The sequence below is a fragment of the Symphodus melops genome (assembly GCF_947650265.1).
Source record: "Symphodus melops genome assembly, chromosome: 8".
NCBI lineage: Eukaryota > Metazoa > Chordata > Actinopteri > Labriformes > Labridae > Symphodus > Symphodus melops.
Genome location: NC_136698.1, coordinates 18030533 through 18171606, shown reverse-complemented (window position 1 = coordinate 18171606; position 141074 = coordinate 18030533). Strand labels below are relative to the sequence as shown.

The window sequence follows — 141074 nt, the reverse complement described above, 5'->3', positions numbered from 1 at the left end:
AAGCTGAAGTCCATTCACCACATTTGAATGTCTCGTTTCACATGAAAACTCTCAGGTGGATCAGTGGACAAGTCAAAAATAATACCAACCATCTGATATCAAGTGTTCTAAGTTCCTGTTTCTGTGGTTAAGTTAAAGTTGTAAAACACACAGGAAGTAAAGAGCACTTATCTTCAGACTGTACCAAAAAACTATACCAAAAACTTTCAAATTTCAGTTTTACAGCAAAAAATATTTAAATGGAAAATATTTATGAAAATTCAGCAATTATTAATTTAAAAAAGATCTTGTTTAACAGCTTTAGATAAAATTAATAAATATTTAGATCATTTATAAATAAATAATAATTAAAAAATAGTTGATTATAAATAATTGTAAATCATAAATAACTGAAATAATAAATTCTGACAATAAATAAAGAATAAATAAATTAGTCAGAGATGATGATGATAAATAATTATCAACCGAAGTTGTGATTATCAAAAACATGGTCGTACAAAAACACAACCAAACTCTTTATTTTTGTCCCTCAGATCGTGCTGGTGGATGATGAGAGGTGCAGTGATGATGCAGCAGACAGGGGGCGCTGTCCCGTAGACCTGCAGCTTGACTGGGTTTTGGGAAAGATGCCTCAGAAACGGTTTAAGTTGCAGCGTTCAACCCCCGTCCTCAAGCCACTTGTACTTCCTGCTGGTCTGACTGTCAAAGACGCTCTGGAGCGAGTCCTCCGCCTGCCCGCTGTGGCGTCCAAACGTTACCTGACCAACAAAGTGTGTTTATGACCAGTAAGCCTGAAGACCTTGTAGCCCCCCTGTGTAGACCCTCTGTGACTATCTCTGTCCTCCGTTCCAGGTGGACCGGTCTGTGACGGGGCTGGTTGCCCAGCAACAGTGTGTAGGCCCTCTTCACACCCCGTTGGCAGATGTCGCTGTGGTTGCTCTTTCACCTTTCAGCCTTAAGGGGGCAGCAACTGCCATTGGGGAGCAACCAATCAAAGGACTGCTGTGTCCCGCTGCAGGGGCTCGCATGTCCGTGGGCGAGGCTTTGACCAATCTGGTCTTTGCCAGAGTCACAGCTCTGAAGGTAAGAATCGGCCACTTCTAATCCAGGCACCTGAAACATGTCTGTCATCAACCAAACACCTAATTCAATCAACCAATAGGCAATGGGATCAGTCAGTCAATCAACAATAAGATCATTCAGCAAATAAGAAACTTGATCAATCAACCAATCGTCAGCTTGACCAATCAATCTGCAACATAATCAGCCAATCAATGTAATGTTTTAATTTTATTCTAATATATTAAATGTTGAGGTTTTCCATCTTACACCAGACGGGTTATTTATAGACTGTTTCTACTCTTTGTTAATCAAAAGATACACGGCTTGATCTTATATCGCTCTTGAGTTTCATATCTACATGATCAACTCTAACTTGCTGTAACTTGAATAGGTCACCATGGTAACTGACTCTTAGCTCACATTCTGGTTAGTAACAGGTTGTGTTTAGAGTTGCGGCTTCAAATTGGCTCTGAAGTGTTGTTTTTATTCATTATAAAAACATCTGGGATTGTATAGTTTCATTTGTTACGACACAGAAGGAAGCCATGCAGGAACACATGCTGTCTGTCGCTTCACTGAGGTTTTACATTCAGTTAGTTATGAATATAATCATAACTATAATATAACCCTCCTTTTGTTCTCCTCTTTTGCTTTTATCTGTTTATTATTGATAAACCACCTTCATGATGTCTCTGTCAGGCTTTGAGCAGTTTCCTCAGAGAAGTATGGAGTCTGATGATCTCTCCTTGTAGGTTTACAGTTTTTCAAGAAGTCCAGCTGTAAGAGTCACGTTTGTGTGTTTTTAGGATGTGAAGTGTAGCGGGAACTGGATGTGGGCGGCTAAGCTGGCAGGTGAGGGAGCATGCCTTTGGGACGCCTGTAAAGCCATGTGTGAGGTCATGAGTCAGCTGGGCGTTGCCATCGATGGTGGGAAAGACTCTCTGAGTATGGCAGCCCGCGTTGGCAGTGAGACAGTCAAAGCTCCAGGTAAAGAAACAGTCTGTGAGAGAGATGGGTAGACAGACAGACATATACACATTTTTTCAATCTCTCTCTCTCTTCTTCAGGTGCTCTTGTTATTTCAGCTTATGCTGTTTGTCCTGACATCACAGCTACGGTCACACCTGACCTCGAGGACCCGGATGGACAAGGTGTTACACGCACACACACACACCCCACACACACACCACACACACCCCACACACACAGAGGATCAGAAAATTACACACTGAACATTTTTGAGGGAACATTTTTTTCTCATTTTCCTGTCTTCTGTCTCTCTCGTGTTACATGTCGCTTGTCACGTCTCATCTCTTGTGCCTCTGTGTTCTAGGCGTGCTGCTGTGGGTCCCACTTAGTCCCGGTCTAACACGGTTGGGAGGTTCTGCTCTGGCTCAGGTCTTTGGTCAGCTTGGGGATGTCTGTCCTGATCTTGATCAGCCAGAACTGTTGACTTCCTGTTTTACCACCACACAGTCACTGATACAGGGTCAGTCTCTACTTTCAGCTGTGTACAAACTGTCCACGGTTTGTTGAACTTTATATGATCACTATAAGATCCAAAATTATAAAATCTGTTCAAGCAGCTCAGAGTGATCAGCCAGCTGCACAGCAGCCCTCTCTCCCTCCCCGTCCATGTGGGCAGTCGTGTATAGGCTGCTATAGTTATGAGGAAGCTCTGTCCTCCCCTGAGTTTTTAAAATCAAGATTCTGTTCTAATAAAAACAGAAAACTAGTACAAATAATGCATAGTATGAAGAAAACATATTAACTATACATAGTAATAATCAATTGTATTGTATCGGATGATGCTTCTTTTCAGCTATAGAGACTCCGCTGGTTGGATGATTACTTTGCTGTGTTTTCATGGACATTATCGATCGTGTATTTATCGAAGTTTCCTCGTCTTTCAGAACGTCTTCTGAGCGCTGGACACGACATCAGCGATGGAGGACTCATTTCCTGTCTGCTGGAGATGGCGTTTGCAGGAAACCGAGGGATCGACGTGGAACTGATGTCAGACGGAGCCGAAGGTTTCTTTAAAATACACCTGCAGTAATCCCTCGGTGTGTACGTGTGTGTGTCTGTCTATTTGTTTACACGTGTTTGTGCGCAGTGATGGAGCTGCTGTTCAGCGAGGAGCTTGGATTGGTCCTCGAGGTTTCTCATCATAACGTTCAGACCGTGTGTCAGAGATTCACTGATAGTGGTCTTCAGTGTCATCGCGTCGGCAGAACCGTTGGCTTTGGGCCGGACGCTAAGGTGAGCCGTGCACCTGAAGGTGAATCTCGAGTGTCCTTGGATGTGGTGGTGATGTCGACTGTGATGTGTTGCTCTGCTGCTATAGGTCAGAGTCTGTGTGGACGGACAAGAGGTACTGAGAGCGTCTCTACCTGAACTCCGAGGATTGTGGGAGGAGACCAGTTTCCAGCTGGAGTGTCTTCAGGCCAATGAGAAGTGTGTGAGACAGGAAGAGGCGGGGCTAGCCAAGAGGACAGAGCCCTTCTTCAAACTGACCTTTGGCCCTTCAGAAACACCCAGCATCAGGGAGCCGAGTGAGAGCCAACACAGATTTATTTTCTGAGGGGCAGATTATTTTTTTAAGAAGAGTAAATCTCAAAGTCCCACACAGGAACCCACCTTAACAAACAAAATAATTATTAGTTATTTTGATCTGACAGTGACAGTTCCAGCCATTCAAAATTTTAATTCAGAATAAATTTGAGATTTTTCTTTTTTTAATCATTTGTCTGTACTTTGCAGTTGTTCTTCCTCGTGTTGCCGTGATCAGAGAGGAAGGAAGCAATGGAGACAGAGAGATGTCTGTGTCTCTGCACATGGCTGGCTTCCAGGTTCTTGTATAATTATGCTTATTATAATTTTGTGTTTTTTATTTTATTTTTGGTGGTTTCTTTTTTTTTTTATGGGCAAAAACTCTGTTTTATTCATAACCTGAAGTTGACCAGAAGTTTTGTCAAACACCTAATCAAGTTTCAGATTACATAATTTAAATATTAAGCAATGCTACAGTTCTTTTGGCGCAGTGGGCCCATCAGAGAAAAAAACTTTCATAGAGGCTAATGAGGTGCTGAACAAACAAATCTGGAATGACCTACACAAATGTTCATGTTCCTCACACCTTCACCCCGCCTGAGGCGCTCTGTACCTCCTGCAGAGTTTCTCCCCATCAGGGGGCATGGTGACATAGTGATGAATGGGAAGTGGGAAGTGGTGTCTTAGAAAATAAATTCAGTGAGAGACAGAAGATTTTTGTCTTACTGAGAAGATCAAAATACAATTAAAATTGACTCGTCCTTTTCCAATTGCACCGTAAGCTTCAACTTATAGACCTGCAGCGGCACATACAAAATTAATGACAAATAAAATGCAGGGAAAATGAACAATTATGGCTTTCTGTCTTGCATAAAACTCTTCACTCAGTTCGTCCTGCCTGCACCCTGGTATTTCTTCCGCTTTAAGTCAGAGTGAACTGATTTGAGAATGCAGCAGGATATTCTCAGAGAATTCACCTCAGAGAGTACATCAGGGGCATAGCCTAAAGATGTGTGTGTGTTTCCTGTAGGTGTGGGATGTCACCATGCAGGATGTTTGTTCTGGTTCTGTGACTTTGGACCCTTTTAAGGCAGTAGTGTTTGTTGGAGGATTCAGCTACGCGGATGTGCTGGGGTCAGCGAAAGGTAGACGCGCACACACACACACACACACACACACACACACACACACACGCTGATATTCTAATTAATGATTATAACTGTCACTCTTTATCTTCATAAGGTTGGGCGGCGTCTGTTGCTTTTAACTCCAAGGCAAAGGCAGAGTTTGAAGGTTTCCGTCGTCGTGACGACACTCTGAGTTTGGGCGTGTGCAATGGCTGCCAGCTGCTCGCCCTTTTGGGCTGGGTGGGTGAGAAAGAGGAAGGAGCAGGTGAGAGTAAGAGCAGCAGTACCAATGTGAAAAAGACAACTAGGGCAGCTGGTGTTTAATTGTCTTCTTTTTTTTTTTTTTTCTATTGGTCCTCAGGCGCTGATGTTGTTCTGACACATAATCAGTCTGGAAGGTTTGAGTCCCGCTTCGTGAGTGTCGGGATCCAGGAGTCCCAGTCAGTCTGGCTCAGAGGCATGCAAGGTGCCGCTCTGGGAGTCTGGGTTGCACACGGAGAAGGTGAGTCCACCAGAATTACACCTGACTAGTGTAAACTCTCTTGGTAAAAGGGTAAATCAAAGAATAATCTCATTAATTTACACTAACGTGTTCTCACAGGTCTGATGCAGTTCAGGGACTCTCAGGCTCAGGATCGGATTATGTCAACTGGCCTTGCCCCCCTCCGTTACCTTGATGACCAGGGTCTGCCCACTGAGGAATATCCTCTGAACCCTAATGGCTCCCCGGGGGGCGTGGCCGGGCTCTGCTCCCAGGACGGCAGACACCTGGCCATGATGCCGCACCCAGAGCGCTGCACCCTGAGCTGGCAGTGGCCCTGGGCCCCAAGAGGCCTCAAAGCGTCCCTCACACCATCGCCATGGCTACGCATGTTCGAGAACGCCGCTGCCTGGTGCAGAAACTAAACCTGAGAGTTTGTGTGTTTGTCTACTGATGTCATAGAACTAAACTGTCACTATGTTCTTCTACTTATCGGTGTATGTAGTATTATTTTAGTGCTCTGTGTAGTATAGTAGTAGTACTTGTGTAGTATTATTGTTGTTCTGTATGTAGTTTTATTGTCATATAAATAAATCATAGAAAACATACTTTATGAATTGATGATAAATAAACGACACAAAAGTAAATAAATATGTTTACCAAAAAACAAAGGATACAAAGAATTGAAATAACATTACATTACACTACAAAATGAATCAATGTTCTCAAAATTAAATGGGACTTATTCTAAAAACATGATATCAAACGATTCATCTGAATAAACCCATTAAACTATTGACATTAGATTGACTATGTATTAGACATTAATCCCAACATCAGCAGGTTTCTGGTTCTTCCTTATTCTGAGGTCAGTCGCACTGAGCTCCTGTTGGATGACTGTCCTTCTGTGTCTGGTGCCATCTGCTGATTGATGTTGATAACGCAGATCAGGAGCAGGATGACCACCACCAGGTCGTCCAGGACCCCCAGCAGTCCGCAGATGGAGGAGTTTGTCTCCAGAGGGGCTGTGAGTGAGGAGGGGGCGTCCAGGGGACCGGAGGAGAAAGACACCAGCGTACGCATGCAGCAGAGGACCACTCTTAACAAAAACAGCCAGACTAGTCCTCCCATAGTGCTCAGGCCCCGAACCAGTACATGCAGGAGTAGGGGTGCATCGCACAGGTAGTCTGTTACCTGTAGAGGAGGGTTAGTGAGCGAGGAAACAAACTTAAAGTGATGCATGGAAATGTGAAATCAATATTTAGTTACTCAATTCAATTTATTCAGTTTAAATATTACTTTTTTTTATTGAAGCTCAGCTGCAGCACTGAAGTCACATTTTAACTGGTAACAAGTTGAAGTTTATTCATTATATTGACAGAGGAAGAGTGATTTATGAAAACTTTCCCTTTGTTGTGCTATCAGGTGATTCAGTGGAAGGAGACCTTTATGTCCTCATGGCTAGCACAAAAAATCCCTCAGTAACCATTACAAATTACTTTCACAAAGGGTCAGCTTTCCGGGGCTCTAACTCTCTCCAAGGCTATAACCTTCTTTATAAAAACACTTTGTTTTGATGTTATTAAGAATTAAAGTTTGGATTCCTGTCTGAAGGATACAGACTGTCTTTATAAAAAAAATGTGTTCTTGTAGAGCCTCAGTGTTGATACTAACCCTCCTTTGAGCTCCAGAATAACGTTTGTTGTATTCTGTTATTTCCACAAGAACTTCCTTTGACTGACGGTCTGATCGACTGTCACTGAATAGATGACACAACACGGTGACCTGCAAAATCAGAACACAATAAGTTAAATCAAAACAATCAAAAACAGTTTTTCACACCCAGAGTGAGAGCATAGTGCTGAAATATGTCAGCGATACCTTCTGTCTGCACAGAGGGCAGCTGACCGCGTCCAACCAGGAGCCATGTCTCCAGTACGCCATCAGACAGGGAGCTGAACAATTACACATTAGTCATCCGTTTGATCAAATATTGATCAAGATTATTAATAAATGAATACAAGTATTGATTTTTCGAAACTGTTTCAGTGTTAGTGTGTCTCAACTCGTACCACAGAACAGGTGACCACAGTTGGTCTGGATAGGGAAGCTGGCAGTCTGTAGGCAGACTGGACACGACTGAGTCGAGTCCTGAATAGGTGACAAAGAAGACACTTATACCTCTGAGAGGTGAAAACAGGAACAGAGAAAAGTCCAGAAACTTTAAAATATTGTTTTCTGAATGGTTTAGGATTGATTTATTTGGTTAAAGAACACAGCAGGTGTTTAAGGTCCAGGTGTGCCAATCTTCAGGGGAACAGATTATTTTCATATCTAAGAACCAGACTGACCCACATTAAAGTAATAAACATCACCACACTCATTATGATGTTTACTGCCTTACCTGTTGGCAGCTGCAACATGATGCTGGCTGCTCAGGTGTGCACAACGCAGGTCTGGATGACCACAGATGACCTGCAGGACTATCAGAGTGTGTACAGTCCTGTCTGCAATGTGACAGCATGGCAAAAAATATGAACACATTATAAACACAACATAACAGCTGGAGACACACAACTTGCAACAAGTGCCAGAAGGCACATGTTCTGTTGTCATAGTAACAATTCAGCTGAAACTCACCTGGAACCAAAAGCAGACTCACTTAGACATGAAGCAGACTCCCTTAGACATGAAGCAGACTCACTTAGACATGAAGCAGACTCCCTTAGACATGAAGCAGACTCACTTAGACATAAAGCAGACTCCCTTAGACATGAAGCAGACTCACTTAGACATAAAGCAGACACACTTAGACATAAAGAAGACTCACCTGTACATGGCTCTGTGCTAGTGCATGGCAGGTGTAGAACAGGTGAACTGTGTGTGACAGGAGGAAGTGAAGTGCAGTCTGACAGCATCACTATACAACATTAAGTGGAGCTGCTGTAAATGATTAATCTCGATCTCTAAAATGTGCTTCGGTCTTCCTGTTAAATTCAGATCATTACACCCGTTGAACATGAAATGGATGCAGATTTTTTTCATTCTTTGTACCAGAGACTGTGATGTGTCATGGTAAAACATATTAAAATCGTAAAACATGTAAAATCAGACCCCACTCCCCCAATTCTATTCCATGAAACTAGTTGACTATTTGGGTCACATGACTTTGTATCAGAGCGGGACAGATCTTCCCACACTTTGTTTAAGTAGGTTAGATTCTGACCTGACAATCATTTACCTGGGTTAACCCTGCCAGCCTCATAGTTTCACATAACTATGACATTTAATCGGTGATACATTATTATATTATTACAATATAACTGTGCTACATTATTATAGTACTATTACAATATCAATGTGCAACAATAATACATTATTATTATACATTATTTACATGCTGCAAGATCACGTTTTATTAGAATATGACTGTGCTTCATTTTATGATTTTTTAAAATTACTTTAGCCAACTGACCCAGAATAAACATTCATTCGATTACTTCTTCATAATTCATGCGAATTAATTCAATCACCCAATGACACAAAATGAGGCAACACATCTTTGTAAAAAAAAAAGACAGACGGATAGACTTCCTTCAACTTGATTGATTGATTGATTGACATCAGATAAACTTCTGTTTGCTTACAGCAGACTCACCTCAGAAAGCAGCTTCAGGAGGGTTCAGGTCATCTAAAAATAGCAACGTCAGTCAGTGGGAGGTGCAGGGCGATAAATAGGTGAGCTCCTGCAGAGGTGTAAAGTCCAGTGTCAGGTCAAATACTCTGTTAGAGAAAAGTTTGTTGTAATTTCAACTGTCATATAGTATAGTCATATTATATAAGTTGACATTGCAAGATGCTTCTCTTGACTTCATTATGGTTTTTTTAGAGCAGCCGACACACCTCAGATAGTTCAGTTAGCCTAATGTTTGTGACTCTGCAGCCCCCAGCCTCGATCATCAGACTCACGTGAGAGCTTTAAACGCTAAAGGCGGTTTATTGAGCTCATGTGAAATGATTTACCCACAGAGAAACACATGTAGCCAGTTGGACTGCAGTGACTGTCATCACTGATTAACAAGAACACTTCATGTTGGCCGGGCTAATGTTATACAGAAGAGTTTGTAATTCAAGTTTATAAATCATTTAATTATGAGCTTTATGTGAAGACTGTAATACCAGTACACCTGTCTTTGTAGAGGTTTAGTCTCTGTATTATTAAAACATACAATGATCATTTATTTTCAATGAGATTATCTCCTTATCAATATTTGATCAATTTTGAGGGAGGAGATCAGAAAAGTTCTGGTTTCAGCTGGGGCAAGAGGTCAAGCAGGTCGCGCTCAGTGATTGGTTCCTGGTTGCCGTCAGTACAGCTGTCAACGCTGATTGGCTAAGGACACGGAACAGGAGCCAATCAAAACCACCACCAGCCCCACACACACGACAACAGTTCACCTCAACTCATTTCCACAGGTACGCGCAAGAAATCTACGTAACAGCGTCATTCACACAGATGTTACGTTAAATAAATGTCGGAGGTATCGCCGCGGCGCCGCACGGTACGTGTCCGGCGGTAGAGCTCTGCTCACGGCAGCAGGTGTGCGCAGAGGACCGGGGCGGAAGAGCTCTCTCCAGTCAGGTGGCGATACTTTAACCTGAAGCTAAAATGGAGCAAATGGACGAAACAAAAACAGGTCTGACCAACAGTCTCATCGTGTGGGTGAGTTTACCGCATTACACGCATTACCTGTTCCTTCAGGCTAACAGACAAAGCTAACTAAAGTAATATAGCTATGTGGGCTAACAAACAAAGCTAACACCTCCTCGGAAATCAATCCTCCTGGATTTAAAGCTTTAATCCCGTTTACTTGCAGGTATTTGTGGGCTGTTTTTGTTAACATTGTGTAACAGATTAAACGTAGTCAGTTCAAACCAGCAGCAGGTTGATATATTTATTAAAACTTTAGCAGGAGCTAGCCCGATCCTCTGTAAACACTTTGCATTAAACAGACTAATCTCACCTGGAGTCAGATTACCTGACTTCCTGCTGCGCTACCTTCAATTATACTTCAATTTCGGTCAGAGTTTAGATTGTCTCGCACATATTACTTTCTGTAAATGTACAAACAAGTAAACATTTAGGTACAAGAAGGAAGAAAATACAACTTCGAAATTACTGGAGCTGTTGACTCAAAGTGCTTCATCAGGATCAGGTTTTATTTACACAAACAAGGAATGTGACTTGATGGTGTAAAACCAATAACAAAAGCAATAAGGTAGAGATAGCTAGAACTTAAAGAGAACAACACATAAAAAGCAATTACTTATATGATAGAGTATAAGCAATTTAAAAACAACATTTATAAAAGGGGCAGTATTCAAAGTCCGGCGACCGTTCATGTAAGTGAAGTATTGATTTAAATAGCACTTTTATAAAACGTTGTTAAAAGGTGTTTCATAAAATGGAGGAAGTTAAAAATCTGTTTCACTTTACGTTAATGCTATGTGACTGTGTTGGATGAGAGTCTGTGTTTTGGAGGACGCAGCTTCTTGACAGAGCGTGAATCATTCAACTTCATGGTTTTTTGACTTTGTACTAAAACTGTCACTGAATTTGTGAGAACCTCTGACCTACAATGTCCAGGAGTGGTGATCAGGGGCATAATCCATTAACGGTTCATGCACACTGAAATGTTCAGTATGCTATGTCTTACTCAAACCCCGGGATGCATAAAAATGAATGAAAAATGAATTCACAAAACTCTTATTTGACAGTAACAAACAATATGGATATGAAACTGACCAATGTAACTTAATAAATTTGACTCAGTTTACTGACCTATGTTTTTAAAGTGGGATAAATATAAACGTATACTTCTTTACTAGTTTGAGTTTAAATCTGGATAATGTTTATACACAATAGGTAAAAAGCCTTGTATAAATAAATAATACAGCCTCATACAAAAACGGTCTAATTAGTTGTCATATGGGAAACACTTAACGTTGATTTCTCTTTTCAAAACTCCTTTGAAAAACGATATTGGTTATCCGTAGTTAGTCGTGTATCTGACATGATTGACAGGTGGGTAATGATTGATCAAGAGGCTGAAGACCCGCCTCAGCTCCAGGCAGCTTGATGTTAGTTTGACTGGAAGGATGGTCTTTCATCTAAACTAACGATAAGGTGATAAGGTGCCTTTCCTACTGTACCAAAATAAACACCTCAAGTACACTGTGAAGAATTCTCTATATATGTGGCATGGAGATGTTGACACACATCACTGTACAGTTGACAAGACGCCTCGACATTCATGACTCAAAGGAAATGAGGTGCACTCCCACCTGCTGTGCAAGTGTGTAGCCTGCTGCACACAGTGCGGCAAACTAATGTGGTGCGGTTGTTTGTGCCTCAGGAGTCACGTGCCGTGGCCCGGCACCTAACACTAAGCTACAGGCAGCTACTGCATACAGCCCCATTCGGATACACAGATTGTAAAATAATACGGGAAGTTTAGGCAAACATTTCTCCTCATTTTAAAACAATTTTAATGTATGACTTTTCCCACCAGGAACGTCATTTGATTTTTAAATTGGCTGCCTATATCTGTGATCGTATTTACAATCAGACTCTGTGATTACAGCACAGTGTTAGTGAAGACCAGACTGGCGCCCCTCAGTAGTCGAGGCAGGGTCAGCTGCTTTGGAGACGCTGACCTCTAATCCAGCGTCTAATTCATGAGATTAGAACACAGAATAAAAGTTATTCTCTGACCTCCACCTCAGTAACAAGCAGTCGGTGAACTTCTCCTTTTTTGTTTCTTTTCCAGCATGATTTTCCATTGCTGTTTGGCCCATAGGTTGCATGTGGGGTGTTTATAACTTACATAGTTATATATGGGAGGAGAAAAGACGGGCCAGGCGACACATTCAGCTGTGCTCAGTTCGACGTTTATTAGGATGTATAAAGGAAAGGTGCGAAGGAACAGTATTATATATGTGAAAATGTCCGTGCGAAATGACTTTCCTAATTTTGTGAGTATGCCTTCTGTCAGTATTGAAGCTACACATGTTTTATACACCAGGCCCTGGTGTGGTGATGAGGTGCAGTGATCAGTTATTAGGTGAAGGTGTAGTGGTCAGGTATTGGTTGGACATGTAGTGATCAGGGGCATGTGCTTTGCTGCTTGCATACTGCCAAATGACCACCAAGTGTCAGTCATACGTCATGCTGCTTCAGATAGTGGTGTGCAATTGCCGATTTTCGAAAAGTCTTTTATCTTTCAAGCTTTCTGTCTTTCAGCTGCAGACCTTCAACACTCCTGCCCCCTGCAGGACAGTGGAGGAACTGACCACTGGAGCAGGAATATCACAGGCACTGCATCAAATGTGAGAAAACAGTCACACACGCGCACACACACACATTTGTGCTTTGAATAAGGGTGGAAAAAGGAGAACACACATTTACATAACGCAGTAAACTTGCTTTTAGTTTAGACACAGAAACACAACCATGTTGAGTTTAAAATGTCATGTTTCTAAAAAATTATCAATCAATGGTATTTCACTTTAAAACGTGCTTTAAGTTCTTGAGTAATGTGTTTGGTCTGTGATCAGTGTTTGAGATTATTTTCGACCTCTGTTTCTCCTCCTGAGTGTGAATCAGAGTTCCAAACTAACGTGTGTGTGTTTTTGCAGAGACCCGGCGTGGTTCACCGACGGATGGCTCTCTCGTATAAAAACTGATGTGGAGGATAACTGGAGGCTGAAGGTACAGAGCAGCTTTGTCTGTCAGTTGTTTGTTTTGCTTTAATTCAGACTTTATTTAGTGATATCCAAGTGATCAGGTATTAAGTGTGTAGCTCACGTTCACCCGCTCTGATGCTCCCGTCTCACACCGAATGGCAAGTCATCACTGTGTGTCATGTTGTGACTGGTAGGAGGAAAAAAACCATCCAGTTTGAGGTACCAGGAAAAAAAAACTGAATCAAAGATTTAGGTTAAACCATCTCCAAAACCGACCTATCCATTTTGTCCAGATTTTCTAGAGTGAATGTGAACACTTGTGAATCCTTTAAGTGTGCTTTGGCTGTCACGGTGTCTGTTTTGTTTCTTCAGATGAACAACCTGAAGAAGATCCTTCAGATGGTGCTGGATTATTATAACGAGGTGAGCTCTCCTGTTTACAGGTGGTTGGTAGAAACAAATCCTGTGACCCTTAAAAACTCTAAATATATCATAAAACAAGAAATACAACACAGTGCTTCACTTGTATTAAAAGTATAAACACTATAACAACAACAATAGTTTAATTTACGGACGTTCCCCACCGATTGTGGGATGGATAGTTCCTTGAATCCAGAAGAAAAAGATGTAAACAGTCTTGTACGGATAGTCTTTTCATCGTCACTTAGCTGTATCCAGGCAGGTTTTCTGAAATAGTTTAGTCTTTGTGGACTTGCAGGTCTTGGCCCAGGAGATCTCAGACTTTCCTCTCCCAGACCTGGTCCTGGTGGCAGAGCGTTCGGACCCGGTGGAGCTTGGGAGACTGCTGCAGCTCGTATTGGGCTGTGCTGTCAGATGTGAGAGGAAACAAGGTGTGTGTGCAGGTTAAATGTTACAGTCAGAGTCACATTCAAACATCTACAGGACTGAGCAGCTGAAGCAGTTCACCAGCTGACACGGGGATATTGATCCATTATATTTAAATTTTAAATGAAAATGTCTCCCTCTGCTGGCAGAATACATTCAGATCATCATGACACTGGAGGAGTCTGTGCAGCACGTCGTCATGACAGCAATCCAGGAGGTCAGTGCATCGCTAACACACACAGAGATGTTGATGTAAACATTTATATTCATTATATATACAACACAAATAATGACAGAAACACCTATTTCAGGTGTCATAATCAGATATTTTATTTGTGTGGCATTCAGTGATGTATTTCCTCCTCAGCTCATGAATAAAGAGTCCGTCAGTTCCTTTGCAGCAGAACGTTCTGGAGACCTGGAGCTGCAGGTCAGTTTTGAGAGCGTTCTACAGGTTTTAAAACTAAATTTACTGTTTATATTCTTCTTGTTCTCATTAATTAGTGTGTTCTTTGTGTATATGTGTGTGTTATTTGAGTTCATATTTTTTCTTTCTTGTGCAGCTGAAAAAAGCTCTGGAGGACCTTTCTGAACTCGTAACTGAAAAAGAAGCTTTAAATCAGCGCTGTGAGGAGCTCGACTTACAGGTGAACACACACACACACACACACACACACACACACACACACACACACACACACACACACACACACACACACACACACACACACACACACACAGTGTCTGGACTCTGCTGGTCCTGCTGTGTAGACCCTCCATCAGGAATGTTTAGTTTAACTCTGATCACCTGTTGAACTCTCGACAGATTGTTTGTCTCCTCCAGGCAGAAAACAGGTGAGTCCAACGCGGCCGCCCTGAAACTAAACCTTGTAAAGCAGCTGCTTCCTCTAACTAAGCTAACAGAATGTGGCAGATGCTAAAAGGCTGTAACAGATGCTAACAGAGTGTAACAGATACTAACAGACACTGAAAGGCTGTAACAGATGATAACAGAGTTTGTTAAAGTCAAAGTGCCACCAAAAGCCTGTAACCCCCCTTCAATGTGCAATCTGCTCCAACTTTCATGCTGATAAGAGGCTAACAGTCACATAGGATGTTCAGTCAGGTGGAATAACGGTTCTGAACAGATCTGAATATGTATGTATGTATATATATATATATATGTGTATGTATATATATGTGTGTATGTATATATGTATGTATGTATATACCGTAAATTTCGTACTATTGAGCGCACCTGGATATAAGCCGTACCGGCTAAAAATAAGTAAATAAATGTATTTGTACATATATAAGCCGCACTTGATTATAAGCCGCAGGTGTCCACGCTATAACAAGAGCTATTTACACAGACGTAGGCTACCGGTAACATCCGCAAATACTGTAGCGTCCGTTCGGACGTTAAAGGACGACGAGAGCGTTCAAATAATAACTTTTAATAACCCGATCACTGTCGGCCGTGACCACGCCGTTTACAGCAGAGAGCAACACATAACTTGCCGTAACAATCCAACTCTCTCACCCAGCGTTCTCTCATACAGCCACTCAACACGTTCTCGCTGGTGCATTCACTGACTCTCCACATAATCGGAATTATGAACACATTATCAACTACTGACTTTACAACATGAACCGTTACAATACGAAGCCTAGCCGACGGTGTCTGTAACACGGCTGATGAAAAAGATGACCGTAATATATTTCACAAGAAAAAGTCCATCCATTCACTGCCTCAGAATGACTTCATTACTCACTTCCTCAGTCTCTGTTGTCGCTGTCAGTGTCATCTTAACGTGCAGCAGCTCTGTTAGCTTCTTTGACAGCCAGGTCGATCGCCTTTAACTTGAAAGCTGCATCATATGTATTTCTCCGTGTGTTTTCCATCATGAGGGTGCGTGCATGAAGCGCAAAATGACTGATATTAAGATCCGACGTGACGAAGTCAAATGTTTTTGCGGCAGAAGCTCATTGTCCCCCATAAAAAATCCATGCATTAGCCGCACCGGAGTAGAAGCCGCAGTGCTCGAAGTGTGAGAAAAAAGTAGCGGCTTATAGTCCGGAATTTACGGTATATGTGTGTATGTGTATATATGTGTGTATGTGTATATATGTGTGTATATATATATATATGTGTGTGTGTATATATATATATATATATATATATATATATATAGCCTGAGTTGTAGTGTTTCTGAAGGCAAAGAGTCAGTCAGCATGCGTCCATCATCCTAACTATGTGTAACTACTTTACATGGTCAACACTTGTGATACACATGATGAAATCCGGCACACGGTGATAGACAGCTTTTAAGCACGTTAATTTCTGCCCCCTGCTGGCCAAAGGGAGAAACACAAGACTTGTTGATTCAGTCATATTCAGGTGAGTTGTCTTGGGCGCTTGCCTGTCAATGTTTCACATCCTGCGACTCCACATGGCAGCGCGTACCAATGTGAGAGAGCTTGTTCTGTGCTGCAGCACGTTTGAACATGAAACTCAGCTTTAACCACAGTTTTAGGTTTGATTTATACATAAACAGATGGAGTACATGTGTTCATAAAGGAGCAGAGAATAACTGTTGTCTTTAACATCTGTGACTGTCTTTGTAAAGCCTGATTTATTTATTTATGTTCAGAAATGTCAGCTTTCAACTGATAGACTGGCAGATGTTTGTTGTGCGAGTTCGGGCAAAGTGAGAATGTGATTAATTTTCTGTTTGAATGTTTTATTTATGACAACATAAAGGATGTACTTTTAATGTTGATTTCTTCTGGTGAGATAATTATACAAACTTTAGTCTGCTTCAGAAAAGGAAAAGGATTTTCTCTGCAAAGCCAAGAAATGACAGAAAACAATACACTATCTAGGACTGAGCTGTGGAAGTAACGGGACGTTGTAATGTTATGAATATTTGAACCACTACAATTACAATTTATTTTTAAATTTCTGGCATCATCCAACGATTTGGAAAATCTGCAGAAAGAAGAACGCTAACTTCTGCTCTTTGTCTCTCTGTCTCTTTGCTGCCTTAGAAAAAAATGAGAAATTTGACGTCATAAATCTTCTCACTAATACACACCTTACTCTACCTGAACCTCTCTGCACCTTAAAACACACTTGACAGGTGACAGTTCTTCAGGAGGAACGGAACAGCCTCTTGGCCGAGAACGACGTACTGACCGATAGAGCCAACCAGCTGGACACGTTTGACGACCCGAGCACGCCATCAGGGAGGAAACACAGCCAGCTGCAGCTGCAGGTGGAGGCTCTGCAGGAGGAGACCTTCAGGTGAGTCGCCGGCTGCGTCTTTATGAGTGGCCGGCGTTATGAGGGTCTGAACCAGAATAGGCTTGGATAAAACATTTAGAATAAACCAGTTAAAAACCAGTCTGAACTGGTCTGAACAAGACGTTCTGCTCCTGCAGACTGGAGGCGGCTAAAGACGACTACAGGATCCACTGTGAGGAGCTGGAGAAGCAGCTGATTGAAGTCCAGCACAGAAACGACGAGCTGACCGGTCTGGCTGAAGAATCTCGAGCGCTGAAAGATGAACTGGACGTTCTAAGGTTTGTTCTGAGAGAAGCAACTCTTAAAGTTTATGATTATTTTATTTTATACTATAAGCTTATTATTGATATCATTACAAAGCAGTTTGTTGTCTCTGTTTGCTGATCTTGTCTTGTTCATGTGAAAGTGTTGTTTATGCCTTTGCTTAAACATCCTGGAAATGAACATAATGTTGACATAACTGGCTACACACTGACGTGTAACTGGACCCCTCTCGGGGGCACGGAGCTAAGGCCAATGGATTGATTTATGAATTGATTCTGTCTTGATACAGGAACTGTTCTGATCGCGTGGTAATGCTGGAGGCCTCGGTGGAAACATACAAACGTAAACTGGAGAATCTGGGAGACCTGAAGAGACAGATGAAGCTGCTTGAGGAGAACAATATGACTTACATGCAGAACACCGTCAGCCTGGAGGAAGAGCTACGAAAAGCTAACGCTGCCCGCGCTCAGCTCGAGACCTACAAGAGACAGGTCTGCATCGTGTTTCCCCGATATGCACATACATGACCCTCACTGTAGATTTTGTTTTCGTTGCGGTGACGTATGTAGCTAAAGGTTATGAGAAACAAGTAAATTATATAGACTTTACTGATTGTATAAAATGCCTATCTCATCAAAGATGTAAATGAGCTTCATAGCTAACTCTTTTTAAGAAACCAACACATTTGACTAATACGTAAATTATATTGATTACATTTATATATATATATATATATATATATATATATATAAAATACACTTGATTATAAATAAAACAAAGGATTCAATCTGGTGAATGTCCGTCAGGTCCAGGAGCTGCACAGGAAGATGTCTGAGGAGACGAGGAGAGCAGATAATCTTGTCTTTGAAATGAAGAAGTTGGAGGAAAAACACGAGACGGTGATGAAGGAGAAAGAGGTGAGGCAGTTTGTTTCCCCAATATATTTAGATTGAAGTTTCAGACACGCAGTGTAATTAAGATGCAGTCAACATTCTTCTTTTTTCAAACATTCAAAAACCCAATATCACTTCCCACTATAAATAACTCTCCCAGCAGAAACACATTGGCCTCTCTATTTTCCCAAACAATGGGAATTAAATTTCAAACATAGAAGATGCACACAAATCAATAAATGTATGAATAAAAAAAAACTAATAAATTGTGAAAAATAAAAAAATACTGCTGAATACTGAAAACATGACACCAAAAAAACAAATCAAAAGAATGAGAGTAGTGATGAGAATGAAAGACAGTAAAACAAACAAAAACAGCATCAACTGTGAAAGAAACAATGCCACACACACGAGACTCAACACCACATAGGACAGACGACATAATATCTGATGCTTTCCCTTCCTCCTCTCCTGCAGAGGATCATCATCGAGAGAGACTCTCTCAAAGAAATAAATGAGGAGCTAAGATGCACTCAGGTTCAACAGCACCAGCTTTCCAAAGCAGGTATCTGCTGATCCTCTTATCTTTATCATTATCATAACCACAATCCCCCAGCACTAATCATTACATACCACATCCATAACCACTAAACATTACACTTCTCCTGACCCAGACTACATCCTGAAACGTAATCCTAACCTCTGTGTAACTTTCATGTAGGCATGCTTCCCTCAGGCAGCCCCAGCCACGACAACCTGGCAGCTGAGTTAATCCCAGTGGAGTACAGGTAATCTGTCAACATGTGTAATCTTTTAGCACAGGATCAGTCACTGCAGGTAATCTGTTAGCACAGGTAATCTGTATGCACCGTGTAGTGTAAACACGTCATGAAAGTGTGTGTCTGTGTGTTCCTCAGAGAGAAGTTTATGTGTCTTCAGCATGAGAACAGGATGTTGCGCGTGCAGCAGGAGGAGAGTGAGAGGGAGAGGATCGCCATCCTGCAGGCCGAACTGGAGGAGGCTCATAAGAGCCGCAGTGAGCTTGACACGGAGAACAGGTGATCAGGCAGTCAATGGCATCATCCAGGTTCTTATCTGCTCCTTATATTGTAAAAAGCCTGTCATAGATTTTTTTTTCTAATGTGCTGTGATGTGTGTCGTCATGGTGATAAACTTGCAGGCTGACAAGAGAGCGAAACAGTGAGCTACAGCAGCAGGTTGAAGATCTGCAGAGAGCGCTGCAGAGTCAGGCGGCAAAACCAGACGATGTGAGTACAGGTTGATTTTAATGAAATATAATATATTATAAATCAAAAAAAGATCCTATTATAAAATAGTATATACTAATATAAAATAGCTTGACAAAGGCTCATACTGTATAATGTAACATAACATAATTTAATGGCATACATTTTTTTAAATATATTTTAGAACAGCATTATATAAAATTATAAGTTAATATAGCTTGGCATAGGATCATGTCATTTAATATAATATAACAGAGTTGGAAAAAGTTCTTTAAAACCAGAATTAAGTGAAAGTACAGATACGTCATTTGAAAGTTAATTAGCTACAAGTCCCCTTAAAGACAATTTTGTAAGTCAAAATCTTAACATTACTAATTATAAATGTAGTTAAGTATCAAAAGTATCTGCTTAGAATGTTTTAAGCATTGTAATAAAAAAGTACAAAGACACAAGACAGCCAGAAGTCCTGACACACCAAGGGGATTGTTGGCAGTCGTCGCCAGTGTTTCTGGCTCCGTCTTCCTTTTTTTGGTTAACTCAACATTTTAATTCTGTCTGTGTTCAGTGAGAGGAATCTCACTGATTGGCTGTTCAGAGGTTTAATTTATCTCCAGCTCTTGACACAGGTTTGTGAAAGCCCCTCGAGTCTGCCGCCGTAGTATCCCCCTATCATTCATTGGTGCGTTTTTTCATTATTTGTCGCCTCTTCTTTTGTTTTTCCATTTAAAAGACCAAGGGCTGACAACACCAGTACTTTGCTGTCTGCTTGGTGTGTCAGAGGTTAGCAATGTGGCAGCATCACATGCGCACTGAGAAGACTTCTAGATTTTTTTTAAAAAGATGTTTAAAAAAAATAAAGTCTTAATTAAACTTGTTTTGTCTTTTCCAGTCAAACTTGAAGAGGAAACTCGATGCGCACTTGTGAGTTTAAATGTTTTCCCCTTTTAGACCTTTTTTTCCCACAGAGTATTAATGTCGTCCCGTTAGAGAAGCAATTTTTCCACCTCTTCTGCTGCAGGGTTCAGCTAAACGAGGCTCAAGATGAAATCATGAAGAAGAAAGAGCTCCTGGAGGACCTTCAGCCCGACAACACACAGACCTGTGAGTCTCTTAACTCGCATCATCACACACCTCCACACAACACAAGTATGAGACTTAGATCTAAGTCCTGGAGAACTAATATTGAAACAGTAATTCTAATTGTCCGTCCATTTTCTCAGAGTCCTGAATGTGTGTGGATTGTTTAATACCTACAAAGTCTTTAATTATCTGAGTTGTGTGTTTCAGCGCTGAAGCTGGACGAGCTGATGGCAGCTCTGAAGAAAAAAGATGATGACATGCGAGCTATGGAGGAGAGATATAAGATGTACCTGGAGAAAGCTCGAAATGTGAGAATGAAGAGCGTCTCTTTAATTTATTGGTTTATTTTTTTTTCTTCAGTTTTATGTTTGATATATTGATCACTATTGATCCGTCTTGTTTTTTTCTTTTCTTCTGGGGATTCAGGTGATCCGAGCTCTTGATCCAAAGTTGAATCCAGCCACAGCAGAGATTCAGGCTCTGAAGAACCAGTTAGCAGATCGAGACAAACAGATTCTGAATCTGGAGGTAAATCTGTGGTTTTATGTCCGGTGTTGTTTTTTTGTGATTTAAACATTCAGAATTGTTTAATTAATTTTTTTATTATTTAATGCAGCGTCAGTGTGAGCAGGCACGACTGAGAGAGTACGAGGAGAAGCTGATCGTCACGGCGTGGTACAACAAGGTGAATTCATGCCTTATAGTCTGAACTTATGTTATTATTGACACTCTGTTATTGAATGACGGTCACAGCCGCATACAACAAGGTAAGATGACATCAGCATTATGTTTCACACTGTTATACTTAATAAGGTCATAAAAAGTCTGTAAAAGGTAAATCCAGGTCTTTTATTTTCTGACTTTATGAATGATTTGGATCCCTACAACCTAAGTAGTAACTACACTTCCTTGGCAACTATTGATGATAATTTGTAATTACTAACGGTGTATCAGTGTAATATTTAATGATGGTCACAGCCTGGTATGAATGAATAAATTAATTTCTTTATAATCTAAATGTTTTATATTATTTAAACAAACTGTATTACTGTTTATGTAATTGATGTTGACTAACTGGTTAAACAATGAAACCTGATCACACATTAAATTTTCTGATTCTAATTTATTTTATGAATCGTCATTTCCACAGAGTCTGAACTTTCAGAAGTTGGCGATTGAATCTCGTCTCGGCGGCTGCTCGTCATCCATGATGACACCTGGACCGTCCTTCTTGTCTCAGCAGCGGCAGGTCTCTAATGCCCCCCGCAGAGCGCTCTCCATTAGTGTGCCCTCCTCAAAGTAACCCCCCCCCCCAACCCTTTAAAGTGAGCACTCAAGTGACCTTAAATACACCTGCACTCAGCTCACAGGTACTCTCAGACTGATGAATGTAGAATAAGTCAGAGCCTGTAATATTTAAGAATGTGATTGTAGATTTTATTTTAAAGGTAAAAATGGACTCAATGAAACTTCAGATGATTTTTGATGTGAAGCACTGGACCTTTATTCTATGTATGCAGGGTAAAAACTGTGATGTTGATATTCAGCAGACTAATGAGACAAGCTTCACATTTGTATAAAAAATGTCTTTGTTTTTTTACATTTGGTGCTGGACACCAACAGCTTGAAGCCAGTTTTTGTACTACAGTAAAGCTGAGGAAGTCCTTAACATTCGGAAGAGACGATTCAACCAACACATCATCAAAAACATCAACAACTAACATCTAAAGATCCTTCACAGGGTATCAGGATGTCTGCGGTAATATTTGTTTTTATACCCCTGCAACCCTTATGGACTGAATATCTATGTTCTAATTAATCCATTTTATAATCTTTCATGTAATCTTATATCGCTGTGATGGAAACAGGATCAACAGTAGCTTCTGAACCAGAAAAGTTTCAATTACTGTTTTGATTGTGTTTTATGATTTATCTGATATTAGACATCATGGAGTCCAAAGTGTAATGAAATCATTGACAATTGTTTTTGTTTTTTAAATGCACTAAATTGTCTGACACATTTTCTTTTTTTGTTTGTAGCTGATTATTCTTATAGGGTGTGAAAAAAAAGTTTGTTCAAATGTAGTACATAATCTTTGTGAGCTTTCATGTTTGCATTTAAAGAATCAGAAAAAATAGTATAAAAGAGTAAAAAAAGGTACTTTGGATTACTTGTAAATAAATAAATTCTATTTCCAAAAAATGTCTGCTTTGTTATCCACATTTGTTCAAAAATTCATTTGGCGGATGATATTGTCCAAAGCACATCAGAGAGTAAAAGGAGGAACGTGTCAGTTAGTGCCAACAAAGAGTTTAAAGTCTGGCACAGCACAGGTGTAACGATAAAAATGTCTTTAACAAAGCCTGAAAATGAAAAGTGTACCTGTTTGTGCTCTGGGCTTCCTGTCACTGTCTTCAGCGTGTGCAGAGATTCTCCCTCTGTGACACTGCAGCAAACGCTTTCCACAGGATGTGACATTAACTTGGAGCATGTTGACGATCGAGGGAGTTCATGCTCATTCCTGACGTTAAACCAGACAAATCTCACAGTGTCTGAGCCTCACGAAACATGATCCTGACTTAATGCTAAAATCCCAAACACAACCTCTGAAAGTCTGAGACAGTCAAACTTAAAACTGGTAACAACTCTTCACCATTAGAATCATCTCGTCTTCTTGCCTCTCTGTCTTGGAAATATTGAGCAACATCAATTTCCTGAAGGCCTTTCGAATATATGGTGTGGAGGAGAAAGGATGAAGTCCGTGATGGACAGGAGGAGAGAGACTCCATTCTTGATGATGCGTCAGAAGATGAAAGTGAGTAAGAAGTGCAGTATCAAGATGTGTCTGCTATTTTGGCTGACCACACAGGCCTGGAGTACTAACGTCCCAAGCACCAAAAGTGTGCATGCCATCTCCTCAATCTCATATCAACAGTTGACACCACTGCTGCAGGAGCTGGCAGTGAAACATACAAGAGGCTGTCTTGGTATGTTTTTGCTAAATGCAATGCTCTGTGGAATAAAACCAGCAGGTCAACCACAGCATTTGAAACAGTGGAACGTGAATGCAAATTGCAGTTCCTGCGACCCAATCAGACCCGATGGAGCTCCACGTTCCTCGCTGTTGAAAGGGTTGTGCGCATTCAGAAGGAGCAAGGAGAAAAAGCAATGTATGCACAGCATTGAAGATAAAGATGTAAGTTGGCTGAACTCACATTGTTTGTTAAAGAGTAATGAAACAGAAGTCAGCATTGCTGATTAAGGTGGGTGAATCCACCCGTCTTAAGTTTAATATATTGCAATAGGATTTAGTTTTCTTTACATGGTTGTGTGATAATTGTTGTTGATTTGGATGAAATGGTTTATTAATTTTATTTTTATTTTTTTTGTTTATTTAACATGGATAATGTCCAATAAATATATGTACTAGAAATAGCTAATTTTCCTCTTTACTTCTTTTATAGGCTCAATCCAGCTGAAATGGGATTTTTAGCTGAGTACACCGCTGTAATGAAGCCTGTTGCCATGGCCCTTAACATCCTCCAAGGGGAATTGTCTGTGCATATGGGCTTCCTGCTGCCAACACTTCACCAGTTGCAGGACAAATTGAAGAAGCTGGAGTCGGCTTGCAAAGTGTGTGGACCTCTCATTGACGCCCTGCAGGATGGGATCCAGAAATGTTTTGGAGACATCATGAAAGAATCTGAGCAAAAAATTCAGGACACCCTGGATCTCTGAAGACAGCGTCTCAAAACTTGGAAAATATTCATATGTATCAATTTACACGTCAATCTGTAGACCTTGACATAGACTTACCTGCCACTTCATTCGGTCCACTTTACAATCTATTTTGATCCATTACAAAAACCATGATCTGCCATGATTTCTGTCTTTACAAAGAACAAAAACAAATTTTTGATTGACACTGTCAGAGAAGGATTGATTTGACCATGTTTATTGTTGAAGTTGCACAGTAGTGTTGAAACAGACTGTATTGTTTTGAGATGTTTCTAATATTTTGGCCACCAGAGAGGGCCGGAATATTAGAAACATCAGTCAATACACAGCACTCTAGTACAACAGCACCACCCACTACCACTTCAATAATAAACATAAAGTAGAACGGTTACCTTTCTGGCAGTGTCAACAAAAACAGGAAATTTGTGAGCTCTGTTAAAGTAGAATTCATGACAGACTTTTTGTAGTGTATTGCATTATACTGTACAGGTATCCCTAATGAAGTGGCCAGTGAGTGAATATGAACCTATGTAATGTTATTGTCATTTAGGTTTTTATTGTGTCAGTGACAAACTATAGGCTGGAAAGAGTTACAAGCACTGAGGGCAGGCTATACAGTAAAGGGTGTGCACCTCATTCTTTTGAAAACAATTTATCTTTCCACAGGCTTTGACTACATCAAAAACCATCTGGACACTGACTTGGAGTTGAATGATGATGATGCCCAAAGAAACTGCAGCCAGTCTGATGAAGATGACTTTTTTTGCATCCATTAGGGCAGGAAAATCAGAAACAGGAGAGCTGGAGAGGCACCTTTCATGTCCGTCCAATGGAGGTATGGATGTTTTACACTCCTTTCCTCAGATCAAGAAACAGTCACTCAAAGTCAACACAAGTCTTCCAGCATCTGCAGCCTGTGAGAGACTCTTTAGTCATACAGGTCTCCTCTTCACTGCTGAAAGATCACAGCTTCTCTGCAAGAACCTTAAGAGCCAACTACTGTTGAAGTTTAACAGTCACTTCACTGACTGATTCTTTGGGACAGAACAGGAATTTTCAGCAAAACACAGTTTATGGACACAGACAACTCTGTTTGTATTCCTCTAAATAATCTCTGTTGGCTTAGCCTATTGTGCTGAGTTTAAAGTAAAAAAGTTGATTAAAGTTATTACCATTTCTTGTGGCTGAATTTGCCTTAATTTGAGTTTGTTGCTTTTATTTATTGAAAGATGTCGTGGACCAAGCAGTCAAGGTAAGCGAACACAGGTTAAAAGTTAAAAAAACAAGTTTCTTTATTCAAAAATGTTATTTAACAAAGGCAAAAATAAACACGGTCAGGGTGTATAAGTAAATGACTTGTTAAAAGAGGTCAAAATAACATAACTCAACTGAAAGCTTGTGCTAACTAAACAGGGTGTGAACTCAACTAACAGACCTGAGAAAATGAAAACTGAGGGGGATATTTAAAGCTGCTGACCAAAACCAAAACCAACACACAGGGGAGGATGACACACAAAATAACTTCAAGTTAACCCCAAGGGACCCTGATCCCCCCTCTTGATATTTGAGCACTTGGTATGGTCCTCCTCCATAAAGTCAAGCTCCACCCTCAGCCTCATCCTTTGCTCAGTCAGGAAGGAGAGCACACCAGCCAGGTAACTCAAAAGGAAAAGAGAAATTAATTACTACAACTTTACTTTATAAACAAACAATGACTAAATAAGCTGAATGTGTGTACTTAAATCAAAGGCTTTAATAAACAGATGCTCAGCTAAAAGAAATAACCTGTGTCATTTATTGGAAATGTTTGCAACTAAAATGTGAGTGCAAGTGTGTGGCCTACAACCTTTTAATGTGTGACTGTGTCCATCACAAAAGAATAAATCACAAGTTACTCAGTACTTGTAGTTTATTCACTGAATACTTTCTTACTCTTAAGTAATTATTTGGATGACTACTTATTACTTTTACTTGAATGATATTATTCTAAAGTAACTATACTCTTACTTGAGTACAATTTCTGGCTACTCGACCCACCTCTGTTGGAGAGACTTGCTCCTGTGAAGTTCTACATGGTAAGTAAAATACGGTCTAATTTAATGAAATAAAGTGAATTCATTATCTGAACTACGTAAGATATTATATTTGTGGAGAATATGTACTTTGAAAGGCCTTGTTTATTTCCATGAACTAAATGGCTACAGTAACATTGACAAGCTAATGTTAGCGAACTGTATCTTGTAGTTAGCTAACCATTAAAATCATTAAGCTATCATTGAACACAAATAACTTTTAAACCTTTTAGCAATGAAATTAAGCGTTTTTATTTTTACATTTGGAAGTTGAAGTAAAAGTGTTTTGGTTTTTTTCTCTTATCTCTTCACTGCACCTTCCAAGCATTATGGCCATCATATTTACCCCCTCACTTTTGGCCACAAGTATGTGTGATGCATTTATTGACCTATATTTGTGTTGTAATTTGGTTTTGTGCACAACATTTGTGTCCTTTTTTCTCTCCGAAAATGGGTGGATTGAAAAAGTGGAATCGCTGAGGCTGAGATCCTTCATGAAGCCAATGAAATACAGTTTAAAGTTTATCAACACATGGAGGGTGAGACCATGGGAGCTTCAATTTCAACCTGACAGTGATCCAAGCCAAGTGCATCTTTTTCAGACTTAGAGGAATTTAAAGTGCTAAACATCAGCTTTTCAAGTGTATTGTTTGGTTCTAAGTAAATAGTGGTTGTCTGCTGTTTAAAAACGAATTATTTGAAACACTGATTTAATCTTGTGTTAATTTGACTCTAAACAGTCTGGAGCTATATAAACCCTGAAAAAGTGTTGAAATCAACTCTGTGGTAGTTAATCCAACACAGGGCTTTTACGCTGAAGCTTCCAATGTCTTTGTGGCGGCACGGAAAAGGGTCAACCATGGAGCTACAATGCAGGGAGGACGACAGGACAGCCACAAACCAGCCCAACAGTGCCAACATTGTACATAATACGTGGCCTTTAAGTTATAAACACCTGTATATCCTGTTTTGTGTGCTTTCTAAATGCAAAAAAACTCAAAGGACTCTATGTTGCGCCCCATCTCCTCCTCCTGTTGTATCAAAGCATCGTCCAGCCCATCCTGCTCTACTGTTCCTCCTGCTTCCTTAACCTACTCACAGTCAAAAACTGAGCCAAACTCACCCGTGTCACAAACATTGCAGCCAAACTAATCGGTCTCCCCACTCCCACCCTGTCAGAACTCAATTCAAAGGCCATCACACACACAATAGCACTGGACATCACCCACCCTCTCAACTGCCACCTCACCATCATGCCTTCCAGATGCAGATGAAGGTCCCTGTTGTGCAGGAGGGCGCAATACGGCAGAAACTGCAGTTTTTTTCGTATTACACGTTCCTGAGCTCCAGATTAAAAACCTCCTGGGACATCAGAAAGAGAGTTTGGGCGAACCAGGTGTGATTAAAAGGCAGCAGAAATGTGTTTCATGCAAAAATCCCTCTTCTTCTTGAAGTCACATTAGGGGCTCTTTATATATTCACCTAAACTATCCACTACTATACTTGCTCATAATTAAAACTGATGAAGGGTCCGGGCCCCTGTGGCCTGCCGATAGCGACGGGTGTGGGTACACATCAACATTTTGGTGACTTGAAGGATTTCCAGCACAAATACTGTAAATTTACATTAAATTTATTTGTAAATGTAAGGATCGTCATATCATCTGGCTGTGCTCTTATTCAATATACTGACTATCAAATGTTAACTTTGTGTTCTGTTCTTTGTCTAAAAATCCCCCAAAACAACTGTGTTTTTATGTACTAGGGTGATTCTCATGAAATCTTGATTTCATAAAGTTACAACATGACATTTTTAAAAGGCAAGAATAAACTTGCTTTCGTTTGTTGTGGAATTTTTCCCATTACCAAAGAGTGAAAATAAAGAGTGAGAAGATTCAAAAAGGAACCCCAAGATCAATCTGGTCTCAATGAACATTTATTCGAAGGCAAGATAAGCGTCCGAAGACCCCTCTCTCACACGGCGAGGAGAGAAAGAGGCCCCGAGAAAAGGCAAACATGTAAATTTATACATCTCCATCACATTACACAGATCACTCCCCCATCATGCCACATAGAGCCCCTGCCCACCTGGCAGGGCACAATCTATCCCCTAGTGTGAGAAAAAAACTACATGACTATTTACCATCTCCCAAGGCTGAGAAGGAGCCTGGGTGACTCTTCCTACATGTACAGAGTGTGAGAAACAGAATAGAGGGAATGAAATGATGGGAAACAAAACACCCAATATGCTGTGCATGTCGTATTCTAAGACATTTCAGATACATTTTATATGACAGATTCTATGAGACCTTCGTAGTACAAATGGAGTAACATTTTCCATAACACATTTCTTTTTCAGGCATTATAAACAAGGTCTTAAGTGTTCGTGGGCATTCATTTTAAGATATTTACTGACAGTTTACCAACTTTTAGAGCACATTTTCCAAAACAAGTCCATAAAAATCTCATTACCGCGATGGTCTCAAAACATCAAAATCATACAATGAAAAAATGAATCTCAATAACACGGTGAGCGCCAGCAGCTGCAGAGACAGATTTTGAAGTTGAGGACATACCGTCTTTTAAATCGCAGGTGTGGAAGCGTTTTATTGTCTCCTAAGTGATTTCTGGCTTATCAAACAGAACTTAAAACTCGTCTTCGTCACACAGAGTCAGAGCTTCCCTGATTTAGTTTGAACGAAGGAGCGTGAAAAACTAACATGGAGAGTTACGGTTGCGGTTTGTGCAAGTTCATCTTGGTCTTAAACGGCTGTTTCTTAAACTGGCTCTTTGGCCCCTACGTTTGCATCCCAGAGCTCAAACTCGACTCTCTCAGGTCGTCATGGAAACCTCACACAGTTGCTTTAACACACCCTGACCAATCACATCAGAGGGAATATGGTTTGTTTGTTTGTTTTTAAAACCCAACAAAAAGTTTGGAGTCTTTTCTAGAATCCTCGATTGAGACATCAAAGGAACGCTGGGGTCACAAAGCGCTCAGAGTTCACTCCAAGCTTCATAACCACTTTGAGCAGCCTCTTGATCAGTCGCTATTTTCACAGCAAGTCGGAACTTTTACAAACCTTTAAAAATACTTTCACTTACTCGGTTCTCTACAAGCACAGTCAGTAGTTTCGACCTCTGTGCGAACTTTAACTGCAGCGATGGATAAACACTTTCACAACGAAGCTCAAAATCCAAGGAGGAGCAGAAATCTGGAGGATACCTGCAGCAGCATGCAAGACTTCCAATACCAGTTTGACTCAGAATTCGAGGAGGACAAAATGTCCCGGCTGATGGCAGAAAATACTCATTTAAAAGCACAACTCAAAGATGCAGAGTACCACCATAAAAAATTCTATTATAAACATGCAGCTGCAGATAAGAAAGTTACACAGCTCAAGACCAAGCTGAACAAGGCTCGCTCCGATCTGCTCCAAGCAGAGAATAAAGCTGCAGCTTTGGAGAGCCAACTTGAGATGGCCAAACAGAAAAAGGAGCAGCCAAGCGCCAACGCCAATCAGTGTACCAAGACTGAGAACAAAGACACCTCAGAGCTGATCCTGCAGCTGCAGACAGCTCATGAAGATCTGGACAAATTCACCCTCAAATGTCAGTCCAGTGAAGACTTGCAGGAAGAGGATGAGCAAGAGCACCAGCAGAAGGTCGGTGCTCTGAAGACGGGCATCCTGAGCCTCAGTGAGAAGCTGCAGCAGGAACAGGCTGCTCTCATGAAGAAGGCCGCACAAATAGATCCCTGCACCAGCCAGTCTGCTCAGGATGAAGAGGTGGAGAAGATTAACTTCCACATGCAGAAGCTCCAAACTCATCTCCTGAACCAGGCCCTGAGTCTGAATACAGTCTGCAAGGAGAAGAAAGCTTCCAACAAATTCAAGTGGGTCAGAAGCCACCGAGAGCAGGGGCAGCAGACTGACGAGCTAGACGAGACAGCAGCGAGTCAGACAGCTGCAGATGTCGAGAAAGACCTGCAAAGGCTCAAAGAGGAGTCTCAGGCGGAGCTAGAAAGGTCCCGCTCCTCCTTCACGGCCAATCTGGAGAGCCTCAAACTGGTCAACGCTGAGCTCGCTGCGGCCCAAAAAAATGCCCAAGAGGAGCTGCAGTAGCGGCAGAAGGAGTGGCAGGAGGAGAGGAGCTCCCTCTTAGACGCCATTCAGCTCCTCCACAAAACTCTGAAGGAGAAGGAGGAGAAGTGGACGGAGAGGGAGACCTGCATGGTCTACAGGATGGAAGAGCTGGAGAGCAAGATGGAGGAAATGTTGGAGAAAAAAGCAAAGAAGAAGAGAGGCTGGCTGAGACGAATGTTCACCTGCTCCAGCACCAACTAACACCGCTGGTCTCCTGCTCGCTGCACTGAAACGTGCATGTGAAGAAATCAATAAAAAAACAACTAAAGTGATGAATGCATTTATGTTTCATGTCTGTAGAGAATTGTAGGCGACATTTACAGTCAATGTTTAAGTGTGATGAAAGCTCCTGCATCACTGTCACTGCTTCACATGCTTTACAGTTATTCCAAATCAGTAGGAAATAAAATGTTTGCTGAGCTCAAAAGTAAGGATGTAAAGATGAATCCTGACAAAAACGATTCAAAGGTGTCGAGGTTCACATCGATGCTCTGAAAAATAATTCTCAAAAACGCGGCGAGCGCCTGCAGCTGCAGAGACAGATTTAGAAGTTGAGGATGCATCGTTGTCTTTTAAATCGCAGGTGTGAAAGCGTTTCGGCTTCAAGACAGAAAATGAAAGAAGTGAGAAGATAACAGACGAGACAAAAACTGTGTGCAAATGTTACAAGAAGACACAAACAAGACAACTGTCACCTTCCCTTGTTGAGATATTACTAATATTAAAAGACCAAACCACACTGACGAGCAGGTTAGCAGCTGCTAAAGTAATCTGTTTCACTCATTTATCCTTTGTCTCATTTTGTCAAATAAATCGTCAAGAAAAAACTTTAAAAAGGGCATTTGTGTAATGGAGTTGTGGTTATAGCAATATGTCAGGGAGCAGGGCTGTGGTGGAGGGGCCTAATGTGATATTTAAATTAACACTTTTATGTGATTTAGACTGATTTCTCTCATTACCGCAACAGCTTCCACAATCTGCAACCTAAAATATTTGTTATTTTAATGAAACCTATAGGTATTTTCAAAATGATTTGACAAACCTTAAAGGCATAAAGTATATATTATGCACACACATTTTAAAGCTCCTACTAGTTTTCTATTCATTAAATTGACATCAGATAAACACCTGTTACGGTAATGATACATGGGTTTCGGAAATGACGTTGAAAATTTCGGTGATGATAATTAAGTATACTATCTATATAGTAAATAACAAGATTGATGTATGGTTAAAAATATGTTATAGTTTAACAGATTGCATACAGGTATATTATCTATTCCATTACATGACATACATGGACATAATACGTTAAACACAAAAAAACAGCATTAGAAGACATACAAAAAGAAAAATGTTTCTATGTCACTGAAAAATGAGTGTCCATTGAACCTAAAGATTCTAAACAACATATTACTGACTAAAACTAATTTCTTTACTTCTTGTTACATGCTATATACAACTTTTCATCCGTTTTACATGTGATTTTTTGCATACTTGGCCCAGACCAAAGGCAACAAACCGAAGTGGGGAGCTAAGGAGGTGGCAGGTTGTGGCTCTGGGATGACAGCTTTAATGTCCTCAAAGTAATACCGGACCTTTCCCCCCTCAAATCTGATAGATGGAATGATGTGTTCGCTCCAGCACAGCTCATTGTGTAAATAGTTAGGCAGATAACAATAACAAGTGTGCACTTTGTGATAAAAGCATGAAATGTGTTACACTTTGTTAGTTAACAGTTAGGACAGTTAGGAGAGGTGACCATTTTGAAAAATGGCTGCCATGGCCGCCATATTGAAAATTAAAGATGGCTCATTATTCAATTATTTTCAGAATGCCTTTGGCTATAAGTGTACCAAATGTCATGCTTTTATCACAAAGTGCATGATTCCCTCATATTTTTTAGCGAAGCCACACCACTACAACCTCATATTGATCGTCAACCATCTGGAAAGATAGTAAAACAAAAAGTACTTTGGAATAGGATAATTTCATTTCAAGTAAATGAAACATCATCTTTCCGTTCTAAAACTAGAACTTTTTAATAGTCATATGAATGAAAATACCACACCATTGTGTGTGTCTGTGTGCGCGCGCACTATAAGCTAATTACTCTTGCTGTGACCTGTGACCCCTACAACCCCTAACTTCTCTCTCTTTCCTTCTGTACTCTTCCAGTAGTTAGGTTGTTGTAAATCTTCTCTCTGAAGTTTTTCAGTGTAGACTTCGCTAAAGCTGTCTTTCTGTCACTTGATGACTGTCTGCAATAAAACAGACCATTAGGGAAAATACCAAGTTAGTTTACAATAATAAAGATAATAGTTAAAAATATAATTTGTATGGTTAAGTTCTCATTACCGAAACAAGTTCTCTCTACCGCAACTGGACTTAAATTGTAGCGGTAAGTGAGAATGATGTTTCGGAGGATGAGGAGCCATAGCATGTTTTCCTAACAACAGCAAAGCCATAATGACTAAGCACATTTTTACTCCATGAACATATTTAGACATTAACTTAGTATATTTTCAAAGAAAATTGAAAAGCTAACAGGTTTCTTATTGTAGAAAACAACAAAATCGGTAATGATAATCAATACTGTCGTGTTTGCAGTCTGATAACAGAATGTTTAACTTTTAACTGGAGAAATATAAAAAGATCTCCTTACCTTGTAGCCATTTGGAACATACTGGAAGATGTGTTGCTTCACTCAAAAGTTGCGGAGGATGAGAACATCAGTCAGGGACACTTCAATTTTCCATAATATTTAAGTTATTAGTATACATGAATATTCAGTTGATACTTTTTCTGCCATTTGAAAACATCTAATATAGATTACATTTATTTTTTCCTGAATATTTTCATTTTACTCTGTTTAAATAACATTATAACATACATTCAGTCAGAACTGGACGAGTTAAGGTAATGAGAATTTCAGCAGAAAATGCAACAAAATACTTAAACAATTCATTCTTATGTTGAAATTAATCTGTGTGCAAGGTAGAGAAGATTGTTGTCTTCATTATAATATTTAGTTATATCAAGGTTCAAGGTTCAAGGTTCAAGGTTCAAGGTTGTTTATTGTCAAATATGCTCCATGTTAAACATACAGCACAGATGAAATTGCAATCCCCCCAACCCCCAGTGCAAACCTGCAGTGCATAAAAAGAGCACTAAAAAAAAACTAGCAATACTATACAACAAATAACTTAACTAAAGAGTTTGGACAACAAATAACGAACAACAGACAATCAACAGACAAGGGCACTTGTGAGTGTTCCACTATGAGGTAGAATGTGGATAAATTACTATGAGGTAGAATGTAGATAAATTACAGTATTAACAATATAAACAGAGTGCAGATTAAGTTACAAAGTTAAAAAGTGAGGTAGTGTGCAAATAGTGCAAATAGCATAAACAATACAATAAACAATACAATAACGGCTGTGCAGAGTTTTAGGGTGCGTGAATTAGTGGAGCACGCGGGGGGTGGAGGTGGAGGGGGGTGATGCCAGGACCTGTAGGGGCAGACTGTGGCAGGATGAAGGGGGGGGGATGGAGGGCAGAGGGGGCAGAGGGGTGAAGGAGGGTAGAGAACTGAGGGCAGAGGGTGGAAGGAGGCGGAGGGGGGATGGAGGCAGGGGCAGGAAAGGGGATGAGTGGACGAATGGGGGGGAGAGCAGGGAGGGAGTTGAGTCTCCTGACAGCCTGGTGGAATAAACTGTTCTTGAGCCTGCTCGTTCGAGCACGGAGACTCTGCAGTCTCCTCCCAGATGGCAGCAGGCTGAAGAGGCTGTAGGACGGGTGGGTGGGGTCACCTGCAATCCTGGTGGCTTTGCGGGTGAGACGTGAGTTGTAAATGTCCAGAAGGGGGGGAAGAGAGACACCAATGATCTTCTCAGCTACTCTCACGATGCGCTGCAGAGACTTACGGCAGGACACGGTGCAGGCGCCGTACCACACAGTGATGCAGCTGGACATGATGCTCTCAATGGTGCCTCTGTAGAATGTGTGCATGATGGAGGATGGGGCTCTTGCTCTCCTCAGTTTGCGGAGGAAGTAAAGGCGCTGATTAGCTTTTTTGGCCAGTGATGCAGAGTTGAGGCTCCAGGACAGGTCTTCGGAGATGTGCACACCCAGGAACTTGGTGCTGCTCACCCTCTCCACTGCAGCACCGTCGATGGTCAGAGGAGCATGCTGGGTGTGCGTTCTCCTGAAGTCCACAACAATCTCTTTCGTCTTCTCCACGTTCAGATGGAGATTATTGTCCTTGCACCACAAGGCCAGCCTGCTCACCTCACTCCTGTAGATTGACTCATCGTTGTTGTTGATGAGACCCACCACAGTCGTGTCGTCTGCAAACTTAACGAAGAGGTTGGAGCTGGAAGATGGGGTGCAGTCATGGGTCAGCAGAGTGAAGAGGAGGGGGCTCAGCACACATCCTTGGGGGGCCCCCGTGTTCATCATGATGGTGCTGGAGGTGTTGCTGCCGACCCGAACTGCCTGTGGTCTCCTTGTCAGGAAGTCCAGCAGCCAATTGCACATGGGGGTGCTTAGGCCCAGGTTGTCCAGTTTGTGGATGAGCTGCTGCGGGATGATAGTGTTGAATGCTGAGCTGAAGTCGATGAACAGCATTCTGACGTGGGCGTCCTTGGTCTCCAGGTGGGTGAGGGCTGAGTGGAGGGCATTTATATAACTAAATGTCACAATTGACATCTAGAATCCCTATGGACATGGTATTCTAATGGTTTCATGAGAATGACCCACTTACGCTGGTTGGGTGGATGAGTGGTCGGGGAAGCAGGTACAGAGGGATGAACACCACAAGGATCAGCTTCCTCGCCCTCCACATCTTCCTGATCAGATTCATCCTGGCTGCGGCCTCTAACCTCATGGGGGACCCGGAGATCTGGGTTGGATCGGTCACTACTCAGCACGACCGGTTGTGAAAATCACAAACCGGCTGACGGGGAAAGTGCCTGAGGGCTGGAGGAGAGACTCCAAGGAGCACGCAAAGTTCTGGTTCGGCTGTTCGCTTTTACGCACAGAAGGTGGACGGTGACGGAGCTGAGTGCGTCTCTCAGAGAGGTCAGTGAACTCGACTGAAGTTGCTTCTCCAAACCTGAGTTTGGATACTCAGATACTGCCCTCTAGAGGATTCACTTAGCCACTGTCAGCAGGTGCTTCTCTGAAAGGAGCGTATTGGAGGAAAACCAGCTCAAAGGCTCAGTGTTGAAATTACAAGCTCCAATCACTTAGAATCACCACACCTGACCTCCTCACCTGTGTAAGCCACACCCCCAACATTATAAAAGCCTGCCCTTATACCTCCAGTTCTTTCTTTTTCCTCCAAACCAAGCCTGGCAGGCAGAAGGAGAAAAGAAACCAACAAACCGTCTGTATTTAACCCTGACCAGGGAATTTAAAGCATTATTGATGTAAATTTGATTTACTTGAGATAACAATATAATTTGGATGATTGTGTTTTTTAGTATTATAATTTATTTAGTTTAATGTTTTCATTTCTTTATTGTTTGTGATAGAAAAAATCCTCCACATCCCCATCCACCCGGTCACCAAATAAACACCTTGAAACCAAACAGCAATGAATCCTGTGTTTCAATGTGCACTTCCCATTAGATGTCTTCTGAACCTGCACTAAGCTCTAACAACTTTTTCAGCAAGATAACTGTTGCACAGTCAATGTGTATGTATGTGCATATACTTATAATAGGATAATAACACATTTAGACAACTTTGCAGAACAAAGTTGAAGTTCCTTCCTGAAGTTTGAACTTGTGTTGTTGCCTTTGAACGCATTTCAATGAAAAAAAAGTGTAGCATATTATATTTAAGTTGTCCAGGCTTTATTTTTCTTTTTTTGAGTTATTTTCAGCCAAATGTGCAAGTGAGGACAATGCAGGAAGCCCTGGATTGGTGTGATGTGATCCTGTTGTATTAAAACAGTTTTCAGCAGGGTGAAGAATGGGCTAAGTTATACCTGCACAGAGGGCGATGCAGAAGTCCAAAGAGGACACACAACATGTAAACCTATGTGGATAACCTTTAAAGATAACAAAGAGTGGAAGCAGAAGCACATTTTATTTAGAGATGAGTACAGCAGTGAGGGCAGCACATAAAAAGTTGAATAATAAATAAAAAGTAATAAGTAAAAAGAACAAAACATTTTTAAAATATACATGGAGGGAAAAAACACAAGTCATACTTGGACAGATATTCAACAAATTAATAGAAAATCAAAAGAAAAAATATTTTTAGGTTTGAACACTGTTCTCTTTAAAGTATCTGGACTTTACATTCATAAAGCTTCTCTGACACCAGACTCCTCTGCGATGGTGCGGCTGGACCCTGTGTAGCATTCTCCCCCGTAAACTTCGTATCCAGCTCGGGGGGCTGGTTTGATGACTCCTCCAGGGGGAGAAAGACATTAGTAGGTTTTCTCCGAAATGCCAAAATATTATTCTGTTACACTTTGATGTTCTTCTAATCTAAAATGTCACATTTAAAATAAAAAGGGGCCAAGGGCTCTACTACAGGCTGACCTGCATGTTTCAGCTCAATATCCTATTTTTAAGACAGGGACAAAGAATTCCTCTGCCATGATATATTAGGAGTTTGAGAGTGTTCTAAGTTCTTATCAAAGAAGTTGGCTTTAAGTTTGTGTTTCCCTTGGTGTGTTGTACCTGGTTGCTTTCTTCAAGTGCAATCATAATGGACGCCACCACCAGGTTAACCAGCACGAACTGGGAAATGATGACGAAGCTCACAAAATATAATGGGGAGACCCACGGCAGGTAGCTTGGACAGGCAGCGGCATGCGGAGGACATTCCCTTAATGTGTCCTAAAAAAGAGAGCAAGAGTCAGGGGTCAGACACAGGGACAGGAGACTCAGCCTGCCTGGTCTTTACATATTTGGTTACAGGATTTATCTGTGCCTACCTTGAGGAACCCGCTCCAATTGTCTCCTGTGCACACCTGGTAGAGGGTCAGGAGGGCTTTGCCAAAGTTCTTAAAGTTGGTGTATTGATTAAATCCCTGACACCAGTAATCATCGGTGCATTCTGACACAGAACAAAAACACAGAAGAACAGACACTCAGTGTGCTGTTTCATACCACACAATGAAATGTTCAGACTATATCAGCTTTAAGTTCAGCACAACAGTGATGATTCTGTGTATTTTGAAATGTGTTTCAAGCGGTCCATTGACATTTAGCTTGCAGTCAGCTGGTGTGTAAATGTGTGACGTACCCAGCTTTCCGAACAGCTCCACTCCTAACGCAGCGTAGATGAAAAAAAAAAAGGTGAAGAGGAGACAGATGTTTCCAACCTGGAATCCAAATGCAGGTTAGATTTCTTGAATAAGAAAAACACTACAAAGTAGATCCTGTGAATGCTCAGCCAGAGTCCATGGACCTTATAGACCTGGAGCATTTTTATTTATTCTTACACGGGCAGAAGTTATAGACAGCCTGCATTTGTAATTATTACTCTTTTAAACACGTGAACTGTTCTTAATGTGTAAAAACTAGCCAATGAAAGATATACTACAGGGTCAGAATATGGAAACGAGAGCATGCTTATAACAGTGACAAATAAAAACCCTAAGCTCAATACAAGTTTAAAATAAGAAGAATAACACACCTACAAAATCTCTGTGTGTGTGTGTGTGTGTGTGTGTGTGTGTGTGTGTGTGTGTGTGTGTGTGTGTGTGTACCTGTGACAGAGTCTTGATGATGGTTTTTAGAAGAACTCTTATCTTTTTTGCCTTTAGCACTAAAGAGACAAAGCACAGAGACATGTTTTTGTGGGAAAAATAATATGTGTTTGATCGTGTATTTGAGTGTTCAGAGCATGAAAACAATATTCTCAAATGTGTAATAACACACTTGTATGTGTATGTCTGTAGTAAGTGTAACACTGAACAAAAAGGCCAAAGCCATTATGATGAATGGAGAAGAAATGTTTCCCATTCATCATAGTGTTTTACATTAAGCTCATCAGCGTTCAATTGGTTCTCATAAATGTCTATTCATATGATGGTTGGTGCGTGGCATTTGCAAACAAAATACCATTTTGAGAAGAAATGTCATTATTTTGAATGTAAAGTTCCATTTTGCAGCAGACTTGAGAAGTTTTTCCCATTGTGTGTGTTATTCTGGATGTGTGTGTAGAGTTCTGAGCGTATGAGGCACGCTTTCAGAAATTGTGTGTCAACAATGGAGAAAAACTGTAAGCGTCTCAAGATAACGTGTTGTGAATTGATGCTATACAAATAATCATTAATTGATTGTTTGATTGATTGATTGATTGATGTTCCTCCCTTGAGGCCTTCTTTAAGAAAACGTGAATATTCAGAATTAAAAATCATTCCTATCTCATAGGAATGCTTTAAAGAACGTATATATACCTTGTGCCAGTCTGAGCACCCTGCCGATCCTCAAGATATTGAGATTGGGAAAATGTGCTGCCATTTTCATCTCATTTAAAAGGATGCTTATGATGGAAACTAAGACTATCATGACATCTAGCAGATTCCATCTAAACACAAACATGAAGAAGGGTTACACTTTAGAAACAAACGTGCACTTCATTTGGTTAATGAAGCCTCTTACTTGTCTTTCATGAACCTCAGAGCACCAAATGCCACAAGCTTGAGCAGGACCTCGACGAAGAAGATAACGGTGAACACATAGTAGGAAATCTCTGTGAATTCCCTGATGTACTGAAAACGCAGACAGGTTTGTTTATGACTTCAGTCAAATATTCAATTCACACTTTTGTTGTGTTTAGATTGGAAAACTGTGTGTGTGTGCGTGTGTGTGTGTGTGTGTGTGTGTGTGTGTGTGTGTGTGTGTGTGTGTGATATAAAGTTACCCAAGGTTGATTATAGTGCTCAACAGCCATCACCATGACACACAGTAGGATCATGAGTGTCACAAACAGGTCCAGGAACCTGCTGGTACACAGAGTGTGGATGGACCGACGCAGTTTGGAGTAGTTGTTGTAATAGGGAATCTTCTCAGGTTCTGAAACATCACACACAAGCAGATAAGTCATCACATTTTAACATGGGACCTAATGGGGCGTTCGTTGGCTTTTGCGAAAATATATATTGTACATTTCACAAGATTCAATAAACAAGACTGTCGAGATGTTCCAGTTGTTCAAACGTAGAGCTTGTACCATTCAGCTGACAGCGGCACAGGTTCATATCCAGCAAGGGTTCTTTATCTGTCATCTGCCAGCAAAGTATAAATACTGGAAGTAACCACTAACATGGCCATCTAGTTTGTCAGCTACTTTTTAGGATTTTGGCTATCCATATATCCTCTCCAAAAGAGTCGAGATCTGGATGCAAAGGTAGCACTAGAGGAGCCAGCTGTTTATGTAATACTGTGGGATGTTTTTTTCTTGATCCCTGAAGGAAATTCTGGTTTACTAATTTTGTTATTGAGACACATAAACATGACTAATGAACATGATTTGATGAAGCGATGCCAGAGTGCTACACACTCCTATGTAGAGAGAGTGCCAGAGCTGTTGGGGGTTTGGTGCCTTGCTCGAGGGAACCACGGCATTGAGAGCCAAGGCTTATTAGAGGCAGCTCGACAGATTAGGAGATACAAAATTTGTTATGGAAAAAACATGTTATTGAATATAGCCGCATCCCAGTGGAACAAGCTGCACATCTCCCTGAAGACAATCCCTGTTGAGAGGAGTTTTAAATCCAATCTTAAGAAATGGCTTGTACATTAACAGTGTATCTAATTCTCCATGTAACACACGACCAGAGAGCTGCCACTAAGCTTTGTTACCTCTGCAGTGGTCTTCTCCTTCTTCCTTTTTTGACACTTCATCTCTTTGTTTCTGCTGACATTCGTGGAAAGTATCGACCATTACACCGATGAACATGTCAAGGAGGAAGAAGCTCATGATCATGAAGGCGATGAAAAACAGAAGCATCCATTCGTTGTTGTTCTTCACAGGCTGAGAGAAAAAGAGAAGAGGCATACGATGATAGATCCTTATGTATAAGAAATAAAATAACATATTTATTACTCTACTGTCTTCAGAGTGCATTCAGTATCTTTCTCTGTACATTTAGAGATCTGCTTTCACTATCTCTCTGGATTTTCTTTTCATTCACTTCACCCTTGATTTAAATGTCTACTGGAAAAATGATCTTGGTTGTTTGATTGCACATGGCAATTTTACAGGAAACCAATGCAGGCAGCTAATTTAAACAGAAGAGCTTCATGTGACAGACTTGTGTGGAAGGGCAGCTGTAGAAGGACATGTGATATAGGTAGTGTAGAGTTGTGTTTAAAGGTGGAGCTTTGAGAAGACATATAATGCAGTGTTTGTAAGTGACCTTATTTTTACTTTTACCATCTACAGATGCACGTAATAGTTTTAATTTCTGGCTCTATGTCACCAACAGGTCCAAGCAGGCAGGACTGTAGTTTAAATATGATCAGTACCTCAACAATCAATAAAATGTTCCTTGTTTGCATAATAGATCAAAATAAACATCAAGTTCAACCAATCTATTAATCCCATAGCATGAATATTAAGAGGTAACAACATTTAATAAAAAGACAAGCTGATGGCTAAAATACTTGTTTGTCTACTCCCACAGCATCCAGTCCATCATACATGATGTCCACCCAGCTGTCCTTAGAGTACATGACAAACAAGGACATCAGAGCCTGAAAGGAAACATTAAAATAATGTTAACTTTACAATAGGCCTTTTCTTCTTCTCAACAATATATATTAAGATTAAATACCCCAAAATATAATTTGATATTTTCAAAGGACGGTGAAATGATGAATCTATTGTTCTGTACCTGAGGCATGTTGTCGAAGTTAAACGTCTTTCGTGTCCATTTAAAGTTGGCCTCCAGACATTCACTCTTAGTGGTGATGTTTCTTGTGTCCTCACCCCGGCAGTAGTAGAACTTCCCTTTGAAAAACTGAAGTGTTTTAAAGAGAAGAAGACCGAGGTTAAAAGTCTGAAGTGTTATTTGTTCACTGTACTTAACTCTAAACAGATTAAGCAACAACTGGCCACAGCCGCAAAATCGAGCCTATTGAGTTTGTGTTACCTGCACTCCGAGGATTGCAAAGAAAAAGAAGGAGGCACAGCAAATGAGAACGATGTTCCCGATGGGTTTAACCGAGGCGATCAGAGCTTCCACAGCCAGCTTTAGTTTGGGAGCTCGCTTGATCACCCTGGAAAACATAAAGATCAACTTCAATGTTTATCAGAACCAGCACGTGTGCCTACAGACACACGCTGAGAAAGGAAACGTGAAGTAAAACTGGTAAAACCACATCAACGACGTACCTCAGTGGACGAAATGTGCGTAGCAAACGTAAAACCTTGAGGATGCTGAACATGTTGCTTTTATCATTGTTGACCAGAGACACAAATATGTTGACCAAAGACAAAATCACCAACAGTCCATCCATGACGTTCCACATGGACCCACAGTAGCAGTCCTTCCCAAAGAACACACCCAGGGCCAGAACCTGGTGTGACAGCAACACAATATAAATTCATGTCAGGCAAGGTTTTTCTTAACACACTCAAGATAGAAGCTAAAAAAATAGAGATATTTTCTAAAATGTTAAAGTTTCATAATAATTGTATATTATGTAATATAATATTGTAATATTATAATTAATTATTTTAATATGTTAGAATATAGAATATGTGAGTTCCCTCCGTGTACTCCGGCTTCCTTCCACAGTCCAAAGACATGCTCATAGATAGTGGTCTGTGTCTATTATATGTAAATCCTGTGACCAGGGGTGTGTCCAGACTTTTTAGACTTGGGTGGCCCAACTGGGGCACTGACTTGTACAAAGGTGGCCTGAAGTTTGTGTGCTACATAAATAAAGAGCACTTATTTACCCGATCTGTCTGTACTAATCACATTGACTTTTAAAGGTCACATGTTATTTCTTTGCAAATAAGTCTCAGAGCTCCCCAAAACATCTGCACATTGAAAACTATGAGCTTCCTGTCTGCAATAGAGCCTAAAGGGAGAATTTCAAAATAAATGCCTGCTCTGGCAGGGCAAATAGCAAATCATAGTTAAGGATTTGGGGTTGGCATCTGGTGTGGCCCGGACCACCCCTCTGGGACTGAGAGGCGACCCCTCCAGGGTGTACCCCCTTCTCAATGACAGCTGGGATGTGCTGCTCCAGTCCTCCGCAACCAGGAAAAGTGTTATATTGAATAATTGATTGAATGAAATGTATTTCAGACATATTAAAATCAAACATATCAAGGATACAAAACAAAATGAAAAGCACAAAAATGTAACACTTTCCATAGCTCAACAACCAGTTAACTTCCTGTGTACCCCATATTCTCTCTTTATTTACAATCCATCCGTATCCAAATGAACCACTCTATATTAAAAAAGGGGGCTAACCTTTAAAAGCATCTCAACCAGGAACACACCAGAGAAGATGTAGAGGGACAATCTGAGGATCAATCGCTCCTAAAGGGCAGAGATAAAGAAATCATTTTCAGCCTGCATACATTTTGTTTTACTTAATCGTACTTATGTTACATGAGTTTGGTTACATGACATAAAAAACACCCGGTGTTACACAGTGCACATGTCAGTCTGCTGTGTTTGACTCACTACTCATAACTAACTATGGTGATGCCATGTGGAAGAGGACATGCTAGATAAAGCGTTACCATGCAAGGGTGTGACATGAAGCTCTTCAAAGATTGACTGTATGTCTAAAGGTTTTCTCTCCACTTGGGCACAGGTCATTTTAGGTTACATGTATCCAGTATGTGAGTCTCACCGTGCTTTTAGGGTCTATTCCAGGCCTCTCCATAGCAATGGTGACACAGCTTAGAAGTATGAAGAGCAGGATCATGTGGTCGAACAAGCTGTGAGAGATAACACGCTGGCAAATCTTACGGAACCTGAAAAACAAACAAGTCAAAATCCCTTGAACATTGGAGGACAATTTGGGAAAATACAGGAAGTCATTTCTCTTTTCTTTCTTTTCCTTTACTGCAGACCACTTTCATATGAGCAAGTTGAAATTGATCGACGATTGATCTACATAAACTCACGTTTCCATATCTAATATCGTTAATGTGTACATCTGTTGTGAAGAAACATCAGTGAAATTGTGTTTATGTGGGTTTTGACATGCCTGTTCTCTGGAGAAAACACATAGAATGACCAGTCCTCATGCTCTTTGCACCAATGAAGAACTTTCTGGAACAAAGCTGGAGATCTCTGCATGGATGGATAGTTACACAAACGTTCCCTCATTTATTACAACATATGGATAAAAAAAGCTACAGTGATCATTTAAAGTAGAGCAGCAAAATCATTTTGAGAATAAGAGCAAAGTAAATTATTTTTTTAACTGTATGCTGCATTGTTCTGTTTATAGCTTTGTAAAGTCAAATCCAGGATTGACTCTCAGTTTAGCCCCAATCCTGACTTTAAAACTAAGCATTTTTTGGATCTTACATTCTTTGTGACAGGGTCTTCTCCAGGGGTAATCACAGTGGGTTTACTGGACCCAGAGTCGGAGCTTCCCGAGCCCTGGAGCAACATTACATAGAGTTTAATGTCGGTCAATGGCTTTGGCTGAGCAGATTCAACACCTTGACAAACTTACACTTTCTGCATCGTTAACGGAGGAGCCATTCTCAGGGGACATGTCGGGATTGGTCATGTCCTGGAAGTTCTGAACCACTATACCCACAAGAACATTAAGCAGAACATGCTGTCCTATCATAATGAGCACAACAAAGTAGAGTGATGCCCATGCAGATGTAGTCGCCATGGCATTGTAAAGCACCACATTCCAGTCCTCCAGCGTCAAAACCTGCATCAAAAGAAGTATTAGAGAAATAAATGAGGCACAATTGGCATGCTGAAAGAATACAATTAAGGTGACTCAAGTTAGGAAGTGAAAAACTGACCTGAAACACGGTTACCATGGACCAGTGAAGGTTATCAAAGTTTTTTCTGTCTGTGATCATTTCTCCATGCCGTGACATGAACTCAAATTTACCAGCAAACATCAGCATACCCAGTATACTGCAGAGAAACAAGAGCTGTCAGAATCATTTATCCAGAAACAGTTCATTATTGCTCATTACTGATGCAGAACAGCATTTGGTATTTACTGTCTTCAGACAGACTAACATGGAGGAGGGGTTAGGGATTATTTCAGTGCGTACACATGCCTAAAAATGAAGATGAAAAACAGCAGAAGAAGGCAGAGCGCGGCTGCCTGTTGAATAGTCTTCTTCAGCACTAGCAGCTGTCTCTTCAGGTAAGGCAGGAAGTGAAGAAGCCTGACAAGCCGCAGCAGACGCAATGACCGAAGAACTGTTAGCTTGCCTTCAGCTTTACCAATGACCTCCCATAGACTGAAAAAAAAAAGAAAATACATTGGCTCGATAAGTCGTTGTGCTGTGCATTATACAAAACCACAAAAACATTTTATTCTACATCAGACTGTAGAGGCTTAGGCTTCCCTTTATAAAAAAAAAACATGACTACTTTAAAGTTGTTTTTATGAGTAGTGGGGGAAGGTACATTTACTGTCGTCAAATTTATTTATATCTTTTTTAACAGTTAGTCAACCTATAGACGAGCTACTGAAAACCTGCTCGCGAGCTACCGATAGCTCCCGAGCTACCTGTTGGACTAAAGCCATAACAGGTCAAAATATGACTCACTAATAGGTAATAGGTGTACAATTACACCCCAATTTAGAACGGATTTTTGAGTAAGGGCAAAATTTCCGCCCGATTGCCCTGGCATCAGTCATGGTGGTCAATCACAGCTTGATCAGCACAAAAATTGGACAGACAACATCCGAAATCAACAGCTATTGCAGGTGCAGGGAGAACAATGAGGCGGCATGGAATCATGTTACCTGATGACAACAAGGGAAAAGTCAAAGACGTTATTTCGATCCTTGAAGTACTCAAACTTGAGAGCCAGCAGCTTTATGATCATCTCCAGAAGAAATATGATGGTGAAGATGATGTTACTGATGCCTAACACATGAGATAGCTCCTGAGGCTGTTGGAGAATAAGGATAACATGAGTGCCTTCGTAGTCTTTCAAATCTAAATGCAGTTTATTGTATTTGTGCAGTGCAGATGAAATATGTCCTGAATCGAAGGCAAAGACTGACTCATCTTAGCAATCTGACATTTAGAGAAGCCCAGAAATGACAGACAGTATCAGTCTACAATAATGAACTCCTCACCTGCTCATGGTGCTCGATAACCAAGGCGAGAATACTGAGGACCACAGCAAACATGACCAGTCGGTCGAACAGGGTACTTGCAACAGTCCTCTTCAGAATTGTCAAGCAGGGTGCACAGACCTCATCCTAAAAGTGAAGGCAGTCAGTGAGCCCTTTGTCAGTGAGACAACAGTGATACAAGAGGTGGTGTAACAGATGTTTCACGATCGTCTCACCAAGGTGTTCTTCCTTCCGTCGCTGCTATCAGGGGAGATTACGTTGTTTCTATCGGTAAAGAAAAAAAGATATCAATATATATAAATATTTATGTAGAAGCTTACGTATGACCAAGTGCCGTTTGTAGGACTGATCTTCATTCAGACATGCAAGTCACGATGGTTTGATTTTTATTTCTTTTTTTGACCAAACAAAGTATTGTCTTTGGTTCAGAAAGTCTGTCGATTAAACAAAAGGTTGGTCAAGGAGCGGTTAATGTAAAAAAACATGTATAAAAGCTGTTTGAGCCTCTGAGATGAGAGCATGGCGTCTTGTCAGTGTGAACAAAGAACAACAAACCCAGAGAAAGTTTGACTTTACTGGAACTTTAGAAAGTCATTACTTTGCATCGAGGTCGGATATACGGTAATTGAATTTTTTGTCTATGAATGTCTAAAATGTTGCATATTACATCTTGAAAGAACTTTTAATACACAGTCACTGACCTGTTGAGTTTGGAGAAGCTCTCCTCTACAAAGCACTTGAATTTGAGAAAAATCTCTGCTATGGTAACAGCTGCAGCGTGTTGCTTTCCTGTCTTACTCTCCAAGTTCTCAGAGAACTTGGTGGCGATGACGACTGCGCACACATTCATCATAATAAAGGAGCCCATCTGGTGGGGAACAGAAGCATTTTTGCATGTAAGTAACAACATGTTTAAATGCTGAGGCTGTCAATCTAACACATTTGACAAGTGAGCACTTACAATGGTGATAAATATGAAGAAAAGACAATTCCAGAAGGAATGGGCCTCCATGACAAAAAACATAATCTCTGACCATCCTTCCAGTGTAATGACCTGGAAACATAGAGAGAGAAACAGAGGAGTGCTGGGAGAGCCGTGTGATGAAAATATGTTACCAGCAAAAATGAAACTGTGAACATACGGTTAGCTAAGTTGCTAAGTGTGGATTTTTTGGTCAAATCTTAAAAACTAGAGAGAGAGAGAGAGAGAGAGAGAGAGAGAAATATTTCAATGAGCAAACTACAGAGTAAGTGGGACTTTTGGCTATTCCTGGAAACTGAGCTGCCACATCTATCCAAAAGGCTTTAAAAGTGGTCATCCACCTCCCCTTCACTGTGTAAGTGAGGGTTTTTGATTTGACCATGAACAACAGAAAGTACCAGTCAGTGCTGCACTTAGAGGGTGATCTATATGACATATTACTTTGGGCTGCAAAGATGCAAAATCATAGTTCAAATTAAATGTGGGGAGCCTAATACGAAGGCAATATGAGCAACAAGTTGATTCCTGAAAAAATACAACAACATTAAATCAACCTCCAAGTAGTCTGAAATGTTGGCATGAATGTGACAACATTGACCCAAAGATGTAAAAAAGACAAAAGATGTTCCAAAGGCTTTTAAAAACTAAGATGATCTTAAAATATGTTGACAGATGAAGAGAAGGATATTGGAAATCTTAAAAGAATATACTTTTTAGATTAAGACAGGGGCAGCTGTGTTTAGGTTCCCACAGGTAATTCTTATTTTCCCAGTCTTTGAAAACCTCTGCTCTATAACAGATTATACACAGACAGAACATACATGAGGATGATGGCAAGAACATCAAGACTCATCAGAAATCCAAATATTGACACATGCATATTTTTTGGCAAGACATATAGTTCAAAAGATCATAATGTTATACCGTCTAAAAAAGGTTGAAGGATACTTGTTTAGGTAAAAGTGAGGTCTTACCCTGATATTCCCAACTCCCTGTTTTTATCTTTATTCTACATATATTAAGCCCCTCTTACCTGGAATATGGCTATCCAGGAGAAGCCAATGTTGTCAAAATTGATGGCTCCCATGTGTGGGTTCTCCGCTCCAGGCCGGCATATGTTGTAGTACTGGTTCCAGTTGACACAGTTGTTGGCACTGATGCCAACCCCAGTAGCTCCCCACCATTGTTCAGCAGTCAATGAGCAGGTATTTCCATCCACTTTGTAAGGTGGGATATCACTGCAGCGCTGCATCCCACCTTTGTTGTCAGGCGAACAGATGAAGGGGTACTTTTCACCGTACTTGGAGAGGTAGAATGGACTTATTGATGCATTGTACTCTCTAAAGGAAAAAATAAAGACAATAGCTTCAAACAGTTCACATAAAGCTGCTCTATAAGTAATAGAAGCTCACATCTCTATTTTATTTTATTGTTCATTTTCTGGACAGTTAATAAATACCTGGAGGCCTTTTTTTAGCCCATTCCAGCTCTGATAGTATTCAAAATGTAAAAACTTGAAGAAAAAAAAAATCCTTACATAGCCATGTCCTCTCCCAGGAAGCAGCGATTGCGCAGCTGCCCACCCCACATCTGGACTCCCAGAACTGAGAAGATGTGAATGACCAGCATATTGAGGAAGAGAACATTTCCCAGCATTGGCAAAGTGTCTGCAAGTACTGCCAGCAAAACTTGTATACCTACATAAAGTGGAAAGAAAGAAACAAAAAAACAGATGATTAAATGTTTAGGATGAATACCATCAGAGCTCTGTGGGAATCATTTGAGGACCATTGAGTGTTAAGGTATTTTATTACAGATGATCAAATATTGACATACTTGGTATCCTCGCACACAGTCGCATCGGCCTGAGAGCTTCAAAAAATTGCCATGGGTAGCCGTAGTGGGCCAGAACAAAATCCATCGCTCTAAAGGGAGAGTTACGTATACAAAAATTAAAATTTGCACACCTTCTTGTGACGATTATGAACACACCGGAGGTTGGTGGGTCAAATATATGTTTTTTGGTATGCCTAATCTTAAATATGGCAAACAAATAACGAAGCAAGTCAGTCAATATATAAAGTCCAAATTTAAAGCTTAGAGCTTGATGACATTTGCTCTTGAATAATTAGTCTTTAAACCTTGAATGACTAAGACATTTCAAATGATTTCTAGTTAACTGTTATAACATAGGGGAGACTGGGGTAGTTTTGCCAAAGGGTTAGTTGAGACACGTCTTGTTGCTCGGAAACTAAGAAACTAAATTGATCATGTGACCAAATATTGAGGAGGAAGGCATCATTTCACGGAGTGATTGTGCCACAAGACCACTTTACATGTATTATCTCAACAGTTATATTTACACTCATTCTGTTTGTTTGAAGGGATGCACAACATCCTGAGATATATGGAGATATATTAGTTAGCGACAAAACTATGACTGGCTTGATGTAGTGATCCTAAAAATGAAAAATGTCTCATCCTACCCCAGTATCCCCTATGAAAGAGAATATAGACATATGTGAGCATGGGAGAAAGGTACAGTTAAATACTTACTCTCCACAATTGATTAAGCAATCAAACTTATTCCAGTTGTTGCATAGATATCCAGGGATCCCCATGGCCACCATCTTGATGACCATTTCCAGCAAGAACGCTGCAAAGATGACGCCCTCAAAAACCTGGTCATACACAGAGAACAGTTGTAAATATACAACAACAACAACAACAACCATGCTCACATAGGTTTTCAGTGTGAAGGTTTCTTTGCTTTTCTACAACTTCACTATATCTATAACTTTTACAGACAAACCCCCCTAATGATAGGGAAGAGGTCACACTAACCTCCAGGTAGATGCTGTGTTCTTCATGTGGTTTGTACATACACAGAGTCACACAGGTGAGCAGCACCATCAGAATGGACATATACTCCATCCATGTGCAGGAACAGGTTAAGTTCAAAACAAACAGAGATCACATTTATAACTTCATTCAACCTTTGGAAAACAGAGAATGAAAGATTTAATGCAAGACGCACCTAAATGGATCTAGCTTAAGTTGTACAATATTTACATCAGGTAAAGTCTACAGACTACAATCACATGAACACAGATGGATACAAATAGTGTGATATAAAGTCAAACATAAAAGCTGTCTGTATTATTCTTCCTGATATTCAGTCTCCCTGGTAGTTTAGACCTTCAGTGGAAGGAAAGGATATGGGCTGTTGGTCATCATCAGACACCAACTTCGAGGTCTGGTCGTTTGTTTCAAGCACAGGAAGACAACAGAAGCCATATGTGGGTAGGGCAGGGGCTCCTCATGTTGCTGTTCCACCTCCTTTCTTCTATTTGCATCAGTCATGATGAAACTTCAAGCACAGACATTGTGAATGAGGGGAGATAAAAAGAAAAAAGGTCAGAATGACATGAAGACCTGATAAAACAAAATATAGCAAGTGTAAGATGTTAAGAGAGAGAGAGAGAGAGAGAGAGAGAGAGAGAGAGAGAGAGAGAGAGATAACATATAAAAGTATGCAATATGATTGAAATACATAATATTTCAATTACAAGTAAGCTAAGTCCTTTAAGTATTTAACAATGTGGAATGTAGGCTATCGAATCTTTTTTTGTGGCACATTGTGTTTGTTTCCATCAGCCTGTTTTAGCGCATTTTTAGAGCAAACAGTCTTGGCAAAGTATTAATTATATCATTGAATTTACTGTCTGCAATGAATATAATTTATGGGGCAGATAGATTTCTTTTGGAAGGCGCAGTAAACTATATGTTTGCTCATATCCACACAACAGTGATTAAACACACACATAAACACGCTTTTTATTTCACAGAAAGTTAATTGAGAAAATGAAAGAAATGTAAAATAATTTGGAAATAAACACATAGCTGCAACGAGATGAAATAAACAGGTTGTCTAACTTCTAGGGGAAAAACGGACTTTAGAGATTATATACTATTAACCGTGAACTGTACATTTAAAGCTATTTTCTTAGGTCAATGTACCTCTTCCTTTTTCCTCCAAGCTTGCAGCACAGACTCTATAGGCTAGTCTTCTCCAGGTGCAATACTTCAAGGACACTTCCTTTATCAGAAACTAACACACAAGCATCACCACACCTCTGCTAAAACTTCCGCTGGCACAGCACACGAACATTTTAGAGGAGGCACCTTACTACTGTATATAATCCAGTGACTTTTGACATTTGTGATCTACTCTCTGGTTTTGGTAGCTGACGTGCGAGTCAGCGAGGTAGACCCCCAGCTGAGACAACGCCCTCGGTATCTCCATTGTATTTTCTTGCTTCATTAAACCTTCTGGTTTGTTCAATGTGAACCTGAGTGTCTTTTCTTCCTTCTCTCAGAAAACCAACACGCACAAGGTGACTTGAAAAACCCTAAACAAAACCAACAAATAAATCTAGTCTAGTTTAAAAGCACCTGTAGAAATTGCTTGTAAATGTTAATAATTACTTGATTACACCTGATTCACCCATCTGTTTATATTCAAATAGCACTTTAGGAATAATTGTTTTTTTTTTAATTGACATTAATATCATATTGCCAAGAAATCACGTAGATTAACCTAATAGTGGGACAATGTCAAACAAACCTCCTTTTCGATTTCCTTTAATAGCATTTTTCACTTCAACGTTTGTCCGACAGGTGTTACACTAAAACCTGCAACCCTTAAATTCTGTCATCAAATCAAAGCTAACTACAAAAAACAAAACGAGATCTTAACAGACTGACGCCACATCACTACCTAACATTTGCAATAATCTATAAACGTTTTCCTTATCAACATGAGCTACTCAACATCATAGATTCATGATAACGACTGATTGTAGAAGATTAAATAACTTACCGTTGTACTCAAGTGAATCACTAGTAGTGTAAATGCTTGAAAAACAACAGCAGTTTCTACAAACACATTCTTAAAATTATTTGGGAAGCCATAGAAACCGACGAGTTGAATAATAATAATAGGCCTGTTATTCAAATGTTTTGACCTACGGTATATATATTATATAATAAGGGTGGTTGCCTGAAAGGCAAGTATTGGTATTGACAATATTATTATTATATCCTCAAATTTGGCGCGCTACACTACGTGGTTAGATTTGTGTTTATTAAATGAGAAAATAAATGTTTGAAAGAAAAAGTAATCACACTGTAAAGGACTTATATCGCTCTTCTTATTTGAGTGACTAATTATTTTAAGGTGATATTTTATTTGTGTAATTTTTTATTTCTACCGGTCTTTCATTTTGGTAATCACTGGGCGGAAGTGAACGCTCTATCTAAATGTGCTTAACTTGATATAATGAGTGAATACAGACGTACGGACCGGAGCAGAGAACGAGAGAAGGAAACTCTCTTATCGTGTAAATTAAGCGCCTAGCTCGAACGGGAACAAGGTATTTTTATGTGCCTTAATTGTTTTATTGTGCATTGTTTATAAGTTCATGTTAATTTACGTTCTTTTCATTGTGGTAGCGCTAGCCCTTTAGCGCATTAGCATTGTTGTATTTACTTGTACTTGAAAGAGCTAATTGTATGCTATTTATTTTGTCCTTTAGCTCTTACGTTGTTTCATGGAGAAACTACATTTATGCTCACAAGAAGGAATACGGCTGAACATAAATAAAGACTCTATAAACATCAGTAAGCTTCACCATTGTCTGGCTGGGGTTCGCTACAGTAAGAGCTTGACCCGCATTGATCCTGACTGATCGTCGCCATTACGGAGTGTCTTCGCACGTGCCTGCCGCAGCCCCTGCTTCATCGCCCGTGCTTCGTCGCCCACGCCTTCCCTGTGGATTCTTCGAGCAGCAAGTTTCCACCCGTTGGCGCCTGATCCACTTTGGCAGCGGTCACAACGGATTCGGTGCAATGGTCAAGTACAGCCATGTTCACTGAGCGTGATTCAGAACTGTGAGTATTGCCACATCATTATATGGACAACGCCATCTCAAATAAGTTGAGCAACGGACGAACAGTTTCTTGAGCTAACGGACATTCAATAGTTTTCTTATCTGCTCATCTTGAGAAGAGGAAATAAACTGTCGTCTCATTTTCATTTTCTCTTTATAAATGAATCCTTTATAATTAAGGACCTGTTTTCAATTTTTGGACTTTGGTTTTCATATTCCTTGAATTGTTTATTGTGGTGTTTACATTTACATTTACCACTTTTGAAGTATATTTACATTTTGCATCAGTGCCTCTTATTTCGTACTGATATGCTGTTTATGTTGTTCATTGAAAAGGCTAACCTTCTCTGCTAAAAGGGTTTACTTTAATTTAAGATTTAAAAAAAAATTGTGTTAATAATGTCACAGTTAGCAGACATGACAGAGTTAGAGGAGCAGACGGATGGAGTAAATCAAGAAGTTGAAGATTTACAAAGTGAGCTCCACACAGCGACAGATGTATCTGAGAGACATCACGTAAAGGAAGCTGTTGAGGCAAAACAACACAGTTTGACTGACGTCCTATTTCAGAAAGAAAATGACCAAACTGAAGGTCCCCGACGCTCAGAACGCACACGAAATCCCACTGAGAAGATGCGTGAGTTTCAAGAGGGAGAAGCCAAAAAAAGGGAGAAAAGACTGCTGTCCATGTATGAACAATGGAAATTTCAGGTTCGCAAAGCAAGGGATCAACTGAAGACATACATGTCAGAAGAGCAGCTCTGGCTTCTCATTGATGAACTTAAGAAAGGTAAGGGAGACATAACGAACATGTACAGTCAAATTCGAGTCGAATCACACCATCGACCGACATAAGAAGACGAGTCGACACGTGCGAGTCAGTGACCACAGAAATAATAAACATTGCCTATGACAGAGCAGTAGATGAGGTGGGGGAGTTCAACGAAGAAAATGAAAGACGTCGACTTCATGAACTGCGCCACCGTGACTATGCAGCATCTGTCTATGGATCTGCAGCTTCCTTGATGAGTCGCAGCACATCCAATCACCACTCCATTGTTTCATCAATAGCAGCCAAGCGTGTAGATGCAGCAGCTGATCTTGCAGCGAAGGAAGCAAATTACATGATGATGCTTGAGGAAGAAAGACAACGGGAATCAATACGGGAGTTGGAGGAACAACAACGGAAAGCCATAGAAGTGCAAAGGCGTGAGTTAGAGCGGTTGCAGGCAGAAAAGGAGGTGCGAGCAGCTCAAGCTAAGCTGAAGGTATATGAGAATGAAACGGAACGCGAAGCTGCTAACTTTGTCAAAAATGAAAGGAACGAGGAAACAAAAAGTGTCACTGCAGTCCCTCTATCGAATGTCACATCTTCCCCTAATACAGACATCTCCTCTCTTGCCCAAGTCCTTCAAGACAGCCTTACCTTAAATAGACTGCCTGTTCCTGAGCCCTTCGTCTTCAATGGTGATTCTATACGATTCATTGAATGGAAGTTATTGTTTACCTCGCTCATTGACCAACGGGCAATCACTGCAGCTGAAAAACTCTTCTATCTGAAGAAATATGTTGGTGGCCCAGCACGCCAGGTTTTAGACTGTACCTTCTACCGAAATGATAATGAAGCTTACCAAGATGCCTGGAACAAGCTGAATCGTCGCTTTGGCTAGCCTTTCACCGTTCAGAGGCCATTCAGAGAGAAGCTCACCAATTGGCCAAGGATTCAACCTAAGGATGCCGAAGGACTCAGAAACTTCTCTGACTTTCTCAATGCCTGTCTCGATGCTATGCCTCATGTCAAGGGTCTCGACATATTAAATGACTGTGAAGAGAACCAGAAACTCGTTCACAAATTACCAGACTGGGCAGCTTCACGCTGGAACCGTCAAGGCACACAAAGTCTAAATGAGAACCAAGAATTCCCAAGTTTCAAGGATTTTGCCAGCTTCACTTCTACTGAAGTGAAGCTGAGGTTGCGTGCAACCCAATTACATCTTTTCACGCCCTTCGTCCTCCAGACTCCAGCCTTGAGAAGAGAAATCTCAGAGACCCAAAGCGAAACAAGGCCAGCGTTTTCATCACTCAAACAGCTGCAGACAACGATTCCTTAAGGTCAGATCAGAGAAAGGCTAAGATTGCATGTATTCTATGTCAAGATAAAAGACACCAGCTTCATGCGTGCTCCAAGTTTACAGAGATGTCGTTGGTTGATAGACGGAACTATGTAAGGGAAAATAAACTTTGCTACGGGTGTCTCAAACCTGGCCACAGCGCAAAAGACTGTCGTCATCGTCACGCCTGTGACACCTGCAAAGGGATGCATCCGGCAGCCCTCCATGATCACAACTATAAAAGAGAACGGTCTTCCCCAGAAGCGAGGAAAAGCCAAGGTGCCGCTGCTACATCACTCAGTGTAGCAGGTGAAGGCTCATCCAGCACATCAATGGTGATACCAGTGTGGGTGTCATCGAAAAGGAATCCAACTGCAGAGAAACTTGTCTATGCTCTACTTGATACTCAAAGCGATACAACATTCATCGACCAAGAAGTGAGCAATGGTATTGATGCTGACAAGTATCCAGTGAAGCTGAAGTTGACGACCATGCGTGGAAAAGACACAGTTCTCACAAGTGAAAGGGTTTCCGGCCTTTGTATAAGGGGATACAGTTCAAACATCCAAGTCAATCTTCCTGCTGCCTACACGAAAGATTCTATACCTTTGAACCGCACTCGCATCCATACTTGTGAGACAGCTAAACAATGGAGTCATCTTACTGAAATAGCAGATGAAATCCAACCCCTGAAGGACTGCGAAGTGGGTCTTCTCATAGGCTATAACTGCTCCAGAGCAATGGCACCGAAGCAAGTCATTTTGGGAGGAGATGAAGAACCCTACGCTGTACGGACAGATTTGGGATGGAGTATTGTGGGCCGATCATCACAAAGCCATGACACGCTGAGCACAAGTCATTTGTGTCGCAGAATTGCAGTTAAAGAGCTACCTCAAGCTACTCCAGCAGATGTTATCCGTATTCTAGAGTCAGACTTTAAGGATGGCAGTGAAGATAACAAAACAGTATCACAAGATGACATCACGTTCCTCAACAAGCTGGGTGATGGCATACGAAAAAATACACATGATCATAACGAAATGCCTCTACCTTTCAAAAGGAGACCCAGCTTACCTGACAACAGAGACTCAGCCGCGATACGCCTGAATCATCTCAAAAGGAAATTGCAACGGGATGAACGGTATAAGGAGCATTACATCAAGTTCATGGAAGAGGTCATTGAAAGGGGAGATGCAGAGCAGATCGAAGACGGTGGGAGCACTGAGAATCCTGCCGACCATGCTTCTAGAGGCCTGACTCCCAGCGAGCTTCTGTCATCTAACTGGTTCACCGGACCCAAGTTCCTATGGAACAAGGAAATGAAGCTGCCGACAGATGAAATTCCAGAGTTAACGATCGGAGATCCAGAGGTCCGAAGTGCCCTAACACTTTGCACAAGAGCTGCAGAACGAGTGAGCCTTGTTGATCGTTTGTCTAAACTCTCATCCTGGTCACTGGCTACTCGAGCTGTTGCACGCATTCTAAGGCGCATCAGCAAGAACAAGTCCAACAGCCTTACCACGGTAACGGAACGAGAAGAGGCAGAACACTGCATCATCAAAAACCTGCAGAAAGACGTATATCAAGACCAACTGAAGCTGTTGAGCAAAGGGATCCCTCTACCATCCCACGATTCACTGTACTCCCTTGATGCCTTTCTCGGCAAAGACGGTGTCCTCAGGGTGGGAGGAAGACTGCACAACTCCTCTCTTCCTGACCCTGTCAAGCACCCTGCAATCATCCCCAAAGATCATCACATCTCAAAGATGTTGATTGCACATCATCACGAAAGGATGAAACATCAAGGTAAAGGTCTCACCATCAATGCAATCAGGTCCCGCGGCTACTGGATACCAGGAATAAACCGGGCAGTAGCATCCAACATTCGTCAATGTGTTACCTACAGACGGCACCGGAAACCAACGGAAGAGCAAAGGATGGCTGATCTACCCTCTGAACGTGTGGAACCATCGCCCCCCTTCACCTTCTGCGGTATGGACTGCTTCGGCCCGTTCATTACAAAGCAAGGGAGAAAGGAGAACAAGAGGTACGGTCTTCTCTTCACTTGCCTCAGTTCCCGTGCCGTCCACATAGAGATGCTTGATGAAATGACAACAGATGCTCTTATAAACGGCCTGAGATGTTTCATTGCCATACGTAGTGCTGTTCGCCAGATTAAGTCAGATCAAGGGAGCAACTTTGTCGGAGCAAAAAACGAACTCAAAGAAGCTTTAAAAGAAGTCGATGCGGACCGATTGGCTATATTTCTTGCGGAAAAGCAATGCGATTTTAGCATGAACGCACCCTACTCGAGTCATGTTGGAGGGGTGTGGGAGAGACAGATTAGGACGGTGAGAAGCATCTTGAGGTCCACACTTACCCTCTCTTCTGGAAGGCTAAATGATGCATCGCTACGGGCTTTCCTCTATAAAGCTATGACAATCGTCAACAGTCGCCCACTGACCACTGACAACCTCAGTGACCCTCATAGCCTTGAGCCACTCACCCCGAATCACCTCCTGACTGTGAAATCTGTCCAGGCCTTACCTCCACCAGGTGAATTTGTCAGAGAAGATGTTTATGGCAGAAAAAGGTGGCGACATGTTCAATACCTTGCAGAACAGTTTTGGAGTCGATGGCGAAAGGAGTACCTCGCCAACATCGCTCTCAGACAACGTTGGCATGCCCCAAGAAGAAATCTGCAAGTCGGAGATATTGTCTTGATAAAAGGAGAAGATGCCCACAGAAACAAGTGGAGATTGGGCAGAGTTTCAGAGACTACTGCTGACAAGGACGGACTAGTGAGGAGAGTGAAGATCTGCCTCGGCGACAGGGAGCTTGGCAAGAAAGGAGAGCGTCTCCACAAGATGTCTGAAGTTGAGCGTCCTGTCCAGAAGCTAGTCCTGTTGCTGGAGACGGACTAAATCTGCTCTCTCTTTCTATAGTTTATATCCCCCTCCCTATAGATGGTATTGTTTCCAAATGGTTATAAAGGTTTTCTACTTAAGAGGTTTTCTGCTCTTGGCAAGTTCACTTTGTTGTTTAAAAGGTATGTCATTGTGTGTTTCAAAATCATTCGCTCATAATTCAATCTGTACCATTATATTATTCACTCGTGATTGGTGGGAGTGTAAAGGACTTATATCGCTCTTCTTATTTGAGTGACTACGTATTTTAAGGTGATATTTTATTTGTATAATTTTTTATTTCTACCGGTCTTTTATTTTGGTAATCACTGGGCGGAAGTGAACGCTCTATCTAAATGTGCTCAACTTGATGTAATGAGGGAATACAGACGTGCGGAGCAGAGAACGAGATAAGGAAACTCTCTTATCGTGTAAATTAAGCGCCTAGCTGGAACGGGAACAAGGTATTTTTATGTGCCTTAATTGTTTTATTGTGCATTGTTTATAAGTTCATGTTAATTTACGTTCCTTTCATTGTGGTAGCGCTAGCCCTTTAGCGCATTAGCATTGTTGTATTTACTTGTACTTGAAAGAGCTAATTGTATGCTATTTATTTTGTCCTTTAGCTCTTACGTTGTTTCATGGAGAAACTACATTTATGCTCACAAGAAGGAATACGGCTGAACATAAATAAAGACTCTAAAAACATCAGTAAGCTTCACCATTGTCTGGCTGGGGTTCGCTACACACACTGATAGCAAAACATGGATTTGAGAGTGAAGAAGTATTTTGAGAGAGATTTTTTTTTCAGAAATAAAAATACTTTTCTGAAATATATTTTTTTTATATGAAAACTTGTCTCATATTTTTTTTGCTATCAGTGTGATAACTTTTTCTCTGAAACATTTTTTTTTCTGTCAGATCATTTATTTTCTCGCATGTAATAAAGACACAAATTTAATTCCATACATTGCTGGCCAACCAAAACAAAGCACTACCATGAGCAGAGCTGGTGCTAAGCCACTGTCAGAGCGAAGCAGCGAAAGGAAACATCTGGGAGCCGACTCTCACTGGATTCGCTGGAGCTTTGGCGGAATGGGACGGGACCTGATTTCTTTTTAATAAGGCAACACAGATAAACTGTGAACATCTACTTTTTCACATCAGTTAAACGTTTGCTTATTAGTGGGCGATAAAAAAACAACTATTTATTGTAAAAAGTTACAAATATATGTAACTTGTAGTTACATAATTCATTTGGCCATTAGGTAGTTCACCTGACAGCCATGCAGCATCTCTATGTGAAATATTGTCACTTTTTATTCTTTGTGTTGCAGATAGAGCTATCCCCTTAAGGCCTTCTTCTGATTTTAGCCTATCAGGCCACACCTGTGTAATTAAGAAGCCTGCAGCAGGCCATGCTCACAGAACAGTATAATTTGCTGCAATAAGTACAGTAAGCTGCTGGACGGGGTGCTGACTACTCCAGTGTTGACTAGAGGTGCATTATTAAGTGAGTAATGTTTTTTGCGGATGATGTGGTCTGGACCTCCAGCGCACACTGGGGCGGTTCGCATATATATCATCGGCCCCTTGAGGTGTATCTCGTTGTTTTCAGGGGGGGGCCCAAACAACATATTTACAAAAACATAGGTACAGCATAGTAATATAAGGACAAAACATAACACACTAAAGACAAAACAAGCAAAGTAATACATGCAACAGAGAACAGCGACAATATTAAAACTACAACCACAACAACAACAGTTACACAATGTCTTAAGTTAACTGAAAATGATGATGTTTTTATGATCAAATCTGAGTGATCTTTTAGAGTAAAGCAAACACATGACACTTCAGTTTTTAAACATTTATTATATTTATCGCATCCCTTGCATCATTTTTTTGTATTCCTGCGTAAACATTGCTCTTACAGCTTATAACAGCTTTTCTGCTGCTGACCTCCTGCAGTAGTACCTCTACTTTTAATTTATCAGGCCCCTCTGCTTAGGAATCATCTAAAAATACAGTCTTTCTCCCGGGATGCTTTTGTGCTGACTGACCTTAGATAAACCTCGCCTGCTTGTTGTCTGCTGTGTCACAAAATAACAAGAGTAACGCAGGCTTTTGAATTACATTTAGAAAAAAATATACGTATATTTTCTTTCAAATAATTAGTAACCTTTAATGGCAAAAAAAATCAACTAACAACCAACCTATAGTCACTAAACAGGGTGTGAACTCAACTAACAAACCTGAGAAAATGAAAACTGAGGGGGATATTTAAAGCTGCTGACCAAAACCAAAACCAACACACAGGGGAGGATGACACACAAAATAACTTCAAGTTAACCCCAAGGGACCCTGATCCCCCCTCTTGATATTTGAGCACTTGGTATGGTCCTCCTCCATAAAGTCAAGCTCCACCCTCAGCCTCATCCTTTGCTCAGTCAGGAAGGAGAGCACACCAGCCAGGTAACTCAAAAGGAAAAGAGAAATTAATTACTACTAATTACTTTACTTTATAAACAAACAATGACTAAATAAGCTGAATGTGTGTACTTAAATCAAAGGCTTTAATAAACAGATGCTCAGCTAAAAGAAATAACCTGAGTCATTTATTGGAAATGTTTGCAACTAAAATGTGAGTGCAAGTGTGTGGCCTACAACCTTTTAATGTGTGACTGTGTCCATCACAAAAGAATAAATCACAAGTTACTCAGTACTTGTAGTTTATTCACTGAATACTTTCTTACTTTAAGTAATTATTTGGATGACTACTTATTACTTTTACTTGAATGATATTATTCTAAAGTAACTATACTCTTACTTGAGTACAATTTCTGGCTACTCGACCCACCTCTGTTGGAGAGACTTGCTCCTGTGAAGTTCTACATGGTAAGTAAAATACGGTCTAATTTAATGAAATAAAGTGAATTCATTATCTGAACTACGTAAGATATTATATTTGTGGAGAATATGTACTTTGAAAGGCCTTGTTTATTTCCATGAACTAAATGGCTACAGTAACATTGACAAGCTAATGTTAGTGAACTGTATCTTGTAGTTAGCTAACCATTAAAATCATTAAGCTATCATTGAACACAAATAACTTTTAAACCTTTTAGCAATGATATTAAGCGTTTTTATTTTTACATTTGGAAGTTGAAGTAAAAGTGTTTTGGTTTTTTTCTCTTATCTCTTCACTGCACCTTCCAAGCATTATGGCCATCATATTTACCCCCTCACTTTTGGCCACAAGTATGTGTGATGCATTTATTGACCTATATTTGTGTTGTAATTTGGTTTTGTGCACAACATTTGTGTCCTTTTTTCTCTCCGAAAATGGGTGGATTGAAAAAGTGGAATCGCTGAGGCTGAGATCCTTCATGAAGCAAATGAAATACAGTTTAAAGTTTATCAACACATGGAGGGTGAGACCATGGGAGCTTCAATTTCAACCTGACAGTGATCCAAGCCAAGTGCATCTTTTTCAGACTTAGAGGAATTTAAAGTGCTAAACATCAGCTTTTCAAGTGTATTGTTTGGTTCTAAGTAAATAGTGGTTGTCTGCTGTTTAAAAACGAATTATTTGAAACACTGATTTAATCTTGTTAATTTGACTCTAAACAGTCTGGAGCTATATAAACCCTGAAAAAGTGTTGAAATCAACTCTGTGGTAGTTAATCCAACACAGGGCTTTTACGCTGAAGCTTCCAATATCTTTGTGGCGGCACGGAAAAGGGTCAACCATGGAGCTACAATGCAGGGAGGACGACAGGACAGCCACAAACCAGCCCAACAGTGCCAACATTTTACATAATACGTGGCCTTTAAGTTATGAACACCTGTATATCCTGTTTTGTGTGCTTTCTAAATGGAAAAAAACTCAAAGGACTCTATGTTGCCCCCCATCTCCTCCTCCTGTTGTATCAAAGCATCGTCCAGCCCATCCTGCTCTACTGTTCCTCCTGCTTCCTTAACCTACTCACAGTCAAAAACTGAGCCAAACTCACCCGTGTCACAAATATTGCAGCCAAACTAATCGGTCTCCCCACTCCCACCCTGTCAGAACTCAATTCAAAGGCCATCACACGCATCGCACACACAATAGCACTGGACATCACCCACCCTCTCAACTGCCACCTCACCATCATGCCTTCCAGATGCAGATAAAGGTCCCTGTTGTGCAGGAGGGCGCAATACGGCAGAAACTGCAGTTTTTTTCGTATTACACGTTCCTGAGCTCCAGATTAAAAACCTCCTGGGACATCAGAAAGAGAGTTTGGGCGAACCAGGTGTGATTAAAAGGCAGCAGAAATGTGTTTCATGCAAAAATCCCTCTTCTTCTTGAAGTCACATTAGGGGCTCTTTATATATTCACCTAAACTATCCACTACTATACTTGCTCATAATTAAAACTGAAGGGTCCGGGCCCCTGTGGCCTGCCGATAGCGACGGGTGTGGGTACACATCAACATTTTGGTGACTTGAAGGATTTCCAGCACAAATACTGTAAATTTACATTAAATTTATTTGTAAATGTAAGGATCGTCTTATCATCTGGCTGTGCTCTTATTCAATATACTGACTATCAAATGTTAACTTTGTGTTCTGTTCTTTGTCTAAAAAAACCCCAAAACAACTGTGTTTTTATGTACTAGGGTGATTCTCATGAAATCTTGATTTCATAAAGTTACGTGAAATTTTTAAAAGGCAAGAATAAACTTGCTTTCGTTTCTTTTTCAGGCATTATAAACAAGGTCTTAAGTGTTCGTGGGCATTCATTTTAAGATATTTACTGACAGTTTACCAACTTTTAGAGCACATTTTCCAAAACAAGTCCATAAAAATCTCATTACCGCGATGGTCTCAAAACATCAAAATCATACAATGAAAAAATGAATCTCAATAACACGGTGAGCGCCAGCAGCTGCAGAGACAGATTTAGAAGTTGAGGACACACCGTCTTTTAAAGGTGTGGAAGCGTTTTATTGTCTCCTAAGTGATTTCTGGCTTATCAAACAGAACTTAAAACTCGTCTTCGTCACACAGAGTCAGAGCTTCCCTGATTTAGTTTGAACAAAGGAGCGTGAAAAACTAACATGGAGAGTTACGGTTGCGGTTTGTGCAAGTTCATCTTGGTCTTAAACGGCTGTTTCTTAAACTGGCTCTTTGGCCCCTACGTTTGCATCCCAGAGCTCAAACTCGACTGTCTCAGGTCGTCATGGAAACCTCACACAGTTGCTTTAACACACCCTGACCAATCACATCAGAGGGTTTGTTTTTAAAAACCAACAAAGAGTTTGGAGTCTTTTCTAGAACAGAATCCTCGATTGAGACATCAAAGGAACGCTGAGGTCACAAAGCGCTCAGAGTTCACTCCAAGCTTCATAACCACTTTGAGCAGCCTCTTGATCAGTCGCTATTTTCACAGCAAGTCGGAACTTTTACAAACCTTTAAAAATACTTTCACTTACTCGGTTCTCTACAAGCACAGTCAGTAGTTTCGACCTCTGTGCGAACTTTAACTGCAGCGATGGATAAACACTTTCACAACGAAGCTCAAAATCCAAGGAGGAGCAGAAATCTGGAGGATACCTGCAGCAGCATGCAAGACTTCCAATACCAGTTTGACTCAGAATTCGACAAAATGTCCCGGCTGATGGCAGAAAATACTCATTTAAAAGCACAACTCAAAGATGCCGAGTACCACCATAAAAAATTCTATTATAAACATGCAGCTGCAGATAAGAAAGTTACACAGCTCAAGACCAAGCTGAACAAGGCTCGCTCCGATCTGCTCCAAGCAGAGAATAAAGCTGCAGCTTTGGAGAGCCAACTTGAGATGGCCAAACAGAAAAAGGAGCAGCCAAGCGCCAATCAGTGCACCAAGACTGAGAACAAAGACACCTCAGAGCTGATCCTGCAGCTGCAGACAGCTCATGAAGATCTGGACAAATTCACCCTCAAATGTCAGTCCAGTGAAGACTTGCAGGAAGAGGATGAGCAAGAGCACCAGCAGAAGGTCGGTGCTCTGAAGACGGGCATCCTGAGCCTCAGTGAGAAGCTGCAGCAGGAACAGGCTGCTCTCATGAAGAAGGCCGCACAAATAGATCCCTGCACCAGCCAGTCTGCTCAGGATGAAGAGGTGGAGAAGATTAACTTCCACATGCAGAAGCTCCAAACTCATCTCCTGAACCAGGCCCTGAGTCTGAATACAGTCTGCAAGGAGAAGAAAGCTTCCAACAAATTCAAGTGGGTCAGAAGCCACCGAGAGCAGGGGCAGCAGACTGACGAGCTAGACGAGACAGCAGCGAGTCAGACAGCTGCAGATGTCGAGAAAGACCTGCAAAGGCTCAAAGAGGAGTCTCAGGCGGAGCTAGAAAGGTCCCGCTCCTCCTTCACGGCCAATCTGGAGAGCCTCAAACTGGTCAACGCTGAGCTCGCTGCGGCCCAAAAAAATGCCCAAGAGGAGCTGCAGTAGCGGCAGAAGGAGTGGCAGGAGGAGAGGAGCTCCCTCTTAGACGCCATTCAGCTCCTCCACAAAACTCTGAAGGAGAAGGAGGAGAAGTGGACGGAGAGGGAGACCTGCATGGTCTACAGGATGGAAGAGCTGGAGAGCAAGATGGAGGAAATGTTGGAGAAAAAAGCAAAGAAGAAGAGAGGCTGGCTGAGACGAATGTTCACCTGCTCCAGCACCAACTAACACCGCTGGTCTCCTGCTCGCTGCACTGAAACATGTGCATGTGAAGAAATCAATAAAAAAACAACTAAAGTGATGAATGCATTTATGTTTCATGTCTGTAGAGAATTGTAGGCGACATTTACAGTCAATGTTTAAGTGTGATGAAAGCTCCTGCATCACTGTCACTGCTTCACATGCTTTACAGTTATTCCAAATCAGTAGGAAATAAAATGTTTGCTGAGCTCAAAAGTAAGGATGTAAAGATGAATCCTGACAAAAACGATTCAAAGGTGTCGAGGTTCACATCGATGCTCTGAAAAATAATTCTCAAAAACGCGGCGAGCGCCTGCAGCTGCAGAGACAGATTTAGAAGTTGAGGATGCATCGTTGTCTTTTAAATCGCAGGTGTGAAAGCGTTTCGGCTTCAAGACAGAAAATGAAAGAAGTGAGAAGATAACAGACGAGACAAAAACTGTGTGCAAATGTTACAAGAAGACACAAACAAGACAACTGTCACCTTCCCTTAAAGGCATAAAGTATATATTATGCACACACATTTTAAAGCTCCTACTAGTTTTCTATTCATTAAATTGACATCAGATAAACACCTGTTACGGTAATGATACATGGGTTTCGGAAATGACGTTGAAAATTTCGGTGATGATAATTAAGTATACTATTTATATAGTAAATAACAAGACTGATGTATGGTTAAAAATATGTTATAGTTTAACAGATTGCATACAGGTATATTATCTATTCCATTACATGACATACATGGACATAATACGTTAAACACAAAAAAACAGCATTAGAAGACATACAAAAAGAAAAATGTTTCTATGTCACTGAAAAATGAGTGTCCATTGAACCTAAAGATTCTAAACAACATATTACTGACTAAAACTAATTTCTTTACTTCTTGTTACATGCTATATACAACTTTTCATCCGTTTTACATGTGATTTTTTGCATACTTGGCCCAGACCAAAGGCAACAAACCGAAGTGGGGAGCTAAGGAGGTGGCAGGTTGTGGCTCTGGGATGACAGCTTTAATGTCCTCAAAGTAATACCGGACCTTTCCCCCCTCAAATCTGATAGATGGAATGATGTGTTCGCTCCAGCACAGCTCATTGTGTAAATAGTTAGGCAGATAACAATAACAAGTGTGCACTTTGTGATAAAAGCATGAAATGTGTTACACTTTGTTAATTAACAGTTAGGACAGTTAGGAGAGGTGGCCATTTTGAAAAATGGCTGCCATGGCCGCCATATTGAAAATTAAAGATGGCTCATTATTCAATTATTTTCAGAATGCCTTTGGCTATAAGTGTACCAAATGTCATGCTTTTATCACAAAGTGCATGATTCCCTCATATTTTTTAGCGAAGCCACACCACTACAACCTCATATTGATCGTCAGCCATCTGGAAAGATAGTAAAACAAAAAGTACTTTGGAATAGGATAATTTCATTTCAAGTAAATGAAACATCATCTTTCCGTTCTAAAACTAGATATGCGGAACTTTTTAATAGTCATATGAATGAAAATAACACACCATTGTGTGTGTCTGTGTGCGCGCGCACTATAAGCTAATTACTCTTGCTGTGACCTGTGACCCCTACAACCCCTAACTTCTCTCTCTTTCCTTCTGTACTCTTCCAGTAGTTAGGTTGTTGTAAATCTTCTCTCTGAAGTTTTTCAGTGTAGACTTCGCTAAAGCTGTCTTTCTGTCACTTGATGACTGTCTGCAATAAAACAGACCATTAGGGAAAATACCAAGTTAGTTTACAATAATAAAGATAATAGTTAAAAATATAATTTGTATGGTTAAGTTCTCATTACCGAAACAAGTTCTCTCTACCGCAACTGGACTTAAATTGTAGCGGTAAGTGAGAATGATGTTTCGGAGGATGAGGAGCCATAGCATGTTTTCCTAACAACAGCAAAGCCATAATGACTAAGCACATTTTTACTCCATGAACATATTTAGACATTAACTTAGTATATTTTCAAAGAAAATTGAAAAGCTAACAGGTTTCTTATTGTAGAAAACAACAAAATCGGTAATGATAATCAATACTGTCGTGTTTGCAGTCTGATAACAGAATGTTTAACTTTTAACTGGAGAAATATAAAAAGATCTCCTTACCTTGTAGCCATTTGGAACATACTGGAAGATGTGTTGCTTCACTCAAAAGTTGCGGAGGATGAGAACATCAGTCAGGGACACTTCAATTTTCCATAATATTTAAGTTATTAGTATACATGAATATTCAGTTGATACTTTTTCTGCCATTTGAAAACATCTAATATAGATTACATTTATTTTTTCCTGAATATTTTCATTTTACTCTGTTTAAATAACATTATAACATACATTCAGTCAGAACTGGACGAGTTGCGGTAATGAGAATTTCAGCAGAAAATGCAATAAAATACTTAAACAATTCATTCTTATGTTGAAATTAATCTGTGTGCAAGGTAGAGAAGATTGTTGTCTTCATTATAATATTTAGTTATATAACTAAATGTCACAATTGACATTTAGAATCCCTATGGACATGGTATTCTAATGGTTTCATGAGAATGACCCACTTACGCTGGTTGGGTGGATGAGTGGTCGGGGAAGCAGGTACAGAGGGATGAACACCACAAGGATCAGCTTCCTCGCCCTCCACATCTTCCTGATCAGATTCATCCTGGCTGCGGCCTCTAACCTCATGGGGGACCCGGAGATCTGGGTTGGATCGGTCACTACTCAGCAAGACCGGTTGTGAAAATCACAAACCGGCTGACGGGGAAAGTGCCTGAGGGCTGGAGGAGAGACTCCAAGGAGCACGCAAAGTTCTGGTTCGGCTGTTCGCTTTTACGCACAGAAGGTGGACGGTGACGGAGCTGAGTGCGTCTCTCAGAGAGGTCAGTGAACTCGACTGAAGTTGCTTCTCCAAACCTGAGTTTGGATACTCAGATACTGCCCTCTAGAGGATTCACTTAGCCACTGTCAGCAGGTGCTTCTCTGAAAGGAGCGTATTGGAGGAAAACCAGCTCAAAGGCTCAGTGTTGAAATTACAAGCTCCAATCACTTAGAATCACCACACCTGACCTCCTCACCTGTGTAAGCCACACCCCCAACATTATAAGCCTGCCCTTATACCTCCAGTTCTTTCTTTTTCCTCCAAACCAAGCCTGGCAGGCAGAAGGAGAAAAGAAACCAACAAACCGTCTGTATTTAACCCTGACCAGGGAATTTAAAGCATTATTGATGTAAATTTGATTTACTTGAGATAACAATATAATTTGGATGATTGTGTTTTTTAGTATTATAATTTATTTAGTTTAATGTTTTCATTTCTTTATTGTTTGTGATAGAAAAAATCCTCCACATCCCCATCCACCCGGTCACCAAATAAACACCTTGAAACCAAACAGCAATGAATCCTGTGTTTCAATGTGCACTTCCCATTAGATGTCTTCTGAACCTGCACTAAGCTCTAACAACTTTTTCAGCAAGATAACTGTTGCACAGTCAATGTGTATGTATGTGCATATACTTATAATAGGATAATAACACATTAGACAACTTTGCAGAACAAAGTTGAAGTTCCTTCCTGAAGTTTGAACTTGTGTTGTTGCCTTTGAACGCATTTCAATGAAAAAAAAGTGTAGCATATTATATTTAAGTTGTCCAGGTTTTATTTTTCTTTTTTTGAGTTATTTTCAGCCAAATGTGCAAGTGAGGACAATGCAGGAAGCCCTGGATTGGTGTGATGTGATCCTGTTGTATTAAAACAGTTTTCAGCAGGGTGAAGAATGGGCTAAGTTATACCTGCACAGAGGGCGATGCAGAAGTCCAAAGAGGACACACAACATGTAAACCTATGTGGATAACCTTTAAAGATAACAAAGAGTGGAAGCAGAAGCACATTTTATTTAGAGATGAGTACAGCAGTGAGGGCAGCACATAAAAAGTTGAATAATAAATAAAAAGTAATAAGTATAAAGAACAAAACATTTTTAAAATATACATGGAGGGAAAAAACACAAGTCATACTTGGACAGATATTCGACAAATTAATAGAAAATCAAAAGAAAAAATATTTTTAGGTTTGAACACTGTTCTCTTTAAAGTATCTGGACTTTACATTCATAAAGCTTCTCTGACACCAGACTCCTCTGTGATGATGCGGCTGGACCCTGTGTAGCATTCTCCCCCGTAAACTTCGTATCCAGCTCGGGGGGCTGGTTTGATGACTCCTCCAGGGGGAGAAAGACATTAGTAGGTTCTCTCTGAAATGCCAAAATATTATTCTGTTACACTTTGATGTTCTTCTAATCTAAAATGTCACATTTAAAATAAAAAGGGGCCAAGGGCTCTACTACAGGCTGACCTGCATGTTTCAGCTCAATATCCTATTTTTAAGACAGGGACAAAGAATTCCTCTGCCATGATATATTAGGAGTTTGAGAGTGTTCTAAGTTCTTATCAAAGAAGTTGGCTTTAAGTTTGTGTTTCCCTTGGTGTGTTGTACCTGGTTGCTTTCTTCAAGTGCAATCATAATGGACGCCACCACCAGGTTCACCAGCACGAACTGGGAAATGATGACGAAGCTCACAAAATATAATGGGGAGACCCACGGCAGGTAGCTTGGACAGGCAGCGGCATGCGGAGGACATTCCCTTAATGTGTCCTAAAAAAGAGAGCAAGAGTCAGGGGTCAGACACAGGGACAGGAGACTCAGCCTGCCTGGTCTTTACATATTTGGTTACAGGATTTATCTGTGCCTACCTTGAGGAACCCGCTCCAATTGTCTCCTGTGCACACCTGGTAGAGCGTCAGGAGGGCTTTGCCAAAGTTCTTAAAGTTGGTGTATTGATTAAATCCCTGACACCAGTAATCATCGGTGCATTCTGACACAGAACAAAAACACAGAAGAACAGACACTCAGTGTGCTGTTTCATACCACACAATGAAATGTTCAGACTATATCAGCTTTAAGTTCAGCACAACAGTGATGATTCTGTGTATTTTGAAATGTGTTTCAAGCGGTCCATTGACATTTAGCTTGCAGTCAGCTGGTGTGTAAATGTGTGACGTACCCAGCTTTCCGAACAGCTCCACTCCTAACGCAGCGTAGATGAAAAAAAAAAAGGTGAAGAGGAGACAGATGTTTCCAACCTGGAATCCAAATGCAGGTTAGATTTCCTGAGTAAGAAAAACACTACAAAGTAGATCCTGTGAATGCTCAGCCAGAGTCCATGGACCTTATAGACCTGGAGCATTTTTATTTATTCTTACACGGGCAGAAGTTATAGACAGCCTGCATTTGTAATTATTACTCTTTTAAACACGTGAACTGTTCTTAATGTGTAAAAACTAGCCAATGAAAGATATACTACAGGGTCAGAATATGGAAACGAGAGCATGCTTATAACAGTGACAAATAAAAACCCTAAGCTCAATACAAGTTTAAAATAAGAAGAATAACACACCTACAAAATCTGTGTGTGTGTGTGTGTGTGTGTGTGTGTGTGTGTGTGTGTGTGTGTGTGTGTACCTGTGACAGAGTCTTGATGATGGTTTTTAGAAGAACTCTTATCTTTTTTGCCTTTAGCACTAAAGAGACAAAGCACAGAGACATGTTTTTGTGGGAAAAATAAAATGTGTTTGATCGTGTATTTGAGTGTTCAGAGCATGAAAACAATATTCTCAAATGTGTAATAACACACTTGTATGTGTATGTCTGTAGTAAGTGTAACACTGAACAAAAAGGCCAAAGCCATTATGATGAATGGAGAAGAAATGTTTCCCATTCATCATAGTGTTTTACATTAAGCTCATCAGCGTTCAATTGGTTCTCATAAATGTCTATTCATATGATGGTTGGTGCGTGGCATTTGCAAACAAAATACCATTTTGAGAAGAAATGTCATTATTTTGAATGTAAAGTTCCATTTTGCAGCAGACTTGAGAAGTTTTTCCCATTGTGTGTGTTATTCTGGATGTGTGTAGAGTTCTGAGCGTATGAGGCACGCTTTCAGAAATTGTGTGTCAACAATGGAGAAAAACTGTAAGCGTCTCAAGATAACGTGTTGTGAATTGATGCTATACAAATAATCATTAATTGATTGTTTGATTGATTGATTGATTGATGTTCCTCCCTTGAGGCCTTCTTTAAGAAAACGTGAATATTCAGAATTAAAAATCATTCCTATCTCATAGGAATGCTTTAAAGAACGTATATATACCTTGTGCCAGTCTGAGCACCCTGCCGATCCTCAAGATATTGAGATTGGGAAAATGTGCTGCCATTTTCATCTCATTTAAAAGGATGCTTATGATGGAAACTAAGACTATCATGACATCTAGCAGATTCCATCTAAACACAAACATGAAGAAGGGTTACACTTTAGAAACAAACGTGCACTTCATTTGGTTAATGAAGCCTCTTACTTGTCTTTCATGAACCTCAGAGCACCAAATGCCACAAGCTTGAGCAGGACCTCGACGAAGAAGATAACGGTGAACACATAGTAGGAAATCTCTGTGAATTCCCTGATGTACTGAAAACGCAGACAGGTTTGTTTATGACTTCAGTCAAATATTCAATTCACACTTTTGTTGTATTTAGATTGGAAAACTGTGTGTGTGTGTGTGTGTGTGTGTGTGTGTGTGTGTGATATAAAGTTACCCAAGGTTGATTATAGTGCTCAACAGCCATCACCATGACACACAGTAGGATCATGAGTGTCACAAACAGGTCCAGGAACCTGCTGGTACACAGAGTGTGGATGGACCGACGCAGTTTGGAGTAGTTGTTGTAATAGGGAATCTTCTCAGGTTCTGAAACATCACACACAAGCAGATAAGTCATCACATTTTAACATGGGACCTAATGGGGCGTTCGTTGGCTTTTGCGAAAATATATATTGTACATTTCACAAGATTCAATAAACAAGACTGTCGAGATGTTCCAGTTGTTCAAACGTAGAGCTTGTACCATTCAGCTGACAGCGGCACAGGTTCATATCCAGCAAGGGTTCTTTATCTGTCACTTGCCAGCAAAGTATAAATACTGGAAGTAACCACTAACATGGCCATCTAGTTTGTCAGCTACTTTTTAGGATTTTGGCTATCCATATATCCTCTCCAAAAGAGTCGAGATCTGGATGCAAAGGTAGCACTAGAGGAGCCAGCTGTTTATGTAATACTGTGGGATGTTTTTTTCTTGATCCCTGAAGGAAATTCTGGTTTACTAATTTTGTTATTGAGACACATAAACATGACTAATGAACATGATTTGATGAAGCGATGCCAGAGTGCTACACACTCCTATGTAGAGAGAGTGCCAGAGCTGTTGGGGGTTTGGTGCCTTGCTCGAGGGAACCACGGCATTGAGAGCCAAGGCTTATTAGAGGCAGCTCGACAGATTAGGAGATACAAAATTTGTTATGGAAAAAACATGTTATTGAATATAGCCGCATCCCAGTGGAACAAGCTGCACATCTCCCTGAAGACAATCCCTGTTGAGAGGAGTTTTAAATCCAATCTTAAGAAATGGCTTGTACATTAACAGTGTATCTAATTCTCCATGTAACATACGACCAGAGAGCTGCCACTAAGCTTTGTTACCTCTGCAGTGGTCTTCTCCTTCTTCCTTTTTTGACACTTCATCTCTTTGTTTCTGCTGACATTCGTGGAAAGTATCGACCATTACACCGATGAACATGTCAAGGAGGAAGAAGCTCATGATCATGAAGGCGATGAAAAACAGAAGCATCCATTCGTTGTTGTTCTTCACAGGCTGAGAGAAAAAGAGAAGAGGCATACGATGATAGATCCTTATGTATAAGAAATAAAATAACATATTTATTACTCTACTGTCTTCAGAGTGCATTCAGTATCTTTCTCTGTACATTTAGAGATCTGCTTTCACTATCTCTCTGGATTTTCTTTTCATTCACTTCACCCTTGATTTAAATGTCTACTGGAAAAATGATCTTGGTTGTTTGATTGCACATGGCAATTTTACAGGAAACCAATGCAGGCAGCTAATTTAAACAGAAGAGCTTCATGTGACAGACTTGTGTGGAAGGGCAGCTGTAGAAGGACATGTGATATAGGTAGTGTAGAGTTGTGTTTAAAGGTGGAGCTTTGAGAAGACATATAATGCAGTGTTTGTAAGTGATCTTATTTTTACTTTTACCATCTACAGATGCACGTAATAGTTTTAATTTCTGGCTCTATGTCACCAACAGGTCCAAGCAGGCAGGACTGTAGTTTAAATATGATCAGTACCTCAACAATCAATAAAATGTTCCTTGTTTGCATAATAGATCAAAATAAACATCAAGTTCAACCAATCTATTAATCCCATAGCATGAATATTAAGAGGTAACAACATTTAATAAAAAGACAAGCTGATGGCTAAAATACTTGTTTGTCTACTCCCACAGCATCCAGTCCATCATACATGATGTCCACCCAGCTGTCCTTAGAGTACATGACAAACAAGGACATCAGAGCCTGAAAGGAAACATTAAAATAATGTTAACTTTACAATAGGCCTTTTCTTCTTCTCAACAATATGTATTAAGATTAAATACCCCAAAATATAATTTGATACTTTCAAAGGACAGTGAAATGATGAATCTATTGTTCTGTACCTGAGGCATGTTGTCGAAGTTAAACGTCTTTCGTGTCCATTTAAAGTTGGCCTCCAGACATTCACTCTTAGTGGTGATGTTTCTTGTGTCCTCACCCCGGCAGTAGTAGAACTTCCCTTTGAAAAACTGAAGTGTTTTAAAGAGAAGAAGACCGAGGTTAAAAGTCTGAAGTGTTATTTGTTCACTGTACTTAACTCTAAACAGATTAAGCAACAACTGGCCACAGCCGCAAAATCGAGCCTATTGAGTTTGTGTTACCTGCACTCCGAGGATTGCAAAGAAAAAGAAGGAGGCACAGCAAATGAGAACGATTTTCCCGATGGGTTTAACCGAGGCGATCAGAGCTTCCACAGCCAGCTTTAGTTTGGGAGCTCGCTTGATCACCCTGGAAAACATAAAGACCAACTTCAATGTTTATCAGAACCAGCACGTGTGCCTACAGACACACGCTGAGAAAGGAAACGTGAAGTAAAACTGGTAAAACCACATCAACGACGTACCTCAGTGGACGAAATGTGCGTAGCAAACGTAAAACCTTGAGGATGCTGAACATGTTGCTTTTATCATTGTTGACCAGAGACACAAATATGTTGACCAAAGACAAAATCACCAACAGTCCATCCATGACGTTCCACATGGACCCACAGTAGCAGTCCTTCCCAAAGAACACACCCAGGGCCAGAACCTGGTGTGACAGCAACACAATATAAATTCATGTCAGGCAAGGTTTTTCTTAACACACTCAAGATAGAAGCTAAAAAAATAGAGATATTTTCTAAAATGTTAAAGTTTCATAATAATTGTATATTATGTAATATAATATTGTAATATTATAATTAATTATTTTAATATGTTAGAATATAGAATATGTGAGTTCCCTCCGTGTACTCCGGCTTCCTTCCACAGTCCAAAGACATGCTCATAGATAGTGGTCTGTGTCTATTATATGTAAATCCTGTGACCAGGGGTGTGTCCAGACTTTTTAGACTTGGGTGGCCCAACTGGGGCACTGACTTGTACAAAGGTGGCCTGACGTTTGTGTGCTACATAAATAAAGAGCACTTATTTACCCGATCTGTCTGTACTAATCACATTGACTTTTAAAGGTCACATGTTATTTCTTTGCAAATAAGTCTCAGAGCTCCCCAAAACATCTGCACATTGAAAACTATGAGCTTCCTGTCTGCAATAGAGCCTAAAGGGAGAATTTCAAAATAAATGCCTGCTCTGGCAGGGCAAATAGCAAATCATAGTTAAGGATTTGGGGTTGGCATCTGGTGTGGCCCGGACCACCCCTCTGGGACTGAGAGGCGACCCCTCCAGGGTGTACCCCCTTCTCAATGACAGCTGGGATGTGCTGCTCCAGTCCTCCGCAACCAGGAAAAGTGTTATATTGAATAATTGATTGAATGAAATTTATTTCAGACATATTAAAATCAAACATATCAAGGATACAAAACAAAATGAAAAGCACAAAAATGTAACACTTTCCATAGCTCAACAACCAGTTAACTTCCTGTGTACCCCATATTCTCTCTTTATTTACAATCCATCCGTATACAAATGAACCACTCTATATTAAAAAAGGGGGCTAACCTTTAAAAGCATCTCAACCAGGAACACACCAGAGAAGATGTAGAGGGACAATCTGAGGATTAATCGCTCCTAAAGGGCAGAGATAAAGAAATCATTTTCAGCCTGCATACATTTTGTTTTACTTAATCGTACTTATGTTACATGAGTTTGGTTACATGACATAAAAAACACCCGGTGTTACACAGTGTACATGTCAGTCTGCTGTGTTTGACTCACTACTCATAACTAACTATGGTGATGCCATGTGGAAGAGGACATGCTAGATAAGCGTTACCATGCAAGGGTGTGACATGAAACTCTTCAAAGATTGACTGTATGTCTAAAGGTTTTCTCTCCACTTGGGCACAGGTCATTTTAGGTTACATGTATCCAGTATGTGAGTCTCACCGTGCTTTTAGGGTCTATTCCAGGCCTCTCCATAGCAATGGTGACACAGCTTAGAAGTATGAAGAGCAGGATCATGTGGTCGAACAAGCTGTGAGAGATAACACGCTGGCAAATCTTACGGAACCTGAAAAACAAACAAGTCAAAATCCCTTGAACATTGGAGGACAATTTGGGAAAATACAGGAAGTCATTTCTCTTTTCTTTCTTTTCCTTTACTGCAGACCACTTTCATATGAGCAAGTTGAAATTGATCGACGATTGATCTACATAAACTCACGTTTCCATATTTAATATCGTTAATGTGTACATCTGTTGTGAAGAAACATCAGTGAAATTGTGTTTATGTGGGTTTTGACATGCCTGTTCTCTGGAGAAAACACATAGAATGACCAGTCCTCATGCTCTTTGCACCAATGAAGAACTTTCTGGAACAAAGCTGGAGATCTCTGCATGGATGGATAGTTACACAAACGTTCCCTCATTTATTACAACATATGGATAAAAAAAGCTACAGTGATCATTTAAAGTAGAGCAGCAAAATCATTTTGAGAATAAGAGCAAAGTAAATTATTTTTTTAACTGTATGCTGCATTGTTCTGTTTATAGCTTTGTAAAGTCAAATCCAGGATTGACTCTCAGTTTAGCCCCAATCCTGACTTTAAAACTAAGCATTTTTTGGATCTTACATTCTTTGTGACAGGGTCTTCTCCAGGGGTAATCACAGTGGGTTTACTGGACCCAGAGTCGGAGCTTCCCGAGCCCTGGAGCAACATTACATAGAGTTTAATGTCGGTCAATGGCTTTGGCTGAGCAGATTCAACACCTTGACAAACTTACACTTTCTGCATTGTTAACGGAGGAGCCATTCTCAGGGGACATGTCGGGATTGGTCATGTCCTGGAAGTTCTGAACCACTATACCCACAAGAACATTAAGCAGAACATGCTGTCCTATCATAATGAGCACAACAAAGTAGAGTGATGCCCATGCAGATGTAGTCGCCATGGCATTGTAAAGCACCACATTCCAGTCCTCCAGCGTCAAAACCTGCATCAAAAGAAGTATTAGAGAAATAAATGAGGCACAATTGGCATGCTGAAAGAATACAATTAAGGTGACTCAAGTTAGGAAGTGAAAAACTGACCTGAAACACGGTTACCATGGACCAGTGAAGGTTATCAAAGTTTTTTCTGTCTGTGATCATTTCTCCATGCCGTGACATGAACTCAAATTTACCAGCAAACATCAGCATACCCAGTATACTGCAGAGAAATGAGAGCTGTCAGAATCATTTAACCAGAAACAGTTCATTATTGCTCATTACTGATGCAGAACAGCGTTTGGTATTTACTGTCTTCAGACAGACTAACATGGAGGAGGGGTTAGGGATTATTTCAGTGCGTACACATGCCTAAAAATGAAGATGAAAAACAGCAGAAGAAGGCAGAGCGCGGCTGCCTGTTGAATAGTCTTCTTCAGCACTAGCAGCTGTCTCTTCAGGTAAGGCAGGAAGTGAAGAAGCCTGACAAGCCGCAGCAGACGCAATGACCGAAGAACTGTTAGCTTGCCTTCAGTTTTACCAATGACCTCCCATAGACTGAAAAAAAAAGAAAATACATTGGCTCGATAAGTCGTTGTGCTGTGCATTATACAAAACCACAAACACATTTTATTCTACATCAGACTGTAGAGGCTTAGGCTTCCCTTTATAAAAATGTACAACAAGCTGTCCAAGAAAACATGACTACTTTAAAGTTGTTTTTATGAGTAGTGGGGGAAGGTACATTTACTGTCGTCAAATTTATTTATATCTTTTTTAACAGTTAGTCAACCTATAGACGAGCTACTGAAAACCTGCTCGCGAGCTACCGATAGCTCCCGAGCTACCTGTTGGACTAAAGCCATAACAGGTCAAAATATGACTCACTAATAGGTAATAGGTGTACAATTACACCCCAATTTAGAACGGATTTTTGAGTAAGGGCAAAATTTCCGCCCGATTGCCCTGGCATCAGTCACGGTGGTCAATCACAGCTTGATCAGCACAAAAAATGGACAGACAACATCCGAAATCAACAGCTATTGCAGGTGCAGGGAGAACAATGAGGCGGCATGGAATCATGTTACCTGATGACAACAAGGGAAAAGTCAAAGACGTTATTTCGATCCTTGAAGTACTCAAACTTGAGAGCCAGCAGCTTTATGATCATCTCCAGAAGAAATATGATGGTGAAGATGATGTTACTGATGCCTAACACATGAGATAGCTCCTGAGGCTGTTGGAGAATAAGGATAACATGAGTGCCTTCGTAGTCTTTCAAATCTAAATGCAGTTTATTGTATTTGTGCAGTGCAGATGAAATATGTCCTGAATCGAAGGCAAAGACTGACTCATCTTAGCAATCTGACATTTAGAGAAGCCCAGAAATGACAGACAGTATCAGTCTACAATAATGAACTCCTCACCTGCTCATGGTGCTCGATAACCAAGGCGAGAATACTGAGGACCACAGCAAACATGACCAGTCGGTCGAACAGGGTACTTGCAACAGTCCTCTTCAGAATTGTCAAGCAGGGTGCACAGACCTCATCCTAAAAGTGAAGGCAGTCAGTGAGCCCTTTGTCAGTGAGACAACAGTGATACAAGAGGTGGTGTAACAGATGTTTCACGATCGTCTCACCAAGGTGTTCTTCCTTCCGTCGCTGCTATCAGGGGAGATTACATTGTTTCTATCGGTAAAGAAAAAAAGATATCAATATATATAAATATTTGTGTAGAAGATTACATATGACCAAGTGCCGTTTGTAGGACTGATCTTCATTCAGACATGCAAGTCACGATGGTTTGATTTTTATTTCTTTTTTTGACCAAACAAAGTATTGTCTTTGGTTCAGAAAGTCTGTCGATTAAACAAAAGGTTGGTCAAGGAGCGGTTAATGTAAAAAAACATGTATAAAAGCTGTTTGAGCCTCTGAGATGAGAGCATGGCGTCTTGTCAGTGTGAACAAAGAACAACAAACCCAGAGAAAGTTTGACTTTACTGGAACTTTAGAAAGTCATTACTTTGCATCGAGGTCGGATATACGGTAATTGAATTTTTTGTCTATGAATGTCTAAAATGTTGCATATTACATCTTGAAAGAACTTTTAATACACAGTCACTGACCTGTTGAGTTTGGAGAAGCTCTCCTCTACAAAGCACTTGAATTTGAGAAAAATCTCTGCTATGGTAACAGCTGCAGCGTGTTGCTTTCCTGTCTTACTCTCCAAGTTCTCAGAGAACTTGGTGGCGATGACGACTGCGCACACATTCATCATAATAAAGGAGCCCATCTGGTGGGGAACAGAAGCATTTTTGCATGTAAGTAACAACATGTTTAAATGCTGAGGCTGTCAATCTAACACATTTGACAAGTGAGCACTTACAATGGTGATAAATATGAAGAAAAGACAATTCCAGAAGGAATGGGCCTCCATGACAAAAAACATAATCTCTGACCATCCTTCCAGTGTAATGACCTGGAAACATAGAGAGAGAAACAGAGGAGTGCTGGGAGAGCCGTGTGATGAAAATATGTTACCAGCAAAAATGAAACTGTGAACATACGGTTAGCTAAGTTGCTAAGTGTGGATTTTTTGGTCAAATCTTAAAAACTAGAGAGAGAGAGAGAGAGAGAGAGAGAGAGAGAGAGAGAGAGAGAGAGAGAGAGAGAGAGAGAGAGAGAGAGAGAAATATTTCAATGAGCAAACTACAGAGTAAGTGGGACTATTGGCTATTCCTGGAAACTGAGCTGCCACATCTATCCAAAAGGCTTTAAAAGTGGTCATCCACCTCCCCTTCACTGTGTAAGTGAGGGTTTTTGATTTGACCATGAACAACAGAAAGTACCAGTCAGTGCTGCACTTAGAGGGTGATCTATATGACATATTACTTTGGGCTGCAAAGATGCAAAATCATAGTTCAAATTAAATGTGTGGAGCATAATACGAAGGCAATATGAGCAACAAGTTGATTCCTGAAAAAATATATAACATATATAAAAAGATTAACACAACAACATTAAATCAACGTTCAAGTAGTCTGAAATGTTGGCATGAATGTGACAACATTGACCCAAAGATGTAAAAAAGACAAAAGATGTTCCAAAGGCTTTAAAAAACTAAGATGATCTTAAAATATGTTGACAGATGAAGAGAAGGATATTGGAAATCTTAAAAGAATATACTTTTTAGATTAAGACAGGGGCAGCTGTGTTTAGGTTCCCACAGGTAATTCTTATTTTCCCAGTCTTTGAAAACCTCTGCTCTATAACAGATTATACACAGACAGAACATACATGAGGATGATGGCAAGAACATCAAGACTCATCAGAAATCCAAATATTGACACATGCATATTTTTTGGCAAGACATATAGTTCAAAAGATCATAATGTTATACCGTCTAAAAAAGGTTGAAGGATACTTGTTTAGGTAAAAGTGAGGTCTTACCCTGATATTCCCAACTCCCTGTTTTTATCTTTATTCTACATATATTAAGCCCCTCTTACCTGGAATATGGCTATCCAGGAGAAGCCAATGTTGTCAAAATTGATGGCTCCCATGTGTGGGTTCTCCGCTCCAGGCCGGCATATGTTGTAGTACTGGTTCCAGTTGACACAGTTGTTGGCACTGATGCCAACCCCAGTAGCTCCCCACCATTGTTCAGCAGTCAATGAGCAGGTATTTCCATCCACTTTGTAAGGTGGGATATCACTGCAGCGCTGCATCCCACCTTTGTTGTCAGGCGAACAGATGAAGGGGTACTTTTCACCGTACTTGGAGAGGTAGAATGGACTTATTGATGCATTGTACTCTCTAAAGGAAAAAATAAAGACAATAGCTTCAAACAGTTCACATAAAGCTGCTCTATAAGTAATAGAAGCTCACATCTCTATTTTATTTTATTGTTCATTTTCTGGACAGTTAATAAATACCTGGAGGCCTTTTTTTAGCCCATTCCAGCTCTGATAGTATTCAAAATGTAAAAACTTGAAGAAAAAAAAAATCCTTACATAGCCATGTCCTCTCCCAGGAAGCAGCGATTGCGCAGCTGCCCACCCCACATCTGGACTCCCAGAACTGAGAAGATGTGAATGACCAGCATATTGAGGAAGAGAACATTTCCCAGCATTGGCAAAGTGTCTGCAAGTACTGCCAGCAAAACTTGTATACCTACATAAAGTGGAAAGAAAGAAACAAAAAAACAGATGATTAAATGTTTAGGGTGAATACCATCAGAGCTCTGTGGGAATCATTTGAGGACCATTGAGTGTTAAGGTATTTTATTACAGATGATCAAATATTGACTTACTTGGTATCCTCGCACACAGTCGCATCGGCCTGAGAGCTTCAAAAAATTGCCATGGGTAGCCGTAGTGGGCCAGAACAAAATCCATCGCTCTAAAGGGAGAGTTACGTATACAAAAATTAAAATTTGCACACCTTCTTGTGACGATTATGAACACACCGGAGGTTGGTGGGTCAAATATATGTTTTTTGGTATGCCTAATCTTAAATATGGCAAACAAATAACGAAGCAAGTCAGTCAATATATAAAGTCCAAATTTAAAGCTTAGAGCTTGATGACATTTGCTCTTGAATAATTAGTCTTTAAACCTTGAATGACTAAGACATTTCAAATGATTTCTAGTTAACTGTTATAACATAGGGGAGACTGGGGTAGTTTTGCCAAAGGGTTAGTTGAGACACGTCTTGTTGCTCGGAAACTAAGAAACTAAATTGATCATGTGACCAAATATTGAGGAGGAAGGCATCATTTCACGGAGTGATTGTGCCACAAGACCACTTTACATGTATTATCTCAACAGTTATATTTACACTCATTCTGTTTGTTTGAAGGGATGCACAACATCCTGAGATATATGGAGATATATTAGTTAGCGACAAAACTATGACTGGCTTGATGTAGTGATCCTAAAAATGAAAAATGGCTCATCCTACCCCAGTATCCCCTATGAAAGAGAATATAGACATATGTGAGCATGGGAGAAAGGTACAGTTAAATACTTACTCTCCACAATTGATTAAGCAATCAAACTTATTCCAGTTGTTGCATAGATATCCGGGGATCCCCATGGCCACCATCTTGATGACCATTTCCAGCAAGAACGCTGCAAAGATGACGCCCTCAAAAACCTGGTCATACACAGAGAACAGTTGTAAATAATACAACAACAACAACAACAACCATGCTCACATAGGTTTTCAGTGTGAAGGTTTCTTTGCTTTTCTACAACTTCACTATATCTATAACTTTTACAGACAAACCCCCCTAATGATAGGGAAGAGGTCACACTAACCTCCAGGTAGATGCTGTGTTCTTCATGTGGTTTGTACATACACAGAGTCACACAGGTGAGCAGCACCATCAGAATGGACATATACTCCATCCATGTGCAGGAACAGGTTAAGTTCAAAACAAACAGAGATCACATTTATAACTTCATTCAACCTTTGGAAAACAGAGAATGAAAGATTTAATGCAAGACGCACCTAAATGGATCTAGCTTAAGTTGTACAATATTTACATCAGGTAAAGTCTACAGACTACAATCACATGAACACAGATGGATACAAATAGTGTGATATAAAGTCAAACATAAAAGCTGTCTGTATTATTCTTCCTGATATTCAGTCTCCCTGGTAGTTTAGACCTTCAGTGGAAGGAAAGGATATGGGCTGTTGGTCATCATCAGACACCAACTTCGAGGTCTGGTCGTTTGTTTCAAGCACAGGAAGACAACAGAAGCCATATGTGGGTAGGGCAGGGGCTCCTCATGTTGCTGTTCCACCTCCTTTCTTCTATTTGCATCAGTCATGATGAAACTTCAAGCACAGACATTGTGAATGAGGGGAGATAAAAAGAAAAAAGGTCAGAATGACATGAAGACCTGATAAAACAAAATATAGCAAGTGTAAGATGTTAAGAGAGAGAGAGAGAGAGAGAGAGAGATATATAACATATAAAAGTATGCAATATGATTGAAATAAATAATATTTCAATTACAAGTAAGCTAAGTCCTTTAAGTATTTAACAATGTTGAATGTAGGCTATTGAATCTTTTTTTGTGGCACATTGTGTTTGTTTCCATCAGCCTGTTTTAGCGCATTTTTAGAGCAAACAGTCTTGGCAAAGTATTAATTATATCATTGAATTTACTGTCTGCAATGAATATAATTTATGGGGCAGATAGATTTCTTTTGGAAGGCGCAGTAAACTATATGTTTGCTCATATCCACACAACAGTGATTAAACACACACATAAACACGCTTTTTATTTCACAGAAAGTTAATTGAGAAAATGAAAGAAATGTAAAATAATTTGGAAATAAACACATAGCTGCAACGAGATGAAATAAACAGGTTGTCTAACTTCTGGGGGGAAAACGGACTTTAGAGATTATATACTATTAACCGTGAACTGTACATTTAAAGCTATTTTCTTAGGTCAATGTACCTCTTCCTTTTTCCTCCAAGCTTGCAGCACAGACTCTATAGGCTAGTCTTCTCCAGGTGCAATACTTCAAGGACACTTCCTTTATCAGAAACTAACACACAAGCATCACCACACCTCTGCTAAAACTTCCGCTGGCACAGCACACAAACATTTTAGAGGAGGCACCTTACTACTGTATATAATCCAGTGACTTTTGACATTTGTGATCTACTCTCTGGTTTTGGTAGCTGACGTGCGAGTCAGCGAGTTAGACCCCCAGCTGAGACAACGCCCTCGGTATCTCCATTGTATTTTCTTGCTTTATTAAACCTTCTGGTTTGTTCAATGTGAACCTGAGTGTCTTTTCTTCCTTCTCTAAGAAAACCAACACGCACAAGGTGACTTGAAAAACCCTAAACAAAACCAACAAATAAATCTAGTCTAGTTTAAAAGCACCTGTAGAAATTGCTTGTAAATGTTAATAATTACTTGATTACACCTGATTCACCCATCTGTTTATATTCAAATAGCACTTTAGGAATAATTGGGGTTTTTTAATTGACATTAATATCATATTGCCAAGAAGTCACGTAGATTAACCTAATAGTGGGACAATGTCAAACAAACCTCCTTTTCGATTTCCTTTAATAGCATTTTTCACTTCAACGTTTGTCCGACAGGTGTTACACTAAAACCTGCAACCCTTAAATTCTGTCATCAAATCAAAGCTAACTACAAAAAACAAAACGAGATCTTAACAGACTGACGCCACATCACTACCTAACATTTGCAATAATCTATAAACGTTTTCCTTATCAACATGAGCTACTCAACATCATAGATTCATGATAACGACTGATCGTAGAAGATTAAATAACTTACCGTTGTACTCAAGTGAATCACTAGTAGTGTAAATGCTTGAAAAACAACAGCAGTTTCTACAAACACATTCTTAAAATTATTTGGGAAACCATAGAAACCGACGAGTTGAATAATAATAGGCCGGTTATTCAAATGTTTTGACCTACGGTATATATATTATATAATAAGGGTGGTTGCCTGAAAGGCAAGTATTGGTATTGCCAATATTATTATTATATCCTCAAATTTGGCGCGCTACACTACGTGGTTAGATTTGTGTTTATTAAGTGAAAAAGTATTTTGAGAGATTTTTTTTTCAGAAATAAAAATACTTTTCTGAAATATATTTTTTTTAATATGAAAACTTGTCTCATATTTTTTTTGCTGTCAGTGTGATAACTTTTTCTCTGAAACATTGTTTTTTCTGTCAGATCATTTATTTTCTCGCATGTAATAAAGACACAAATTTAATTCCATACATTGCTGGCCAACCAAAACAAAGCACTACCATGAGCAGAGCTGGTGCTAAGCCACTGTCAGAGCGAAGCAGCGAAAGGAAACATCTGGGAGCCGACTCTCACTGGATTCGCTGGAGCTTTGGCGGAATGGGACGGGACCTGATTTCTTTTTAATAAGGCAACACAGATAAACTGTGAACATCTACTTTTTCACATCAGTTAAACGTTTGCTTATTAGTGGGCGATAAAAAAACAACTATTTATTGTAAAAAGTTACAAATATATGTAACTTGTAGTTACATAATTCATTTGGCCATTAGGTAGTTCACCTGACAGCCATGCAGCATCTCTGTGAAATATTGTCACTTTTTATTCTTTGTGTTGCAGATAGAGCTATCCCCTTAAGGCCTTCTTCTGATTTTAGCCTATCAGGCCACACCTGTGTAATTAAGAAGCCTGCAGCAGGCCATGCTCACAGAACAGTATAATTTGCTGCAATAAGTACAGTAAGCTGCTGGACGGGGTGCTGACTACTCCAGTGTTGACTAGAGGTGCATTATTAAGTGAGTAATGTTTTTTGCGGATGATGTGGTCTGGACCTCCAGCGCACACTGGGGCGGTTCGCATATATATCATCGGCCCCTTGAGGTGTATCTCGTTGTTTTCAGGGGGGGGCCCAAACAACATATTTACAAAAACATAGGTACAACATAGTAATATAAGGACAAAACATAACACACTAAAGACAAAACAAACAAAGTAATACATGCAACAGAGAACAGCGACAATATTAAAACTACAACCACAAACAACAACAGTTACACAATGTCTTAAGTTAACTGAAAATGATGATGTTTTTATGATCAAATCTGAGTGATATTTTAAAGTAAAGCAAACACATGACACTTCAGTTTTTAAACATTTATTATATTTATCGCATCCCTTGCATAATTTTTTTGTATTCCTGCGTAAACATTGCTCTTACAGCTTATAACAGCTTTTCTGCTGCTGACCTCCTGCAGTAGTACCTCTACTTTTAATTTATCAGGCCCCTCTGCTTAGGAATCATCTAAAAATACAGTCTTTCTCCCGGGATGCTTTTGTGCTGACTGACCTTAGATAAACCTCGCCTGCTTGTTGTCTGCTGTGTCACAAAATAACAAGAGTAACGCAGGCTTTTGAATTACATTTAGAAAAAAATATACGTATATTTTCTTTCAAATAATTAGTAACCTTTAATGGCCAAAAAAATCAACTAACAACCAACCTATAGTCATAGCCTGGCTTGTGGGTAATGGCAAAACACGGGAGTCATCCAAAAAATTAATAGTTTACTTAAAACAATGGTCATATTTGAGTCTGTAGCACAAATTAATATAATGTTAGTTTAGATTTGGTGAAGATTATTTTATGCCCTGATAGTGTTCCAAAGTTGGTAATGAATAAACCTTTCTGGATTGGTCAGGTAGAAGATAATGTTGTCTGCATATAATGAGATTCGAGCCTCTGTTTCATCATTATAATGTATGTGACCTCTCATGAACTGATGCCCCATCAGGTGTGCTTTGAATTATCTTGTGTCTTTTGTTGCCACTAACCCATATTCTTTTGAAATGTAGTGCTACCATAACATTCAATATGCTCATAATTCCACCCCCCCCCCCCCAAACACACACACACACACACAAAAAATGCATTTTCTGAGTTTTAACGTTTAGTATTTTGTCTATGTACTATATTAATTAAATAGGCTTTATATATTTTGAATAATCTGCTGCAGTCTGTAGTTTACTGGTTTCAGGCTTCAGCGGACTTTTGCATAGATTTTGAAGGGAAAAGGCGCACGTGTAGCTCCAGTGATTCCTTCTGTTTTCAACTCAACTCCATCCAAAGTTGAAAAATCAAACTTCTGAAACAAACTGACAAAAAACAGGAACAGCTCCGTTTTTGCCAGACCTTCGCCCAGGCATGCACGCTTTCCTGAAGAGAAAAAAAAGCATAGAAACATTGACAATACTCCTGCTTTGTACTTACATGTTTAAGTAAACGAATGTTTCTGAAAACTGAAGGAGTTTTAATATTTGTGCTTTAATTGTCCAAAACTGGATTTTGGACAATGGATTTTTTTTTTTTAAATAGATGATCAGATAGAATTATCAGAAAGGTGGAAAAGTTACCTGCAGAGAAAGGTAAAAATGCTTCCCTCCTCACAAACTTTCCATTGGCATCCAGGAAGTGTTGAGGGTTAAAGGTGTCAGGAGTTTCCCATTCGTTCTTATCAAATAACACAGAGGTCAGGTTGGGCATCACTGAGGTTCCCTGCAAACACCAACAGGCAGATATCAATTAATTAGAACTTTTTTCATAAAATTGCAAAAACATAAGTGAATGAAACTGGAACATGAGAACAAGACAAAGTAATAAACAGCTCTGAATTACACTGTTTTGTTTGATATAAAATAATAATAAAAAATGTATATATATAATACTCAAATAAGAATTTCTAATAATGCCTATTTTGATCCACTTAAGACTTTAGATCATAAGTTGATGACCTTTGGTACCAAGAAACCTCCCAGCATTGTGTCTTTGGTGGCCTTTCTTAGTCCATTTAAAGGAACTACATTTCCCATCCTCTGGATCTCGTGAATCACAGCATCCGTGTATGGCATGTTTTGTTTGTCGGCCATGGTAGGCGGTCGTGCTGGTCCAATCACAGCATCTATTTCTGCCTGAACTTTGACTGAAATAAAAGATTTTAAATTGATTACTTGGAGAAATCCTTTCTTTTTAATCTTTAACCTTTTTTCCCTTATTATAGCATTGACCCTGAATATGATGGTTGTTGATCAGGTAGATGAGACCCCACTGCAATGTTTTTGAAGTGGTTTCACTTCCAGCCAGAAACAGATCCAGACAACATAAAACCAGGTTCCCGTCATCAAAACCCATCTCTTCATTTCTGTTGTGCTGTCAAGCAAAGAAAAAATACATCATTGGTATTTATTTTACTGTTCAGATCATTGATTTTTCATAAATTTATTGGCTTGGTGAAGTTCCTACTTTCTCTATCAGAAAGGAATCTATGTAGTCTCGTGGGTTGCTGGGGTCCAGATCCAACTTGTGTCTCTCAACCTCGGCTCGGATCATTGCCTCCAAACATTTGTAGTTACTGAAGATATCATTGTGCGGCCCTGGCAGGTGTCTCATCAGAAGTGGGAATGCATCATAAAGCTGTTTGGATAGGAAACAGACATGTTTTAGATCGCTTACACTAAAATAGTTTTCTCATAATATACAAAGTCTACAATTTTTTACTTGAGGAAGCTAAAGTATTTAATCTGCAGGAAATAAAAATCAAGTTAGTTTTCATACGTTTTCTAACAGAAAGCAGAGGATATGTGAGTTAAATGATATGTTGGCAAAATGAACACATGACGTGCAAGTTAATGTGAATCAATGTTCATGATCGGTACCATGTCCCAGTCTGATGACCTGTTAGCTACGATCAGCATGTCCCAGTCTGATGACCTGTTAGCATACGATCAGTACCATGTCCCAGTCTGATGACCTGTTAGCATACGATCAGTACCATGTCCCAGTCTGATGGCCTGTTAGCATACGATCAGTACCATGTCCCAGTCTGATGGCCTGTTAGCATACGATCAGTACCATGTCCCAGTCTGATGACCTGTTAGCATATGATCAATACCATGTCCCAGTCTGATGGCCTGTTAGCATACGATCAGTACCATGTCCCAGTCTGATGACCTGTTAGCTATGAACAGCATGTCCCAGTCTGATGACCTGTTAGCATATGCTCAGTACCATGTCCCAGTCTGATGGCCTGTTAGCATACAATCAGTACCATGTCCCAGTCTGATGACCTGTTAGCATACGATCAGTACCATGTACCAGTCTGATGACCTGTTAGCATACGATCAGTACCATGTACCAGTCTGATGACCTGTTAGCATACGATCAGTACCATGTCCCAGTCTGCAGGGCTATGTTGACAGTTTTGTCCAAACTTCTCGAGATCTTACTAGAGCCCAGATGGAGCCCTCCAGATAGGCCATCTCCGTCAGATTCTTCAACATGTTCTGGAAGTTTCTGTCAGTGTAGTTAAAGCGTCTCCCAAACACAATCTGGCAGATGATGTTTGCCACCACGTAATTTAAGAGAGGCACAGGGTCAAAAGGCAGACCTGAAGAAATTACATTTTCAGTCAGTAAACTTAGTGATTTTAACTGTTTCTTTTTTTTTTGTTCTCTGTTTTGTTGCCTTTCAAACCTTTCTCCTTCTCCATCGCCTCCTGCAGATGACAACTCTCCTCGCAGATTTTCTGCTCTATGGAGCCCTTGGCATGACCAAAGGTACGCAATATAGCCATTGCAAAACGCCGCTGTCTCTTCCACACACTCCCATTACTGAAGAAAAGACCAGCTGAGACAGAAGCAAAATCACTCAATATTATTTATACAGGTTAAATGCTAAAATATAAATACTTTGTATTTGAATGCTTTCTTTATGACTCACCTGAGTTCCCTGAATAAATTCTGGTCACCATCGGGCTGTAAGGTCGCTCAACAAAGTTCTCAGCCTGTGTCACTAAGGCTTCTTTCACCATTTTCCAGCCTGACACAAACACTGTTTTGTGTCTACCAAGACGTATGCAGAAAACACTTCCATAAACATCAGTGAGCTGTGAATGAGGAGCAGAGAATGAGAGGCCTGTGGTCAAGCATGTGACTCTGATAAGATGCATATTTCTAACCTTCTTTGTTTAGATTTTAGGCTATTTAAAAAAGAAAAAAATACTTAATTTTCTATTGGAGTGATGCCTCATGATGTTCTCAATCATTTTCTTTTGAGAATGATTCTTTAATAAGTACTTAAAGTAGGAAAGTATTATTAAATGTCACTTTTGTTTGGCTGAAAAGTCTACAGAATGTCCAGAATCATGTAAACTTGCTTAATAACAGGAAATGATAACACTGTCATCTTACCTTGGTAAGGTAAATGTGCGGCTGTTTCGATTCAATGCTGAAAACGTTTCCCAGAAGAGGGAGAGATGGAGGTCCTCTCGGAAAGTTGGGTGGATCCTTTTTTTTCAGCACATACATCACAAGGAGAACCCCCAAAATAAAAAGGAGCAGTCCTTTCAAATCAAACAGCAGAAACAAATCACACAACCACATCGTGAAGCAGAGGAGATAAGCAGACTGAACAGGATCTATTTTTTAGTCATCGTCTCTTACAGATGGGCTGGTTCTCTGCTGACTCACAGCTTAGGTGCAAACATTGACTATTGTGTTGAACAGAGAATGGACTCTTCATTAACCAAATACTCCGAAAATTGAGTTAAAATGGAAAAAAAACCTCATAGCATTACAAGGACAATATGAAGAGCAGTAAATCCAATAATTTAATTTGTGAACATCAGCATTTACCTCAGAAGAAATGTGTCCTCTATTAGTTTAACATTTTATAATGAAGCTTACTAATGCTAATCTCGACTAGGGTTGAGCCCAAATCATTAACGATTCATTCTTCAGAGCTTCAGTCAGTCGCGGATAACCTCATAGTTAAACACAAGGATCATTACATTCCAGTTATATGGGGATGCTAAATGTATAATTTTACATTGATTTGTCTGTTTTCTCCAAATAATTCATGACCCATGGCCTATCTTAATATAAATATGCCCTTATTAATGCTTTTAACGCTTTTCTGAAACCTCTTGTACTTTAAATCAATCTCCTTAGTGTGTGCACAAAGACTCTCCCCGAAGTATTGATCATTCCTCAACACAGTCTTAGCAATTGGCCTTCAGAAAAGGGGCAGACACCTCCTTTCGATTCAGATTTTTAAAGGTCAAAGGGCAGATGAGGGTTCATCAAAAGGTTGGGAAAGACTTTAACTTTTGAATCTAAAGTACGTTTACAAAAGAAGGAGTAACAAAGTATGAGCAAGGAGGAAATTATGGAAAGATACTGAGTGTTTAACTGAGTGCTATGCTCATACAATGAAGTGTCTGGTTCTTTTAGAAGTATTAAAGTTTAGTGGGATTAAACAGGTGTCCTTGGGAATTGTGGAAAAATGGTAAAACTGGGCCTCTCAGATTAGTAATAACTTCTCTGTTGCTCAGTAGCTTGACCTATTGTTCTCTGTATTGTGCTTAAATACTGACACTTCTCTGTGTTCGGGGAGTTCCTCTCCCACAGCTGTATAGTGTAAGAGTCTGTGCACTGCTTGAGTAAAGAGACTTCAAAATCCTCATTGGTAGTGTGATTTATTCTTCCATAAATTGCTATACATGACAGCTCAGGAAGGAGAAATTTGAACTATGCTGTGGCACAAGTGGTAATCAAACACAGGTATTATTAAATAGTATAAGATTTTTTTATTTGCTCAAGCAGTTACTTAACATTATTTTGTTCACTCTTTGCAGGTAGTATGCGAAAACTGTCGTATATATGTGCAGTGGAGAGAAAGTGGTTTTATTTTCTCTGAAAAGTGATGGAGTAAAGGTATAAAGTAGGATAATATGAAAATAAGGAATATCTTTTTTTTTTTTTAAGTTCACCAATCTACACAGAAATTACCCTTCGCTTGTGCAAAATAAGTCACAAAAATGATAAAATGATACTTTCTAAAGCCAGTCATTGAAAATAGATCTGAACAGAAAAACATCAAACAATGAAAGAAATAATTTTCTTCCATTTTTTGGACATAACACCTGCCTTTATTTTTTATACAGCAACATGACATTTTCCCCACTTCATTTATTACCTTAGTACAAAATTTCTTTAAGGTTCTCTACCTGTTTTTTGTAAAATGTCTCGAGATAACACCTGTTATGAATTGATGCAATACAAATAAAGATTGATTGATTTGACAAAAGGAACATCTTTTAGACTACATTTGGGATGCTGTGACAGTTTGTTAGGTACCGCGGTGGTTTTGTCATGGGATATTAGAAATATATCCACATAATCAATGAGTAAACCTAACATGAATGGGTACCATATAAACAGAAAATTCCTTCTAATGGAGTTCTGTTCATGTACATTTTGGATTCGAGCAGTTTATTTAGACACAAAAGACCACAGTAAGTGCATTGAGTGTAAAAGTGTTAACTATACAGTAAAAAACTATGTATGGTACTTTATCTTGGAGCACCACGTTTTACCATTCTATGCACAACAGCTTTTTTTTTTCAATAGGTTTTTAAATACATGGGGTCAGTCCTGATACACATGTTTGAATCATGTAACTTACAAAAGAGTAGGCAAAATATCCTGCATAATGATGGTACACCATGTTGAATCCTTCAGAGTGATGACGCTTTTACAGGTGCAATAAGATAGACTGACTGCAAAAACTAATAAAATACAGGTTAATGACACAAAGTAAACACGAGGTAAACAAAACATTTTCAATCACTATCATCCACACACTAAACAAATCTTTTCATGTCATCACACCATATACTTCATAAAACCCAGATTTTGCAGGACAAATATGGCAATGTACACATTTTGTTGGGTATAAACATAGACCATATAAGAATGGACAGCCTGGCTTAAAGCAATGCCAGAAGATTTAGAGCTCACCCTGCTGACTGGCAGCATTACACGGGTCACACTTTAAAATTGAAATGCCCATCAGACACTTCCTCCCACTCTCTGAACACCAACACAAGAGTTCCTGAACGTAGTTTACCAGGAGTATCTACTTTAAAGCCAAACAAGAATCTGCTCTGCAATTGGCTGTACCCCGGCTTTATGCCGTTGGTAAGTTAAATATGTTTCTGTTAGGCGAAAATGATCCATACAATCTCTACTGCATAGTAGTACTGTCACTTGAGAAAAAGAAAAAAAAAACTTCTAAAGAATTTAGAATATGACACAGTAATGACAAATTTGCAATATGTCTGCATCCATCACAGGGTTATTTTGGCTTCATCCAGTTCAGTGGGAGAAAGCTGAAGCACGCTGTCCATTCGAATATACAGTCTAGTGGTATAACTACAGAGCAATTGAGCTTTCCTGCATCGACATTCGTTTTGAACGTTTATCCATCACCAGTCCCCGTTTGTTGGTCATAGATGTTTTATAGTAGTAGTAGTAGTAGCACAGTGGAAATAGGGAAAGAACAATAAATGCCACTTTTCACCTACTCCCTTGCTTTGTAAACAAATGAACAGATGAAAAACCCAACCCCCCGCCCCCCCAACCCCACCCCTGGGTGCCAGTCATAAGGGTCCATCATCTCAGTCTGCAGTTGGCTCATTGACAAAGACAGTTAAGTTACTATCTGAGCAGTTCCTGCATAGCGTTTATAACTCATCCTTAAGTTTAGAGTCTGTGTCTTCATCCTCCTCCTCTTCCTCCTCCTGCTCCATGCCATCCTCCTCTTCTTCATCTTCCTCCTCCTCATCATCTTTCTCTTCCTCTTCCTCGTCCTCTTCCTTTGTCTCCTCTCTCCTTGTTTTGTCCTCATCCTCTCGTTTCTTCCTCTCCTCCTCTTCTTGACTCTCTTTCATTTTCTTCTCTGCCACCTGGAGACAACAAGAATTTGTACCCTTTAACATAAATGCTCAATTCTAGAAGGAGGCATTTATGGATAATTCCATTTGAATAAGAAAAACACAGTTTTTAAATGTGGGTTTATACTAGGGATGTAAAGATTAATCGTAAAATCACGATAAATTGATTTAAAGGTGTCAAGGTTCACATTGGTATCTGAAAAATTAATCACAATAATATGGTGAGGGTCAGCAGCTGCAGAGCAAGATTGTAAAACTGAGGATGCCCCACTGTCCTCTAAATTGGAGGAGTGGAAGCATTTTGGCTCCCCAAGAAGGAAAAAATGAAAGAAGTGAGAAGATAACAGACAAGGCCGGTGACCTGTGAGCATATATTGAAAGACGGGGAAATACATAAATAGCACAACCAAAATGATGCAGCAATTAATCAACATCACAATGAGAAGCTCCATCACCTCCCCTCACCACCACAAAAAACTAAAGGCCAAAACACACTGACAAGCGGCTTTGTGCCCCTAAATGTATAACATGAAGTTTGAAAGTTAGCAGAGGAAGGTAAGATTATTTGGCTTACCTTAGTTTTACCCCATGTATCATTGCCTACTTCTTCTGCCATGGTTGGATCGTTGGTGATTAGGAAGTTATCAAAGATGGTACCCGACTTGACCTGCATGAAATATAAAACATGAATTAGTTTTTCCTTTCAGACACCATATACAAGTAGATAAAAAAGTAAAAGAACAGCAACATAACAAAATGTGTTTTTTTCCACAGAATCTCATTTTCTCTCGAGTGTAAAAGGTAAACTATTTAGCCTGAGCTATTAACTTTAGTTGACTTCATTTATAATAAGGCAAAGCACACAGCAGGTAAATGTTCCTTCTCTGGTGGTCAAATATTAGCTTGTCTGTCTGTAAAACACTAAACAGGATAGTCAGCCACAATATCTCCTTACCTGCCACAAGTCAAGTCCAATCACCCCAATACTGTCGTATTTGTAGATCTCTGGGTCGGCTGTATACTCTGGGTTATCAATCTCAGGGTGGATCCACTTGCCTTTGTAAGCAGGATTAACAATCTCTCTGGGCTTCCACTCACCCTGTTGAGAACAAAAAAGCACAAAGAGAAAGATTAACATCAGGAAAATCTAAAATGCCGTAACAACCGTTGACATAGAAGTGTATGAAAAAAAAGGGATAGACACCTTGCTTGCTTCAATATTAGCTTAGGGTTATAAAAAGTGACAAACTTGTTCTGAAAGATATTTTAAGTTCCACTGAACTTAGATATTGTAATATTGTAACTTTTTACCCCAAACATTCTACTAACCCATCATGACATATGAAGTGCTATGATTATTGGCTGTTCACCTTATAGTCAGGGTTGGAGACCATAGGCGGCTCCCACTCTCCGTCCATCTCATCATCCCAGTCATCAGGCTTCTTGGCATCAGGATCTGGGATGTTCTCAGGTTTGTCCCAGTCCTGAAAAAAACCCCAGATAGTACTAGTTGAGAATACTGATTCACAAAGGAATATCAATGACATTTCTAACAGCTGAAAGTTTTACTGTACACATCAAGTGTGTTTATGTTAAGGAAAGATAAGTGCATAAAAGTACAATACTACACAAAGATTTCCAGACTGACTCAAGCAGACTGACCTCTGGTTTCTTATCATCAGGGTCAGGAATCTTCTCCCTGTCATCCCAGTCCTCTGGCTTTTTGGCTTCAGGATCCTTGATTTTTTTGGAAGGCAGGAAGTCCCAATCATCCTCCAGATTGCCAGACTCAACCTTCTTATTGTCGATCTTGACCTCGTAAGTGTTGTCGGGGTTGACTATCAGTGTGTACAAGTGTGTGTACTCATCATCCTGCGGGGTTTTAAAAGAAATGTCAGCAGCCTTTCAAACAGAGTTGTGTTTCCTAATGATTTACATACATCTCTTTATCATACAAAACACATTCAAAGTGTTTGTAACAAGAAAAGACAATAGCAATAAAATGCTTTTTTTTAAATCTTGAGGGACGACTAATATTTGACAAGAATACAAAAAAGCTTTGAATATGGAAAATAAATATTAAGATCCTTCAAACTTAATCTAACACTTTTAGCATGCATGGTTGTCTCACCTTGCACCTGATGTCTTTGTTAATCAGGTGATTCTTGCCTTTGTAATTGAAGATGACATGAACCTTCTTTGTGCCAGGGCCACAGATATCAGGACCTAAACAGACAAGCAGTGAAAGAAATGTGAAAAAGTGAAATCTTCTCCCTAGGTTACAAGTAGAAACCAGGCAAAGACAAAGAATATGATTTTTAAAAAATATCTCAGATCCACCTTAGAAGAGAAAAGAAGTCATCCAAACACTTTATCAGACAATTCATAACGCACTGGAGTTAAAGACCATTTTATCAGTTGATCATGTTTTTGAACGTTTGTAAACATGAAAAGCAAAAATATGCAATCATAGCAGAAACGACCTGCTTACCAAACATGATGTTGTAAACAGAATCTCCGTGCATTTCTTCCTGGTTGAGGTCGGAGGGGAACAGTTTAATGTAGCCTCCACCGCAGTCGATGCTCTGCTCATGCTTCACAGTGAACTGGATGACGAGAGGCTGGCCCTGGTTGCTGAAGTCATCAAAACGCGATGACATGGCATAGAAGCGGGCGTCCTGGCTCGTCTGCAGACCTGTGGCAAAATAAGAAGTTTCGGACCTGAATACTTTTTATGGGGACATCAAGCAGCTCCAAGAACAATTCTTCCATGTAAAGTAATTTCTAAAAGTTGTACATTTTAATGACTCTTTTATCAAGTTGTACAGCAAAGAGGGGACTGCCCTATGGGATGATGTCATGTATAGCCCTAAAGTATACAAGGGCAATACTAGATTTGGCTGGGATATTGGTACATTTTCAGATTTATAGTTAAAGACACTCAGCATAATCTAATCTGGGAAGGACATATCAAACAATAATCAAATGAGTAGCAGACAGTGCCAAATCTAAACTCGAGCGCAAGTTGATAAAGTGCATTTCACTTCTTGCTCCATATGTATAGTGTCCTATTAAATTAGCTAAACACAAAGTGAGGATGCACACTGACACATCTCAATCCCTCTAAATAAGGAAATGCCCATCATATTGCAGGTCAGAGGTTAGAAAAAACCTAACCTTTTCACTCACCTTTATCTTTCTCTGCATCTCCATAGAACTTCCCTGCTGTCAGGACAAAGCTGCCATAGTCTGACTTGTGCTTGGATTCAACCCAGCGACTCTTCCAGGCATCTGCACAAACAAGAAGGTTCAGCTGCTTAGAAGTCACTCACAAGCTGCTTATCACAGACTGATGATGCTGATCACTGAAGGTGCATTAGGGCTGTGTGATGCTGCTGTATTTGACTATCCTATCTGCTTGTTAAATATAAGATTGGAGCAGAAAAAATGGAAGATTGGGGAAGAAGGGTTTAGTAAACGACTGGAGATGGGATGTGCAGTTGGGGGATGGGGAGACGTCAGGGTTTGATGATGAGGTATAGAGGACGATGAGGAAGAGAGAGGGGCGTGAAGTCAGAAGACGAATGGTGCCAATACATACTAAATGCATCTCAAGATGACCTTAAAACAAACATTACACCACAGAGCTGCAGGTTAAATTATAACCTGTCATTAGAGCACGCCAATCATCCAAAATAAAAAATAATAATAGCGGTTCGGCCACATTTGCACTGATTAAAAACTGTTATGGTGCATTTATAATTCAAGGTTGTCAGATTAAAGTAGTGCAATAGTACAAGCATAATAGCGAGTAAAAGACCTTACCCCCATCTTCAAATTGTTCTCTCCAGTACTCAGTGGACTCGGCCAGAGCAGAAGCGGCCGACACGGCCATCAGCAGCAGAGACAGGGCTGTCATCGTGCCGAGCTGAAGCACCACAGCTAATAAGATAAAAACTATACTATTATAATTTATTTGGTCTGGATAATCTCTCAAAAGCGTGCAGCAGTCAGTGCAGTAGCTTATACAGTGATGTGACAGAGAAAAGCGCTGAGAAGCCGCTCTCCTCTCGGCTCGGAACAGATGTCTGAATCTGATTGGACGCCGGCTCCGATCCTCAATAAGGAAGCGATACCTCTTTCGGCCAATTGGAGGTTCGGAAACCTTGATGAATAGATGCTCTAGCCAATGGCGGTAGACCACGCGTTGGTTTAACACACGCCCAGGGAGGGTGATGCGCTGCTTGATTTCAGTGGCAAGAATAAATCAGTACGGTATAAAACGAGGAATAGAACTGGCTCATCTATCTGTCTATCTATCTTCGCGTATACATCCTTCACATTTTGTAGCCTATTTTCTGTAATGCTTTAACTAGTTGTAAAGTTTAATTTTGAAGTTAAATCCTGGTATACATATTATTCTTGCTTTTATATGTTGTACATCTACCTACCTACCTACATCTATCTCTCTTTTGTTGCACATCCTCCCCGCAATAAAACATCTCTTCTATTTTGAAATGTGTTAAAATAATACTTAGTCTCTATGAAGCAAAATTCTAAAATCTGTTAATTCATTTAAAATGTCTCTTTCGTGAATCCATCAGTTTTCTTTTTAAGGATGTTGATGTGCTTGATTCGGTCATTAAATATAATAAGACTTGTAGAGCTCAGACTATCATCATTTTCTTCACAAAGTTATTTGTTTATACCCTTTTCTTTATTTAAATATATTGTCATCTACTATTTGTGTTGATTGATTTATATCAATTTAGTTAGATCTCAGAGTTTCTGATTTTTCTCTTCCTGTTTCTACCAACTAAAGCGCTTTTTTGGGTGTGAAAACAAACGGACAAAACAACTCTTGTTGATTTACTGTGAATGTTTATTTTCTTGAAATCACATTTCCAAAGCTTACTTCTTCTGACGTTCTTGTTATGTGATTCAGAGCTTAAGAGGCAAGATCATTAAAGCAGACCAGCCAATGCCTATGTGTGATTAAGTGAAGGTGACTGACGAATGACACAAATTATGCAAGTCAATGAACATTTATAAAGAAACGTGTTAAATATACAGTACCCCAAATTAACAATGTTATAGTATGTAGGGTTGAAGACACCCAAACTCGTGTCAGGTTCAGGTCACATGAAAACATTGGCATTACTGACAAAATAAATAAATAATTAAAAGCACTGTATCCAACATATTTACACACAAAAAAGACAGCTTTCAAAAAGATTCATTACTTTTGTATGCTTTTTGGTGACAATTTCAAGTAACACTGTAATCACAGTACCATGTTTGCTAGCTGTTATACACTCCATACCGTTTACAACACATGAAGAACTTATAGTTAAACAAAATGTGCATATAAACATCTTCATAAAACATATCTGGTACAGTAAGATGCTAAAACATGATACAAACTACATCTATACATAATCAGTGCTTATGTAAGCACAATGTCTGACATGCAAACACTGACACATGAAGTATGGCCTTATCTAATCATAAAAAATAAAAAAAATAAAAACAGACACAAAGACATAAAAAAAGTGTGGAAAAAGGGTCTCAGTGTTTCTCTATGACACACAGAACAACCACTAATGTCCTTGAACACTTAGTGTTTATACTGTGAGGATTCAACCCAGGCAGGTGAGGAAGAGCAGCTGCACCTCACCTGATGACCGCCCTGCACTTCTTTTGTCTGCAGGGTGGGTCCTGCTGCTTTCTCCTATACCGTAGTACTGAATCTGCTTCCTGGCCTTCTCTGGGGGACCTGGACAGATAACATGTTGCATCTTAGGTGGGTGGTGTTACGTGTAGCAGAGCAGGTGAGACACATCTCCTCAGTTGCTCTGTATGCAGATCCTCCAAGCTTCTCTCTTTCTCGCTGTTTGTCTTTCTTGTGCCTACGGAAGGAAGAAGTTGATCCTCTGGGGTATAGACTTGCATCCCTGGGCTGAGAACAGTCTCTCCTCTTTGGGAACATATAGCATGGCCTTAGCAACCTCATCCAGCGTTGCTTCGTCTGTCTCCAGCCCTCGAGCTGCATAGGCATCCCGTGCGCAGAGCTTGACATGCCGATACTCAAGAGGCAGGAATGGCACAAAGAAGTCGATCAGGTGGCCAGACATCAGCTCACTCTGGGCAAACCCCCCTAAAGAAGACAACCATACAGAAAAACAAAAGACAAATAAAAATTCCAAAGATAAATATTTATATTAAAAAATATTTGCTAAAATATCAAAGGGCTGTTGATACCAATACTCCCACCAAGAATTAATACTTCCCACTTCTGGTCAATAATTCAGCCTTCAGCTAACTTCTTTGGTCGGTTGTAGCAGAAGAACTCTCACACCAACTCCAACATCGTATAAACATGAGTGTGTGTCAACATCATTCACTTCCGGGCCAGGTTGAAATGGCTTAGAGCCGAAGTAAGCAATTACAAAGATCAGTGAGGAGGGTTTGACCTCTGGCCACCACTTGAGGACTTGAACCTAACATCTAAACAATACCTTGAGACTCCATAGTTTCAGCTCGTAGTCGATGCTCCAGGTCCTCCATGCCAATGTCCTCGCGATTTTGACCGGAATGCCAGAAGTCCAGCGCTACATCATTGATCGTGGCTCCACCTATATTACTGTAAAGACGAAAATAACATGCATGTCACAAACATGATTGTTATTCTCTGTAATGGCTGACAGTTGTGTTATCAGGATCGGCTTATTTCTAACCATATTGTCCTATTGTGAAGGTTGGCGGTCTAAAGTAGTGAAGTTTGTTATGTATTGAATTAAATATTGAACATATTTTCTGACAAATGATCAGATTATGGTTGTCAATAAAGAAACCTTTCCCATAAAACATTAAAGGTACAATAAATTTACTTAAATATATAAATATGCACAGTTATCGTCTGTGTGTAACAGTGTCATTTTCATTTTATCAAATAGCAAATGCAAATTTTCTTTTAAAATGTTGATTGTAATTATTTTACAAGTTAGTTTGTAAATGCTTGTAGAGGTTTAAATTGTCTTGTAATGGCTTATTTGGTTGTCTGTTGCTAGCAAGAAGTTACGTTTCACAGGCAGTGTACAGTTCAACAAAAGTCCACTTCAGAAATGTTGTAAATAAAAAAAATCTCTGTTTTATAACTTGGTTTCAAAGTTATAATTCTGTGGCTGACTAATACACTTGTCATCACTGAAAGGCAGGTCAGAAAACTGTTGGCCTCCAAAGCTCTCAAGCATTGACTCTACATAATCAAAATCAACAGAATATCTAGTGCACGTATACGATCTAAAAGGGAAAGTACACCTTTTTATCAACATGTACCAAATCCCCCCGAAACATGAAGTCTAGTATCTTTTAACATGTTTAACTGTCTTTATCACTGTGAACTGTTCTTTCGTTTCTATAATGTTGTTAGTGTTGACATCTTGCTGTTTATATTTCCTGTTTTTTTTGGAGCTGCTGTAACAACCAAATTTCCCCCAGATCAATGAAGTGTATCCTTATCCTTCTACTTCATCTCATATATATCTGTGATCAACCAGACAATCTGTCAGCAGAAGTTAGACATGAGCAATGAAAACTGGGTTAAAGGTGTAGTGCACTACGAGTTGTTGAATGAGATTCATCAGAGAGGCCCTTCATAATATATAAACCAACCTGAGGAAGAGGAAGATGGCTCTGCGGTAGCTAACGCCGTCCACGTTGTCATAGTGATCCATGTAAGGTTTGATGGCATCAATGAGGCCTGGATGGAGCTTCTCAGCCTCGTCGAAAATGAACAGAGTCTGAGGACAGCGCAGCACCATGTCACGGATCGCCTCTCTTAGCTGGCCCTGAATACAAAGAAAAAGTGAATTGAAGTCATTTGGGTTTTTTACTTTAGACATGTATAATAAATCAAATTAGAATGTAAACCAAAATGTTTTAAAACTAAATATGGTGACTGAAACATGTTAACATGTATTTTTTCCCTGAAACATACAGATTGGACTTTTTTTCTAATGAACCCATAAAAAGTGTTAGTTTTATTGCCAGCCTTGAGCATCAGATCTGAGCAAAGTATGCAGAATACACATTTACACATACTGCAGATTTTGAAGGGATCCGTTTAAAGGTTATCTTGTGTACTATACCCTTTAGAATCTGGATTCACCTTTGGACAAACACCACGCAATGCATGTCAGTATTTGTATAATCTGTGTTTGATTTGAATCATGCGCCCAAAGGCATCCCTATTACTCCAAAGCCAAATTACAACACAGACTAAACATCTGATTACGCAAGCAGAGGGTCCCAAGAACACACTTTCAGCATATTCTCGGCACAGAACATCAAAGCTGTGCCAACTGGGGCTCTGCATGTCTTACCTTGTACGTGTCCACCAGTCTGGCATGTGGAAAGTGGAACGGGGCGATGAACAGGCGGACACACTCACTCTTCACCCCGTCACGGTACAGGTTATCTGCAATGATACGTGCCACGAAGTTCTTTCCTGTGCCAGACCAGCCGTGGAAGGAGAGCGTCAGTGGTTTGTTAGATTCTGGGTTGTTGATAAAACCTTGGATAGCTTTCTGAACCACAGACTGAACCAGGTGCTGCCCGTGGAGCTTCTTCTGAAGGTCCCTCCCCAGACCTGCACATGGACAAAAACGTGGCATGCATGAAAATGACAAAAACACATAGTGCGCTTCCTCAGTAACCCAAAGTTGAGGTAGATATATTATTTTAAATAAATAAATTATTTTATGATATTTAACATATAACAGCAATCAGGAAACGTCCTTCAAATACAAAACTCCTAAATAGCAAATTGCCTCTCTACAAACCACTGAAAAAGACAGCAGCTCTACTCTAGTGCATCTTCGCTTTAGTTTTGGATAGAATTTGTTTTTCTCATGATGAATCAAAATCATTCTGTATATATTTTTTAAAATAGGAGAATTAGATTAAGATTGGAAGCCCCTGTATGAGCAATTTCTTTTGTGAATTTGTCTTCTTTCACGAGCCATTTAATTGATCATCATGGTTTTAAAAGTAAAATAAGCTACCAATATATTTTTGCTATTTAACCTTTATTCATCCAGGAAAGTTCCATTGAGCTTAAAAGGTTTCAAGAGAGTCCTGCAGAAGTCACATTCACAACATACAGACAGCAATTAATAGAAGTAATATTTGATTTAACAAAGGAGCATGCAAACATTTAAAAAAAAACCCCAACATATTAATACTGTTAATATTAATACATATACAGGCTGGAGTGTGATACCTGTGATATTGTTGGTTATCCTGCAGTCTCCAGACTCACAGCACTGGCCCAGACTACAGTACCATTGGTGCAGCAGGCTAACGTAGTCCTGAGATAAACCTGCCCAGATGTCCCGGGTCGGAACTGCTCACATCAACAGAACAACCAGTCAGATTTATAAGTGTGGTGTTAACCAGTGAGTAACCATATGGCAGCATGGTCAGTAAATCCAGTGTATCGCCGATGTTCCTGTTACCCAGCAGATCGTAAATGTGACTAACATTTGATTTGATATTACATAGCGGTACTCATCCAATATTTCAGTCCTTTCAGTTTCTTACCTTGCTGTGTAGCATCGTCTTGGTTAGGCTGACAATCTCCATCCCATATATTACAATAAAAGTAATTAAAATAATAGGTGGACACATTGGAAATGCTGTCAAAGTGGAAGAAGTCAGCCTGTGCGGACAGAGTCCATAGCAGAGGCAGCAGCCAGCGGACAAACATCTGTGAGCTCCTCGATACTTCTCTCACATCTATTCAGACCCGTCTCTTAGATAAGGGCACCTAGGCCTCCTGTGCAGAGTATTTAGCTCCTCTCCACATCTTGCAAAGAACGGGCGCTTGTTTCGGCTTCCTGTATTGCGCTGTGTAGTCATTAAGCCCCACCCACCCACAAGGACTCGTTATTAATATGCATGAAATCTAGCTACAATTTCTAATTTTACAGCATATAGCAGCTGTAAGGATTATTATATGTACGTAAAACTTTAAATGACTCGCCCATGAGGTCCAAGAGAAAATGCATAAACTGTCATTACTGGTTCAGGTACAGCAACTGCTTGAGAACTACGTCATTTCCGGATAAGCGTGCTCCCAACCAGGAAATTTTACGTTCTTTTTTTGGTAATATTTCGTGCAGTTACTTAAATTGAGACCATTACAGAGAGCTAAAATTACTACAAGGAATTGGTAAACCTTTATTTAGAAAACCATGTTTTATAGAGATCTTGTATATTTGCACAAAGAAAAAAAAATCAAGGCAATACGTTTGTAATGTTTTTTTTATTGACAATGTTCAATAATTCAGCAAGTTTGTGAAGTAGCAGGTTTTCCCCACAGGCAACACCTCGCAGAGCACCGAATCTGAGAAGCAAAAACAGTCGTTACCCCTTGTACAAGATCATAAAGTAGACTGAAATGTGTCCAAGCACATGTTCATGAGGTTTATACTCACTTCAGAGCAACAGATGCAAGGATTGCCACTCTGGGCTAAAGGGCTCGACAGCTTCATTCCTGAGGAAAAAATTATTTCCCTTAAAAGCCAAATCTTTTACAGTAAACTGATAGAACTGACATCATTTGACCACAAGACCTCAGAAAATATGGAACGGTAAGGGTTATAATCAAGAGATATCATTTGGCAGAATCTTTTCATCACTGGGAGTGTGGCCAAGTTAATGCACCTACGGAACAATTTCTACTAGTGACACTAACAGACTTCACATGTGAACATAATGCTTACCTATATTTGTGAGGGGGGGGCCTTTTCCCTGTAGAATTAGAAAGAAAAATCACCTTATTACAACTCAGTGATTGGCAGGATCACATTGACTTCACAGGGTTCCTCAGTACAACAGTTTCCACATCGAAGTTCAGGTCAGACATTTGTAAAAAACATCATTGAACCCAAAGAGTAACCCTTTTATAAGGTTAGGAGTCTCACCTTTCATCAGTCTTCTTCAACAGGGCCTCCGAAGTGAAGTTCAACCTGTAAGAGACAGTAGGGTAAGGTAAATATGCACACTGGGAATCAGAACGAACATGTACACACTGACCAGATCAGCTAGAGCTAATATGACAACCTCCATGGTTTTAAGTCAGTGATTACTTTTCATCACATGGTCAGTCCACATCAATAAATCAGGGTTGAAGATCCCATACTCTGCACAGCTTGTACTAAGACTAAATTGTAAAAATGTTTTAATTAAAGATATTTTCACTTTAAGTATATGCTATTTTTGATCTTACCATGCATGCCTTTGCAATATCCAGTGCAATGCCATCACAATCCCTTGGTGGAAAATTGTCACATCTGAAAAAAACAGACAAGCGTTATGTGTGATATTCAACACAGGAGTAAAGTTAATAGCGGTATGAGACAGATCAGATATTGCATCACTTTCCTCAACAAGATCAGCGACCTGATTCAAAATCATCACATCTGAAAGACAATTTACAGCGTGCCAATCTTACAATGATACTTACCAACAATGCATGGCTAAAAGAACCCGACATCCAGGTTTTACAGTTCTGCAGGAGACAAAAAGGTTTTTTTTTTTTTTTTAATTCCTTTCAGAACACTTTTAGGTTAACAACTATTATAATAAATACATCAGATAGGAGCGAAAGACAATGCTCATTCTTCATGGGTTTAATCTGCTGAACTATGCAGTCATCATTGTATCTAATGTCATATTAAAAACTGCTCAGATTGGAACTCACCTCTGCAGTTTATGCAGTCAACTCCATAGCATCTGAAAATGTAAAAAATGCAAACTGGTTTAAATGATTTAAGTTTGCAAATGACCACACTGCTTTTGTGGGCCGATACGTCAGATAGGAGCGAAAGACAAAGCTCAATCTTCATGGTTTAATCTGCTGAACTATGCAGTCATCATTGTATCAGGAGTAGTTCAAGATTATTACAAGTCTGCTCTTCAACTCACCTTCACTTTGCATCCAGTGATGTTGGACACTCCTGAAAATGCATAGAGACTATTTTAATAAGCACTTCATATAGCAGCTTGCTTGACAGCTAATTGAAGCCGATGCATCAGCTAGGAGCGAAAGACAAAGCTCAATCTTCATGGTTTAATCTGCTGAACTATGCAGTCATCACTGCATCAGGCCAATGTGTACAAACATGTCAAGCCTGACATTTAACTCACCTTTATCCAAGCCAACAATGGCTCCAGGAATACAACGCTGCACCATCTGCAAGTAGAAACAGAACATTAATAGGAGGCCCACATTTAATAAATGTACATCTGCTTAATCTGAACTGCGTCAGAACAAAGTACTCTTTCACTCTTAATCAGAGAGATTCCCAATGTTTTGTAAACAAGATCATCATTGACAGTCGATTATGGGAGAGTGGAAAGTATGAGGGTTTGGTTCTTTACCTTTTTAAATGTTGGGCAGCTGACGACACCAACTTGGCACACCTGAGGGAACACCATATAAAATGAGCAATTGTAAAAAATATAAACGGATCACAGAAACCAAGTCGTTTGTGCCTCAGATAATCAACTGGTGGGTTGAAAGCATCGTCATCCATTGTGTCAAGAGTAGCAAATAACTGTCATCACAGCAGCACGGACGAGCGCAGGCTTATGGTAGACCAATGCTTCTCTGCGTTTATGTAGACAAACTGTTTAAGACCTCACTGGGCTGGAAACATCTATTAAGTGTTTTGAAAACGCATTCGTTTTGTCACGTTTAGAAACTACACGATTTTTTAAAAATAAAAACCTAAAATTGGGGCAAGATCACTAATGGGTACTCAGGCTAAACCGGAAAAGACCCGTTTAAACAAAAAAACATTTCATGCTACAATAAGCGAGGTTATATGCAGCATGCCAATATCATTCATTGTGGAAACTGGCCTCTAGTGAATGGAACAACAGAGAAGCATGGTCTACTTCTAGCTTTCAAAGGGCCTTACCTCTTTTTGCTGCACTAGCTGGTGTGCATCTCTTCACTCTCAGGGCCCCTGTGGACAAACACCTTTTAGTACAGTACACGACAACAATGTAAAAGGTTATGCTTAGGAGAAGTCTCAGCATATAAAATGTTCAGAAATCGTTTCTGTCCACTACTCTTAAAACATCATTGACTTTAAGACAAGATATGTAAAATAAAGTAACTTAATCTCACCATGGAGCCCTCTGGTGGAAGTCAAACCATGAAGAGGTCACCATTAACCTGAAGCAGGAGAGATCACTTCAGTTTTAAAGATGTTGAATACAGTCCCCTTTTCTTCAAGCTTTATGCATGCCAGCTATCTCAACTGAGTGACTGATTTTTAGTAAGAACTTCGATCCACTTTTTTAAAATCACAAGATGTGATTCCAGCTGCTTACCATGTGACGGCGGCCTTCATTTTACAGTTTACACTCAGCAGGCCTGCAAGCACAGGATATGCAGTTATAAAAAGTCAGTTGAAGTAAACCGGCTCTAAATGTTTAAACTGATCTATAAATATTTAAGATGAGAAAACAAATGCTGCGAGATGATCAGCAGCACTAATGGAAAAATACAACGAACTTAAAGGCCAAGTAAAGCAGAGTTTAGTCGTTGTCCCACGCAATCAGAGATGTTGGCGTTTCTTCAGATTAACTCAGATGTCCCTACCAACATTTATTTCATCATACAGTCATGGGACAATGCTGCAGTACAAGACTTTAAAACTAGCATGTTGGCTAATATGCATCTCTGCACGTGCACTGGGGCACGTGGCGGAGGCCTGCTGCTAACTTACAGTCAAGTCAGTCAAAGTTCACATAAAGCAAACGCATAAATAGACATCCTGAAGAATAAATTAATTAATAAAGACATTCAACTTAATATTTAGACATCGTATGTCTGTACGAGTCTCAAACAATTAGGGCCTAAACAACGCTACAGCAGTGTTGTCATACATACCTTGCGACCAACAGCAGAGGAGTGAGGACTAGGGAAGGGTGCAGGGCGATTTTATAGGAGAAGTCGCACTGGCTGATGGGAAAAAATATCAGCAGCGCCCCTGCTGGTCTTTGCTGGAAACGTTGGCGTTTGCTCCCTCTTTGTATGAGCTGAGCTAACTCCATATTCAAGGAGACAACATTGAAATGTGTCTCACAGCTCCAAGCAAGAAACTAAATCTATCTGTTCTCCTGGTAAGGTAATTAAACTATTTAACACTTTAAATACACTGGCAAATAAAATAAAACAATACATCTGAGATAAAATTCAATGATAGATTTTTCTAAAAAAATACAGTAACTCATCAGTGGACAGTATTATGTCAGAGTGAATAATGTTATAAATCAGATTTTATAGATATCAATCAATGGTCCACAAAGAGCCTGAGCCATGCTCATCTGATATAAACATGACATTTCTAAACTCAGGAAGATTTCATGTTGTGCATCAATAGAAAGTATACTCTGATATAAGGTAATGAAGAAAATGAATAAAAATACTTTTTGATTGCTCTTCATCAGGTGATAATGAGCAAGACTAATGTATTACAAGTCCTCAATTTAACTTACAAAGTCTTAATGCTGAGGAAAAAACACCAGTTATACTTTATTTACCTTTACTGCTAATTGTATTTGTCTGATTTGTATTCTTTCAAGGATGAGTTTATTCAACAGCTGCATCTGAAGGCCTCTGGTTTTTAATGTGCTTGTGTAATGTGTATGTTTAGTACACTGGGAATGGGTTTGTTTATATATGCGTTCATATGGCTTATTGATCAACCAGAATACTTTTCATAAAGATGAATTTGTCTTTTAACCCCAAAGATAACAAGAGCATCTGTTGTAAGTTTGCAACAATATTTAAATATATTCTCCGGAATTTTCTGGTGAAAATTGTTTATTTATGCATTTCATCCAAATATCAATGTGTTTCGTTTTAACCTATGTAGCTGTAAATAAGAGAACACATGACGAGTTGAAAAGCAGTGGTGTTGAGTAGGAGAAATATTGCCCTCAAGTTGTTAATCTTTAAAGAAAAAAAAAAGTGGAAATAAAGAGTGATGAGGTGGAACACTGGCCGTAGTTTAGCATCAATAGTCGACTGCTGTTTTAAACTCTAATCACCTTTCAACAACTCAAAAGTAACCCATCAAGTTGATCCCATTGACTTGGACAAGAAACGAGGACAGGTGATCTGCAGAAAAAACAGAGACTTTACACACTCAACTCTAGCCTTGTGTCCTCATCATGGATCAGAGGATCCAGAAAGACAAATACATGTAAACAATCATTTGTTCATAAATGCCTTCAGGTAACATGGATACATTTTCATAAGATTTTGTTCTCTGCCCAAATAAAAGTCCCTTTAGCCACTTATCTTAACCTTTTTGGCATAATGGACAACCAATTGTGTCCTCTGATGATCTATATATTGCATATATTCCACATTAGTTTGTTAAGATGTTATGGCTTATGCAGGGTGTTGCTTCTGATAACACTTGAGAAACACAGAAAAGTGTGTTAAAGATGGAATAGGTGCCAAAATAAACTTGAAATGGAATGATTCGAAAAGATGTAAAGCCATCATTATTCATGTCCTCAAATATTTTACACTATTGCCAGAAACTAAAATGAACAAAAAAATGCATTGAAAATAAAAAAGAATATATATTTATATATCCATCATATGTATATCTATATATAAACAACAGTTACAACTAGTTGCAGGCAAGCTGAGAGTTTCTCTTCGCCCTGTTGAAGATTCATTCATTCCACCGTTATAAGGCTGTCAGACTCTCAGAGGGGACAGCAGCTTTCTTTCCTCAGACACCAGATTCCCTGAGATGTAGAGCGCTATTTTTATTTGTCAAGTGTTGTTTGATTTGAACATCTTCAACCACCCATCTAATGCAACCCCTGTCCAGAAAATGTAAATATGAAAGGAAAGGAGTGCTGCTCTGGCTCTGGCTTGTCCTGTGGAGCTGATGAAGGGTGTGGCTTAGAGATGAGACACTACCCATCTGTCTCTGCTCTGCTGAGTCTCATGTTGGTGGGTGGTGGTGGGTATCGGTGGTGGTGGAAGTAACATTGCCCAAATAAGGAAAGGACTAATTATCTTGATACATCTTAGATGCTTTTCCATTTGATTTCATTCATTTCCATATTGTTATTTTACAGTCAAATGCAAAGCTGTGTACATACATAATCAATCATCAGTCATTCCAAGGCTTGGAAAAGAAGTGGTTTTTGCAAAAGAGTTCTTATGAAGACTCTGTTGTGTGCATTTCCTTATGCATATGTTTGTGTGTATTTCAGCGTGTGCGTCGTCTCCTTAGTGCCTCTGAGAGGCTAATCTCTTTAATAGAGGCTCGTCATAGACCCAGCACTCTCCATCCTCATGGAATAGCTGCAGAAACACACAAGTATTAAATCTTAATTTAGGCAATCTGTAAACTTGTTTTCCATTTCAATATGATGATGATGTAGTTATTCTGCAGATGAAAAACACAGGCAGCCTCACCCTGGTCTCCCACTGCTGCTCATTCTCCTTCCTCTCTCTGGCTTCGGCTCGCTGTTTCTCCTCCAGCCGGTGCTTAGCTTCTGTTGCTGCATCAATGTCTTTCGATTTCAGGTTCAAAGTCACATCCCTCCACAGTCTGATAAATTGAAGGGGTGAAAGTCAAACACATGAAGTCAAGGTTTATTCCTAAGTGCAGACTTTGTTGCTTGCATGAATGTTCTCTCTTTATTTTTCTCTCACCTTCGGGACTCATAGTCAAGCTGGTCTTCCAGCTTTCTCACTTTCTTCTTCACGATGCCCAGCCGCTTCGTGTCTATGAACGATGTGTTCTCCTTGAAACAAACACAACACACATTTATTTATCCATTAATACAATACGACAGCTTAAAATGTGTAACCAGTCATAGTCCAGTCCATGATGTTCACTGTATCACTAAATATCTAGGTATAAGTAAACAAATTGTTAAATTGATGTCTCGTTTAAAAGTTTTGTACCCTCCAAAACTTCACAAAAAGAAAAAAAGAGACTCACTCCTGATGCCCACTTGGCGTACATCACTCCGTTCCATTCTCCTTCGATGGAGCAGAAAGACTTCTTGTCATTTGGTGCACTGATAGAGAAACAGATATGATCAATGACTGATGTTCAATAAAGTAGGTCAGGGTCAATAATTCAGTCTCGCAACTGATTCAAACATAAAACATGTTCCTTACAAAATCTCAGCTGTAATCCTGTGCTTCTTCCCTCCGTAGAAAGGTTTGGTGTGAAACACGATGTTTGCACTGTAGCCCGACTTGGAGCAGGAGATGTTGCACTCCCCGCCCAGCTCCACCCAGGGCACAGTCAGGATGGACCTGGACGCACAGACTCAGGTTAGTGAAGCATACTGCACATAAATCACCGAGGAGATTCTATTTCAGTGATGACACAAAGACAGACAGAAATAATAAAACAAACACACCTGCCATATCCGTTAGGGAAGGTGAGGATGTAATGCTCATCGTGCTCCAAACATGACACACAACCTTGAACAGAAAGAGGAAAGAAAGGTTGTGATGTAGGCCTTCTTCAGGTTCACACGAGTTCTTACTTTGGAGTGTACAAAGGACTGCTTTCTGGTACCTTGGCCAATATTGTGGACACCAATGGACATGCCGAGGAACTTAGACTTGGTCCAGATATGAGCATTGAATTGGATCTTCTTATCTAAACACTCTGCATAGAATGCAGAAACTGCAGGATGAAGAGAGAAAATACTCAGGAGTTTGTAGGAAGGTTGTAACATTTCAGGGAAATCCAGTAAAACAAAGTAATCATAAACTAGTGCCTTTTTAAATCAAATGTCCTGATGTCAAGATTCAGACACCCCAATACAACATATCAATGTGTTTATATACGTTTTTGTTTTCTTGAGCTTTCACAGTAATGTTCATACTCAGACGAAGGTTCGACACATACTGGGTGGGTGGTGAGAGACCTGCTCCGCCACAAAACGCACACTGTTGGCTGAAGACCATGGAACTGGTCCGTCTGATACCGTCTCCTGGAAGAAGGAGGGGAAGAGAGGAGGATGTATAGAAAAATAAGAGCAGAAGGTTTTCCATGGTCAAAATATGAGAAACTAAAGTAAGAAATATGTAAATATGAAAATAAAAGTTTAAAAACAGTTAATAAAAGGCAGGAAGTTCTGACGCACGAAGAACAAATTGTGTACAGTTTGAAAGAGGGATTCTAACGGCTGCTTTCATCAACTGAATTTGTGTAACACAACATTACACCAAGTGTTTCAATGTGCTCATCACCATACAAGCTTTGATTTGGATGAACACTGTTTTTCACACACTAATCCATCCATCCATTTTCTGCTGCTTATCCGGGGCCGGGTCGCGGGGCTAGCAGTCTAGTCACGACGGACCGATGCAGCGACCGCATGACTGCGGATGCTGCACTGATCCGCCTGTCAATCTCAGGCTCCATCCTCCCCCCACTCGTGAACAAGACCACACACACTAATATTCAACTATATTTGTCATCCATTGCTGAATCTGTCACATTTAATGCTAAACCATAAGAGGTTTTCACCTGAGGGGTTACTGGTCTGATCATGTTCAGGGAAGGCTCTTCTGTTTCACTGGGCAGATCCCAGTGGCAGTAGAAGACTTCTCCCAGGATGGGGTTGTAAGGTTTTTTGGCCACTGAGCCTTTCCTCCCTGCATGGAATGCAGACAGGTACCACTTTACCACTTGAACCATGCGCTCCCGGGGCTCCGGCTGCTCAGCGATACTAGTGGAAGTCAAACAAAAGAGTTACATTTCTCTGCTTGTGATGTGTTTGAATATCATTCTGATAATATCATTGTTGCATCAATGAGGGAGAAGACCATTACCTTACAAACAGATCAGGATGCGCAAAGAAGTCTGCGTACATTTCTAACAAAGATCTCCTTTCTAGAATGAAGGTAGGCAGGACAACCTGCAATAAATAATGGAGAAGAAGAAATTAGCTGTGTGGGTTGTTTAAAAGAAACTGTCTGCACAGGTAATGTTAAGGAGGTAAACCATAAAGGACCCCTTAGCAAAGAGAAAGCTAGACAGTACCCAAAAAAAGATGCCACAACTAAGTCCAAGACAGAGGAACTCATGCTCTTCAACTACAAACTACCGTAAATTCCGTACTATTGAGCGCACCTGGATATAAGCCGCACCGGCTAAAAATAAGTAAATAAATGTATTTGTACATATATAAGCCGCACTTGATTATAAGCCGCAGGTGTCCACGCTATAACAAGAGCTATTTACACAGACCTAGGCTACCGGTAACATCCGCAAATACTGTAGCGTCCGTACGGACGTTAAAGGACGGCGAGAGCGTTCAAATAATAACTTAATAACCCGATCACTGTCGGCCGTGACCACGCCGTTTACAGCAGAGAGCAACACATAACTTGCCGTAACAATCCAACTCTCTCCCCCAGCGTTCTCTCATACAGCCACTCAACACGTTCTCGCTGGTGCATTCACTGACTCTCCACATAATCGGAATTATGAACACATTATCAACTACTGACTTTACAACATGAACCGTTACAATACGAAGCCTAGCCGACGGTGTCTGTAACACGGCTGATGAAAAAGATGACCGTAATATATTTCACAAGAAAAAGTCCATCCATTCACTGCCTCAGAATGACTTCATTACTCACTTCCTCAGTCTCTGTTGTCGCTGTCAGTGTCATCTTAACGTGCAGCAGCTCTGTTAGCTTCTTTGACAGCCAGCTCGATCGCCTTTAACTTGAAAACTGCATCATATGTATTTCTCCGTGTGTTTTCCATCATGAGGGTGCGTGCATGAAGCGCAAAATGACTGATATTAAGATCCGACGTGACGAAGTCAAATGTTTTTGCGGCAGAAGCTCATTGTCCCCCATAAAAAATCCATGCATTAGCCGCACTGGAGTAGAAGCCGCAGTCCTCGAAGTGTGAGAAAAAAGTAGCGGCTTATAGTCCGGAATTTACGGTACTATGTTGGTCAAGAGTCTTTACCTTGGTGAGGTCCATGCCCAAACGAACTTGGGAGAGAAGATGCATGATGACACTCTTGTGCTCCTCCACAGACTCGCCCTCGCCGTCATCGTCGCGGTCATCGTGACTATCAAACGGATCTGAAGACAAGACCAGAGAACAAGTGTCTTATGGCTGTGGAAACATCACGTTTCCTGCAGTAGATTGAGCTTATTTAAACTACTGGGGCCAGTAACTGGACAAAAATAAGGATGTAATAATAATAATAATAACCCTGTGCGGTTCAAAAGTTGAAAAAATAGTTGCAATGTACATCTGTGTGTGTTGTTTCCTTTTTTTTTTTTACCTGCATCTGTTGTGCCGTTGGACATGGACGAGTTAAGGGACTCGGTGGTGTCTGGTCTTTTCAAAGCTGTTTCTTCATTAGAGAGGGACGAGCCAGCTGGAGGCCCTGAAGGACTGAGGGCAGACAAAGGGAGCGAGGAGGAAACAGGAAGCAGGAGGGATAAGTTAATAAAGAATGAAGCAGCTTGATTCTCTTCCCATCAGGGCTGCTGAGTGTTATTATTACCCTGCTGCCTTTAGCCTCTAAGGCATTACATTGACTGTGTGCAGTGCTGCAGGGGCGCAGAGGGACTCTTTACTCACTCTAAGCAGTGTTTGGGCGACATGCTACTCTGGTAGAACTCATCCGCATCGTAGAACTCGTCCTCGCTGGAAGAATAAGAGAAGTCTGGCACCGAGTGCAATGGGAGGGGCATGTGAGCTGGAGAGGCGACGCCGCTGCTGGGGCCTGACGGGACACTCCCTGACAGACAGAGAGAGAGAGAGAGAGAGAGAGAGAGAGAGAGAGAGAGAGAGAGAGAGAGAGAGAGAGAGAGAGAGAGAGAGAGAGAGAGAGAGAGGGAGAGAGAAAGTATGTCATATGCAGGATCTGTTGCAGTGTTATCCTTTTACCTTTGTGGATGTCAGCTTCATCAAATCAACATAATGTTGCTCAGCTTGAGCATTCATTTCTGCATGCAGTCCAGCAGGTTGCGTAAAGTTGCATCAATCCGTCAGTAACATATGAACGGACTCTTCTGCTGAGTGTATTGACAGTACACTCTACTTTAGTGCACAGCACAGCGTTTTTAGACTGCTGCCTCAGCACTGAAGACAAACAGGCATGTTCCTGTGCCGTGACTTGCTTTTTATTTACTTTATGTTCCTGGAAGCACCTCTCAGTGTGGAGGAAAGCACTAATAATTTATAACATCATTACTTTAACTCCTGTAGTTGAATTCTTTTTTTATTAGCTTATAAACAAAAAACACTTTGAAAAAAATGAAGACAAAATGGCATTTCAAGCTCATACTTGATTCTTTGAATCAGCAGTCGATTAATAAAGTGTTCATTCATTAAGGTTAAGAATTCAGATATAATCCAGTACACCAGAACAGTCTTAATGAAGCGTGGGGATTTTTTTGTTTTACATGATACTGTTTCAGTGGTAATGAATAAACTGTTAACCCTTAAATAAAAGCTAACTCTTTGAAATGTTTCCATGAAAACTTCTTCTAGTGATGAAGATCACATGACCCAGGTCAAGATCACAACCAAATGAGCTCTGAGTTTTTCTTTTTTTTCACACTACAAAAATGATTTTCCTTAGCTCCTTGAATTATTTTTTTCCTTTTAATTAACAGAACAATTATTCAAGTATCTTATTATCCGTCCTTGTCTTTGTCCTGATTTGGCTCATCGGCTGCATGTGTGGAATGATCTCTCACCTGTGCTGTTGGGAGTTGGGGTCTGCAGACTGCCCATCACTGTGATGACGGGACCAACAGGTAACGTGGAAGGCCGTTGGTCTGATTTACACACCTGAGAAGCGTCTTTACAAAGAAAGAAAGAGCACACAAGTCAGAAACAGAAAAACAGAAAATTAAGCTAATTCATAATAAAGCTACTCCACAGCCTGAAACTAAGAAGGATGGGAGAATATTGAGGCGCCACAGACAGTGAGGAGGATTACACAGTGAATTAAGAAACCCAAATTAGAATGGCCTACTTTGCATGGTTCATTTTCTGCAGCATTTCTAAACTGTCAAGTCACAGTCTAATGACCAAAATAGCTCAAAAAATGAAGTCAGATCTGAGCGATGGTATTACATTTAGTCAAACTATAAACATTAGGACGGAGGTCTGAATCAACACTTTATCAATAAATAATGCATCAAAAATTAAACAATCCCTAATAAATATATACAAGAACCATAATAAAGAGCTTTCAAAATGACTTTGCTGTAAAATGTCAACACCCAGGAATTTAACTTGGATTAATTTGCTTCAAAGTTCTTTTTTTTATTTTATTTTTTTACCAAAATAAGCAAAAGAACTTCATTAATGTTGACTTCCCTCTGTCTTCAATATAAAACTGAAACATAAGAATTTAACATTGTTGTTGTGCAAAGATATATAATCTTAGAGATTTGTTTAAAGTGCTTCCTGACTAAACTTCTTTATGTTTCATCTTCACCAACTCAGTTGCAGATCTGTCTGCCCGAGGAGTTCAAGTGTGACCAACAGGGGGAGCTGTTGTCAACCTCTCAGAATGATGATGTTAGCGCCCACACACCAAGCACATGGAGCCACACATTAAAAATCAATGTCAGAAATGTTCAAAAGGCAAACTTCTAGAACCTGTGGGTAGTGTGGTCTGTGTTGGCATCGTGGTGTTGTCTACAGGAGTGTCCAGAGGGGGCTGGTAGATCCCATCCACTGGGTTAATGGTGCTCTGGGGGGGAAACAAAAAAAAAAACAACAACAGCTGATGTCAACATCAAGAACAGCTCTCTTTAAGTGATATTACACAATAGTTCCAACTAAAACACACTTACGACACTGCCTGCTTAGCATATCTAAAGTGTTGTTTAACACACAGTAAACCTTTAGATTAAAAGTGCAACACAGAGTTTACACCTAGACTTGATCTATATATTGTTTATTGCCATACCAAAAAATATACCTATGTTATTTTTTGAACTTCCAGGTCGAAGTCAAGTAGCTTATTTGACCAGTCCACACCTAAAAGCAAATACAGGCACACGCCAACCACAATGAGACCGCTAACCACCATTTCCTGCATGTCATGAGCATCCATCTCATGCACGTCACAATTCAGTTGCAGTTGGGTACCAACCTCAGAGCGTGTTTTTTTTTTTATCAGCTGAATGGTTAACCTACTAAACAACAAGAACAGTGAAATCAAATATTCACCCCCCAGCCTCAAGAGATCAATGTCTCACTCCTCTGTTACCTGGAGAGTGAGAGGCTAAAGATTCCAGGTTTCCCCTCATCAAATCGATATGAAACCAACGACACCAGCAGAAACCTTACGCAATAAATAACAGCGCCTCCTGAACTCCAAGCTACCTCCCCGTCTACAGGAGCGTTAATTAACTCCACTGGGCTGCATGCTAAATGTGTGACTTGTTTTAACTCAGAGGCCGTGTCAACGTCCACCTCAGAGCAACCTGAACATCATACACAGCACACCACAACGAGCATGTGTAAAAATTAACATGATAGCTTGAGGAAATTGGGTCACTGGTACCATTGACAGAATCACCAACAGGACAGGAACGTCAACGACAACATGAGCTGGAGCAAAACTGTATCGACCTATATTCAACAACAGCTAACCTCAGGGCCCTGTTTGCACTGAAATGAGATCGAATCGATTTTATTTATAACCTATAATTGAAACTTGACCTGTTGCCTGTGATTCTTACAGCTTTTCTCTTCGCGAATGAACTGATGTGAGACTAACAGGAACAGTTACAGCGAGTCAATATATGACCAGACAAGTCTGCATGGGTGAAAACACGGGTATGAGAGAGGGCTGGAGTTGAACGAGAATAGCAAATAACAACAACAGAACTTGAATGCAGAATGTAACACTGAGTATGTCAGATGAAAGTTAAAGAAAAAGAGGGAATCTTGTTGAGTTTTTGTGACCTGGCAATTTTTAATCCATCTCTTTTTTTATTAACCAAAAGCTGGATTGGATAATGTAAGCTGAATTTGCCGCACACACGTCTATGCTGTCATTTTGATTGTTATTGTAAAGCATCTTTCTTCCGCTCCTACCTTTCTATCACCACAATACTCAATGTTTCCCTCATCTGTAAGGCGATGGTTATAGCCAGTTATAGACATTTTGGTCCGTCATTGTGGTACCAGCCTGTGGCCTTGCAAACCGAAGCTGAATCCCAAAGCAGTCAAAGGAGAGGAGTTTTTGAGATGTGCTTAGTGACGGCTTAATGTGCAGCGTCATCATCAGTATATCATTTTGTGGATTCCTATATTAATGCGGAAGATGCTCAAGATAGAGAGCAACCCTAAACCAATCACAGCACACACAGTTCAGCACTGAACCGGCTTCTGTTGTGCTCGTTGAATATGATTCCTGCACTTAGCTGTAATTCCCTCAGTGCTGCAGCACTCGACCAGATCAATCAAACGTGCTACTCTTGACGCAGGTCCACAGTGCATTTATCATTTACTCCACATTATGGTGCAAAATGGACAACGTGACTGACGTTTTTCATAACGTTCTAAGGCTGCAAATACTTCTTTAGCATAAAGCTTACGGCATATAGAAACGTGCACGCTAGATGTGTGAAGCTTATGCGGTGCTATTAATACTACGTAATGCAGTACTTAATGATTGTGAGATTAAATCAGATATAAAGGGCAGTACAGGCCGATGAGGAGTGTGCCCTCGATGAGATTCTTCTTCTGTGTTAGTCCATTACCTACAAAGTGTTTACGTCAAATTACCAACCACTTTCCAAAAGCATACATCACATTTCTAGATATTCACTTGCTCAGTTCAGATCTAAGGTGTCAGTACTATTTCGTCCTGTTTCGTTCCATCCTCACATTTCCTGAACAGCTAAATTGGTTAAACAAACTTCTTTTTACATTGTGTTTATTATGATATGTAACCAATCAAGGTTGAGTGAATATATATTACACATTTATTTATGGTCTATGTCGACAGATTGCATGGCAACGTCATTTGTCATACTGTGTGAAACAACTTGCCACACGTCAGGGAAACCTAGAAATGTGTATTGCAGGCTTCGTTGGTGTCATTTGGGGATACGACATGCAAAGCTCCTGCTGTGGTTCTTCACATAAAGATGGGACCTGCCACTCAAAGTGCTCTCCAGAAGGCTCCTATTAGTCTTCTATGGCTCAATAAGCAAGCAGTGTGTGTTAGTTGACTCTAATTATTGAGTGAAGTGCAACAGTCTCTAATATTCAGGCATGCAAATAAATACACACTCAATACATGGCACCCAATTCTGCATCTATGTGGAGCTGCAACGATTTATTTCCTACCATTGATGAATTGATTATCTCATCTTAAAACTGTTTGCAAAACAGAAATCAAGCGATTAAAAATGTCAATTTGTTTTTGTTTTTTTTAAATAATAATTTTCTGTCACTTTACAGATCCAGCGTCTCATCCATCTATTGAAAAATAATTGACAGATTAATCAACAATTGAAATAGTTGCAGCCCCACGAAATGTGCACATTTCCAAAGTTTGCAGACACACATACAGTCATTTACAACCTGATGAAGAAAATAATTATTCCCAACCGTTTATAAAAGAATGAACTCTCAGAAGACTAAAATAAACTATAATAATCTCAGGAAAGTGTCAGCAGAAAAAAGGGGGAAAAAAAGCTTGAGATAGAGTTGATTTCCAGTTTAGAGAGCATGCACTAAACAGATCTGATTTCAGTGGTTTTCTACAGAGGAGAGTAAATTAAGCAAGAAGAGAAAGTAGGCAGTTGTTTTGATTTCATTTTCTGTCATGGACGGAGAACGTCAAACTTACTATAAGTCCGTTTGCGTGTTGCTGTTCGTTACTTTGGTCCTTAAAATTTTGAAAAGACAATGTTAGACTACTTTTGTAGGGGGGTTTGAAGAATCATTTCATAAAGCATCCTGAGCATCTGTGGCATAGAGAGCAATGAGATCCTTCCCTCTCATCACATGGAGTTCAAAATATTCATCACTTTGGCCACATGCAGTAATCCTTTCATCACATGGTCAAAGACGGCCAGGATCACACTCGTATAAAGACATTTAAGTTTCCTCCAATATTTTTTTTAAAGTGCAAGACTTCTGAGTCGAACACATTCAACCTAACAACTGAATGAAATACAAACAGTAGCTACACTTCCCTTAAAGCTGAATGGAACATGTGATGAAATGATTACTGGGCAACACCCTCATCAACCACCGACCCAGATAGCAACTGTAAGCAGGGAACTACCCAAGAGACACACACAGGGCAGCACAGGACACACAGCGACGTGGTCTCACTGGAACTGTGGTAATGATGAAGTGGGAGGGACAAACTACACAGAGGTTCATCAAAAACGAACCAACATTGTGTTTACCTTGGCGATTTGCAGCAGTACAATACAGTGCTTAATGGATTCTACCATGCTCTGGAAGAAGAAGAAAGAAATAGAAATTAATTATAAGGAGATGACTCAAACAACTCAAAGACAAGAAGGGGCATGTGTGAAGTTCAGACTTACACAAGTCGTCTCTTTCAAATTTTCAATCTTCTGTAGGAAAGAAAAGGAAAAGAGGCTGTTAAATTCAGAAGTTACAAATACAAAGGTCAGAAGCAGAAGTGCTGATGCAACTGGTTTAAGAGCAAACAAAGCACAGCTGGGAGAAAACGTCATGAGGACGATGTCTAGGTGACAACAGCTGTGTTTTTCTATGGAAATTTACAAGACTATTTCTCCTACTGTCGAGATCAATTCAGAGTGACCAAAGAGCAACATTATTGGTCAGGGAATAAGTGAATCACACAGTCTCTCACTCAGAGCACCTGAAACTGAACCGTGAGCTTGGAGGGTGTGACTCAAGGTACTGAGGACTCAAACTTCCTGTTAACTGGTTTAATGGAGGGAAGGGTTTTCCAAAATGTTTTATTTATTTTTTAAATAAAAGCTGCTTAAAGTAGGATAAAACCCAAATCAATAAAGATCTTTACTGGGATATATTCTTTGTCTATTCACTGCACTTCAAATGTGACCTGTTGTGGATTTGTGTTCAACATGAATGAAGTCAAGTACTTTGTGTTTGAGAAGACATTTGAAGAAAATGCTCTGGGATATTATTATGAGGAGAGGAAATATTTAGCACTTATATCAATAATGAATACACAGTTCTCAGATCAGCTGGCCTGTTAGTTTGTTACATGGCTGAACAAAAAGTTAATCTGTACAGACGCTGTCACAGTTAATATGATATGATGTGGAACCCTTTTGTTTGAACCCATCTTTGCTGAGGAGGGTTTTTTTTCCTAATGTTGGCATAAGATTGAAAAGCGACACATTACACATCTGCACCAGCCCACAGGTATCCTCTCGGGGCCCCTGCCTGCCTCTCCCTGCTGTTAGCCTGGGCTCTAATGGCATGAAGGGCAGGCGAGCAGAGAGCAGAAACACAGGGCCGGAGCAGCACTGCTGGTACTCACTCTGCGTGATTCATCCTCTTTGCAGTCCTTGATCTTCTCATCAAACAGCTGTGAGAAACCGAGAAGAAGGCAAGAGAAAAAAGGGGAGAAGAGAGTTGATATATGTTCAGAAGGTGACTCAGATCAGATGACGTGGTTCGAAATAATGAGGTGGCGCTGTGAGTTGGTCACCAGGACACAGGGGACAGGGAGGACTACTGCAGCGTTTTCGTTAAGGTGTTTTGACTTTGACAGGATGCTGCTGTTTTTTTTTTTAAATAGGTGGTTTTCTGCTTCATCAAATTCTACCACAAAGCTTATTTATGATAACTTCTGCTTTCGAAGAGGGGAGCCGATCAGCAAGGAAAAAGAGAAGAATAAAGGAAAATGCAAGTCATGCCTTCGTATTAAATAAAAATATAGAAAAACGTAGGGCCAACTGAAATTCTTGATTTTAGCAAATGACTATCTGTTTGGATCTCCTTGAATATTACCCCTTGATTTTAGCTCAGTACTTAAGCTAGTGGCAGACGGGCCTACATTTCCTCAATCTACTCAAAGTGTACAAAAAAAATAAAAATTATATATATATATAAATGTGTGTGTGTAGAATAGGTGATGCCCCATCAAGTCCTACCTTTAACTGGTCAATCAGAATCTGTAGGTAGGCGTCAGCTTCTGCTAACTTCTTATCAAAGTCTTGAACACTGGGGACAAATCCTGTCTCAGCCTCCTGCAAATCAAACACAGCAGAATATGAGTGCAGTCCTATACCCAAACCAAACACTGAGCAAGATTTGCATATTCAAAGTAAAAACACAGCCATTAACTATTCATAATAGGAAAAAAAAAAAAAAAAAAAAAAAAAAAAAAAAAAAAGAGCCCGTCATAGTCTCCTCACAGCCAGGTAAGCTTTGTATAGGGTGACACAAAATGGGCGACAGAAACATCAACAGTGCAGGAGAATCTTCCAGCAGTGTACTGTACTGGGAGAGATGTGAATACAATTGTTTGACGGCTAGCCGACATGAAAGGCCTGCAGGTTCTGTCTGTCTGTCTGTCTGTCTGTCTGTCTGACTGTGGATTTCAGGATTAAACAAAACTGAATCAAGCGACTTGAGTCTGGAGAAAATTGAGTCACTGTTAAATCTGCAGGTATGTCAATGGTTTTTTTTTGGTGCACTTAAATTCATTGTTTGTTAATTAGCTCACTGACTAGCCACATCAGGATCAGAAATGCAGACTTCATACAGAAGGAAACTCAAGCACATGACATAACGCCATGATGTGTCTCATTGTAAAATGTCCATTAGAAGGTAATTACCACAGGACTGGAAGGATAGACTGGAAGCATCTGTCTCTATTTGACTGAACTCACCAAAACCGAGAACAACTCAGTGTCACAGTTTGAATGTGACACAACCAGAAACAGGAGACGGGTGCAGATAAATGTCCAGACAGACAAGAACTCCCAAATACAAAACAAATACAGTAATCATAATGTGAAGCCCGTCTACATCGAGGAAACTCAACACATCACAAATTACTCCTCTCAGTTAAGCCAGATGAACATTAGGATGACCACCACAGGATTTAACACAGCCTGAAAGATCACAGAGCGACACCTCCAAACAGAGGGAAAGCATAGGGAGCAGTTCATCTGAAAACATCTGTAAGAATCAAAGTGGATCAAGCTCTAATCAAACCGTTTTGGGGGATTTCGCTGCTTTGGATTTGCTGCGTCTCATGCTGTGTCCTCCTGAGTCTGTGGAAGCTTTTCTGCCCGATACAGAAGCCCTCACAGGAATGTGAAGAAAAGCCATTAAACAGCAACAAACATACTACCTTTATAGAGAACAAAGTCTGAGTGAGCAAGGCAGTCTGCAGTTAACCTGGCCAAACTTCCTGAAGAGGATCAAAGGTTCTTCCAACAGAGGCACGAGCACGGGATATAGCTGGCCAGGTGAGGGCCTGAGCTAAAATCCAACAAAACACTCAAAGTGCACGTCCATGTCCTGTGTCAGTGTGAGCAAACCTCCCTGTGTGTAATGCCTACTCACGTTACACTGGACAAACATCATTCTGGATGAACACGGGGAAAAAAGATGACAACAAAACCTGAAGAAGAGTTAATGTTATTAAGGATCGTGGACTCATAGTACAGTTATGAGATCCACACTCTGGTTCAAGTGGTGATGAACTTATTGACCTCACTATTCTTATACAACAGCATTTACAAAACAACACAAACACCTTTTAACAAACGGAGTACAACACCCAAACAGATCTGTGCAATACCACTATAAAAGTCTTGATGACAAAGTTAGACACTTTTCTAAATATTTACGCCATGACGTTATGCTCCTCTTCGTCTCGTTCAGGTTATTCTTCACGTTTGATCTCACAGGAAACTGAAGCTGACATCTCAAGAACTAAACAGGGCTGACAAATAAGACGGAGCCCTGATGACGACCTCGTGAACTTGGTGGCTGGTGATTTGTCAACACACTTACTTCAGACAAAAGTTTGGAAACGGTAAGTCAGAAGAGGGTGTTGGTTCAGAAGCCAGCATGTCACACTTCTCCTCACATCGTCTGTGCTTCCCAAAAACCTCCGCACCTTCTCTCGCGCTCCGTCCCGCAGACCGTGTGTCCCTGTGTGTGTGTGTGTGTCACTGTGACATTGTGAGAATATTTAACGGCCTGCAAAGTCTGACACAGAAACGCCCACAAACTCAACCCACCGCCCGAGACTCTACAAACATCACTGCCCTCTCACCCCCCTTCCCCTGTTTCTATTTGTCTTTCCACGCAGCGTGTCCCACTTTAAAATGCTGCTGCCCCAGCAGCGCACTGCAGCCGTATAAGTTCTCCTTGCTGTGGTGCAGTGGCGTTTGTTTGTGTGTGTGTGTGTGTGTGTGTGAGAAAGAGATTTTGAGTGTTTACTTACAGGGTGCCTCGCTCCAATGGACATGCTGCGTTACACCTTGTATATCTCTCCCATCAGGCCATGTAGCCTGACACAAGACCGTTTTATCCTGCTCTCTCCGTCTTTATCTCCTCAAAGACACAAACTAACGGCTTTAGTCAAGTTTGGCTTCCTCCTCCCTCCTCCCATTCACACACACACTGAAAACTATCTCCTCCGCTTAGTTGCTACAGCAGTGGGACAATATAAACTCCAGCAGCCTCCAGTCTGTGAGTTAGCTGAGCAGCCAGTGTGGCTACAGTATATCCTTCGGCAGCAGCTGAGCGTTTGGTATGAAAGCAGACCGAGGCTGAGATAATCCAAGACCCTCCCCTGGCAGGAAAGGCACACTTCCTCTCACGCAGGCAGAAGAGAAAACACACAAAGCAGCAGCAAGTCCTCACAGGGACACACATTAACAGCCACTCTGATTGGCTGAGGCTGCAGAGGCAGATGTTCGGTTGATCAAGCAAGCAGGTTTCGGATTTGTCACTGCCGGGTCACATGATGTTACGACAGCAGGGCGCTAACACTGCAAGAGTGAGTGTGTGTGTGTGTGTGTGTGCAGGCAGACGTAGCACGTCACAAGGATTTGCCACAGGGGCGAGGGAGGGAGGGAGGGAGGGAGGGAGGGAGTCAGGAAGAAGGTGGGAGGGAGAGAGAGCATAGCAGAATGTTGGTCATGAGGTTGAAAAAAGGGGGAGGAGAAGAGTGGAAGGAACTGGACGTGGAGGATAGGAGGGTGGAAAGGAGGACGGTTCACTTTACGGGTTGAGAGCAGGAAATAAGGTTGGCTAGGAAGAAAACAACTGGAGGGCAGGACGAGCACAAACAAAACAGACAGAGAGTCTAAAATACTCGAAGAAAGGTAGAAATTAAAAGACTGTCAAGAAGTCAGCAGTAAACCAATGAGATCGCTGTTTGTCTAAAATAATTTCCCTGGTTCTGACACCAGTCCAAAAAAGCCACATGTTGCCATAACATCCTCAATTTATGTTGGTGCGATTGTCACTGTTATTTCTGTTTATGCTGCAAACTACTCTTCACTGACTCGACTGTTCCGATGTGTAAAAACAAGCTGAGAATATAAACAGAGAAGAAGACCTGAGAAACGAGGTCCTGGCACTGTTAGTCCTTGCATTGTGTTGTGGTGTCGTGAAGCACGTGATGCACTTTGTTTTGCAACACGAGGTGCGATAAAGATCCAGAAATGAAAGCTTTGATGCACCTCGCCACGCTTCACTGTTTTCCAAAATAGCTCCGCTGTCCACTTCCAGACGTTATCTCCACCAGTGAGCGGCTCAGGTATGAGAAACACCAGCATGTTTACTTAAGACAGCAGAAAGTAAACAGTGAAACGCCATGTATCTTGACCCCCCCCCCCCCCCCCCCCCCTCCAAAAAAAAGCCCTACAGCACAACGACTTTTTTTTTCCTTTGTCCCTTAAAAAAGATTGGAGACACAGATGTGGACACACACACACTCACAAACAGACATACAAACATAAAGTGCCTGGTTACATACTCTGAGTTGGAGGGTGTGACGGAGGATAGTTCCCTCTAAGGCGTGGATCCACTTCTCCCGCTCGTCTGCATCTCGGGCTGAGGGCAGAAATACAAACAAACACACCCTGTAAGCCATGGGGTTTTTTTTCCTTTCATGCAGACACCATCAGTAGCCGTGACACTCTCGTTACACACTAAATGGCAGCAAGACACAACACTGAGATGACATGAGCACCAGGGACACAGTGATGGATGCTGGGTATTCTACCGGACATTATTTGTTAAAAATGTCTTTATTCTGCGTTAAGCTTAAATACCATCGTCATAAATTCAACTTCAAAAACATGACAACCACAGAGTAGACCTTTTGAGAAATCAGTGAGGACAATAATGTGCTTTACAGCTGAAGCAGACGGACCCAGAAGCACAGAGGAGACAATCGAATCAGATATTAAAGAGCCAGGATCAGATGCAGGATAACTTGTCGAGTGAAAATGAAGTAACTCAAAGTAAAAGGTGTTTCAGGCGTCTTACAGCAGAGGCTTTTCATGCATTGGGAGGGATATGCTTTTTACAAATACAGACCAAACTCAAACATACAGTATGTGTTAAATACGAAATTACAGTCAGATAATAGCTAATTAGCTACAGCTAATCTTAGCATTCAGACAGGGAGAGAAGTGAATGTTCAGTAACGTCGAGGTGGAGTCAGTTGCAGACTGACAGTTGTCTGGCAAAGTGGATGAAAACACAAGAGCAGAAAATGCCTAAAAAGTTCTGTTAAAACTCGGTCAGTGTCTCCTGATTTTAGCTTTGTGTAAGACAAACACGAGTGTTGTCTTACAGCTTATTACCAGAGAGACAGATTGGTAAAAATGTCAAATAATAGGAATATGACTTTTGGGCAAGTCTGAGAGCTGGTAAAATGAAGCCGCCATTTAGCACTACTACAGCCCCAAATCAACTTCAAACAGGTTATCTTTACATGAAATACAAGAGTGTAACACAGGGCTGTTTTAATAAATACAAAAGTAGTATTGAACTGTATTACCTTATCCTAAAATGAAAGCTAAAGGTCGATGATGTATGCCACTCGATAAAAAACTGATCTCTCTATCTATAAAGTAAAACCCATATAATACACTACATTGCTTAAATCAAATCTAACTGTTACTCTGCCTTAATCATGTCCAATGAATGAAACACCAAAACCCTGTTCTCACTGCTCAATACAACTTTCCAGTCACCAAACTCCCTACCTCAACTCAACTGACACCTGTAAATCTCTAATGTTGTGTTTTTAATCATTATCTCTTATCTCCCTCGCTCAGTTCATACAGCTGAAAACCTTCAAATCTCAGCCCTCCCCAGTCACTCCAGGTGGGCCCCAGGGATCTATCCTGGGGCCCCAGGGATCTGTCCTGGGGCCCCTTCTCTTCATCACCTACCTCCTCCCGTGTGCAGTATCTTTCATAAATTAAATCTACTTTTCCACTGCTTCCCTCCCGGGTGACCTCCAGCTCGACCCGTCCAGTAAACCAAACTCCATGCTTCCAGCCTCCTCTCTGACCTCCTGTTCATCCAGACTCCAACCCCCTCTGTAACAGACCACCTACTCACTTTAAACTATAATTACACCCACTCTCCTACATTTAATTGATTCTACTGGATGCAGATTTTATCCATTGTTGTTTCTCTAAATGTGTCCTGAAAGGCCCTTCTAAATAACATTTATTATTATTACAATAAAATAATACTTTAACTGATTTTTACATGTGTCACGTGATCAGCGAATAGGCCTTACTAACTGCATATAGCAGATCTTCATTAGAGTAATACTAACACTGCTGACATTTTCTGTTCTGTTTGAACATGAAAACAAGTCTTCAGCCTCGTGTCCATGGACCCATGTCTGATAGGGATCAAGCCAAACATAAAAGAATACCAGAAGAAGTCATACTGGATCCATATTTTATTTGATTGAATATTTTTTATGAAAGTGAAGAGTTAAAAGAAGTGTGTGTGTGGGGATGCAGCACTGATTCCTTTGTCTTGAAAATGTAGTTTTTGGTAACAGTGTGTGAAAAGGGTGCTGTGCAATGCTGCACCCTAAGAGCAAAGACAGAGAACAAACAGACTGTGACATTGACATTAAACAGTGAGCCAACACACAGACTGACACACACATACGTTTCTAAATGCCAATGGCACAAATACACACGGACAGGCCTGGTCAGGATGCAGCGTGTATACAAGTCCCACATGTTTTCATAGATGTTTTACAGAAAGGTGCTAACATTTAAAAGGATGCAGAAAGAGCTCTTTTATGTCTGCTTAACTGTGCACATGGGCCTCAGTCAAAAAAGAAAAACTTGATAAGATGTGTGCCTTCCACTATATGGTGTGCAAGAGTCATTTTTCATAGAGCCGGTAACAAGACAGGAGAGCAGATGAACGGCTGTGCTAGCACAGAGGCTGAGCAGCGCGACGGCAGAAAAGCTTTTAAAGACATTAAAAGGCAGAAGAGGATCAGGCCAATCCACTCAGACAGCGCCCCACTGCCCTCTCACTTTCCCCTCAGCCAAACAGACTCTCCAGAGGAACAGATTACTGCGGCTCATATTATTTAGCTCTATTCATGACTTGGGAGAGTAAGACCAAAACAAATACTGGAAATGTATAAACCAAGCTGCAAAGTTCCATCTTCGGCCCGAGCTGCAGCTCACCAGTAAAGCATGATTTAAATGCACAGGTTCAAGCTTCAGGTAGACGCAGGCTCAACACATCTGTAACGTTGACCTGTGTTCGCCAGTTGGCCAAATCACATGAGGCAACGCACCACAAGCCATGACAGTGGCTGGCAGGTCATCTCACAGATAGCTCCTTTGTTTAGCTCCAGAGTTACATATTTGAACAAACAGTGAGTTATCTGACCCTTTGAGAGGTTGGAAAGGAGGAGGAGGAGGTCGGGCCAAATCGAAAGGGAAAGGACACCAGACGATCTGCATGGGTACAATGTACAGCTCTGTAACTCCAGTGAAGTACAGCAGGTACGAGTGTGTGTTAGTAAGCCAGTGATGCTCAGACTTTATCATAAGGAGTCAAAACGGAACAAAATGCTCTTTAAGGGTTAAACATATGGACGCATGTTTGTGTGGACTGCTCTAATAGGAGATTGGAATAAAGATTATTTCCTGGATTTTTTTTTGATTTTTTTATGTGCTGTCAAAGCACCTTTAAGTCCCATTCAGGAAACACTCTGAGGAGGTACTTTACTTTCAGCCTGTAAGGTTGCATCACAGCCTCTGCTGCTAAATACAGTCCAAACACAGGAAGCAGACAGGCCCTAACTAAAGCATATCACTGTGATCTCCAGGCTCTCAGAGGAACAAGCACTAAAGAGAAGGAAAGGCACCTCACACCAATAAACACACACACACACACACACACACAACCTTGAAAGTACAATGACACACTCGTATACAAAATATTTAAAGGGGATCTTTTTACACCAAAGAGAAGCTGAGGTATGATCGAAGTCATACATTCCAAAAAAAAAAAAAAAAAACATTAGGAGGCAATCATAGACGCACCTTTGTATTGAGAGCTCTGACACGTCTATGTGATTTGACTTGTTGTAAAGCACTTTGGTTCGCCGAAAGGATTGTTGTAAAGGGCTGTATAAATAAAGCACATCTACATTTATGTTCTGGAGAGTCTCACTGGATTGCAGTGATCCATTTGCTTCTCTTCTATACATTTTGGAGGAAAACAAAACTCTGCCGGAAGTCTTTGTCAAATTATTTGTGTAGGACGTTTGTCAACGTGCCTTTAAATTCAGCTGTGTTTTAAAACCTTTTTTTTTTTTGGCATTTGTAAACAAAGTTAATACTGACACGTTCCCCTCACAGATGAAGTGGCCAACTTCCATGTGAAATATAGTATTATTAATAGACTTTATTGTTGGATTAATGTTCTTCTTTTGTAGTTTTATGAGCGTAAGGCTTAAATCCATGTGAAAAGTGTATTTTAAGGAAGAACCTGGAAGCATTTTGATTTTGAAAAGGAAGTAACTGATCATTTAGCAGCCTGTCACGTTTTACAACATCCATATTAGTAAGTAAATAAATCAAATATCTTTCAACAAACACGACAGGGAGATGCACCATGAACTTCTGCTGAACAGCAGAGCAAGTTTGGGTGTTAAGCAACAGCCGGCTGCTGCATCACTTGAGATCATCACAGACGACACAAACGTGCTACTCTCTACATCCTGACGAACAGAAAACACGTTCTGCCCCAATAGCTCTGGTACTGCATATGAAACCAAGAGACCCCCCCCCCCTCCCCTCCCTCCCATGCGTGTGACTGTGTACACATTTGCAACGTGTTCCTCTTTGAAATGCTCAGTGGCCCCTCCCCACGAAGCTGGTCCTTCTTCCTCCAAAAGGCCTCTGTGAATTATTCATCCCTCCCCGCTTCCGTCTCCTCCGCTCTGTCGTGTGAGGAAAAGCTGATGAAATATTTGAGTACAACAATGAGTGAGGTGGGATATTAAAACAAGGATGAGGACAGACAGGCAGGTGATGTCCAGGTGATGTAGGACCACTGGGACGGTATGCATAGAGTCTCTCATCCTAGCCTGATGCTATGGGCAGTCAGGATGGCCTGACAGAGAGGAAGTAGATTGATATCTACTGTAGAAAGAGGAGGGGGGGGGGGGAAAGGGCTCTCAGGCAACTCTGATGCACCGCCGGGGGAAAGGGTCTGATAAATAATGGATGCTTCTCTAAATAGAAAAGACTGTAGAGAGCTAGCTCAGTGGCTGCGTCTGAACTATAACTCTCAAACTGTGAGTTCTTGGAAAAGTCCAAAATGATGAACCAACACATTAGAAACACGTTTATACACTATATACATACAAAGAAATCCTTGGAGACCAACTGATCACACGCTGGTGGTCGCGGGATCGTTTTACAACCTAAGAGAAATCTCCTCCTGCTCAACATCCTGTGCATCCTTTCAAATCCGAGCTAACAGCTGCTTAGTCCATCCTGCGTTCAGCACACATTACGGGATTATTTTCTGACCATTCCTCCAGTGAACGTGAAACATGAGACGGTAACGAGATCCATCAGGGAACCTTGAGAGTAGATGTGCCTCAGGAGAAAAAAACCCCCGATGTTTTGCTCATAAGCACGTACGCAAAAAAACACCAAAAAGAAAATAAAGATACCAAGGGTGACATGTTGCCCCAAAAAACTCCTGAAAGGAAATACTACAGAACATTTAGCTAAAACAAAAAAGTTTTGCTCATGATAGGGCAGGATGTTAAGAACTAATATAATGTATTTATATTAATTTATGAAATAGGATGTATTGCAATATGTTGGGTATTTATGTTGTTGTGTAATGCAAGTTCATACTCCCTTTCATAAATGATCACATGAATGAGTATTTCTGAATGTTGCTCTTAATTTGACAAATTTGAGCCGAGTATAATTTTGGACTCGTGGTATCATGAAGAACAGAACATGTCAAACTGACAGCTGCTCTAATCGATGCACTTTAAGCACATCCAGGCACCGCCGCAGATCTCAAGGATTAAGCGTGGTACAGAAAGTCCAGGGATAAATCAGGGCCGGGACAAACGAGCTCTTTTTAAGTGACAAACGGGACAAAAACCAGTAACAACAAACATCACTTGACAAATAGCACACCTCCTTTGAACAACATGCGACACTGCATTTCCCTCCTTAACATTTCCTCTAAGCCGACAGACTTTATTCTGAACTGTCCTTGAACCATAATAACAAACACATATATATATAAACGAGCGCTTCAGAACAAACTGCTCCACCCTGACAGCACATCCCAGAAGGCAAACAAACAAACGCCTCGTCGCCATCCTTCTCTGCCCAGGACTGGCATGCATGCGGACCATGAGACGTGCACGGTTTTTCGCCTTACCCTTGCGTTTGTAGAACCACAGCATACAGCTTCGGAACACAGACATGGGAGAGGGCATGGAGGAGGTGTGAGGGGCACGGAGCCCATGGACTGTGGCTGGTGACCCTCAAGAAAAGGAGGTGAACGGAGGATGTGCAAGTGGCGGAGGGTAAAGGGGGAACTGAGGGTTGACGTGGGGTGGATACAGATGGACAAATGGAACAAGAACGATGAAGGACAGGTAGAGGAGGTAAGTTAAAGACCTGGTGGTGTGATAGAGTAAAAAACTGGACGGGGCAGCTCCCTGTCAAAAAAGAGGGAAGAGTTGGCAGAGCGGGAGGGGGGGGCGATGCAGCCAATCCTGTCCCTATGAAGTGAATGGTTGTAGAAAAGTGAGCAGCAGCAGCAGCAGCAGCAGTAGCTGCAGCGGTGATGTAGCGAAGGTCGAAGAAGCGGCAGAGACCTGAGCTCAGCTTCCAGCTCAGCAGTATTCCCTCATTATTCCCAGAGGCTCAACTGCAGCGACTCACAAGCAGCAAACCTTCTCCTCAGCCCCAGGCAGGCTGAATTGTGGACTTACGGGAAAGAAAAAAATAAATAAAATAAAAATCTTTCTTGCTCTTTCTGTCGCAGATGAATCTGTGTAGCTTACAGAGGAGCAAAGCTTATTAAAGTAAAAAAAAACCAAAAAAACCCCCTGTCAATCCCACTTCACAGAGCTCTGCAGGAACAGAGAAAAAGCTCTGATGCTAGCCACCGGCTCTAACATTGTGAGGATGTGCATGTGCTCGTGGTATTAGAGGAGACCGATCCAAGTCTTTAAAAGGTGGGGAGGGGAAGAGGGGCGAGAGAGAAAGAGTCTGAGGGGGAGAGAGAGAGAGAGAGAGAGAAAGAGAGAGGGAGAGAGAGAGAGCGAATGGACAGTAGGATTGGATCACAGAGAAAGACAGCCGGGGTTAAAGAGGGTGAATGAAGAGGACGACGTTCGAAGCGTCCCGTCTTACCTTGGAAATGAAAAGTCTTCTGGTCCACAGTGATGGTGAATGTGCTGTCGTCCTCGTCATCGATGCCGATCACAGCTCCCTGAGCAAAAGGAGAGAGGGGGACACGTCATACTCCACTTTCCATTTCTATCCTCATGCCTGCCACATGTTCCTACTCTCTCTCTCTCTCCCTCTTTTTGTCAGTTTTCCATCTTAGTGCGACACTCTCTCCCCTCCACAAGCTCCATCCCTTCTTACCTTGTTGTGTTCATTTCACACAATCAATCTGTGTTTCTCTCTCATACACCGAGAAGAGCCTTTTGGAACATGGGATTGCTAAAGGGAGGGGAGAGGAGGAGGAGGAGGTGGGATTTGGGAGAGAGGAGGAGGAGAGAGAGGCAGTGAAGGGTGGAGAGAAAAAGGCACAAGGGACCTGCAGCTCGCAGCAAACGGGAGAAAGACGACCGCAGAAAAACAGCCTACTGGCTAGCTGGGGCATTAGCTCCTAGCAACAGAAACAGGGCGTGTGACTCACAACAAACCTGCAAGTTAAAAAAAAACAACAACTACAGGAGCTGCATGAAATATGTCACACTGCAACATCCTAGAACAAGAAATTTGAATAGATATACCACCTTTAATGAAAAATACTCTCAGTGAGCTTGAACTATTAAAAATGTCACAAAAGAGATCTGATTGGCTGAGCCCCTTCACACTTTAAACCATCCTCTTATTTTCTAGAAAAGATATTTTTTTAGTAAGTAGCAGAGATGAATATTTTACCCAGAGTCAAACACTTGGCATCGGATTTGATCTGCAGTCTCACATGGCCCCCAAAAATACATTCTTTCAAAAGTTTCTTTTCTTAAAATCAGGAATAAACTCCTCATGTTACTGTTGTATTTTGTGCACAAGCTCTTGAAATGAAAATGTCCCAAAAGGAAAGTGATAAACACCATCGTGAATATCAAAACAGCTCTACAGCTGCAACAGGATCTGATTTGAGCTCATTGTTTGACTTATTAGAAATCACTGTGCTCATGTGCATCTGTCCACATCTCCTTCTGCTACAGGATAAAGATTATTCCCACTGAATTATTGATATAGTGATAGCATCCAGTGAAGAAGAGTGAGCTCAAAGCCAGCCTTGATCATGACAGGTTGAAACCAGTCAGCATCTTTAACGCTGATATAGCTCTGAGCTGGCTTTGCTCCGCCGAAGACTTTCTGAAGAAGGTAATTGCTTTGTGCTGACCAGAAAGTACGGACTCAAAAAAAAAAAAAAAAAAAAGTTCAGCCTTTCTTTCACACAGTCACCAAAACAAACAGCTCATGCACTAGGTTCATTCTTCTTCACAGATCTGGTGTTTTACTTTGGGACATAGGGAGCAGGTATTGCACTGCAGGGCTGGATAACATGACAGGTGACTGAGGTTAGTGCCACGCTAATAAGCAGAACAAGACGAGGCATGTCGTGTTCAGCAGGAGCACAGAGAGCAGACTGTGGGAAACTGTTTGATGTGGAACTGAAACTTTCAGCAGAGAGATTTACTAAAAATTCAGACAGTGTTTGATAGAAGCAGATTGTCTTTAACATCATGAACAGACTTCTTTTTTTTTAAAACATTTTATTGTTTAACTATTATTTTTTATTTAAAAATGTAGAGCGTGTTTAGAGATATAGCGATATATTATATCAAACGTGTCGATTCCATCATACCAAAGAGACTTCTCCCCGTATTTATCGGAGTGTAAAAAACAAAACTACATCATTTCAATAAAGTTATTAAGAATGAAATAATAATTCAACGGCTCTTAAATTGAAGAAACGTCCTTGGTTGAGATTCGGTTCCAGCTTCCTGCTTTATTGTTTACAGACTGATATCACGATGCATGGTTTCACATTGTTCCACCTCTAACACATGACTACGTGTCCACATTTGTCACCGGATCCTCTTTCAGAGAGTTTCACCTCCTCCCTTTCGTGAGACACATTCCCAGGACTCTCTGCTGCACCTTTTGACCTCACACAGTAGTGATGGTGTAAAAATACATTTTCACCACATCGAATATGAGAAATAACAGGAAAACTTACTCTACCAATTTTCCATTTCATGAATTAAATGAGTGCCGCATGCGTCACTAAAAGGGGGGGGGGGGGGGGGGGGGGGGGGAACGACAATAAAGCAACCACCGGATGAGACACCCAACCAATAACAACAGAACCTAATCAGCAACAGAAGCCAAACAAAAACCTGATTAATACCAGAACCCAAACACGCAGGTAACCAGACAACTCGGTCGAGACCAAGAAGAAAGAGGATGAAAGCAATTAAAAGAGAGAAAAAAACTAAAAGGGGCAAGAAGCTGTAACAAGAGATGTGAGAAATATTCATGAAGATTAAAAGGGAGATCACAATTATCAGTGGGAGGTATTAGCTATACATATTATACACAACAAACACATATGATGCATTAACTAGATCATCGAAAGAATAAAAGCAATAGAAGCAGTTTAATTGAGCTGGACAGCTGAAAGGCCCCATCCCACTTAGACTCTTTGAACTTGGCCAAACAAGCAGTTAAGATCTGAAAAGATTTTTAGGAGACATAGGTGTTGTTTCTGTCGAAACAAATGTGTGGTTTGAACATCCTATAAGCATGAGGAATCATGTATTTCTGTCTTTGTAAGAAGAGAAGCACCATGACATGAGTGCAGCTGCTGCCATCTAGAGGTCACTCATCACCACTGAAAACGCTGGAAGAGCCTTCACTTTGAGAGCTTTGAAAAGGAGAGGTGAACAAGGCAGCAGGAAAACATGAAATCTTACAAACTGGCCCTTTAGGATTCACATGTGATGATCACTTTACAATGCTGTATAGGAAACCACATCAGCTGTATACACGTGGAGAAAGCCAACGTACGCTGGATGTTTTTGACTGCACTCTGGACGAAAATACCTTGAACACATTCTTGAGATTTAAAAAAAAGAAAAGAAAAAAATAGCAGTGTCAACAGTTATGATCTTACCCTGAGTCGCACACAGCCTCTTCTGGATCCTCTCATCATCTTGTCCTTTGACTGGAAATAAACAACAAACATCAGAGTATTAGTATACAGTATTAGTATGTCAGGTCAGGTCTGGTGGAGGGATTTAAACATGTTTAGCTATATGAGTGGATGCATATTTCAACATATTACCCTGATAAAAAAAAAAAAAGCAGCATGACTTTTTTTTTTTTTTTTTAGGCCTTTTAGGCTCATGTTACTGTGCTGTGACTGGGAGAATACCATCTGAAATCAGTGTTCGTAACAGCTTTGAGCTTAAAACGAGGACAAGTTAAAAGTGCCTTGAGATGTTTGTGATTAGTATTTAATCATAAAAGTTCGAAGTGTTTGTCACTTTGAAGCGATTGTGCCAGCCCTAAATTAAAGTGTACACAAGAACAACTGCATATAAAGTAACAGTCAGGTCGTCCTGTAGGATGTTGTCTATTTTTATCGACAGGCAATTTGACCCAACTGGAGCCAGTGCGTCTCTGCCCTGTGTTTTGGACTTGAATGCAGCGGTGCTTTCATCAACAATATAAAAAACAGAGGAGGAGGGGCCTGAATATGGCTGGGTAATTAATCCAAACAGACATTCATTATCTCTAATCGATGTAATCTTGCCCATGACGATTATTTTCAGGGCAGTCACATGACAAGCAACGCTATGATTTCAGTTGGAAATATTCGATGAATAACCACAAAATATCAGATATTCACTCTTTCATTAGAAACAATATCCCAGCTTTAAGGGTTGAGCATATTTACAGTAGAGAGCATGTCAGTAAACTATGAGGGCACAAAATGAATCATTCAATGATTGTAATCGAGGTAAAATGTTCAATTAATCTTAATATTGATTTGAGCCCTAAGTCTGAAGTCATACAGTACTACTTGCACAGAACCAAAATACTTTCATTACCTAATCACGTGTGCTCCATGATAGATCCTTATAAAGTCAAACTGAGAATGACTCTTCTCATACATTAGGACCATTAAACCAACAATTTCATATGGCTCGTTAGCCGACTGAGTACTTTCTGTCTACAAAATGTCAGACTAAAGAATTCATATTTTCAGGATACAGGGGGAAATCTTACACAAGTCCTTTAAATCTGGGATCTGAAGGAGGGAGTAAAAACGCCAAGGAAGGTTCAAATGGTTCTTCCATCTTATTGTGAATTGTTTGTATTACTGAATTTAAAATGTTCTATTTAAATATTTCTTTCTTTCCTCCATCATGATGTCTTGTCTGAAGCATTTTGAATTGCTTTGTTGTTGAAATGTGCTATACAATTAAAACTTGCCTTGTCTCATTAGTAATATTTTAAATACAATGTGCTATATCGTATTGGGTTTTTTTTTTTTTGTTTGGTTTTACAAACACTGCTGCCAATCCTTACATTTGTGACAATGAAACAAGCAGATGGTTGGATAAATTACTCAATTGTACAATTTACAATTTTAATTTTAATTTAATAAATAATCATTGGTAGATTATTTGATCCATTTGAAAGATAAATACTAATCTCTTGGCTCCTCTAAATTTCTATAAATGTTCTCTTTACTTTTTCTCTGCAGCCATTAATTTTTATCTGATGTTTTAACATCTGATATGAAAGACAAACTGTGTTGGTGTTTATATCTGAAGCCCATGTTTGAAATGTTAATGTGTGATGCCTGGCTCATCAGGTATTTTTGGGTTCTTCCTTTTATTTTGAAGCTTCAAATCTGGAAATCTCTAGCATGTGAAAAAAAAGTTACAAAAGAAAAATGTTTGTGACACCTACAGTATTTATTGTGCGCTCATCAGGTTTAACATGAAATCATCTTCAGACTTACGAAATTCAGTTCACGTTTTTAATGGCCTTAAATAAGTTTCTTTTCTACCAATAAGTCTGACAGCTTATTTTCTGGTTCTCTCTCGATATTGTCTAAATTAATTACTGAGAGTAAAGTGAATTTATTATCACTGAATCTATTTAAATTAACTCTCAGCACTTCTGTCTCCTGCGGTGTCTGAGCTATTTCTGCTAGCAAACCTAGCAGTGTCAGACTAATATTAAACAAGCATGCACACATTTCTTGTCAGCACCTTTCATAAACCATAGTCCCTCTCACCAGATCTTTTCATAACATCGTTTCAGCGAGCCTGCTAATTTATCAAGATTTAGCTTCGCCAGCTAGCTGTTAACATTAGCGGAAGTGTAGACACAACACTGTCATTTAATTCGTCAGTTGGTATTCATGGTGAGTTTCTATTGGCCAACGTCAGGGTCTGTCATCACAGAGACCCGCCTTGTTAGTGCCAGCTGAGACTCCTAACTCCTGACAAACACATCAAGGCCTTTATGCCACTTTGGTCTAAAAAAACAGCGTCCTCTTCCTTTAACGGACCATTTCAACATTTACAAACTGCAGACATGAACGCACCGTGTAGTACGAGAGTAGACCGGCATTGTAGTCCAACACGAACCAGCGGTACTGCCAACCTTTCATAACGTTGGTCCACTTGCTGAGCGGCCCCTCCATGATGGACGCCATCTTTACAATCCGCTCCGGTTGGGGAGGAGTCGGATAAGAGGAGCGTCACGAGGAGGAGGATGATGATGTTCCCCATAATCAGGGACGCAATGAGTCAAACATTAGAAGTATTCAAATACTTTGTGTCTAGGTGTAACAATGCTTCACCTATCAAACTCTATACAGTGTGTCATGGCAGTGTTATTACCATTATTATCATTAATATATATACTATCTATCTATCTATCTATCTATCTATCTATCTATCTATCTATCTATCTATCATCCATCCGTTAAATTATAATTACTTATTTGCATTCCAGAAACAGTTTTCATGGTTGAATGTCTGACTTCTCAATGAAGCCCTGTAAGTCGGCTCAAATGTGGATAAAAAGGGGGAATTCAGTTTAAAAGTGGGGTCATATACCAACAAGTCAATGAGCCCGAGCATAGTTAAAAGCTGTGCAGAGACTATTTGACCAAGAAAAAGGAATCTGGAGTACTGGAGCTGATGGACTGGCCAAGTCAAAGTCTAGATTTGAATCCTTGAACAAATTTGGGATTTAATAGATTCAAAGATTGATCGCACAAATGTTACAGTTATAACAAGTGTGTGGGAACAGCAATAAACTATTTCGAACTCCATAACAAAAGAGACGAAAAGTACAGAAAAACAATGCCAGCAAGAATGTAAGCTGTTACCAAAGCCAAAGGAGGCCATAAAAATGTAAAGTTATTTGGTTATTTGGTGTGAAAAACTATTTGGTTTCAGTTTTTTATTTGCCAAATAAGATTTTTAGTTTTCAAAACGTTTTTGAAAGATTTAAAAAAATATTTGTTTTCTCATTTTTTATGACAGGTTGCCTCATCAATGTGTTAAGAACTGTCTAATCATATACATCTTTGATTTAAAAGCACACTTAAGCAGTACTGTTAGACAATAATGCACCATAGTTCTCTCCATTTATGACTAACATCTCTTGGGTAATAATCATTAATCTGAAAATTAAAAATTGACTACAGTATATGCAAGGCAGATTTCAATCCGGTGTCAAAAAAAAATGAACAAAAAACGGATCAATTTAAGAAACATTGTCAGCAATTCATTTCCCCACTGGTTGTTTCACAAGTGAGTTATAACTGGGGACGTTTATTTCTTGATACATTTCTAAATACATTCATGATTTTGACAATTCATTCATTCTGTCAAAAGTTTTGGTTTTGGCATAGATGATGAATTGTATCACAATCCATCCACCATGACAGCCTGATTTAAAATAAATAAATACATCAGTATAAGGTATCGTTAGAGGGCGAATAAACAAGTTCATTAGTTTTCAAAGGTTGAACTCTATTTTGAAATGAGGATTTCAAATTTTCATTCATGCAATTATTAATTTAACCTTCTGCTTGTTCTATTTCACTGTTGATACTTTTATTTAGAGATGCAACCACAAGCCAAAAAAGTACTCATCAATATCTTTATTATTTACAATAGGCTTAACACTGATAAGCAAAACTTCACAGTAATATAACGTGAACTTTAAATAGAAAAACAAAACAAAAAAACACAAAATATATGTTTTTTGTACAATAAAAAAAATGAATGTTAACATCTCTGCCATGTTTCATCCCTGTTTAGATTCACATATTCCATTTCTGTATGTGTTGGTTTACATTGCACTCGTACAACAGAAGAAGTGGCCTTTGGTATAACGATGTGTATACACGTTTATCCAAAGCTGTTCTCCAAAACAGGGAGACAGAAGGGAAGAAAGATATGCAGGATGAATGCACACAACAAAAGGACAGACGATGCAGAGAACTGATACTGAGAATGAGCAGAGTTTTGTGGTCTGTTTGAATATTGATCATGGTAGTTTAAACACTAGATTTGTGGAAAAAAACAACATTGCTACCAAGTCATTCATTTAGAATGAACATGTTTTTATTTCGAAACCATAAAAAAGGTCCAGACTGGAAATGTGTTCATTTCTGTAGTATGATACTTCCTCTTTAGCTCTTTGATAAGGCTGTTTGGAGAGATATGCACTTCTAATTAGCAGAAACATTACAAGCAATGAGGCCAGACTGGTGCCAGACATTTATTGGACTATTCTTTTTTTCTTAATGAAGTTCTTGTGTGGTCAGATAAAAAGGCAAATTTGCAGCTTCTGATTAATGCATTGGGCTCTTATGTGTTGGAAGAACCATTTTTAGGTTTTCTTGGCCTCTTATATAGGCCCTTTGTCTATCAAATAAAATAATGCTTATTAAGAAAGTGCAACACCTTTCGGTTTCAAGTTTGAATCTGACCATTAAACTCCAACTGTCATGAATGCATGGTGTAGTGAGTGTGTCTTTATAATCTTACGACAAAGGAAAGAAAACACATGAAGGTTGTAATGATTGACTTTGTAATATCTGTGAAATTTTGCAGCCAAAGTGTTTTGCACATAAATTATTTGTTCACAAAAAGGCACCAATAAACACTAAAAAGCATGATGGCGTTTTTTAAGTTGTTGTGATTTGAAACTCAGTGAATAGAAATGTATCCTATATCTCAAACGATACTGTTTGGCAAGAACATGGACATTTATACTGACACACGGTTACGTGAAATCGTTACATAAAATTCACCAGAAAAACAAGTAGACGAAACTTTGACTTGTCAGTCAATCAAGTGTCATCAACAAGCTATTTGAAAGTGTTATGGACCTGCAGTGTTTACAGATTACATAGTGTGTTAGTACATGTGTCAATGAAGTGATGTGTCTGAGGCCTTATCCAGTGTACGTTAAGATGTGAAGGACAGAAAATAAAACATACCTGTGACTTGTGTCTTTGTACACACTTTTGCTTGTGCTCAAATAAACAGAGCATCTGTTTCTGGACTTAATTATGCAAGTGACAAGAATTAGAAGCACGGGCCAATAAAAAAACCAAAAAAACCAAAAAAAACAACCTAATAAATAAAAACAAATTAAATGGCACCTTAAGATTTTAAAGAGTCATGCAGGTGAACATTCGACCGGATACAGAACGGAAGAATAATACATTCATAAAGCAGATATTCAGATCTGGGTGGATGAGCCTCAGTCTTGTAATACATCTCTTCAGTCAATAACATTGCTCTTTATCTTAGAAGCAACACATAAATCTTTAGTTTCCTGGATATGAAATAAATCAAATATTTACATAAATTTTCTCTGTGCTTTTAATTAAAAAAACAAAAAAACAAAAAAAAAAACAGGAATAATTTAAAATTCAAGTTCATACATAGACATTCTAAAACGCATTTTTTGATCAAATAATGAACAAATTGCTCATGTGCTGAAGACATACTGCAGTTGGTTGAGAGATCAGTACTGTGTGATTCATGTAAAGTAGGTCTCTGCATATCGCAGTGTTCATACATTGACGTATTTGAGGCACTGAGGCCATGACAAGGCTACAGGGAATCCAGCACTGTCCATACTCAGAAGGACACTTATAGAAACACTGTCCCAGTTCACCTGCTCATGCGCTACCCTGTGCTCTCTCTCTCCTAACTCTTTAACGCTCCATGATAAAAGGTAGAAATGTAGTGTGCAAGGAAAACTGGACACAAATATTGAAATGCTTAAGGGGACATTATGTGGCACTGTGTTAAGATGTGAACATCAGCTGTGCCACTGAAGCAAAGACGAACGCTATGCAATAGATAGAAACGGCCATATTGGATCATTGCCGATTAGTTCTACAGGGAAATAACAAAAAAAAAAAGAAATCGAATCAATGTTGATACTGAAAGCTATGTTTAAGTTGAGTGTAATGACACGCCTGTTAAATGCAAGCATCTTTCGATGATGTCAATGATCCCTTCAGTTCTCACCTTGAGTAGACATGTGGGAACGGGAATGTCAGTGTCTGAAGAGTCGTTGATTCTTTAAAATGAGATTCGAATGCTGACCCTCTACCTACAAATACTGTCAGTTGC

The 141074-nt window shown here is 40.2% G+C and overlaps 10 protein-coding genes and 1 long non-coding RNA gene across 26 annotated transcripts in view; 2 read left to right on the top strand and 9 right to left on the bottom strand.

Moving 5' to 3' along the window:
* The window catches only part of pfas (phosphoribosylformylglycinamidine synthase), a 16960-nt gene extending 11129 nt beyond the window's left edge, over positions 1-5831 (top strand). Inside the window, exons 16-28 of the mRNA XM_079350873.1 lie at positions 534-770; positions 853-1083; positions 1869-2049; positions 2130-2213; positions 2396-2551; positions 2976-3095; positions 3179-3324; positions 3410-3617; positions 3826-3914; positions 4646-4760; positions 4858-5007; positions 5104-5244; positions 5344-5831. Coding sequence (XP_079206999.1) covers positions 534-770; positions 853-1083; positions 1869-2049; positions 2130-2213; positions 2396-2551; positions 2976-3095; positions 3179-3324; positions 3410-3617; positions 3826-3914; positions 4646-4760; positions 4858-5007; positions 5104-5244; positions 5344-5648 — 2163 coding nt within the window. The 3' untranslated portion in view covers positions 5649-5831. The remainder of the gene's footprint in view (positions 1-533; positions 771-852; positions 1084-1868; positions 2050-2129; positions 2214-2395; positions 2552-2975; positions 3096-3178; positions 3325-3409; positions 3618-3825; positions 3915-4645; positions 4761-4857; positions 5008-5103; positions 5245-5343) is intronic.
* Positions 5832-5940: 109 nt separating this feature from the next.
* LOC306828409 (E3 ubiquitin-protein ligase RNF170) lies at positions 5941-8927 on the bottom strand. The gene is made up of 7 exons (XM_079350875.1): positions 8882-8927; positions 8054-8100; positions 7628-7730; positions 7296-7374; positions 7105-7178; positions 6898-7008; positions 5941-6417 (listed from the first exon to the last, which is right to left on the bottom strand). Exons 2-7 carry the CDS (start codon positions 8059-8061, stop codon positions 6082-6084), a joined length of 711 nt encoding a protein of 236 aa, XP_079207001.1. The 5' UTR covers positions 8062-8100; positions 8882-8927; the 3' UTR covers positions 5941-6081.
* Positions 8928-9657: 730 nt separating this feature from the next.
* On the top strand, positions 9658-22307 carry hook1 (hook microtubule-tethering protein 1). The gene is made up of 22 exons (XM_079350874.1): positions 9658-9946; positions 12527-12612; positions 12922-12994; positions 13342-13392; positions 13688-13820; positions 13965-14032; positions 14183-14245; positions 14379-14462; positions 16959-17122; positions 17260-17400; positions 17676-17877; positions 18193-18303; positions 18757-18844; positions 19001-19067; positions 19197-19337; positions 19460-19547; positions 20416-20447; positions 20545-20627; positions 20814-20914; positions 21033-21134; positions 21223-21291; positions 21757-22307. The coding sequence occupies exons 1-22, from the start codon at positions 9893-9895 to the stop codon at positions 21907-21909; spliced, it is 2154 nt and encodes a 717-aa protein (XP_079207000.1). The 5' UTR covers positions 9658-9892; the 3' UTR covers positions 21910-22307.
* Positions 22308-36642: 14335 nt separating this feature from the next.
* Positions 36643-51807, bottom strand: LOC306827902 (voltage-dependent T-type calcium channel subunit alpha-1I-like). Of its 4 annotated transcripts, none has more exons than XM_079350010.1 (32): positions 51729-51807; positions 50068-50216; positions 49691-49785; positions 49403-49527; positions 48683-48771; positions 48384-48543; positions 47880-48186; positions 46826-46918; positions 46566-46732; positions 46080-46128; positions 45865-45990; positions 45526-45674; positions 44828-45013; positions 44561-44678; positions 44254-44463; positions 44103-44177; positions 43777-43862; positions 43417-43540; positions 43029-43097; positions 41933-42117; positions 41691-41817; positions 41433-41558; positions 41203-41292; positions 40399-40570; positions 39458-39609; positions 39196-39305; positions 38991-39121; positions 38298-38356; positions 37832-37910; positions 37521-37642; positions 37264-37422; positions 36643-36988 (listed from the first exon to the last, which is right to left on the bottom strand). In XM_079350010.1, exons 2-32 carry the CDS (start codon positions 50207-50209, stop codon positions 36857-36859), a joined length of 4014 nt encoding a protein of 1337 aa, XP_079206136.1. In that variant the 5' UTR covers positions 50210-50216; positions 51729-51807; the 3' UTR covers positions 36643-36856. The 4 variants fall into 4 exon arrangements, with proteins under 4 accessions (XP_079206136.1, XP_079206137.1, XP_079206138.1 ...); XM_079350011.1 differs by having other exon boundaries at positions 36643-36985; XM_079350012.1 differs by having other exon boundaries at positions 36643-36973.
* A 16790-nt stretch (positions 51808-68597) lies between these two features.
* LOC306827901 (voltage-dependent T-type calcium channel subunit alpha-1I-like) lies at positions 68598-83622 on the bottom strand. Of its 7 annotated transcripts, none has more exons than XM_079350003.1 (32): positions 83535-83620; positions 81893-82041; positions 81516-81610; positions 81227-81351; positions 80507-80595; positions 80208-80367; positions 79704-80010; positions 78581-78673; positions 78321-78487; positions 77835-77883; positions 77620-77745; positions 77281-77429; positions 76565-76750; positions 76298-76415; positions 75991-76200; positions 75840-75914; positions 75514-75599; positions 75154-75277; positions 74767-74835; positions 73671-73855; positions 73429-73555; positions 73171-73296; positions 72941-73030; positions 72137-72308; positions 71196-71347; positions 70958-71067; positions 70753-70883; positions 70062-70120; positions 69604-69682; positions 69293-69414; positions 69036-69194; positions 68598-68793 (listed from the first exon to the last, which is right to left on the bottom strand). In XM_079350003.1, the coding sequence occupies exons 2-32, from the start codon at positions 82032-82034 to the stop codon at positions 68629-68631; spliced, it is 4047 nt and encodes a 1348-aa protein (XP_079206129.1). In that variant the 5' UTR covers positions 82035-82041; positions 83535-83620; the 3' UTR covers positions 68598-68628. The 7 variants fall into 7 exon arrangements, with proteins under 7 accessions (XP_079206129.1, XP_079206130.1, XP_079206131.1 ...); XM_079350004.1 differs by having other exon boundaries at positions 68598-68760; XM_079350005.1 differs by having other exon boundaries at positions 68598-68757.
* Positions 83623-85759: 2137 nt separating this feature from the next.
* On the bottom strand, positions 85760-89172 carry LOC306828505 (cytochrome P450 2J2-like; the record flags this gene model as incomplete). The annotated part of the gene is made up of 9 exons (XM_079351020.1): positions 85760-85951; positions 86149-86290; positions 86527-86714; positions 86800-86941; positions 87035-87205; positions 88018-88178; positions 88265-88417; positions 88511-88676; positions 88981-89172. The coding sequence occupies 9 exons, from the start codon at positions 89170-89172 to the stop codon at positions 85776-85778; spliced, it is 1491 nt and encodes a 496-aa protein (XP_079207146.1). The 3' UTR covers positions 85760-85775.
* Positions 89173-90812: 1640 nt separating this feature from the next.
* Positions 90813-96628, bottom strand: calr (calreticulin). The gene is made up of 9 exons (XM_079351351.1): positions 96351-96628; positions 95715-95816; positions 95017-95220; positions 94657-94751; positions 94188-94397; positions 93896-94009; positions 93481-93624; positions 93100-93192; positions 90813-92537 (listed from the first exon to the last, which is right to left on the bottom strand). The coding sequence occupies exons 1-9, from the start codon at positions 96442-96444 to the stop codon at positions 92316-92318; spliced, it is 1278 nt and encodes a 425-aa protein (XP_079207477.1). The 5' UTR covers positions 96445-96628; the 3' UTR covers positions 90813-92315.
* Positions 96629-97386: 758 nt separating this feature from the next.
* Positions 97387-102584, bottom strand: tor3a (torsin family 3, member A). The gene is made up of 6 exons (XM_079349960.1): positions 102129-102584; positions 101809-101931; positions 100910-101175; positions 100200-100375; positions 99044-99168; positions 97387-98682 (listed from the first exon to the last, which is right to left on the bottom strand). The coding sequence occupies exons 1-6, from the start codon at positions 102292-102294 to the stop codon at positions 98435-98437; spliced, it is 1104 nt and encodes a 367-aa protein (XP_079206086.1). The 5' UTR covers positions 102295-102584; the 3' UTR covers positions 97387-98434.
* A 251-nt stretch (positions 102585-102835) lies between these two features.
* Positions 102836-106498, bottom strand: LOC306828593. The gene is made up of 13 exons (XR_013779759.1): positions 105933-106498; positions 105727-105774; positions 105515-105562; positions 104973-105014; positions 104739-104784; positions 104517-104548; positions 104293-104324; positions 104056-104100; positions 103819-103882; positions 103514-103558; positions 103313-103340; positions 103025-103083; positions 102836-102933 (listed from the first exon to the last, which is right to left on the bottom strand). It is a non-coding gene; the product is annotated as an uncharacterized lncRNA (long non-coding RNA).
* A 1230-nt stretch (positions 106499-107728) lies between these two features.
* Positions 107729-137216, bottom strand: osbpl9 (oxysterol binding protein-like 9). 5 transcript variants are annotated; one of them, XM_079349817.1, is made up of 24 exons: positions 137006-137216; positions 134555-134605; positions 131545-131623; positions 124611-124687; positions 120757-120852; positions 120141-120188; positions 119188-119217; positions 119044-119094; positions 118476-118514; positions 115262-115355; positions 114349-114453; positions 113225-113384; positions 112923-113035; positions 112598-112716; positions 111442-111527; positions 111137-111338; positions 110513-110597; positions 110177-110287; positions 110016-110079; positions 109768-109908; positions 109586-109664; positions 109294-109385; positions 109054-109189; positions 107729-108939 (listed from the first exon to the last, which is right to left on the bottom strand). In XM_079349817.1, exons 1-24 carry the CDS (start codon positions 137114-137116, stop codon positions 108865-108867), a joined length of 2244 nt encoding a protein of 747 aa, XP_079205943.1. In that variant the 5' UTR covers positions 137117-137216; the 3' UTR covers positions 107729-108864. The 5 variants fall into 5 exon arrangements, with proteins under 5 accessions (XP_079205943.1, XP_079205946.1, XP_079205945.1 ...); XM_079349820.1 differs by lacking the exon at positions 137006-137216 and adding an exon at positions 136694-136743; XM_079349819.1 differs by lacking the exon at positions 137006-137216 and adding an exon at positions 136668-136710.
* Positions 137217-138562: 1346 nt separating this feature from the next.
* Positions 138563-141074, bottom strand: part of abl2 (c-abl oncogene 2, non-receptor tyrosine kinase) — a 22457-nt gene continuing 19945 nt past the window's right edge. For all 3 annotated transcript variants that reach the window (XM_079351480.1, XM_079351481.1, XM_079351482.1), the window contains exon 11: positions 138563-141074. This exon is cut by the window's right edge and continues 2454 nt beyond it. The gene's annotated coding sequence lies outside the window, so the exon portion shown is untranslated.

What these genes read in the sequence shown, in the direction of transcription:
- hook1 (XM_079350874.1), top strand. Translation starts at nt 9,893, where the DNA reads ATGGAGCAAATGGACGAAACAAAAACAGGTCTGACCAACAGTCTCATC. An exon ending in CGGTGATGAAGGAGAAAGAG is followed by an intron (nt 18,304 to 18,756) that starts GTGAGGCAGTTT and finishes CCTCTCCTGCAG; the next exon opens with AGGATCATCATCGAGAGAGA. An exon ending in AGGCGGCAAAACCAGACGAT is followed by an intron (nt 19,548 to 20,415) that starts GTGAGTACAGGT and finishes TGTCTTTTCCAG; the next exon opens with TCAAACTTGAAGAGGAAACT.
- LOC306828409 (XM_079350875.1), bottom strand. An exon ending in CTGTGGTCACCTGTTCTGTG is followed by an intron (nt 7,179 to 7,295) that starts GTACGAGTTGAG and finishes GTAATTGTTCAG; the next exon opens with CTCCCTGTCTGATGGCGTAC. An exon ending in GCCCTCTGTGCAGACAGAAG is followed by an intron (nt 7,009 to 7,104) that starts GTATCGCTGACA and finishes CTGATTTTGCAG; the next exon opens with GTCACCGTGTTGTGTCATCT.
- calr (XM_079351351.1), bottom strand. Translation starts at nt 96,444, where the DNA reads ATGACAGCCCTGTCTCTGCTGCTGATGGCCGTGTCGGCCGCTTCTGCT. An exon ending in ACAAAGACATCAGGTGCAAG is followed by an intron (nt 94,398 to 94,656) that starts GTGAGACAACCA and finishes AAAACCCCGCAG; the next exon opens with GATGATGAGTACACACACTT. An exon ending in TCTCCAACCCTGACTATAAG is followed by an intron (nt 93,625 to 93,895) that starts GTGAACAGCCAA and finishes TGTTCTCAACAG; the next exon opens with GGTGAGTGGAAGCCCAGAGA.
- LOC306827902 (XM_079350010.1), bottom strand. Translation starts at nt 50,209, where the DNA reads ATGACTGATGCAAATAGAAGAAAGGAGGTGGAACAGCAACATGAGGAG. An exon ending in CCTGGATAGCCATATTCCAG is followed by an intron (nt 46,919 to 47,879) that starts GTAAGAGGGGCT and finishes CTATGTTTCCAG; the next exon opens with GTCATTACACTGGAAGGATG. An exon ending in CCATGGTAACCGTGTTTCAG is followed by an intron (nt 44,464 to 44,560) that starts GTCAGTTTTTCA and finishes CTTTTGATGCAG; the next exon opens with GTTTTGACGCTGGAGGACTG.
- LOC306827901 (XM_079350003.1), bottom strand. Translation starts at nt 82,034, where the DNA reads ATGACTGATGCAAATAGAAGAAAGGAGGTGGAACAGCAACATGAGGAG. An exon ending in ACGGAAGGAAGAACACCTTG is followed by an intron (nt 77,746 to 77,834) that starts GTGAGACGATCG and finishes CTTCACTTTTAG; the next exon opens with GATGAGGTCTGTGCACCCTG. An exon ending in CCGTTAACAATGCAGAAAGT is followed by an intron (nt 75,915 to 75,990) that starts GTAAGTTTGTCA and finishes ATGTTGCTCCAG; the next exon opens with GGCTCGGGAAGCTCCGACTC.
- osbpl9 (XM_079349817.1), bottom strand. Translation starts at nt 137,116, where the DNA reads ATGGCGTCCATCATGGAGGGGCCGCTCAGCAAGTGGACCAACGTTATG. An exon ending in TACTGCTGCAAATCGCCAAG is followed by an intron (nt 118,515 to 119,043) that starts GTAAACACAATG and finishes CAAAATTTTAAG; the next exon opens with GACCAAAGTAACGAACAGCA. An exon ending in TCGCCCAAACACTGCTTAGA is followed by an intron (nt 113,036 to 113,224) that starts GTGAGTAAAGAG and finishes GTCTGCCCTCAG; the next exon opens with TCCTTCAGGGCCTCCAGCTG.
- tor3a (XM_079349960.1), bottom strand. Translation starts at nt 102,294, where the DNA reads ATGTTTGTCCGCTGGCTGCTGCCTCTGCTATGGACTCTGTCCGCACAG. An exon ending in AGACGATGCTACACAGCAAG is followed by an intron (nt 101,932 to 102,128) that starts GTAAGAAACTGA and finishes TGATGTGAGCAG; the next exon opens with TTCCGACCCGGGACATCTGG. An exon ending in GACTGGTGGACACGTACAAG is followed by an intron (nt 100,376 to 100,909) that starts GTAAGACATGCA and finishes CTTTGTATTCAG; the next exon opens with GGCCAGCTAAGAGAGGCGAT.